Raw genomic sequence first — 144,179 nt, forward strand, 5'->3', positions numbered from 1 at the left:
AACTCTATGAGGAGATGGTGGTGGAGGGTAGGATGCCCCCATCGTTGAGGGAAGGAATGATCACGATCCTGTATAAGCGGAAGGGGGAGAGATGTGACCTGAAAAACTGGCGTCCCATCTCTCTCCTGAACGTGGACTACAAGATCCTCGCCAAGGTACTAGCCAACCGGCTGAAGGTCGTCATCGGCAGAATCATCCACCCGGATCAGACATACGGAATTCCGGGCCGCAGGATCGCAGACAGCCTCACTCTCATGAGAGACACGGTACAATATATCAAAGACCGCCGTGTACATGCGGCCCTGGTCAGCCTGGACCAGGAGAAGAACTTTGACCTAGTGTCTCATGAATTCATGGGCAGGGCTTTGCGCAAGCTGGGTCTAGGCAGGAGGTTCTGTTCGTTTGTTGACCTGATGTATTTTGACATTTGCAGCACGGTGTTGGTGAACGGCTGGAAGACTGACCCCTTTTCGGTCCGCTCCGGGGTCAGACAAGGCTGCCCTCTTTCACCTCTCCTTTTTGTTTGTGTTATAGAGTCCTTCGCGGAGTCTGTCCAGCAGAATGGAGAGATCAGAGGGATCACCGCACCAGGACCTGGACACTACGAGGTCAAGTGCTCGCTGTACATGGACGACGTGACCGTCTTCTGCGCTGACCGGCGTTCGGTGACTGCACTCGTCCAGACCTGCGAGGAGTTCGGACAAGCTTCAGGGGCCAAAGTCAACTGCGGCAAGTCAGAAGCCATGCTCTTCGGGGACTGGCAACTGGCCTCTTCTGCCCCCTTCCCATTTACCATCAAATTGGGCTTCATCAAAATTCTGGGAGTCTGGTTCGGGAAGGAAGGCGCAGCCCTCAAGTCTTGGGGAGAACGCTTGGCCAAAGTCAACCAAAGAATCGGACTGTGGAGCCTTAGACACCTCACGATTGAAGGCAAAGCACTCGTCCTGCGGAATGAAGTTTTGCCTGTGCTCCAATATACCGCACAGGCATGGCCCCCTCTTGCCACCGTTTCCAGGGCCATCACCAGGACAGTGTTTCGCTTCATCTGGGGATCTAAGATGGACAGAGTAAAGCGAGCCATCATGTACAAAGAGCCCCGCAAGGGCGGAAAGGGCATACCGGACCTGCCTACCTTATTGCGGATCCCTTTGTTTGTGACAGCGTTCGCCGGTCTCTGAGAACTGCCAACGGCTCTGCGGGCAAGGCTATGTCTCGCTTTTTCCTCCTGCCCCTCTGGAGGGGTCTGGGCTGGGACAAGTGGGACAGCTCCATCCCTTACAACTGGCACGCTCCCTGGTTCTACGGGGACGTCGTCAGGTTTGTGAGGGAACACCAGCTGGAGGGCCTCAAGCCCGACTTGAGGAAGCCAAAAACTATCCACAAACTCATCAGAGCAAAGGATGTAGTGGAGTCCATTCCAGGGATCCATGACGACACCGTTGAGACAGTTTGGACTAATGTGTCGTCAAACAGGTTGACCAACGGGCATAAGGACTTGTCATGGATGGCCATTCAGGGCGGACTGCCAATCCGGTCATTCATGCATGCCCGTAATCTGTGCAAAACCCGGTACTGCCCCAGGTGCCCTTTCGTGGAGGAAACATCTTACCACCTGTTTTGGGAGTGCCGCTTTGCACAGCGCCTGTTGGACGCCCTGGAACATGAACTCCAGGACTCTGTGCCCAGGAAGAGCCTGCAATGCACTTCGGTGCTGTATGGACTATTTCCTGGGATTCATACTAGTGTATAGCATACCTATTCAATCACAAAACCTTCCAACAAAGCATTTAGACAGTGATGAGGGAAGGGGAGGTGGGAAGGAGGGGGTAGGGAGGGGGGATCACATGCCCTTAGATTTATTGAGAAGACAAATACAAACGGGGGGGGGGAGAGGGGGAAGGAGAGGGGTTTAGTCCTCTTCTTCTTCGTCGACATCCAAGATGTTGTAATCCTGCAGCAGACTATGGATAAGTCTGCGGCAGTCCAGGACGGACTTGTTCTCCCTCCTGAGAATGAGCCGGTTCCTAGCAAACCAAATAGCGTCCTTAAAGCAGTTCATAAGGCGCCAGGCCTCCTGGATGGCTCTAACAGTATGAATCCCACAAAATAGTCCATACAGCACCGAAGTGCATTGCAGGCTGTTCCTGGGCACAGAGTCCTGGGAAGAATTGCAGCTTGAGAATTGCATTCATTGCGATGTATAGTGTAGGTTAGCCTGTGCTTTACATAACAATGCCTTGCTCGCAAAGACGATTGTAAGTAATTTATTAAGTGCTGATTCGTGGCCTGTGCTGCGTCACAGTACTAAAGTATGTATGTATGACGACTGATTGTAATAAAGATGTTTCAATAAAAAAAAACTGTATACTTACCTGATCCTGTTCCCTGACGATCCTTTGCCTGCTCCTCCTGTACTGCGCATCCCTCCTGGTATTTTGACCTCGGCTTCCACCTGACTATTCTTTGCGGACTCCTTTGGTACTTCTCGACTCTCCTGGTATTTATGATCCCGGCTTCTCCTGACCATTCTTTGCTTATCCCTCTGTACTGCGTTGTCCTCTTGGTTTTGACCCGGTCCGTTCACTATCCGTTATTTGTCTTATCTGTCCTTCCCGCATGTATCCTAAGTTAGGAACTGCCGTCCAGTTGTCCCCTGTCATCAGGACTCGTGAGGCAAGTAGGCAGGGCCAGGGGTAAGGGTGGAGCGAAGTGGTCACTATCCTCCCCCTGTGTGTGTGTGTACGTGACCGTTACACCCATATAGAGTAAATGGAGCAGCAGTGTGCAAGCTTAACCTGCTGCTCCATTAATATGAGGTAAAGGGCCCCCAATTCTCTGGGTTGGCCCTCGTGGTCGGACCCACACCAATCTGATAGTTATCCCTTATTCTGTGGATACGGTTATGTTAAAAACTTTGCACAACCAATTTAAAGATTAACATATGATGAAAATACATTAAATAGAACATTCCATACTATTGTTTAAAATGTAGACACTAAAGCGAGTCATACACATTAGACTAATGTTGCCCAAAATTACTGATTTCTGTGGGATCCGATGTGCATAGGGGTTATTCTAACTTTCCCCCAAAGGAAGATGTCAGAGCAAAAGAACGATCAGGCTGTCGGATTCCATCATTCCCAATGCTAAGCAGAGCCAACATGCCACCAGTGGTGCCTAAAAGCAACTTTCTTCCCTGTTCCCATTCAGAACACATAATAAACAAGGGGACATTCGTATATAGCATTTAGCTGTCAGCTGAAAGAGAATTTGTCTGACAGCTATCTAAAGTGCATAGCCAGCCTCAGTGTTGTCTGCGTCATATGTGCAAAGTTCACATGCGCAAATCTAGCAATAGCTGGTCACATGGAAAAACTTACATTTTCTATTTATATAAAAGCACCATTTGGGGTTTCTGATTCCAAATGTTATCATTTCAAGATCTACATTTTTCTTATTTGTTTTATAACTTTCAAAGTCAATTTAAGTCCAGCACAAGTAAATTTACAAGTTTTCTTCTTGCAGTTATGGTTTCCCAAGATTTGTCTTCAAGATGTCTTGCAGTGGAACATGTCCATCCCTCCTGTGATTATGTGAGAAGTGAGCCTGTGCTAAGTACAGATGCGTCCTCTCTAAGGGTACTTTCACACTAGCGTTTTTCTTTTCCGGCGCTGAGTTCCGTCCCCATGCATTCTGAATGGAGAGTCCGTCCTTCAGGATGCATCAGGATGTCTTCAGTTCAGTCTTTTTGACTGATCAGGCTTTTCAGAAAAACGTAGCATGCTGTATTTTTACCTCCGGCCAAAAATCCTGAACACTTTGACTGAACGCCGGATCCGGTCTTTTTCCCATTGACTTGCATTAACGCCGGATCTGGCGCTGTGTGTTCAGTCAAACCGGATCCGGCTTTTGCATGTTAAACCCGAAAAATGTGAAAAAAAAGTTAAAGTCCATAAATGGCGGATCCGTTTTTTCCAATGCATTTTTTCATTGTGATCAAAATCCTGATCAGGATTCAAATGTAATCCGTTTTCACACGTTTTTCCGGATCCGGCGGGCAGTTCCGGTGTCAGAATTGAACGCCGGATTAAAACAACGCTAGTGTGAAAGTAGCCTTACCTGATCTCCAAACTGGAAGTGGTGTCAATTTTGTCCTGACAGCAAAACAATATCATATCAGGAGACTGTAACTAAACTCTAAAAAGCTGCAATACACATCACAACCACTGGGCGGTGAGTGCTCCACATTTAGCTTATTGCTTAAGCTGCAGAGAAGCTAGTCTCAAATATGAGATATTTAGCGTCAGACCTAGCTAGATTTGGTGAGATCTATTGAGAATATTAAATGTGCGAAAGTCAAACACATGAGAATAAAGGAGCACTAAATCCAGAATCCAAATATCATGTGTGATACTGCCTGCTTAGCTGTGTATCTAATCCTATCATGTGTAATACTTTCTGCTAAGCTGTGTATCTAATCCTATCATGTGTGATACTGTCTGCTGAGCTGTGTATCTAAAACTATCATGTGTGATACTGTCTGTTGAGCTGTGTATCTAAACCTATCATGTGTGATACTTTCTGCTGAGCTGTGTATCTAATCCTATCATGTGTGATACTGTCTGCTGAGCTGTGTATCTAATCCTATCATGTGTGATATTGTCTCCTAAGCTGTGTATCTAATCCTATCATGTGTAATACTTTCTGCTGAGCTGTGTATCTAAACCTATCATGTGTAATACTGTCTGCTAAGCTGTGTATCTAATCCTATCATGTGTGATACGTTTTGCTAAAAGGTGTATCTAATGCTGTCGTGTGTGATAATTTATGCTGAGCTGTGTATCTAATCATATCATGTGTTATTCTGCCTGCTGAGCTGTGTATCCAATCCTATTCTGTGTGATACTGTCTGCTAAAATGCGTATCTAATCCTATTATGTGTAATACAGTGGCTCATTTTACATTCCCAGGTTTTTCTGTCTCTATCATTCTTACAATTATAAGAAGGTTTTATGTTAAAGAACAGATATTAGCAGGAGGTCAGATGGAGGGAGAGATAAGAAGTTCCTTGCTGGGTGTAGGGGTTTTCGACAGTGCAGGAAAATAGAGGTAATAGTTGTGGTAAGCAGAAACATTGTTTGCATTGTATATTTAATTTGTTACAATTCTGGTATAATTAGATTTTGTGCACTTAGGAAGTTAGCTTTTTGGATGAAGACCAATGTCTCATGTCTCACTTCCAGGTGTCAACAATAGAGGAGGGTCTGTATTTAACTTAATTAGTGACTAATCAAAGAACAGCTGGATACAATGGTGAATAGTCAGAGCAAACAAACAGCTAATAAAGAGACAGGGCATGGAGACTGGAACCTTGACATAAGCAGTAAATATGAGGCCAGGACACTTAGATGATGGGAAATTTGTGAGAAGCTATAATGCTAAATGCTGACATACCAGGGCTAAACACAGCCGATTTTCAGCCAAAGCCAGAAGTACAAATCCTTCCTTTACTGTAGTATATTCCTAATTCCTTTCCAATCCATTTCTGTAGACAGGTCTGCTTCAAATCCTCATCCAAAAAACTTTATGTTTATGACCATATTTTTGGTCTGCATCCGATCCACATTTTTTGAGGACCCATTCATTTCAATGGGGGCAAAAAAAAGATGTGGACAACACCATGTGCTGCCTGCATCTGAATGTCTGTTCTGTGGTCTCCCCAAGAATATAGAACCTGTCCTATTCCTGTATGTTTTGCAGGGGGAATTCTCCATTGGCAATACAGGGAAGTCAAGATATATTTATTGGCAAAGAACGCAATATGAGGAGGGAGGTCGAAAGAAGATTATATACTGGTAGAGTTGAGCGAACACCTGGATGTTCGGGTTCGAGAAGTTCGGCCGAACTTCCCGGAAATGTTCAGGTTCGGGATCCGAACCCGACCCGAACTTCGTCCCAAACCCGAACCCCATTGAAGTCAATGGGGACCCGAACTTTTGGCCACTAAAAAGGCTGTAAAACAGCCCAGGAAAGAGCTAGAGGGCTGCAAAAGGCAGCAACATGTAGGTAAATCCCCTGCAAACAAATGTGGAAAGGGAAATTAATTAAAATAAAAATTAAAAAAATAAAAATTAACCAATATCAATTGGACAGAGGTCCCATAGCAGAGAATCTGGCTTCACGTCAGCAGAGAATCAGTCTCTTCATGCCATAGCAAAGAATCTGGCTTCATGTCAGCAGAGAATCAGTCTCTTCATGCCATAGCAGAGAATCTGGCTTCATGTCAGCGCAGAATCAGTCTTCATGTCATAGCAGAGAATCAGGCTCCACGTCACCCACCACTGGAACAGGCCACTGTCACATATTTAGGCCCCGGCACCCAGACAGAGGAGAGAGGTCCCGTAACAGAGAATCTGGCCTTATGTCAGCACAGAATCTGTCTTCATGTCATAGCAGAGAATCAGGTTTCACGTCACCCACCACTGGAACAGGCCACTGTCACATATTTAGGCCCCGGCACCCAGACAGAGGAGAGAGGTCCCGTAACAGAGAATCTGGCCTTATGTCAGCGCAGAATCAGTCTTCATGTCATAGCAGAGAATCAGGCTTCACGTCACCCACCACTGGAACAGGCCACTGTCACATATTTAGGCCCAGGCACCCAGGCAGTGGAGAGAGGTCCCGTAACAGAGAATCTGGCCTTATGTCAGCACAGAATCAGTCTTCATGTCATAGCAGAGAATCAGGCTTCACGTCACCCACCACTGGAACAGGCCACTGTCACATATTAAGGCCCCGGCACCCAGACAGAGGAGAGAGGTCCCGTAACAGAGAATCTGGCCTTATGTCAGCGCAGAATCAGTCTTCATGTCATAGCAGAGAATCAGGCTTCACGTCACCCACCACTGGAACAGGCCACTGTCACATATTTAGGCCCAGGCACCCAGGCAGAGGAGAGAGGTCCCGTAACAGAGAATCTGGCCTTATGTCAGCACAGAATCAGTCTTCATGTCATAGCAGAGAATCAGGCTACACGTCACCCACCACTGGAACAGGCCACTGTCACATATTTAGGCCCCGGCACCCAGACAGAGGAGAGAGGTCCCGTAACAGAGAATCTGGCCTTATGTCAGCACAGAATCTGTCTTCATGTCATAGCAGAGAATCAGGCTTCACGTCACCCACCACTGGAACAGGCCACTGTCACACATTTAGGCCCAGGCAGAGGAGAGAGGTCCCGTAACAGAGAATCTGGCCTTATGTCAGCACAGAATCAGTCTTCATGTCATAGCAGAGAATCAGGCTTCACGTCACCCACCACTGGAACAGGCCACTGTCACATATTTAGGCCCCGGCACCCAGACAGAGGAGAGGTTCATTCAACTTTGGGTTGCCCCGCAATATAATGGTAAAATGAAAATAAAAATAGTATTGAATGAGGAAGTGCCCTGGAGTAGAATAATATATTGTTAAGGGGAGGTAGTTAATATCTAATCTGCACAAGGGATGGACAGGTCCTGTGGGATCCATGCCTGGTTCATTTTTATGAACGTCAGCTTGTCCACATTGGCTGTAGACAGGCGGCTGCGTTTGTCTGTAATGACGCCCCCTGCCATGCTGAATACACGTTCAGAGAAAACGCTGGCCGCCGGGCAGGCCAGCACCTCCAAGGCATAAAAGGCTAGCTCTGGCCACGTGGACAATTTGGAGACCCAGAAGTTGAATGGGGCCGAACCATCAGTCAGTACGTGTAGGGGTGTTCACAGGTACTGTTCCACCATGTTAGTGAAATGTTGCCTCCTGCTAACACGTTCCGTATCAGGTGGTGGTGCAGTTAGCTGTGGCGTGGTGACAAAACTTTTCCACATCTCTGCCATGCTAACCCTGCCCTCAGAGGAGCTGGCCGTGACACAACTGCGTTGGCGACCTCTTGCTCCTCCTCTGCCTTCGCCTTGGGCTTCCACTGGTTCCCCTGTGACATTTGGGAATGCTCTCAGTAGCGCGTCTACCAACGTGCGCTTGTACTCGCGCATCTTCCTATCACGCTCCAGTGTAGGAAGTAAGGTGGGCACATTGTCTTTGTACCGGGGATCCAGCAGGGTGGCAACCCAGTAGTCCGCACACGTTAAAATGTGGGCAACTCTGGTGTCGTTGCGCAGGCACTGCAGCATGTAGTCGCTCATGTGTGCCAGGCTGCCCAGAGGTAAGGACAAGCTGTCCTCTGTGGGAGGCGTATCGTCATCGTCCTGTGTTTCCCCCCAGCCACGCACCAGTGATGGGCCCAAGCTGCTTTGGGTGCCACCCCGCTGTGAAAATGCTTCATCCTCATCCTCCTCCACCTCCTCCTCATCCTCGTCCTCCTCCTCCTCATCCTCGTCCTCCAGTAGTGGGCCCTGTCTGGCTAAATTTGTACCTGGCTTCTGGTGTTGCAAAAAACCTCCCTCTGAGTCACTTCGAAGAGACTGGCCTGAAAGTGCTAAAAATGACCCCTCTTCCTCCTGGGCCACCTCCTCTTCCATCATCGCCCTAAGTGTTTTCTCAAGGAGACATAGAAGTGGTATTGTAACGCTGATAACGGCGTCATCGCCACTGGCCATGTTGGTGGAGTACTCGAAACAGCGCAACAGGGCACACATGGAGGCCCAGTCATTGGTGGTGAAGTGGGGCTGATCCGCAGTGCGACTGACCCGTGCGTGCTGCAGCTGAAACTCCACTATGGCCTGCTGCTGCTCGCACAGTCTGTCCAGCATATGCAAGGTGGAGTTCCACCTGGTGGGCACGTCGCATATGAGGCGGTGAGCGGGAAGGCCGAAGTTACGCTGTAGCGCAGACAGGCGAGCAGCGGCAGGGTGTGAACGCCGGAAGCGCGAACAGACGGCCCGCACTTTATGCAGCAGCTCTGACATGTCGGGGTAGTTGCGAATGAACTTCTGCACCACCAAATTCAGCACATGCGCCAGGCAAGGGATGTGCGTCAAACCGGCTAGTCCCAGAGCTGCAACGAGATTTCGCCCATTATAGCACACCACCAGGCCGGGCTTGAGGCTCACCGGCAGCAACCACTCGTCGGTCTGTTGTTCTATACCCCGCCACAACTCCTGTGCGGTGTGGGGCCTGTCCCCCAAACATATGAGTTTCAGAACGGCCTGCTGACGTTTACCCCGGGCTGTGCTAAAGTTGGTGGTGAAGGTGTGTGGCTGACTGTATGAGCAGGTGGAAGAAGAGGAGGAGGAAGCTGAGTAGGAGGAGGAGGAGACAGGAGGCAAAGAATGTTGCCCTGCGATCCTTGGCGGCGGAAGGACGTGCGCCAAACAGCTCTCCGTCTGGGGCCCAGCCGCCACTACATTTACCCAGTGTGCAGTTAGGGAGATATAGCGTCCCTGGCCGTGCTTACTGGTCCACGTATCTGTGGTTAGGTGGACCTTGCCACAGATGGCGTTGCGCAGTGCACACTTGATTTTATCGGACACTTGTTTGTGCAGGGAAGGCACGGCTCTCTTGGAGAAGTAGTGGCGGCTGGGAACAACATACTGTGGGACAGCAAGCGACATGAGCTGTTTGAAGCTGTGTGTGTCCACCAGCCTAAATGACAGCATTTCATAGGCCAGTAACATAGTAACATAGTACATAAGGCCGAAAAAAGACATTTGTCCATCCAGTTCGGCCTGTCATCCTACAAGTTGATCCAGAGGAAGGCAAAAAAACCCTGTGAGGTAGAAGACAATTTTCCTCACTTTAGGGGAATAAAAAATTCCTTCCCGACTCCAATCAGGCAATCAGAATAACTCCCTGGATCAACGACCCCTCTCTAGTAGCTATAGCCTGTAATATTATTACACTCCAGAAATACATCCAGGCCCCTCTTGAATTCCTTTATTGTACTCACCATCACCACCTCCTCAGGCAGAGAGTTCCATAGTCTCACTGCTCTTACCGTAAAGAACCCTTTTCTATGTTTGTGTACAAACCTTCTTTCCTCCAAACGCAGAGGATGTCCCCTCGTCACAGTCACAGTCCTGGGGATAAATAGATGATGGGATAGATCTCTGTACTGCCCCCTGATATATTTATACATAGTAATTAGATCTCCCCTCAGTCGTCTTTTTTCTAACGTGAATAACCCTAATTTTGATAATCTTTCAGGGTACTGTAGTTGCCCCATTCCAGTTATTACTTTAGTTGCCCTCCTCTGGACCCTCTCCAGCTCTGCTATGTCTGCCTTGTTTACAGGAGCCCAGAACTGTACACAGTACTCCATGTGTGGTCTGACCAGTGATTTGTAAAGTAGTAGGAATATGTTCTCATCACGGGCATCTATGCCCCTTTTGATGCAACCCATTATCTTATTGGCCTTGGCAGCCGCTGCCTGACACTGTTTTTTGCAGCTTAGTTTGCTGTTTATTAAAATTCCTAGATCCTTTTCCATGTCAGTGTTACCGAGTGTTTTACCATTTAGTATGTACGGGTGACTTGCATTATTCCTTCCCATGTGCATAACTTTACATTTGTCAGTGTTAAACCTCATCTGCCACTTATCTGCCCAAGCCTCCAATCTATCCAGATCCCTCTGTAGTAGTATACTGTCCTCTTCAGTGTTAATTACTTTACACAGTTTAGTGTCATCTGCGAAAATTGATATTTTACTATGCAAGCCTTCTACAAGATCATTAATAAATATATTGAAGAGAATAGGGCCCAATACTGACCCCTGAGGTACTCCACTAGTGACAGTGACCCAATCTGAGTATGTACCGTTAATAACCACCCTCTGTTTTCTATCATTGAGCCAGTTACTTACCCACTTACAGACGTTTTCTCCGAGTCCGAGCATTCTCATTTTATATACTAACCTTTTATGAGGTACAGTGTCAAATGCTTTGGAGAAGTCCAGATACACGACATCCATTGATTCGCCGCTGTCAAGTCTAGTACTTACCTCCTCATAGAAACTGATTAAATTAGTTTGACATGACCGATCCCTCACGAAGCCATGCTGATATGGCGTTATTTGCTTATTTCCCATAAGATGCTCTAACATAGCATCTCTCAGAAAACCTTCAAACAGTTTACCCACAACAGATGTTAAACTTACCGGCCTATAGTTTCCAGGCTCTGTTTTTGGACCCTTTTTGAATATTGGCACCACATTTGCCATGCGCCAATCCTGTGGGACATTCCCTGTCAGTACAGAGTCCGCAAATATCAGAAATAAGGGTCTGGCTATGACATTACTTAATTCCCTTAGGATACGGGGGTGTATGCCATCCGGTCCTGGCGATTTGTCTATTTTGATTTTTTTAAGTCGCTGTTGTACTTCTTCCTGGGTCAGACAGGACACTTTTAATGGCGAATTTATTTCAGCATTCAGCATTTCATCTGACAGTTTATTTTCCTCAGTGAATACATTGGAGAAAAAAATATTTAACAGCTTTGCTTTCTCCTCGTCGCTCTCTGCGACTCCCCCCTCATTACTCTTTAAAGGGCCGACACCTTCAGATTTATACTTTTTAACATTTATATAATTGAAGAACATTTTAGGGTTAGTTTTACTCTGTTTGGCAATTAATCTCTCGGTCTCTAGTTTGGCCGCTTTTATTTGTTTTTTACATGTTCTGTTTTTTTCCTTATAGTTTTTCAGTGCTTCCGTGCTACCCTCCTGTTTTAGGGTTTTATATGCTTTCTTTTTGTCATTTATTGCTTTCTTTACAGTTCTGTTTATCCACATTGGTTTCTTTTTGTTCCTTAACCTTTTATTCCCATACGGTATGTACCTCTCACAATGAGATTTTAGGATGTTTTTAAAGATATCCCATTTTTTGGCTGTATTTTTATTTTTGAGGACTTTGTCCCAGTTAGTTAGGCCTATGGCCTCTCTTAGTTGGCTAAATTTAGCTTTTTTGAAGTTTGGTATTTTTGTTTCTCCCTGTAGAAACGCTCTTTTGAATGATAATTGGAAGGTTATTACTTTATGGTCACTATTTCCCAGGTGTCCCCCAACCTGCACGTCTGTTGTTCTGTCAGGTCTATTGGTTAATATTAAGTCCAGTATGGCCGTCCCTCTAGTCGGGTCCTGAACCAGTTGGGAGAGATAATGGTCTTTGGTTATTGCCAAGAATCTGTTTCCTTTATGAGATATACAAGTTTCAGTTTCCCAGTCTATATCTGGGTAGTTGAAGTCCCCCATAATAACCACCTCATTATGATTTGCCGCCTTGTCTATCTCGTTTAGTAGTAGATTTTCTGTGGACTCTGGTATATTAGGTGGTTTATAGTAGACTCCTATTAGTAATTTATTGTTGTTTTTAGCTCCATGTATCTCTACCCACAGTGACTCCACATGTTCATGTCCCTCACTTATATCTTCACGGAGTGTGGGCTTTAGACAAGATTTTACATAAAGGCAGACCCCTCCACCTCTCCGGTTTAGAAATGCTGTAGTTTAGAAATGCTGGCATTCAGGGCCAGGGATCGAGGGTGGCTAGGTGGGAATTTACGCTTTCTCTCAAATGTTTGTGAGATGGAGAGCTGAACGCTGCCGTGTGACATGGTTGAGATGCTTGGTGACGCAGGTGGTGGTGTTGGTGGTACATCCCATGTTTGCTGGGCGGCAGGTGCCAACGTTCCTCCAGAGGCGGAGGAAGAGGCCGAGGCGGCGGCAGCAGCAGAAGAGGCCGAGGCGGCAGCTGCAGAAGAGGTAGCAGGGGGAGCCTGAGTGACTTCCTTGTTTTTAAGGTGTTTACTCCACTGCAGTTCATGCTTTGCATGCAGGTGCCTGGTCATGCAGGTTGTGCTAAGGTTCAGAACGTTAATGCCTCGCTTCAGGCTCTGATGGCACAGCGTGCAAACCACTCGGGTCTTGTCGTCAGCACATTGTTTGAAGAAGTGCCATGCCAGGGAACTCCTTGAAGCTGCCTTTGGGGTGCTCGGTCCCAGATGGCGGCGGTCAGTAGCAGGCGGAGTCTCTTGGCGGCGGGTGTTCTGATTTTTCCCACTGCTCCCTCTTTTGCTACGCTGTTGGCTCGGTCTCACCACTGCCACTTCCTCCGAACTGTGAAAATCAGTGGCACGACCTTCATTCCATGTGGGGTCTAGGACCTCATCGTCCCCTGCATCGTCTTCCACCCAGTCTTGATCCCTGACCTCCTGTTCAGTCTGCACACTGCAGAAAGACGCAGCAGTTGGCACCTGTGTTTCGTCATCATCAGAGACGTGCTGAGGTGGTATTCCCATGTCCTCATCATCAGGAAACATAAGTGGTTGTGCGTTAGTGCATTCTATCTCTTCCACCACTGGGGAAGGGCTAGGTGGATGCCCTTGGGAAACCCTGGCAGCAGAGTCTTCAAACAGCATAAGAGACTGCTGCATAACTTGAGGCTCAGACAGTTTCCCTGATATGCATGGGGGTGATGTGACAGACCGATGGGCTTGGTTTTCATGCGCCATCTGTGCGCTTTCTGCAGAAGACTGGGTGGGAGATAATGTGAACGTGCTGGATCCACTGTCGGCCACCCAATTGACTAATGCCTGTACCTGCTCAGGCCTTACCATCCTTAGAATGGCATTGGGCCCCACCAAATATCGCTGTAAATTCTGCTGGCTACTGGGACCTGAGGTAGTTGGTTCACTAGGATGTGTGGCTGTGGCAGAACGGCCACGTCCTCTCCCAGCACCAGAGGGTCCACTAACACCACCACGACCATGTCCACGTCCGCGTCCCTTATTAGATGTTTTCCTCATTGTTCCCGTTCACCACAATTTTGAGAATGGCAAATTTGGGAATAGTTTTTCAACCCAGAACAAAAAGTGTGCTTTTACGGTCACTACAAATAACTTGACCAGCTAAAACAGTACAGATTTGGTTGAATAGAAATGTGAGGCCTGTTTTTTTTTGCGCTGTGTGACAGGTATAGGTTTAATCACAGAATTAGACTTGTATCTGCACGGTAGCGTGTGTGTTAAGTTTTTCTGAATGACACTATCAGCACCTTGAATGTAAGATATCCTTTTTGGGATAGATTTCAAGTAGGCCTCATATAGCAGAAACTAGTTATTTTGAGAATGGCAAATTTGGGAATAGTTTTTCAACCCAGAACAAAAACTGTGCTTTTACGGTCACTACAAATAACTTGACCAGCTAAAACCGTACAGATTTGGTTGAATAGAAATGTGAGGCCTGTTTTTTTTTGCGCTGTGTGACAGGTATAGGTTTAATCACAGAATTAGACTTGTATCTGCACGGTAGCGTGTGTGTTAAGTTTTTCTGAATGACACTATCAGCACCTTGAATGTAAGATATCCTTTTTGGGATAGATTTCAAGTAGGCCTCATATAGCAGAAACTAGTTATTTTGAGAATGGCAAATTTGGGAATAGTTTTTCAACCCAGAACAAAAACTGTGCTTTTACGGTCACTACAAATAACTTGACCAGCTAAAACCGTGCAGATTTGGTTGAATAGAAATGTGAGGCCTGTTTTTTTTTGCGCTGTGTGACAGGTATAGGTTTAATCACAGAATTAGACTTGTATCTGCACGGTAGCGTGTGTGTTAAGTTTTTCTGAATGACACTATCAGCACCTTGAATCTAAGATATCCTTTTTGGGATAGATTTCAAGTAGGCCTCATATAGCAGAAACTAGTTATTTTGAGAATGGCAAACTTGGGAATAGTTTTTCAACCCAGAACAAAAACTGTGCTTTTACGGTCACTACAAATAACTTGACCAGCTAAAACAGTACAAATTTGGTTGAATAGAAATGTCAGGTCTATTTTTTAGGCGCTGGGTGACAGGCTCAACTTGCCCCTGATGTAGTATATGGCCAAAAAATAACCACACTATTGATGGTTAAATGCACTTGGGTGACACAGGCTCAGCCTACACCAGATGTAGTATATGGCCAAAAAATAACCAGACTGTTGATGGTTAAATGCACTTCGGTGACACAGGCTCAGCCTGCAGCTGATGTAGGATATAGCAAAAATTAACCACACTATTGATGGTTAAATACACTTGGTGATAGCTTGTGCTGGCGCACCACAAGCCACAAAATGGCCGCCGATCACCCCAGAAAAAAGTGATATAAAAACGCTCTGGGCAGCCTAAAAAAAGTGAGCAAGTCGATATTAGCACTTCAATGATCCACAGCTGCAGATCGATCACAGAATGAAGTCTTTTGGAGGAGTTAATCTGCCTAATCTCGCCCTAACGTCGCAGCCGCAACCTCTCCCTATGCTTGAATCAGCAGAGTGACGTGCAGCGCTACGTGACCCAAGCTTATATAGAGGCTGGGTCACATGCTGCACTGGCCAATCACAGCCATGCCAATAGTAGGCAAGGCTGTGATGGCCTCTTGGGGCAAGTAGTATGACGCTTGTTGATTGGCTGCTTTGCAGCCTTTCAAAAAGCGCCAAGAAAGCGCCGAACACCGAACCCGAACCCGGACTTTTACGAAAATGTTCGGGTTCGGGTCCGTGTCACGGACACCCCAAAATTCGGTACGAACCCGAACTATACAGTTCGGGTTCGCTCATCCCTATATACTGGCACTACTGGTGGAAACGGAGGAGCATTAAACACTGGAGCCATTAAATATATATATACAGTGGGGCAAAAAAGTATTTAGTCAGCCACCAATTGTGCAAGTTCTCCCACTTAAAAAGATGAGAGAGGCCTGTAATTTTCATCATAGGTATACCTCAACTATGAGAGACAGAATGAGAAAAAAATAAAACGGAAAATCACATCGTCTGATTTATTTGCAATAAGTATTTGGTCAATAACAAAAGTTCATCTCAATACTTATATACCCTTTGTTGGCAATGACAGAGGGCAAACGTTTTGTAAGTCTTCACAAGGTTTTCACACACTATTGCTGGTATTTTGGCCCATTCCTCCATGCAGATCTCCTCTAGAGCAGTTATGTTTTGGGGCTGTCGCTGGGAAACACGGACTTTCAACTCCCTCCAAAGGTTTTCTATGGGGTTGAGATCTGGAGACTGGCTAGGCAACTCCAGGACCTTGAAATGCTTCTTACGAAGCCACTCCTTCGTTGCCCGGGCGGTGTGTTTGGGATCATTGTCATGCTGAAAAACCCAGCCACGTTTCATCTCCAATGCCCTTTCTGATGGAAGGAGGTTTTCACTCAAAATCTCAAGATACATGGCCCCATTCATTCTTTCCTTTACACGGATCAGTCGTCCTGGTCCCTTTGCAGAAAAACAGGCCCAAAGCATGATGTTTCCACCCCCATGCTTCACAGTAGGTATGGTGTTCTTTGGATGCAACTAAGGCTACTTTCACACTTGCGTTCGGAGCGGATCCATCTGGTGTCTGTACAGACGGATCTGCTCCTATAATGCAAACGCTTGCATCCGTTCAGAACGGATCCGTCTGCATAACAGTTTTTTTCAGATCTGATTTTTCACTTCATGAAAACTCAGATCCGACAGTATATTCTAACACAGAGGCGTTCCCATGGTGATGGGGACGCTTCAAGTTAGAATATACTAAAAGAACTGTGTACATGACTGCCCCCTGCTGCCTGGCAGGTGCTGCCAGGCATCAGGGGGCAGAACCCCCCCCCTCCCTCCCCTGTATTTAACTCATTGGTGGCGAGTGCGCCCCCCCCTCCCTCCCTGTATTTAACTCATTGGTGGCCAGTGCGGCCGGCCCCCCCCTCCCTCCCTCCCCTATATTTAACTCATTGGTGGCCAGTGCGGCCGGCCCCCCCTCCCTCCCCCCCCTGTTTTTAACTCAGCACCTGCCAGGCAACAGGGGGCAGTCATGTACACAGTTCTTTTAGTATATTCTAACTTGAAGCGTCCCCACCATCACCATGGGAACGCCTCTGTGTTAGAATATACTGTCGGATCTGAGTTTCACGATCTAACTCAAATCCGATGGTATATTCTAACATGGTGATGGGGACGCTTCAAGTTAAAATATACCATCGAATTGGAGAAAACTCCGATCCGATGGTATATTAATAGGGACTCCTGACTTTACATTGAAAGTCAATGGGGGACGGAGCCATTTGCAATTGCACCATATTGTGTCAACGTCAAACGGATCCGTCCCCATTGACTTGCATTGTAAGTCAGGACGGATCCGTTTGGCTCCGCACGGCCAGGCGGACACCAAAACGCTGCAAGCTGCGTTCGGGTGTCCGCCTGCTGAGCGGAACGGAGGCCAAATGGTGCCAAACTGATGCATTCTGAGCGGATCCGCATCCACTCAGAATGCATTGGGGCAGTACGGATCCGTTCGGGGCCACTTGTGAGAGCCTTCAAACTGAACTCACAAGCGGAACCCCAAACGCAAGTGTGAAAGTAGCCTTAGCATTCTTTCTCCTCCAAACATGACGAGTTGAGTTTTTACCAAAACTTTGGTTTCATCTGACCATATGACATTCTCCCAATCCTCTTCTGGATCATCCAAATGCTCTTTAGCAAACTTCAGACGGGCCCGGACATGTACTGGCTTAAGCAGGGGGACACGTCTGGCATTGCAGGATTTGAGTTCCTGGCGGCGTAGTGTGTTACTGATGGTAGCCTTTGTTACTTTGGTCCCAGCTCTCTGCAGGTCATTCACTAGGTCCCCCCCGTGTGGTTCTGGGATTTTTGCTCATTGTTCTTGTGACCATTTTGACCCCACGGAGTGAGAGCTTGCGTGGAGACCCAGATCGAGGGAGATTATCAGTGGTCTTGTATGTCTTCCATTTTCTAGTAATTGCTCCCACAGTTGATTTCTTCACACCAAGCTGCTTGCCTATTGCAGATTCAGTCTTCCCAGCCCGGTGCAGGTCTACAATTTTGTTTCTGGTGTCCTTCGACAGCTCTTTGGTCTTGGCCATAGTGGAGTTTGGAGTGTGACTGTTTGAGGTTGTGGACAGGTGTATTTTATACTGATAACAAGTTCAAACAGGTGCCATTAATACAGGTAACGAGTGGAGTACAGATGGGCCTCTTAAAGAAGTTACAGGTCTGTGAGAGCCAGAAATCTTGCTTGTTTGTAGGTGACCAAATACTTATTTTACAGAGGAATTTACCAATTAATTCATTATAAATCCTACAATGTGATTTCCTGTATTCTTTCAACCCATTCTGTCTCTCATAGTTGAAGTGTATGATGAAAATTACAGGCCTCTCTCATCTTTCTAATTGGGAGAACTTGCACAATTGGTGGCTGACTAAATACTTTTTTTGCCCCACTGTAGATTATATATATATATATATATATATATATATATATATATATATATATATACAGACACTTCAGGGGGCATTATAATACAGGGCAAAGTACAGACGAGTTATAACTGCAGAGGGCATTAGAACTACATGGGGACCTGCAAGGGTGGCATTATAAATACTGAGGGCACTATGGTGATATTATTACTTGGGAATCGTTGCATTGCTCGTTATTGAAGGAGACCGCTGCTATTACATGTAATCAGGCCTCATCCACAAGACAGGGAAATACAGGGACTGAAATCCTTCAGCACCTCCCCCACCTCTCTTTTCTCAGCAGTGGCTGGAGTGTACAGTATGTACACAGAGCAGAGCTCCTTATCTCTGTATCTGTATAACTCTATACAGATACATACAATAGCTTCATAGACAGTATCACACAAGGTAGGATTAAAAACACAGGTCAGCAGACAGTATCACACTCTATACACATACATATAATAGCTTCATAGACAGTATCACACCTAATAGGATAAGATACACAGCTCAGCAGACAGTATCACACATGAAAGGATTAGATACACAGCTCAGCAGATAGTATCACACATGGTAGGATTAGATACGCAGCTCAGCAGGCAGTATCACACATGATAGGATTAGATACACAGCTCAGCAGACATTATCAAACACAATAGGCTTAAACACACGACTCTGCAGACAGTATCACACATGATAGGTTTAGGTACACAGCTCAGCAGAAAGTATCACACATGATAGTATTAGATACCCAGATCAGCAGACAGTATCACACATGAAAGGATTAGATACACAGCTCAGAAGATAGTATCACACAGGATAGGATTAGATACGCAGCTCAGCAGGCAGTATCACACATGATAGGATTAGATACACAGCTCAGCAGACATTATCAAACACAATAGGCTTAAACACACGACTCTGCAGACAGTATCACACATGATAGGTTTAGGTACACAGCTCAGCAGAAAGTATCACACATGATAGTATTAGATACCCAGATCAGCAGACAGTATCACACATGATAGGATTAGATACACAGCTTAGCAGGCAGTATCACACATGATAGGATTAGATACCCAACTCAGCAGACAGTATCAAACACAATAGGCTTAGACACACGACTCTGCAAACAATATCACACATGATAGGATTAGATACACAGCTGAGCAGACAGTATCACACATGATAGGATTAGATACACAGCTGAGCAGACAGTATCACACATGATAGGATTAGATACACAACTCAGCAGACAGTATCACACATAATAGGATTAGATACACAGCTCTGCAGACGGTATCACACATGATATGATTAGATACATAGCTGAGCAGACAGTATCACACATGATTGGATTAGATACACAGCTGAGCAGACAGTATCACACATGATAGGATTAGATACACAACTCAGCAGACAGTATCACACATAATAGGATTAGATACACAACTCAGCAGGCAGTATTACACACAATAGGCTTAGATACCCAGATCAGCAGACAGTGTCACACATGGTAGGATTAGATACGCAGCTCAGCAGGTAGTATCACACATGATAGGATTAGATACACAGCTCAGCAGACAGTATCACACATGATAGGATTAGATACACAGCTCAGCAGACAATCAATAATCAATAAGTATTTTAAATGTCATGCAAACATTGCGGTATATACTGACACGCAATGTGTCTGAATTGTATTATGTAAATTTGTAACATGTAATGGGGCTGTTAAAAGTATATAATAATTGCTGCATAATACTGTGGTTGGTGTGTGTTATTTTGAATATAATAAAAATAATACTAGACTAGCACTGTATACTGACACCAAATGTAGCTAAATCATAGTATACGGCATATAGAATTGTAGTGAACAATGGCACAGGTCAAAATATATGGTAATCTTTGCACAGTAAAAAAAAAAGAGCATCAGTTGGAGGGATTTGTTTAATGTATACAATATATTTTTTATATATGTTAAATGTAAGAAAAGACCTGATGTGATCCCGGCCAAATTTCACAATTGTAATTCCATTACCAGGTCTTTACCTTAAGTTCAGGTATTTAGCTAGTAACACAATGCGCCACCTGCTGTCTGAACGTTGTATAGCTAGTAACACAAAGCGCCACCAGCTGTCTGAACGTTGTATTGCAATTTATCCAATTTAGATATAATGTCATTTCGTGGCACACATCTCAGGACATGTTGAGATAAGTGATCCGTTAAGTGTGGACACATCTGTAGTAATAGAAAAATCAGGCCACAAATAGCAGAAAGAAAGGGGTGCCAGAAGCTCAACAACAGTATTTCAAGTTTCCGATCCAGGAATATCATGGTATAACATTTTTATATCAAACAATACAATTTTCATACTGGCTTTAGAAGTTGTCCATCTTGATTCTGGTTATGGCAGGTACAGTACACAGTTCAATTTTCAAATGCAAAAACATCATGATAGTTACAAAGCTTGAAAAAGACACAAGCCCATCAAGTTCAACTATTAATAATAATAAGTTAATTTAACATGTTTTACAAAGTTCCGAGACAGGCTTGTCCTCGGTTCTGATGTACTTGGCTCAGATGTAAGACAAAATGCCTTTAAAAGATAAAAGTCAAATGACTTAACCCCTTAAGGACATAGGACGTACCGGTACGCCCTATTTCCTGAGTCCTTAAGGACACAGGACGTACCGGTACGTCCTGACTTAAAATCGGCATTCCGGCGCCGCGGGGGTTAATCGGAACGGGATGCCGGCTGAAATCATTCAGCCGGCATCCCGTAACAATGCAGGGGGGGGTCATTTGACCCCCCCGTATCGACGATCGCAGAAAACCGCAGGTCAATTCAGACCTGCGGTTTTCTGCGTTTCCGGTCCATTCGGGTGTCCTGTGACCCGATGAACCGGAAAAAGACTGCGATCGGTGGCGTAATTATACACCACCTATCGCAGTCCGAGGATTTGGAGAGGCGTTGCTGGCCCTGGTGCTGAACGCCGCTGTCCAGGGTGCTGATTGGAGCAGGGGAGAGAGGCGCGAGATTCAAACTTCCTGCGCTCCTCTCTCCCCTCCTCTTCCTGTCCAGCACCCTGACCGTGCAGCACCGTTCGGCACCCGCTCCTGCGTCTCCCTAATCGCCATCCATCACCCTCCTGCACCCATCGCCACCCAGGTAGGTTAGGGTCAGTGAGGGAGAGGCACCGTTAGGCAGGGAAAGAAGGGAAAAGTTAGAAAAAAAAAAAAAGTTCTTTTATTTCAAAACTTTTTTTGATCCATCAGACCCCAGACCCCCCCACCAGCCCCGCACCCCCCCCCACCCCCACCAGCCCCCCACCCCCCACCAGCCCCCCTTCCCCCACCAGCCCCCCCACCCCCCACCAGCCCCCCCACCCCCCACCAGCCCCCCTTCCCCTCACCACCACTTTTTTTTTTTTTTCTGCGTGCGCTGACTGGCCGGCACTTTTTAGCGTCCGTCCACTGTTAGCGCATCGCCCACCCCACCACCGCACCACCCCACCGACCGCTGATCAGCGTTGTACCGCTGATCAGCAAATTTGAACTTTTTTTTCCTAACACTTGCCCTTTCTTTTTTTGCCTTTTTTAGTACGTGAACACCCGTTGCCCCCACACACACGCACATATAATAAAGGTTTCCACACACGCACACTTACACGCACACACACCCATGGCCCGCCGGATGTTCTCGGCCGAGGAGGCATACGCCCAGATTGCCTCCGACTCTGAGAGCCCCAGTGAGGATGAGGATGACCCCACGTTCCTTTTGTCATCCGCATCCTCCTCATCATCATCGGATGATGATGAGCCACCGAGGCGGCGGAGACGCCGCCAGGCGGAGCCAGGGGCCCCACATGCTAGGGATCCTGTGGCCCACCCTAGTACGAGCCGCCCTGGGGTTCGTACTGGTTTCCCGGCCCACCAAATAAGTCCACCGGAGCCCCCTGCCGATGAACTTAGTTGGTGTCCCCCAGTGGACTTTGAGCCTGAGATTCCGGATTTTGCTGGCAATCCTGGAATCCAGATTCCCACAGTGGGGTTTACTGAAATTGACTATTTTAGTTTTTTTTTCAGTAACCCACTGGTGAATCTGATGGTGGAGCAGACGAATCTGTACGCCCAACAGTTTGTCGCTCAAAACCCAGGCTCATTTTTGGCTAGACCCGGTGGCTGGACGCCGGTCAGTGCAGCCGAGATGAGGACATTTTGGGGCCTCGTGCTGCATATGGGTCTAGTCCAAAAACCCAGTGTCAGGCAATACTGGAGTGGGGACGTCCTATACCAGACCCCACTGTACAGTATGGTCATGACACGCTCCCGGTTTGAGGCCGTCCGGAAATGTCTGCATTATTCCGATAATGCAGCATGTCCACCCCGAGGTGATCCTGCCTATGACCGGCTGTATAAGATACGGCCGGTCATCGATCACTTTGGGGCCAAATTCATGGAGGCCTACGTACCTGGAAGGGAGGTCGCGGTTGATGAGTCTCTCGTTGCGTTCAAGGGGAGACTCAGTTTCCGCCAATACATTCCCACAAAGCGGGCGAGGTATGGCGTGAAGCTATACAAAATTTGTGAGAGTACCTCAGGGTACACTTACAAATTTCGTGTGTACGAGGGGCGAGATTCCCGTATTCAACCCCCAGAATGTCCCCCCACTCTGGGTGTTACCGGGAAACTCGTGTGGGACCTTATGTACCCACTGCTGGATAACGGTTACCACTTGTACGTGGACAACTTTTATACCAGTATCCCCTTGTTTAGGTCCCTTGCCGCCAGATCCACGTTCGCTTGTGGGACCGTGCGGAAAAATCAACGCGGCCTCCCTGCCTACCCCCTCCAGGTACCTATCCCCAGGGGTGAGACCTGTGCCCTTACCAGTGGAAACCTGTTGCTGGTCAGGTATAAGGACAAGAGGGATGTCCTTATGCTGTCCACAATCCACAGTAACAGCACCACCCCAGTCCCTGTGCGAGGTACCGCGGCAACGGTCCTCAAGCCCGATTGTATCGTCGACTACAATCGGTATATGGGAGGAGTTGATCTCTCTGATCAAGTCCTCAAGCCATATAACGCCATGCGCAAAACCCGGGCATGGTACAAAAAAGTTGCGGTCTACTTGGTACAGGTTGCCATGTACAACTCTTTTGTACTATCCCGAAGCGCTGGCAGCACAGGGACATTCCTCCAATTCTATGAGGCAGTCCTCAAGGCCCTGATCTTTTCGGACCGGGAAAGAGCAGGCCGGAGTACCTCGGGAATTGGAGGCGCCCGGATCGTCCCTGGCCAACACTTTCCAGGTGTGGTCCCCCATACTGGAAAGAAGGGACGAACCCAAAAAAAGTGCAGAGTGTGTCACAAGAGGGGGATACGGAAGGACACCACCACTCAGTGTGACACGTGCCCCGATCATCCGGGCCTCTGCATTATCGATTGCTTCAGGGAGTATCACACTTCCATGGAGTACTAAATTTTTATAATCCCCAACAGTCCACTAGAGAACATAAAAAACTATGGCTCTCAGACTTTGGAGACACGGAAACATTTTTTTTTCCCCAAAAAAATATTAGTTTTAGTGCAGGCATCCTCAAACTGCGGCCCTCCAGATGTTGTAAAACTATAACTCCCAGCATGCCCAGACAACCTACAGCCATCAGCAGGGCATGGTGGGAATTGTAGTTTTACAACATCTGGAGGGCCGCAGTTTTTAGGATGCCTGCTTAGTGTCTCCAAAGTCTGAGAGCCATACATATTGGGCATCGTCGCGTGCGTAAAAGTCGTCGCTATAAAAATAACTTTTGCCCAAACGCCTCGGATGAACGGTGTTAAAAATATAAAATAAAAACGGTGCCAAAACACCCATTTTTGGGCAAAATTTCCATTTGAATCCTTTTTGCCGGTAATAAAGCTAGGGTTAACAGCCAAACAAAACTCAATATTTATGGCCCTGATTCTGTAGTTTGCAGAAACACCCCATATGTGGTCGTAAATGGCTATATAGCCGCACGGCAGGGCATAGAACGAAGGGAACTCCATATGGTTTCTGGAAGGCAGATTTTGATGGACAGTTTTTTTTTTGACACCATGTCCCATTAGAAGCCCCCCCTGATGTAGCCTAGACTAGAAACTCCAAAAAAGTGACCCCATCTAAGAAACTACACCCCTCAAGGTATTCAAAAGTTACTTTACAAACTACGTTAACCCTTTAGGTGTTCCACAAAACTAAATAGCGAATGTAGAAACAATTTTAGAATTTAATTTTTTTGTTACATTGCCTCAAAAAGAGTAATATAGAGCAACCAAAAATCTAATTTACCCCTAAAATAGTCCCAAAACAACAACCACCTTATCCCATAGTTTCCTAGATGGGGTCACTTTTATGGAGTTTCTACTCTAGGGGTGCATCAGGGGGCTTGAAAGGGTACATGGTGTCAATAAACCAGTCCAGCAAAATCTGCCTTCCAAAAACCATATGACATTCCCCTTCTTCTATGTCCTGCCGTTTAGCCAAACAGTAGTTTACGACCACATATGGGGTGTTTTTGCAAACTACAGAATCAGGGCAACCCATTTTGAGTGTTGTTTGGCAGTTAACCCTTGTTTTACTCCTGGAAAAAATGTATTATATTGGAAACTTTTCCAAAAAATAGAAATTTCAAAATTGTTTCTCCATCTGCCATTAACTCTTGTGGAACACCTAAAGGGTTAACAAAGTTTGTAAACCCAGTTTTGAATACCTTGAGGGGTGTACTTTCTTAGATGGAGTCACTTTTTTGAAATTTCTATTCTAGGGGTGCAACAGGGGGCTTCAAATGGGACATGGTATAAACAAAACCAGTCCTGCCAAATCTGCCTTCCAAAACCCATATGGCGTTCCCCTCCTTCTATGTGCTACCGTTCGGCCAAACAGTAGTTTACGACCACATATGGGGTGTTTTTGCAAACTACAGAATCAGGGCAACCCATTTTGAGTGTTGTTTGGCAGTTAACCCTTGTTTTACTCCTGGAAAAAATTGATTATATTGGAAACTTTTCCAAAAAATAGAAATTTCAAAATTGTTTCTCCATCTGCCATTAACTCTTGTGGAACACCTAAAGGGTTAACAAAGTTTGTAAACCCAGTTTTGAATACCTTGAGGGGTGTACTTTCTTAGATGGAGTCACTTTTTTGAAATTTCTATTCTAGGGGTGCAACAGGGGGCTTCAAATGGGACATGGTATAAACAAAACCAGTCCTGCCAAATCTGCCTTCCAAAACCCATATGGCGTTCCCCTCCTTCTATGTGCTACCGTTCGGCCAAACAGTAGTTTACGACCACATATGGGGTGTTTTTGCAAACTACAGAATCAGGGCAACCCATTTTGAGTGTTGTTTGGCAGTTAACCCTTGTTTTACTCCTGGAAAAAATTGATTATATTGGAAACTTTTCCAAAAAATAGAAATTTCAAAATTGTTTCTCCATCTGCCATTAACTCTTGTGGAACACCTAAAGGGTTAACAAAGTTTGTAAACCCAGTTTTGAATACCTTGAGGGGTGTACTTTCTTAGATGGAGTCACTTTTTTGAAATTTCTATTCTAGGGGTGCAACAGGGGGCTTCAAATGGGACATGGTATAAACAAAACCAGTCCTGCCAAATCTGCCTTCCAAAACCCATATGGCGTTCCCCTCCTTCTATGTGCTACCGTTCGGCCAAACAGTAGTTTACGACCACATATGGGGTGTTTTTGCAAACTACAGATTCAGGGCAACCCATTTTGAGTGTTGTTTGGCAGTTAACCCTTGTTTTACTCCTGGAAAAAATGTATTATATTGGAAACTTTTCCAAAAAATAGAAATTTCAAAATTGTTTCTCCATCTGCCATTAACTCTTGTGGAACACCTAAAGGGTTAACAAAGTTTGTAAACCCAGTTTTGAATACCTTGAGGGGTGTACTTTCTTAGATGGAGTCACTTTTTTGAAATTTCTATTCTAGGGGTGCAACAGGGGGCTTCAAATGGGACATGGTATAAACAAAACCAGTCCTGCCAAATCTGCCTTCCAAAACCCATATGGTGTTCCCCTCCTTCTATGTGCTACCGTTCGGCCAAACAGTAGTTTACGACCACATATGGGGTGTTTTTGCAAACTACAGAATCAGGGCAACCCATTTTGAGTGTTGTTTGGCAGTTAACCCTTGCTTTACTCCTGGAAAAAATTGATTATATTGGAAAATTTTCCAAAAAATAGAAATTTCAAAATTGTTTCTCCATCTGCCATTAACTCTTGTGGAAGACCTAAAGGGTTAATAAAGTTTGAAAAAACAGTTTTGAATACCTTGAGGGGTGTAGTTTCTAGAATGGGGTCATTTTTGGGAGGTTTCTATTATCTAAGCCTCACAAAGTGACTTCAAACCTGAACTGGTCCATAAAAAGTGGGATTTTGAAGATTTCTGAAAATTTCAAAATTTGCTTCTAAACTTCTAAGCCTTGTAACATCCCCAAAAAATAAAATATCATTCCCAAAACAATTCAAACATGAAGTAGACATATGGGGAATGTAAAATCATCATAATTTTTGGGGGTATTACTATGTATTACAGAAGTAGAGAAACTGAAAGTTTGAAATTTGCTAATTTTTCAAAATTTTTGGTAAAAATTGTATTTTTTTATGCAAAAAAATTAAATTTTTTGACCCAATTTTAGCAGTGACATGAAGTACAATATGTGACGAAAAAACAATCTCAGAACGGCCTGGGTAAGTCAAAGCGTTTTAAAGTTATGAGCACTTAAAGTGACACTGGTCAGATTTCCAAAAAATGGCCTGGTCCTTAAGGTGAAAATGAGCCCGGTCCTTAAGGGGTTAAATAAGTGTCCACAGTTTTCAGTAGTTGAAGTGACCAACCTATTGTGAGCTGGTTTTATTTTTATCCATTGCTGTTACTTCAGTTGTAGTCTTCTCCTTATAGTGCACTGGCAGTCGTCCTGCAGCCTCTGGTAATTCTGGCTGGTATCGATAGTTATATCCATACGGCCTTAAGTGGTACACGTAGTACTCCAGCATGTGCATCAATGTGGGGTCAACATAATGAAAGGATATGGCCAGGTCTGAGCAGCACTGGGAACCCTGCAAACCAAATAGTCATAAACATATTAGATCAAAACTCTTTACTTCCTTTCAACATGCATATTATCTAGAGAGCTAGAACTGTGGTCTGAAGGTACAGCCAGTAGATTGGGAACCACAGATATGGAGCCTAACTCCCAGTACTATTTTCACCCAAAACTAAAATCAGTGGGACGATTTTATATTTGGTATAGGGGCTCTTAGCTGGTGTTAGTTGGGATTAGAGTTGAGCGAACCCGAACTGTAAAGTTCGGGTTCGTACCGAACTTTAGGGTTTTTGGCACCCGGACCCGAACCCGAACATTTACGTAAAAGTTCAGGTTCGGTGTTCGGCGATTTTTATGGCGCTTTTTGAAAGGCTGCAGAGCAGCCAATCAACAAGCATCATACTACTTGCCCCAAAAGGCCATTACAGCCTTGCCTACTATTGCCATGGCTGTGATTGGCCAACTGCAGCATGTGACCCAGCCTCTATTTAAGCTAGAGTCACGTAGCGCCGCCCGTCACTCTGCTCGGATTAGTGTAGGGAGAGGCTGCAGCTGCTGTGAGGGAGAGATCATGGAGAAATCTTATGAAGATTCAGAACTGCTTCTTTACTCAGCGATCTACAGCAAATGTGTTTTGTGGGTGCAGTGCACAATTTTTTAAGCCTGCCCTGAGCCAACTACTACTAAAAACGAACTTTTTTTCCTTCAGTTAGTCAATATCAATACATAATCGGCAGCCATTTTATGCAACGATAGTGCACCAGCACAGGCTATCTGCATGTCTGCAAGTCCAGAAATACAGCTTTTTGCTTACTGGGGTGAAAAAATACATCTGTTTCATATAGTGCACATCTGGGATTAGACGTGCATAAGTGAGTATCACATTTAGGCCAGAAATACGGCTTTGTGCTTACTGGGGTGATAAAAATACATCTGTTTCATATAGTGCACATCTGGGATTAGACGTGCATAAGTGAGTGTCACATTTAGGCCAGAAATACGGCTTTTTTCTTACTGGGGGGAAAAAAATACATCTGTTTCATATAGTGCACACCTGGGATTAGACGTGCATAAGTGACTGTCACATTTAGGCCAGAAATACAGCTTTTTGGTTACTGGGGTGAAAAAAAAAATCATCTGTTTTATATAGTGCACATCTAGGATTAGACGTGCATAAGGGAGTGTCACATTTGTAATATCACAGCCTGATCATATAGTGCACATCTGGGATTAGACGTGCATAAGTGATTGTCACATTTAGGCCAGAAATACGGCTTTTTGCGTACTGGGGTGAAAAAACCCTCTGATATACTGCACATCTGGGATTAGACATGCATAAGTGAGTGTCACATTTAGGCCACAAATACGGCTTTGTGCTTACTGGTGTGAAAAAAATACATCTGTTTCATATAGTGCACATCTGGGATTAGACATGTATAAGTGACTGTCACATTTAGGCCAGAAATACAGCTTTTTTCTTACTGGGGTGAAAAAAATACATCTGTTTCATATAGTGCACATCTGGGATTAGACGTGCATAAGTGATTGTCACATTTAGGCCAGAAATACAGCTTTGTGCTTACTGGGGTGAAAAAAATACATCTGTTTCATATAGTGCACATCTGGGATTAGACGTGCATAAGTAACTGTCACATTTAGGCCAGAAATACGGCTTTTTTCTAACTGGGGTGAAAAAAACCCCATCTGTTTCATATAGTGCACATCTGGGATTAGACGTGCATAAGTGATTGTCACATTTAGGCCAGAAATACGGCTTTTTTTCTTACTGGGGTGAAAAAAATACATGTTTCATATAGTGCACATCTGGGATTAGACGTGCATAAGTGAGTGTCACATTTAGGCCACAAATACGGCTTTGTGCTTACTGGGGTGAAAAAACCCTCTGATATACTGCACATCTGGGATTAGACGTGCATAAGTGAGTGTCACATTTAGGCCACAAATACGGCTTTGTGCTTACTGGGGTGAAAAAACCCTCTGATATACTGCACATCTGGGATTAGACGTGCATATGTGACTGTCACATTTAGGCCACAAATACGGCTTTGTGCTTACTGGGGTGAAAAAAATACATCTGTTTCATATACTGCACATCTGGGATTAGACGTGCATAAGTGAGTGTCACATTTAGGGCAGAAATACGGCTCTGTGCTTATTGGGGTGAAAAAACCCTCTAATATACTGCACATCTGGGATAAGACGTGCATAAGTGAGTGTCACATTTAGGCCACAAATACGGCTTTGTGCTTACTGGGGTGAAAAAACCCTCTGATATACTGCACATCTGGGATTAGACATGCATAAGTGAGTGTCACATTTAGGCCAGAAATACGGCTTTGTGCTTATTGGGGTGAAAAAACCCTCTAATATACTGCACATCTGGGATTAGACGTGCATAAGTGACTGTCACATTTAGGCCACAAATACGGCTTTGTGCTTACTGGGGTGAAAAAACCCTCTGATATACTGCACATCTGGGATTAGATGTGCATAAGTTACAGTGAAATTTAGGCCACAAATACCGGTGTCATATAGAGTTCAAAAAATTTTTTTTTAGTGCAATACCCTACATCAGGGTTTTTATTGGCGGTTAATTATTTTTAACAGACTTAACCACTTTTTACTTTGCTTTGTGAACGCAAACTATGAGGCAAACGTCTAATAAGGGACGTGGTCATGGTCGCGGTGGTGGTGTTGGTGGAGCCTCTAGTGCAGGGAGAGGACCTGGCCGTTCTGCCACAGCTACACGTCCTACTGAACCTACTACCTCAGGTCCCAGTAGCCGCCAGAATCGACAGCGATATTTGGTCAGGGCCTAATGCCGTTCTAAGGATGGTTAGGCCTGAGCAAGTACAGGCGCTAGTCAATTGGGTGGCCAACAGTGGATCCAGCATGTTCACATTATCTCCCACCCAGTCTTCTGCAGAAAGCACACAGGTGGCGCCTGAAACCCATGCCCATCAGTCTGTCACATCACCCCCATGCATATCGGGGAACCTGTCTGAGCCTCAAGTCATGCAGCAGTCTCTTATGCTGTTTGAAGACTCTGCTGGCAGGGTTTCCCAAGGGCATCCACCTAGCCCTTCCCCAGGGGTGGAAGACATAGAATGCACTGACGCACAACCACTTATGTTTCCTGATGAGGACATGGGAATACCACCTCAGCACGTCTCTGATGATGACGAAACACAGGTGCCAACTGCTGCGTCTTTCTGCAGTGTGCAGACCGAAAAGGAGGTCAGGGAGGAAGACTGGGTGGAAGACGATGCAGGGGACGATAAGGGTCCTAGACCCCACATGGAATGAAGGTCGTGCCACTGACTTTCAGAGTTCGGAGGAAGAGGCAGTGGTGAGACTGAGCCAACAGCGTAGCAAAAGCGGGAGCAGGGTGCAAAAGCAGAGCAGCCGTCGCCAAAACAGTTCGCCTGCTACTGGCCACCGTCACCAGGGACCGAGCACACTAATAGCAGCTTCAATGAGTTCCCTGGCATGGCACTTCTTCACACAATGTGCTGACGACAAGACCCGAGTGGTTTGCACGCTGTGCCATCAGAGCCTGAAGCGAGGCATTAACGTTCTGAACCTTAGCACAACCTGCATGACCAGACATCTACATACGAGACACAAGCTGCAGTGGAGTAAGCACCTTCAAAACCAAGAAAGGGCTCAGGCCCCTCCTGCTCCCTCTTCTGCTGCTGCCTCGGTCTCTTCCTCCGCCTCTGGAGGAACGTTGGCACCTGCCGCCCAGCAAACAGAGGATGTGCCACCAACAACACCACCTCCATCACCAAACATCTCCACCATGTCACACGGAAGCGTTCAGCTCTCCATCTCACAAACCTTTGATAGAAAGCGTAAATTCCCACCTAGCCACCCTCGATCCCTGGCCCTGAATGCCAGCATTTCTAAACTACTGGCCTTTGAAATGCTGTCATTCAGGCTGGTGGAGACGGACAGCTTCAAACAGCTCATGTCGCTTGCTGTCCCACAGTACGTCGTTCCCAGCCACCACTACTTCTCCAGGAGAGCCGTGCCCTCCCTGCACAACCAAGTATCTGATAAAATCAAGTGTGCACTGCGCAACGCCATCTGTGGCAAGGTCCACCTAACCACAGATACGTGGACTAGTAAGCACGGCCAGGGACGCTATATCTCCCTAACTGCACACTGGGCAAATGTAGTGGCGGCTGGGCCCCAGGCGGAGAGCTGTTTGGCGCACGTCCTTCCGCCGCCAAGGATCGCAGGGCATCATTCTTTGCCTCCTGTTGTCTCCTCTTCCTACTCTGCTTCCTCCTCCTCTTCTACCAACTCCTCATCCGGTCAGCGACAGACCTTCACCACCAACTTCAGCACAGCCAGGGGTAAACGTCAGCAGGCCGTTCTGAAACTGATGTGTTTGGGGGACTGGCCCCACACCGCGCAGGAGTTGTAGCGGGGTATAGAACAACAGATCGACGAGTGGTTGCTGCCAGTGAGCCTCAAGCCTGGCCTAGTGGTATGCGATAATGGGCGAAATCTCGTTGCAGCTCTGGGACTAGCCGGTTTGACGCACATCCCTTGCCTGGCGCATGTGCTAAATTTGGTGGTGCAGAAATTCATTCACAACTACCCCGACATGTCAGAGCTGCTGCGTAAAGTGTGCGCCGTCTGTGCGCGCTTCCGGCGTTCTCATCCTGCCGCCGCTCGGCTGTCTGCTCTACAGCGTAACTTCGGCCTTCCCGCTCACCGCCTCATATGAGATGTGCCCACCAGGTGGAACTCCACCTTGCACATGCTGGAGAGACTGTGCGAGCAGCAGCAGGCCATAGTGGAGTTTCAGCTGCAGCACGCACTGTCGAGTCGCACTGCGGAACAGCACCACTTCACCATCAATGACTGGGCCTCCATGCGAGACCTGTGTGCCCTGTTGCGCTGTTTCGAGTACTCCACCAACATGACCAGTGGCAATGACGCCGTTATCAGCGTTACAATACCACTTCTATGTCTCATTGAGAAAACACTTAGGGCGATGATGGAAGAGGATGTGGCCCAGGACGAGGAGGAGGAAGAGGGGTCATATCTAACACTTTCAGGCCACTCTTTTAGAAGTGGCTCAGAAAGAGGATTTTTGCAACAGCAGAGGCCAGGTACAAATTTGGCCAGCCAGGGCCCACTACTGGAGGACGAGGAGGAGGAGGATGAGGAGGAGGATGGGGATGAAGCATGTTCACAGCGGGGTGGCATCCAACGCAGCTCGGGCCCATCACTGGTGCGTGGCTGGAGGGATACGGAGGACGCAGACGATAAGCCTACCACAGAGGACAGTTTGTCCTTACCTTTGGGCAGCCTGGCACACATGAGCGACTACATGCTGCAGTGCCTGCGCAACGACAGCAGAGTTTCCCACATTTTAACGTGTGCTGACTACTGGGTGGCCACCCTGCTGGATCCCCGTTACAAAGACAATGTGCCGTCCTTAACCCGTTACAAAGACAATGTGCCGTCCTTAATTTCCTCACTGGAGCGTGTCGGGGGACAAGTGGAAGCACAAGGTGAAGGCAGGGGAGGAGGAAGAGGTCGCCAACGCAGCTGTGTCAGCGCCAGCACCTCAGAAGGAAGGGTTAGCATGGCTGACATGTGGAAAAGCTTTGTCACCTCGCCGCAACAACCGGCCCCAACTGCTGATATGGAGCATGTTAGCAGGAGGCAGCATTTGAACAACATGGTGGAACAGTACCTGTGCACACGCCTACATGTACTGACTGATGGTTCTGCCCCATTCAACTTCTGGGTCTCCAAATTGTCCACATGGCCAGAGCTTGCCCTGTATGCCTTGGAGGTGCTGGCCTGCCCTGCAGCCAGTGTACTCTCTGAACATGTATTTAGCACGGCAGGAGGCGTCATTACAGACAGACGCAGCCGCCTGTCCACAGCCAACGTGGACAAGCTCACGTTCATTAAAATGAACCAGGCCTAGATCCCACAAGACTTGTCTGTACCTTGTGCAGAATAGACCGTTCTAACAGCCTCAACCATCCATCCTTGTACTCAAGTGCACTTATTCCTTTTTTTTATTTTTTTTTATGTCCCAATATTTTGGGTGATACTCCTATGTAAAAATGCAAAATAACACATCTGTGTTGGCTACCTATCCCTCCTTCGCCGCGGCTTCCACCTAGACCGCCACGTGAGCCTACACGGCCACATCCATCCATTCACCGCCTCCTCAACCTCTTCCTCCTACATCATTCCTAATTTTTATTTTTTTAAGATCTTTTATGCTTTTTTCATTCATTTCCCTATCCACATTTGTTTGCAGAGCATTTGCCATGCTCTTAAGCACATTTTGCTGCCTTTTGCAGCCCTCTAGCTCTTTCCATGACATTTTTACGGCCATTTTAGTGCTCAAAAGTTCGGGTCCCCATTGACCTCAATGGGGTTCGGGGTCAAGTTCGGGTCAAGTTCGGGTCCCAAACCCGAATTTTTTTTTCAAGTTCGGCCGAACCCGAACATCAAGGTGTCTTCCTGCACTAGGAGGAAGTGGGAGAGAAGCACTATGGGGGCATTTACTGGGGCACTATATAGGGAGCATTATTACTTCTGGGACACAGTGGGGACATGTTGGGGGCACTGTAGGAGCACTATTATTAGCTCTGGCAGAGAATTATTACTATTAGTGGGACTTTTGAAAGCACTATTACTGTGGGGGCACCCTGGCACAGTATCAGCTTAGCACAGTTATTTTTGGGGGACGTTATGTTTACACTATTAGTGTCAGGGGCACTATTTGCTGGGCGCAGTTATTTCCGGACACTGCGTGCCAATAATTATTGAAGGACACTATCTGCATGGTACTAGTGTTATCAGGGGGTTTATCTGTTTCTGCAGTATAATATTGGGGAGCAAAGCGGCACAGTATTGGGGGTGGTAGGCTGGTTTGTCTAGAAGATGGGAGGATGATGGAAAAGTAGCAAACTAAGATTTTTTTTTGTAAATCTGCTAGAGACTAGAAATGGGTGAAAAATTGTGGTCTGGTCTAAAAGGAGAAGATGAGGAAAGAACATCTACATTAAAGGAGACATCACTGGATGTAAGAGGTATGTGGCGCTTTTTCAATTTTCGCCTCAGGCAGCAGAAAAGCTATGTGCACCCCTGAGAGCATCTTATATGTGCTGCATGCTGTCCATTAATTTCTATAGTTCTGAAAATAGCCAAGCGAGCACGATCAGCTATTTTCGTAAGTCCCACAGAAATGAATGGAGAGTTCACTGTGCAAAGACAACCAGCGCTCTATTCACTTCTATGGGACTGCCGGAGATAGCCAAGCCAATGCTAGACTATTTTCGGCAGTCCCATAGAAATGAATGGAGGTTGGCTGCGCATGCATGGCTGCTCTCCACTCAATTTGAGGGGTCCTGTTCTGAAGATAGCTGCGGGTCCCAGAGGGGGGACTACCACCAATGTCACAGATGAGGTTGGAGAAATCTCACAGTTGATCCATTATTAAGCTAAAGCCATGTAAATGGCACTTTCCTTAGGTCTGTGACTGTAATATGGGAACATGTCAGGATTTCAAGCTGCCTGTGGTCTGGGCAGCATGGAATTAATGAGCTTAAAGAACATCCCTTCCAAAAACTAAATGTTTGGCTACTTTCTGACATTTGTGTTTTTTTGTATATAGATAATAATTTAATATACTATAGATATTTAAACATAACCTTCAATCTTATTTTATTTTATTTTTTTCGTTTGATTAAAGAGCAAAACTTCCATGAACTTACCTCCACAATGGGATAAAAACAGTAGCTCCAATACCAAAAGCTCTTATCAAAGTGTCCTGTAAGATGGGATTCGGGTGGAAATGGATGAAAGGTTTCCCTTTTTTCAGTGTCCCTAGAGTCTCCAGCTATAACGCCCATTTTCTCCATACACTGACCCAATGCTAAGTCCTCCACAGATGTGGTATGTTGGCAGACTCCGGTACGGAATCCTTCCACAAATCTGTTCAGAGCTTCCTTACTAAGTACATAACCAGCTCCACCACTCATGTAGCCCTGCTTGGCAAATGGTTTAAAGCGCTTGCCAAAATAAACTGGCTGATCAGAAGTATAATTTGAGAGCATCCATCGCAAATTTTCTACTACAACATATGTGTCATCATCCGCTTTAAAAAACCAGTCAGCCTGATCAATGTAGTTCTTGTGTACATATTGAAAAGCTCGAATGGTCTTCCAGTAAAGCTGATCCCGTCCTTCCTTCGTGCCTAAACCAACGGTTGGAAAGCTGTCATTGGAGGTGGAACTCATGAAAAGAACAACATTGCAGTGACGGGTCCAAGAGTATTTTACATGAATGGCTTTGGTATTCAAGTTATTTGGTCCAGTCATGATCCAGCAAAGTATTCTGATTTTCTGTGAAAGATCATTACTGACATTGCTGCTACCTACAAAACCCAGATACAAGATAAAGAAAACACAAAAATATGTAACAATTAATCTTAGTTCAAGGATAATTTCACAAAAATGTATGTTATGCCATGTCCTGGAGACATGAAAGAAGATAACATCAGTGGAGGTCTCAAATGTAGAAGCTCAAAGCTTCAAAGGGTGTGTGCTGCCATGTACTGTAGGCAAGCTAGAAGATAACATCAGTGGAAATAAGATATTGTTAAATTGACACTGAAAGGTGCCTTCTAAGCAATATAAATAGTAGCTAAACAGGTGAAGACTAGACAATGAGGCACTTGTTAAGGTACTTTGTTTCATTATCTGGTTTTACTTTTCAGTGGCAATTTAATATTACAGTATTTAATTGATTTAATGTACCCATTTTGCATGTGATATACATTGGTTTAACCTAAAATTTGTGATCCTTCCAGAAAAGCTCTTGGAAATGGAAATCTTCCACCATTGACCTTAGAGGTATTTTTAATAAAAGTTATCAGACCACTGAGACCTCCATTGATCCCAAGAGTAGAGGTCCCGCTCCCCTGCCCTATGGAGCAGCTGGGCAAGAATGCGCTCTGTCACTCTATTTATTCTCTATGAGACTGCAAGACTGCCTGAACTCTGTGTTCAGCTGTCTCTGAGGCTCTAAATGGTGCTCATGAAAGCCATTGTGAATTAAATGCATGTGCACCACTGGAGTGTATGGAGGATACGATTATGCAGTACCTCAGATGGACTACTGCAGAGAGTTAATTGCTGTAATGTCATGGTATTAAAATGGGTTGCCTCACTTCAGCAAGTGGCATTTAGTCATGACTAGTGTTGACAAATCAAAGTCAAACAAATTTACTTTGATCCGAATTTCAGGAAAAATTATATTTGCAACAAAGCCAAATTTCGTGGAGCTTCATGGTAACGAATCATTTTTTTCTGAAATGGCAGTTAAAAAAAATAATTATGAATCGGATTTCTTTGTGAAATTCTGTGAAGAAGCTGAATCGAATCTTTAATAACTTCGCTCATCTATAGTTATGACCACCCTGCAATCCATCAGTGGTGGCCGTGCTTGCACACTACAGGAAACAAAACTGACTCTCTGGTGGCACATAGGCTAGTGCTTATTCCTATAGTGTGCAAGGGCGGCCAGCGCTGCTGGATTGCAGGGTGGTCGTACCCTCTGGAAATGAGCAGTGGATAATGTGATGGAAAAATGAATCCAGCCAGCAAAGGAAGCGATATGGATAATAACAATACGTTAGTAAGTGCCTGGTATTAACGTCCTCTAAATTATAAATGCCATTTGCTGAAGTGAGACAACCCCTTTAAGTTAAAAGGGTTTTCCGAAATTATAATGCTGAAGACCTATCGGTGGGGGTCCGACACGTGGGATGCTGATCCGCTGTTTGAGAAGGCATCGGCACTCCTCTTAGTGGCTGTGTTTGGTATCGTGCTCAGCCCCATTCACTTGAGCTGTGCCTAGGCCACATGACTGATGAACTGGCCTAGGAAAAGCTGAGAGAAGGCAGCGGGGCTCGCAGATTGGCAATGATCCCTAGTGTCGGACCCCCACCGGTCAGATGTTTATGTCCCATCCAGAGGATCGGTCATTATTAAACTTTTGGAAAAAAATACTTTAAATATTGTTATTGTTTGTGTATATAATAGCACTGTATGGACAACCAAGGGTTAACACTTTGTCAAGTTTCCAGGGTGACAGATTTGAGTCCGCCCTGGAATCCCCTTCCTTGTGATTCTGGATGCGTGGGGGCCGCGTCACAAAAGATAGGACATTTTTGGCCACATCTTTCAATTTGCAGACCCGTTAAAATCAATAGGTCCACACTGCGATGCAGGGTGCACGCTGTGGGTGTTCGTGTTTTGAGAATCTGTGGTTTGCAGTCTGCAACACTTAAAGTGTTAGACCCGGGCTGGCCAACCTGCGGCTCTCCAGCTGTTGCAAAACTACAACTCCCAGCATGCCCAGTCTGCCTACAGCTATGAGCCTACAGCAGGGAATGGTGGGAGTTGTAGTTTTACAACAGCTGGAGAGCCGCAGGTTGGCTAGCCCTGTGTTAGACAAACCCACCTCTCTCAGCCTTTAGTGGCCAGTGTGAAAACTGCAGGATGTTATGTTTTTTTTTTAAATATAGATATTGACGTGTAAAATTAAGAATAACCACCAAAAGTTCATTGAAAATATGTTTAACATTTAAACCTGATTATAACATTTTCATTTTCTGATGACGTATTCCTTTAATTGACCTAAATTGTAATACAAATTTGGAATTAATCTTAACGTTTAAATACCAAAATTCAAAGATCAAATCTGTTTAAAGATTTTTCATGTAAAGTCTTTACTAGAAAGATATGTTTAGTGTCAGGAAATCATGTGGCTTGACTTGTCAGGCTGTTTTCAGCTTTGTGGCCAGTACAATTTTGCTTTGAGCAGCATAGATGTGTGAAGTGGGACAGACTGGATGTACTGCCTAATAGCTAGGCTGAACACACAAATTTCAGAGGCACCAGCCAATCATTTAATGAGTATGGAAACCTCCTGCAATGTCAGATGTATGACAGAGATAAAGTAGAGCCGGACTGGGGGGCGGTAGCCTTGAGGGGAGGCGACCATGACGGGGGGGTGGTTAGCGAGACCCCCCCCCCTTCCCCCTTTCCCCCGGGCTGGGGATTGGTCAATTTGGGCTAGTGGGGGTGGTTAAGGGGTTAAGGGAGGCGAGCAACAGCCGGTTAGGGGCCATTTTGTCTAACAAACGGACGAGCGCCAGGTCTAGACTCACCGGCATGGAGGCTTTGATTCAGGAGCTGCGGAGGGCGGCGGAGGAGAGAGGAGAAGATTGGCTGCAGGAGCGAGTGCAACAGCTGTTGCGAGGAGAGGCGGAGGTTCCGGCTGTTCCTCCGCCTGTGGCATCCCGGCCGCTCAGGCTCAGCGCCGGAAACGGAGCCCCACCAGGGACCCTTCACGCCGGGGGACGGCTGATACTGTACCTCCCTGTACCCCCGGGCGTGGGAGGAATCCTAGGATACAGCGGAGCTCACCTGCAGGCCAGGCCAGGTCTGCCCGGCGGTTGACGCGGCGTTTGGATTCCGGACCGGGTTCGGCGGCCCCAGCCCACGGATCGGTGGCTGGGGGCCCCCTGCAGAAGAAGGTTGGCGGTCGGTACGGGGCTGCTGCGGGTGTGGAGGCCACTGCCAGCAGGCCCTCGGCGGGAACAGTGAGAGAGGAGGAGGGTGGCTCCGCCTCCTCTGAAGATGGACGAGGGCAGTCTGCCAGCTACGTCCCTGGCTCCAGCGTGGTCAGGGGACACCTGGCTGAAGAGGATCTGAGGAGACCAGAGCGTCAGGATTCAGGATCTGCGGCTGGTGGGGTCACAGCACCCACGCAGCCAGGTGAGGCATCCTGGGGTTCTTTAGTACAGTTGGGGGTTGAGTTAGCTGGTAGGGATGGGGGGTCCCAAGCGGTTGTAGGTGGGGGGCCCCAGCTGGATTTAGGTAGGGGTTTGGGCCAGTTGCTGGGTGGCTTGGCGGGTTTGGTTGCGGGGTTAGGTAGGGGGGGGGATGTCCCCGTTGCCGGCTTGGGGTGTTGGGGGCCTCGGCGGAGTGGGGGCGGTCGGATCGGGGGCCCCAGTGGCGCGGGCGAGTTCGGTCTCGGTGGAAACGCAGGCGGGGGGCGCCGGGGAGGAAGAGGTGGCTAGGTTGGATGATAGGGCTAAGGGGGAGGTGTATGTCTGTTTTGAGGGCCCGTTGGGCGCTCATTTAAAACAGGATTTGAGGGAAAAAATATGGAAAGGGGAGTATGTGGATATTTTTTCCCTGCTCCCCTTGGAAAAATTTTATCTGGATAGGGCGAAGCGGGGTGAGGGCAAAAAGGAGGAGAGGCGGAGACATAGGCTGATTCCGCGGACGTTTGCCAATTGGTTGCAGGCGTTCGCGATTTTAGCCAGCGTTATCGGGGAAAAAGAGCCGGAGTGCTGCTCCGCCCTTTTTTGTTATCTGGATGCGATAGGTGAAGCGTATAGGGTGTATGGGGGGATTGCGTGGCTGCGGTACGACGAGCAGTTTAGGCAGCGGAAGGCAGTGCGTCCAGGGATCAAATGGGACCACAAAGACATTGCTTTGTGGTTGAAGGTGACAGCGCCAGCTAGGGCCGGGCAGCCCTTTCGGGGGGAATCTATTGGTGGTGGACAGTCCGGATTCGCGGTGGCATCCGCAAAGGGGCTGTGCTTCCTTTTTAACGAAGGGAGCTGCAAGTTTGGGGCAAAGTGCAAGTTCAAGCACGAATGCTCCACTTGCGGCGGGTCACACGGAGCCTCGCGTTGTTTCCGGGGGGGTAGGCAGAGAGGGAGGATGGTTTTGGAAAAGGGGGTGACGCCAGTGCGGCTGGAAAAGATGCGGCCTTACCTCGATAGGTACCCGGATAGGCAGGCGGCGGTTTTGTTGGAAGCGGGATTTGCGGAAGGTTTTCGGATTCCGTTTGTTCAGTCAGGGGCTCGTTTAGTTAAAAAGAATTTGCGTTCGGCTTTGGAGCATCCGGGTGTTGTTACGGATAAGTTGGGGAAGGAGGTTATGTTAGGAAGGATGGCCGGCCCCTTTTCGGAGCCGCCTCTAGCGGACCTGCGCCTGTCTCCGCTGGGGGTGGTCCCGAAGAAGGAGCCCAATAAATTCCGGCTGATTCACCACCTGTCCTTCCCTAGGGGAACGTCGGTCAATGATGGCATAGACCCGGCTTTGTGTTCCGTGGTTTATACGTCATTTGACGCGGCAGTGGCATTGGTGAAGCGGCTTGGGAAAGGGGCGCTTATGGCTAAGACAGATATTGAGGCAGCGTTCCGTCTGTTGCCGGTGCATCCGGATTGTTTACATTTGTTGGGGTGTTTTTGGATGGGGGGGTTTTTTGTAAACCGTTGTTTGCCGATGGGTTGCTCCCTGTCTTGTGCGTATTTCGAGGCCTTTAGCTCTTTCTTGGAATGGGCGGTTAGGGATGAGGCAGGTTGTGACTCCGTCATCCATTACCTGGATGACTTCCTTTGTGTGGGCCCAGCGGGTTCGAGGGTTTGTTCAGTTTTGCTGAATACGCTGTGCGGGGTGTTTAGGCGTTTTGGAGTTCCGTTGGCGGGGGAGAAGACGGTGGGGCCTACAGCTGAATTGAGTTTTTTGGGAATTGTGATTGATTCAGAGCGGATGGAGTGTAGGCTGCCATTGAATAAATTGGAGGATTTGAGGGAGGAGGTGGCTAGGGCGGGGAGGTTGGAAAAGATAAAGCTTAGGGAACTTCAGTCGCTCCTTTGTAAGCTGAACTTCGCTTGCAGGATCATGCCTATGGGCAGGATCTTTTGCAGGCGATTGGCTGGGGCAACATCAGGGGTGCGGGCCCCACATCATTTCATTAGGTTGGGGCGGGAGTTGAAGGCGGATCTAGCAGTTTGGGGTTCGTTTTTAGATAAGTATAACGGGAGGTCTTTGTTTATGGGGGAGGTTGTTGATGCAGTAGATTTTGAGTTATTTTCGGATGCGGCTGGGGGGTGCGGGTTCGGCGTGTATTGTGGAGGGCAGTGGTGCGCAGGAGAGTGGCCGGATAGATGGGTGCACAGGGGTTGGGTACGGAACTTGGCCTTATTGGAACTTTTCCCAATTGTAGCGGCGGTAATGTTGTGGGGCGAGTGTTTCAGGGACAAGAAAGTCAGTTTTCATTGTGACAACTTGGGGGTAGTGCAGGCGATTAACGGTTTGTCGGCCTCATCGCCGTTGGTGGTTCGGTTGTTACAGAGGTTGGTGTTGGAGTGCCTTGTACTTAATGCGTGGGTGGTGGCTGTGCACGTGCCTGGGGTTGACCGTCAGCTAGCTCCTGGTGCGGCGGAGGTGGGGGTGGAGTGTCCAGCCTTGCTGTGGAACGTTCTGGAGTAGCGGTGGCAGGCCTGATTCGGTCGTCTCTGGCACCTGGTACGTGGGAGCGGTATGCAAAGGCCTGGGTGTGTTGGGAGCAGTGGAAGGGGAGTTTGGGGGTGGGCGATGAGGATTTAGAGATTCCGATGTTGTTGTTCATTGGGCATTGCAGGGACGAGGGTTGGTCCGTTTCTAGGATGAATAGTTGTTTGGCGGGACTGGCTTTTGGTTTTAGGCTCAGGAAAGTGACGGACGTGACTAAATCGTTTTTGGTGGCGCGGGCCATTAGGGGTTGGCGGCGGGAGAAGGCAGGGGTGGACTCTCCGCGGCCGGTGTCATTTACGTTGCTGGTTAGAATGGGGGAGCAGTTGGGGGAGGTGTGCAGGTCAGGGGGGGAAGTAAGGTTATTCAGGTTGGCGTTTTCGTTGGCGTTTTTTGGGGCGTTGCGGCTGGGTGAATTAGTTAGCCCGACGGTGAGTAGAAAAGGGGGGTTGTTTAGAGATGAAGTTGATGTGTGGCCAGACAGGGTTGAATTCGTGATCAGGCGGTCCAAGACTGATATGGAAGGAAAAGGGCGGCGGGTGGTTTTGTTTGCAATTCCGGGTTGCTTGATGTGCCCGGTGCGTTGCGCGGGGAATTTCATGGGGGACAAGGTGGGTGAAGGGTTCAATCCGTTATTAGTTCATGATGATGGTTCTTTTCTCTCTCGATTTCAGTTTGTGGCAGTTTTTAGGCGGTGCTTGGCGGGGTTGGGTGTGGGGGAGGCAGGTTTTTCCAGCCACTCATTTAGAATTGGGGCGGCAACAGAGCTAGATGGGGGTTGGGGGATGAAGTCATAAAAAGGATCGGTAGGTGGGAGTCGATTCGTTTTAGGTCATATGTAAGACCTGAAGGTGTGATTGAATGAAGGGGTTTACAGTTGCTTGGTTTGCCTCCTGTTTTTCTTGTGTTTTTCTTTGTCGTTGCAGGTTCGGACCCAGCGTTGGTTTGGCTGTTGGGTCACTCATATGTGTGGTGGGGAGCTGCCAGGGCTGCGGTTAGGCCGGACGGTTTGCAGCTTGGGTTGGCTCGTGAAGTGGCGGTGGTAAGGTGGATCGGCAGGAGGGGGATGATGTGGAGTGGGGTTCTTCCGGAGTTCAATAGGTTTGTGAGGCAAGACAGGGCACCTGATGTGTTGGTGCTACATGTAGGGGGGAATGATTTGGGAGCTTGGCCCTTTAGGGAGTTGGTGAGAGACGTTAAATCAGATTTGTTAAAGTTATGGGTGTTGTATCCGGGTATGATCACAGTATGGTCCGATATTGTGCCGCGGTCGGTCTGGCGAGGTGCTCGGTCGGTGGAGAGTTTGAACAAGGCCAGGGTGAAGGTTAATAGGGCTATTGGGAGGTTTATGGTGAGGAATGGGGGTTTAGCGGTGCGACATAGGGATTTAGAAGGAGGTGTTGGGGGATTTTGGCGGAGTGACGGGGTGCACCTAAACGCCCTGGGATTGGATATGTGGAGCTTGGCGATACAGGAGGGCATGGAGATTGCGGTACAGGTGTGGAGGGACGCACGGGCTTGAGGGAAGTCAAGCCTGTGCGTTTGTGGCGGTGGGAGGTCCTTGGAGTCGGTGTGATTTGATGGTAATGAGGATGGGAGGGCCCTACAGGTGGGGCTGGACTCCCCGGATTGTTGGGTGGACGTGGCGGAACTGTCAGGGTGAGCCATCAGGGGTGCCTCCGAGCTAGTGGTCAACGGCTGGGGGTAAGTTGGCTCACCTCGGCACGGTTTTGGGTTTAGGGCTTCAAGGACCTCCCCCTTCGGAAAAAAGGGACATGTGTTTTTGGTTGGCATTTATGAGGTTACTGTGTTATAATATTTGATATAATATTTTATGTATGTTTGTAATAAATAGGCTGCTGTGGCCAAAATTAATCCAATAAAGCGGTGTCAGTGTCTTTATTGGGAAGGGTGAGCCGAGGGAGGCAGATGGTTAGAGGTGGGTTGGAGGTATGTTTATAGGGGTCGAGTGGTATTAACCAGTACCTCCGTCAAGTAGAGCCGGACTGGGGGGCGGTAGCCTTGAGGGGAGGCGACCATGACGGGGGGGTGGTTAGCGAGACCCCCTTCCCCCTTTCCCCCGGGGTGGGGATTGGTCAATTTGGGCTAGTGGGGGTGGTTAAGGGGTTAAGGGAGGCGAGCAGCAGCCGGTTAGGGGCCATTTTGTCTAACAAACGCCCACCCACCCGCCCTGTTGAGAAGGTTTTTAAAGGGGTAGAAAATAGGGGGTAAGGGCGAGGTTGAGTAGTGGGGTGCAGTCTGTGGAAAAGGAAGATTGTCACGGCAGTAAGGCGGTGGGAGGTCCTTGGAGTCGGTGTGATTTGATGGCAATGAGGATGGGAGGGCCCTACAGGTGGGGCTGGACTCCCAGGATTGTTGGGTGGACGTGGCGGAACTGTCAGGGTGAGCCATCAGAGGTGCCTCCGAGCTAGTGGTCAACGGCTGGGGGTAAGTTGGCTCACCTCGGCACGGTTTTGGGTTTAGGGCTTCAAGGACCTCCCCCTTCGGACAAAAGGGACATGTGTTTTTGGTTGGCATTTATGAGGTTACTGTGTTATAATATTTGATATAATATTTTATGTATGTTTGTAATAAATAGGCTGCTGTGGCCAAAATTAATCCAATAAAGCGGTGTCAGTGTCTTTATTGGGAAGGGTGAGCCGAGGGAGGCAGATGGTTAGAGGTGGGTTGGAGGTATGTTTATAGGGGTCGAGTGGTATTAACCAGTACCTCCGTCATGTTGAGCGAATCAAAGCCTCTCCGGAAGCAAATGGTGAAGGCATGTTTTTTTCTTTTCTTTTTTTTCTCTTTTTTTAACCGAATTAACCGATGAAAGGCCTTAATTTTAATCTCAGATGCCACGATCAGTGATAAACGTGGCATCTGTAGGGTTCAATGAGGGGAGCGGCACGATCACCGTTCACACGTCATTGCGCCCACTACATACAAAGGAATGCGATTCGTGATTAAGTCATTCGTCACAAATTGAATATCTTTGTGAAATTCAGCGAAGCAGCCAAATCGAATTTTTCATAACTTCGTTCATCACTAAATGTTATATTTCAACATGTCCAATCCTTTTGTTCTCAGGAAATAAGCTACTGTCAGAGGGGTCTCGCAGCAGCACACTCCACTTTCCACCCTAGGCCAAACCAACAGCTATCCAATGTGTTTGGATGTGCCAAATGAAGGAATTCCCATCTTCGACATTGATGGCATATTGCTAGTATATGCCATCAATGTCAGAAAGGTGTGGATCTTTGGGATGTGTTCCTACCTCCGGAATGGGCCCCTCGAAGTGAAGGAGAATGTACTGCAGAAGAGTGACCATCTTCCATTTGCCTCTATGGGAGTATTGAAAATAGCCAAGCGATGACTCTGCTTTTTCCAGCAGTCCCATAGCAGTGAATGGAGAGGTGGCTATGCATGGGTGGTGTGCTCTCCATTTACTGCTATGGGACTTCCAAAAATATCCCAGGTTGTTTTGCTATTTTTGGAACTCCCATTCCAAAAAATTGAGACCATGGTGCGCTATCCTTCACTTTGGGCCCTCCGCTCTGGAGATATGAGCAGATCCCACACCTATCTGAAACTGATGGCATATACTAGTAACATGCCTGAGATGGGTATAACCCTTTAAGTTGACAGCTGTTTATAATGTATAGCCAGCTTCAGGATCGGGAAAAGAAGACATAAAACTATTCAGGTCATTCTATATAAAAAAAAAAGGTGAAGTATGTTTAAAGGGGTTGGCCACTATATAAGTACTTTCCACTATATAGTGGGAGGTAGGGTAAAAAAGCGTTTCCTAATATACTTTATAAAAACATTACCATTCAGATTTTTTCAATAATGAGCCCCTCCCCCTCAGCCCCGCTCTGCGTGCAGCCAGTTCGTCCATGGCTGCACGCGACATGAAGGAGCTTTAGAGAAAGCTCGTCCATGGCTTTATTCTAACTGCACATGCGCTGCTTTTCCTAATAAAAGCAGCACATGCCCAGTCTGCCCCTGCCACTGGCGCGCTGCCTGCTCCGACTCTGTCTCTACAACTGTCTCTACAACGTGCAGCTATGGACCAACTGGCTGCACGCAGAGCGCGGCTGAGCTCATTATAAAAACATTACCATTCGGATTTTTTTTTATAAAGTATATTAGGAAACTCTTTTACCTTACCTCCCACTATATAGTGGAAAGTACTTATATAGTGGCCAACCCCTTTAATTAAATAAGGATAATGCTATATAATTACCTGGTTGGTGACTGTGAGGAAATTTCTGCAGCAATGCTATGTGCTTGTTTTTTTCCCAAGAGCGTATTGCTAAGGGTGCTTCAGTTCTGAAACTGTTGGTGATGTTGTTCAACAGGAGAAATATAGTGAAGAAGCCAACCAGAATACCCAGGTTGAACGCCAGCCATGAGGTTTTGCCAAAAATGACTGCCATTACTATAAAGAAAAACATGCATTAAAAAACTATTATTTCAACCACCTCATTGTCAGTTGCTTGTATGAAATGCTCTAGAGTAGACCAAGCTGATTTTCACCATTTGTAGTACCAGACTTACCAGGATTTAAAGGGGTTGTACAGGATCACAGCAATAATGCTGCTTCCTACCAGAAACAGAACCTCACCTATCTACAATTTAATGTCTGGTATTTCAGCTCAATTCCATTTAAATCATTCATAACCTGCAATACCACGCACAACCTGTTCACAGGTGTGTCAGTGCTCTTGAAGGAAGTCAACCATGTTTTTGTAATCCAGGATAAAACCTTTAAATCAAAAGTACACGTATCTAATGTACAAAACAATGTAAAACTGCAGAAAAGAAAATACCAATACATATTACTACTAGAGATGAGCGAATTTCATATTACGCTTCATTTACTGGTAAAATGTGAATTGCGTTATGGATTCTATTACCACGGACCATAACGCTATTCTATGACGGAATGTATAACGGAATGCCTTTAGAGGCATTCAGTTATTCATTCCGTCATAATACAAGTCTATGGGCCTTTTACCTTTTACCAGTACACAAAGCGCGAACGAATTTCATAACCTGAAATTCGCTCATCTCTAGTTACTACTCTTCTCATTTATTTACTTAGAAGGGTTTTCTGGAATTACAGTATTGATAGCCTATCCTTTGGATATGTCATTAATATCAGACTAACGAGGGTTTGATGCCTGCCACTCCCACCAATTAGCTGTTTCAAGGGGCTCCTGTGTTCAGGTGAGTGTCGGACCCCTAACTTTCTTATGGTGGCCTATCCTAGGGACAGGCTACCAATATTATAATCCCGGAAAACCTCTTCAACTCCTTAATGCAAAAATTCCACACATGTATGGCATTTTCATCCAGGGAGTTCATAGAGTAGGCTCACAAACTGAGCCCGCTCCACATGTGGTGGGTGCAGACTGTGACATACGGCTGACACCCAGCCATTATGACTGGGAGTGGAGACTCCAATCCCGGTAATTTAACACCTCGGATGCTGTAGTCAATAGTGACCATGGCATCTGAGCTGTTAGACAGAGGGAGGGGGCTCCCTCTCTCCTCCTACTGAAACCACTTGTGAAGGTTCCCAGGCCTGTCATAGCAAGCTGCCTGTCAAGTTGTGCCTGTGGCATGGCTTGATAGGCAGCAAGTAAAAATCATAGACTGAAATAGTATTCTATTGCAGTCTAGTCTATAAGTGCAGTCACAGTTCTGACTAGTCAACTGTCAGTAAATAAGAAATGTAATGTCAAATTATTTTCAGCATCACAGACAGACCTCCATTAACATATAACCTTTACTATATCTTTAAAATAACGTGGATGTGAAAAGCCCAATGAAGGATATAGGCAGAGAGGGATGGTTTAAGAGGACAAACTCACCCTATTTTATCCTTGCAGCCCTGCCTAAAAAAAAAAACAGAATAGACACCCCTATAAGGACCATCCAGTATCGGGAGTCCACCTAGTCAGCCCTAGGAAGTTCCTGGTAAAGAAAAAAAACAAAGCAAAAAAAAAACAAAACACCACCACACCATAGATATGTCAATGGGAATGGAGCGGCAGTCCGGGGCCACACGTTAACTAGCGGCAGGACGGATCCGACAGGCTGTTCACCCGCCGGCACAGCCTGCCGGAGTCCCCTGCCGCTAGTGTGAAACTAGCCTTAGAAAGGTGCAAAATGTTGTTGTCATGTCATTTTTGGTGCACAATGAACACCATAAAACAAACCCCCCGTAAAAATGACTTCTTTTTTTTAATTTCATCCAACAGATTTTTTTCCCTTTTTTCTAATACATGATATAGTCAATTAAATAGTGCCATTAAGCCTACATGCACACAAACGTTTGTGTTTTGCAGTTTACAAATTGCGGATCCGGAAAAGAAAAAAAACGGATGACGTCCGCATGGCATCCTTTTTTTTTGCAGATCCATTGTAACAATGCCTATCCTTGTCCACAAAACGGACAAGAATAGGACATGTTCTATTTTTTTTGCGGGGCCACGGAACGGAGCAACGGATGCGGACAGCACACGGAGTGCTGTCCGCATCTTTTGTGGCCCCATTGAAGGTAATGGGTCCACACCTGAGCCGCAAAAAATGCGGCTCGGATGCGGAACCAAGCCACGTTCGTGTACATGTAGGCTAAAAAATACAACTTGTCCCACAGAACACAAGTCTTTATATGGCTTAGGCTACATGCACATGACCGTATGTGTTTTGCGATCCGCAAAAAAAAAACGGATGACATCCGTATGCCATCCGTTTTTTTTTTTTTTGCGGATCCATTGTAACAATGCCTAAAACGGACAAGAATAGGACATGTTCTATTTTTTTTGCGGGGCTACAGAACGGACATACTGATGCGGACAGCACATTTTTTGCGGACCCATTGAAATGAATGGGTCTGCATCCTATCCGCAAAAAAAACAGAACGGACACGGAAACAAACAGTGTTCGTGTGCATGTAGCCTAATGTGAACAAAAAAACTAAAATTGGCTGGGTCCTTGAGTCAATCAGTTCATCAGATGTCACAACCTGTAAGTGACCTCTTTTGCAAAGTAGTTATAGGAAAACAAGCAAGCAGCAAAGGGTAAATATTACTCATTCAGGCGGGTGAATAAAATATATACGCAAGTTACGTATTTCTTAAAAACTCAATAACCAAGGGTACGTTCAGAGTTTTTTTTACACTGCAAATCTACCTTACATTGATTCCAATATGAAACCACTCTGCAATTTATACCGGGTGGCCCACGAAAAAGTAGCCCACCTCCAAATCACACTGCCTAACAGTAAATCTGTCTTAGTTGTCCATAAACACCAATCAGAGTCCAGCTTTCATTTTCCTGTAAGAACTGAAAGCTGAGCTCTGATTGGTTGGTATGGACAACTAAGATTTACTATTAGGCAGCTTGATTTGGAGATATTGAGGCAGACTAGTTTTTTGTGGGCCACCCTGTATAAACAGATTATTTTTACAACTATGGAGAAAAAAAAAGTTCTCTATCTGGGGAGATGCAGCCATCTGGACCATGGGGTACCCTCACAGGTCTGGATTACAATTTAGGTTATTCTGATAATTGCCAGGAGGACATGAAGGATCAGTCTTAATGCAGACATCCGTGTCAGTTTTGGATCAGTGGCAACACGGACTGTGTTCAATCCGTGTTCTCCCGTGACAGATCCGTGTTGGGTCCGTGGGTCCGTTTTTTGCTGTCCGTGTTGCATCCATATTTCACTAACACTCAACAGCTGAAAAATAATTTTCAAAGAATCTCTTGTTAATGATCCGTGAAACACGGATGCAACACGGATGGCATCCGTTGCTTTTCACGGACCCATAGACTATAATGGGCGTGATGGATCCGTGAACACGGACAAAATAGAGCATGCATCCATGGTAAAAAAAACCACGGACCGTGCTGAAACACTGATGTGTGAATACACACATTAAAATGAATAGGTGTGCTGTCCGTGGAGAACATGTACAGCACACGTCCGTGAAATACTGACGTCTGCATGAGGCTTAACTTTCATGATCAAAGATTTTTTTTTTTCACTCTTTCATTTTGATCCTTGCCTCTGCACTCCCTGGGCTATGCAGTGATGGGAGGGACACACTCTTTTTTCCCCTTGCGGACAGCCTGATTTTGGGGCTCCTGCCTGGTGTTAGGTGGGATGTCTTTGGTGTAAGTGGGTTTTAAGGGTGCAAGGCAGGCTTCCCAAATAGTGGCAGGCAATACAATAAGGAAGCAATGCTGGTTTTGGTGCCTGCAAAGATTAGGTCAATTTTAGGGGTAACAGATAAACCATTTTAATGGCAACTTCAGCAGTTTGCAAGTGCACGTACCAGCGGTGATACAGTGCATGGGCAACTTTGCCAAGGCTGTGTATAGGGGATATAAATACACAGTCCCTTTAAAGATAACTTGCAGTATTCTCAACTTGGCCAAGGGGTGCCGTTCCTTTCTCTATATATCTGTGTTTCCAAAGTACCCTCAATGGAGTGCAGTTTTCCAACAGGTGGCCTGTCTGTCTCTTTATTTGGTAAGGGCCCTGAGGTTTATCACCCTAAGGCCCCTTGCAGACGAGCGTGTATTCGTCGCTGGTGCAATGCATGATGCGAACGCATTGCGCCCGCACGGAATCCGGACCCATTCATTTTAATGGGGCTGTGTACATGTGCATTGGTTTTCACGCATCACTTGTGCGTTGCGTGAAAATCGCAGCATTTTCTATATTCTGCGATTTTCACGCAACGCTGGCGCCATAGAAGTGAATGGAGATGCGTGAAAATCACATCGCATCCGCAAGCAAGTGCGGATGCGATGCGTTTTTCACAGATGGTTGCTAAGAGATGTTGTTTCTATACATTCAGTTATTTATCACGCGCGTGCAAACCGCATTGCACCAGCGCGATAAAAAGTGAACAACTGAACATAATTGCAGGCAAAACTAAATGACTTTGCCTGCGAAATCGCGCATTCTTTACTGAATGCATTCGCAACGCATCCGGACCTAATCCAGACACGCTTGTCTGAAAGGGGCCTGTTCTGCCTCCAGCAGAGAGAGATTCATTTCAGTTCACATCTATTTCATTTCTAATTCATTCTGATGCAATTTCTGTATTCCTGTAGTTATTAGTTAGGTAACAGCACCATCTAGCAGTGGTAAAAATGTATTGCACCTTGTTTTCTTGTTAATAAATACTATTGTATTGTTGGGAGGTGCTAGGCAATGTGGGTAGTGCAAGGCATTCTGGGAAGGAGAAGCCCAGTCTTTAGTCTCCATTTTACAGGACAGTCAAGGCTCCACCACCTCAGCAGAAGGGAGCTGTCTGTCCTTACCATCATCTGCTGGTCCTGATGCTCCTGCTCCTCCTACTCCTTGTCAGTCATTACGTCAGCAATCGGTCACCGAAGCAATTGCCAATAGACAACAGTATGTGTGCACTCATCCAATGGCGCAGAAGCTGAATGCGCTCCTGTCCAAGTTGCTGGTGCTGCGGTCCCTCCCTTTCCAAGTAGTGGACTCTGCACCTTTCAGAGAACTGATGGCTTGTGCCGAGTCGAGGTGGAGAGTCCCAAGCCGTCATTTCTTTGCCAAAAAGGCAGTACCAGCCCTGCACACATATAGAACAGAAGGTGGGCCAGTCCTTGAGCCTGTCAGTGTCTGCCAAAGTGCACGGCAGCGCCGACGTGTGGAGCTGTAACTACGGTCAGGGACAATACATGTCCTTTACGGCCCACTGGGTGAATGTGGTTCCTGCACAGCCACACCAGCAACTTGGCCAGGTGTCGCCGCTTCCACCTCCACGTTGTCACACTGTTGGTCCTGCAACAATGTCCGCCTCTGTCTCCTTATCCTCCACCGTATCCTCAGCCTCCACTGCAGGAACAATTCACAGTGCCCCTCTAGCATACCACATGTGAGGGCACGGCGGTGTCACACTGTTCTGCACCTAGTTTGCCTGTGCGAATGGAGTCACACAGGGGAGGAACTGCTCCGTGTCCTTCATCAAGAAATCAAATCCTGGCTTTCTCCGTGACAACTTAAAATCGGAACCATGGTGATCGACAACGGGAAGAACATGATGTGTTGGATGGCTGCGTCAAGGAGGGCTTAGCCATGCGCACTGCATGGCACAAGTGTTCAATCTGGTTGCCAAGCGGTTCCTGAAGTCTTCCACCCATCTGCAAGACATCCTAAAAATGGGCAGGAAACTTTGCATGCACTTCAGTCACTCGTACACTGCAAATCACAACCTCCTTGAGCTGCAGCGGAAGAACGGCATCCCCCAACATAGGATGATATGTGACGTCTCCACCTGTTGGAATTCCAAGCGGACAGGAGTACTCCTCTGTGTAACTTCGATGTCAGCCAGTGGCAGCTCATGCGTGACACCAGCCGTTTGCTCAGGCCCTCTGAGGAGGCCACATTATTTGTCAGTCGCTAGGACTACGGGATGAAAAACGTCATTCCACTGCTTCATGTCCTGGAACAGATGCTGGTAAATCTGGCTGGTCAGGGGACTGGAGACGTGGCGCCTAGATCTCACGGGCACATGAGCCCTATGGGGGCTGAACTGGAGGTGGAGGAGGACATTGGAGCACAAGCAATGTGTAGCGAAATGGGTGGTTTTTACACACAGGTGACAGGAGAGGAGCAGGAGCAGCCAGAGAAGCTACAGTGCGATTAGGAAGACGAGGCAGAGGACCCAGACACACAGTGGCAGTATGCAGTGCAGATGGAGGCAGGGAATCCCTCCGGGTCACTTGCACAAAAGGGCCGTTTCAATCTCACTTGTTTGCGTAGTGACAGCCAAATTGTCACCATTCGGCAGAGGGATTAATTCTGACTCTCCACCTTGTTGGACCCTCGCTACCGGTCTCCAAAATGGGGGCCTTTTTTTACACCCGCTGAGAGGGAGGACAAACTAAACTACTATAGAGACATCCTATGTAGTGAGTTGGCCACTGCCTATCTGCGCCATCGTCCATCCTCTCGAAGGTCTGACCGGGGGGCCCTCTGAGCTCACGTTCCTCTGCCATGGCTGCTGTTGAAGGGTGGGGGTGTAGGAGCAGTTCCAGCTCAATCAGCAGCAACTTGAGTCTAGAGTCGCTGATGAGCTGCTTTCTTCACCCGCCTAGTGAAGAAACTACTCACCAGCAGCATCAGCTGAACCTGGAGCAGGACCTGAACCAGCAGGTGGTGGCATACTTGGACAGTACCCTGCCACCCCACATTCAAGATCCGCTGGATTACTGGGCAGCCAAACTGGATTTGTGGCCACAACTAGCAGAGTTTTCCCTGGAAAAGCTGTCCTGCCCGGCTAGTAGTGTGGCATCAGAGTGGGTGTTTAGTGCGGCAGGGGCCATAGTTACCCCAAGAAGAACTCGCCTGTCCACCCAAGGCGTGGATCAGCCAGGATTTCCACCCACCAACACCTAATGCATCAGACTAGATCATCCATGGTGCCACACCAACACTTTGACAAAGGAGAACGGTTTCTTATGGCTACCTGCCTCAGCTACTATTCTGATGCTGCCAACCGCCTGATGCCACACATCTGATGACAAGTGCTCCTTCTTTCACCCACTATCTTCAGCTGGTACTCATATTGCCACCCACCTCCCCACTCTGTCACCGGGTCACTCTGTGGTCTCCTGATGCTGCTGCCACCTCCTCACTATGTCACCTTGCCACTCTGTGGTCTCCTGATGCTGCTGCCACCTCCACACTATGTCACCTTGCCACTCTGTGGTCTTCTCATACTGCTGCTGCCACCTTCACACTGTCATCGTGCCACTCTGTGGCCTCCTCCTGATGCTGCTGCTGCCGCCACCTCCACACTGTCATTGTGCCACTCTGTGGCCTCCTGATGCTGCCGCCACCTCCACACTGTCATTGCAGCACTCTATGGCCTCCTCCTGATGCTGCCGCCACCTCCAGACTCTGTCATTGGGCCACTCTGTGGTCTCCTTATGCTGTTCCCACCCTCCCCACTTCATGAGTGGGCCACTATTTTGCCTTTAGGCCTGGCTAACATCATCATTTATTTGACCCTTCTTATGATCTGTCAGAAGGAAGGAAAAATGACACACAACAGATCCTGTCTGTGTAGCAGCTGTAAGGCCTGTATGGTCCTATCAGAATTGGCTTGTGATTTGGTAGCCAAAAGCAGGAGTGGGTACAAAACACAGAAGACATGCAAATATTTCATTCACTTGTCATCTCTGTTTTAGATCCACTCCTGTTTTTTTTAGCATTAGCAATACTGATGGATTACTGACCGAGTGAAGGCGGATGCTCAACAGACAGGATACATTTTTTGGGGGTTATTGTTCTGACGGATCAGAGGAAGGGCAAAATAATCAGTGACGTCAACACAAACTTACTGCTGACACCCTCTCCACTCTGTCGGGGGGCTCTACTTGTATAAGCGTTTAATGGAACAGGTTCTGTGGAATCACGACGGTGTAAAAGGAGTGTGCTTCTTCTTGCCATTAACATCGACCTAGAAGGCTGAGTTCATACTTGAGTTATTTGGTCAGTTTTGGCCCTGTGACTGCCCAAATAAGTGAAGTGTGCAGTGATTCTAAGAGTGATGCCTGTCATCTGCATGTCATACTGACTCACAGTATTATTTCACTACCACAGCAGACTCCATATGCGTGTTACTGCAAGGCACAGTGTTCTACACCACTATAAAGGCTCTCTGCAGCCAAGAAATAGCCATTTTTTAACGGGATTCGCCACGAATAGATTCGGATCGAACCAAAATTTTTCTAAAATTTCGGCTAACTGGTCATATTAAATTTTTGAAAAATGAATCTCTAATTGCCACATTCGCATATCACATGATCTACCCATCAGCCATTTTTTGTCACCTCATCTCACAAAAAGCATATTATCGAGCAATCAAAAAAGTGGTATATACCTCAAAATGGTACCAATGAAAACGTCACCTCTTCCCGCAAACATATAAGCCTTCACACAAGAAAATCGCAAGAACAAATTTAAAAATATGGCTGTCAGACGATGGTGACAAAAAAATTCCTTTAGGATTTTTTTGTAGAGAGCAATATTCATAGTTCCATTAATTACAGCAAGTCATCCAGGTCCTGAAGCAGCAAAGCAGCCCCAGACCACCACACTACCACTACCATGTTTGACTGTCGGTATGATGTTCTTTTTCTAAAATGCTGTGTTAGTTTTACTCCATATGCAACGGACACACATACTCCAAAAAGTTCTACTTTTGTCTGGTCAGTCCACAGAATATTTTCCCACAAGGCTTGGGGATTATCAAGATGTTTTTTGGCAAATGTGAGATGGGCCTTTGTGTTTTTTTTTTGGTCAGCAATGGTTTTCGCATTGGAACTCTCCCTTGGATACCATTTTTGCGCAGTCTGTTTCTTATTATTGAATTGAATACTGACCTTAACTGAGGCAAGTGATACCTGCAGTGCTTTAGATGTTGTTTGGTGGTTCTTTTCTGACCTCATGGAAGAGCCGTCAATGTACTCTTGGAGTCATTTTGGTAAGTCAGCCACTGCTGGGAAGGTTCACCATTGTTCGATGTTTTCTCCATTTGTGGATAATAGCTCTCAATGTGGTGCGCTGGAGTTCCAAAGCTTTACAAATGGCTTTGTAACCTTTTCCAGACTAATAGATGACAATGACTCTTTCTCATCTGTTCTTGAATTTCTTCAGATTAGGGCATGATGTGTTTTTTTTTTTACATCTTTTTGATCCTACTTTCTACTACATGTTGTCAGACAGGTTTTGTTTAACCACCTCCCGTCCGCCCATTGACTATAAACGTCCGGGAGATGGATCTCTATCTCTGAATGGACGTTTCTGAACGTCCATTCAGAGATGGCAGCTGCACGCCGCCTTCTACATTGCTGTATACACAGCGCTCACCGGGGCCGGGAGAGTGCAGGAGCTGTCAGGTCTTCTACAGACCTCGATCAGCCCTGCACTGAGGCTGTACAGCGTTGTATTCTGCTGTACAGCCTCTCTGGGGAAGTTAAATGTGAAAATGTGAAGTTAAATGTCCCCCAGAAGTCTTGTATGACCTTATGGGGGACGCAAAGTGTAAAATAAAAAAATAAAGTGTTAAAATAAAATAAAAAATAAAAAGGTTTCACATGTAAAAAATTTTTTTTTTCCAAAGTAAGGAATTAAAAAAAATGTTCAAAATAGAAAAAAAAGAAAAGAAAATAGACATATTTGGTATTGCCGCATCCGTGAAGGTCGGCTCTATAAATATATCACATGATCCACCCAGTCCGATAAACACTATAAAAAAAATAAAAAAAACTGTGTCAAAAAATCCATTTTTGTCACCTTACATCACAAAAAGTGCAACACCAAGTGATCAAAAAGGCATATGTCCCACAAAATGGTACCAATCACCTCATCCCGCAAAAAAATGAGCCCCCTACATAAGAAAATCACAAAAAAAAAACTATAGCTCTCAGAACATAGACACATTAAAACATCATTTTTTGTTTCAAAAATGCTATTATTGTGTTAAAGTGAAATAAAAAAATAAATATATACATATTAGGTATCGCCGTGTCCATAACAACCAGATCTATAAAAAGATTACATGACCTAACACTGTAAAACAAAAAAAGTAGCAATTTTTTGTCACCTAACATCACATAAAGCGCAACACCAAGCGATCAAAAAGGCGTATGCCCCCCAAAATAGTACCAAACTGTCACCTCATCCCGCAAAAAATTAGACCCTAACTAAGACAATCAGTCAAAAAATAAAAAGGCTATGGCTCTCAGACTATGGAGACACTAAAACATAATTTTTTTTTTTCAAAAATGCTATTATTGTGTAAAACTTAAATAAATAAGAAAAAAGTATACATATTAGGTATCGCCACGTCCGTAACGATCTTCTCTATAAAAATGTCACAACCTAACCCCTCAGGTGAACGCTGTAAAAATAAATAAATAAAAACAACCAATTTTTTAGTCACCTTGCCCCATAAAGTGTTATAATGAATGATTAAAAAATCATATCTACCCAAAAATGGTACCAATAAAAACGTCAACTCTTCCTGTAAAAAACGAGCCCCTGCACAAGACGATCGGCAGAAAAAAAAAAAATAGCGTTCAGAAAATGGAGACACAAAAACATAATTTTTCAATAATGCTTTATTATGTAAAACTGAAAAAAAGAAAGTAGACATATTTGATATAATTGCGTCCATAACAACCTGCTCTATAAAAATAGCACATGATCTAACCTGTCAGATAAATGTTGTAAAAAATAAAAGCAGCACCAAAACAGCCATTTAAAAACGTAATATAGAGCAATTAAAAATCATATGTACCCCAAAATAGTACCAATAAAATTGGCACCTTATCCCCTAGTTTCCAAAATGGGGTCACTTTTTGGGAGTTTCTACTGTAAGGGTGCTTCAGGGGGGCTTAAAATGGGACATGGCATCTAAAAACCTGTTCAGCAAAATCTGTCTTCCAAAAACCATATGGCGCTCCTTCTCTTCTGCCGTGTGCCCTTGCATCAGTTTACGACCACATGTGGTGTGTTTCTGTAAACTGCAGAATCAGGGTAATAAATATTGAGTTTTGTTTGGCCTGTTAACCCTCAATGTGTTAAAGAAAAAAATGGATTAAAATGGAAAATCTGCCAAAAAAGTGAAATTTAATTTGATCTCCATTTTCCATTAATTCTTGTGGAACACCTAAAGGGTTAACAAAGTTTGTAAAATCAGTTTTGAGTAACTTGAGGGGTGTAGTTTCTACAATGGGGTCATTTATGGGGGTATCCACTATGTAAGCCCCACAAAGTGACTTCACACCTGAACTGGTCCTTAAAAAGTGGGTTTTGGCAATTTTCTTAAAAATTTTAAGAATTGCTTCTAAAATTCTAAGCCTTCTAACGTCCTAAAATTTTTTAATGACATTCACAAAATGATGCCAACATAAAGTAGACATATGGGAAATGTTAAGTAATAAATATTTTATGAGTTATCACTTATCACGTTTAAAAAGCAGAGAAATTGAAATTAGAAAATTTGGGATTTTTTTCAAAATTTTGGTAAATTTGGGATTTTTTTTATAAATAAAAGGTCAAATATATTGACTCAAATTTATGACTATCATGAAGTACAATGTGTCACGAGAATACAATCTCTGAATGGCTTGGATAAGTAAAAGCGTTCCAAAGCTATTACAACATAAAGTGACATATGTCAGATTTGCAAAATTAGGCCTGGTCATGAAGGGGGCAAATGGCCCGGATGTGAAGTGGTTAAGTGATTTCTTGATTCTACATGTCTGGCAGTAATCAGGCCTTAGTGTGGCTAGTGAAATTGAACTCAGCTTTCCAAAACCTTAGTTAATCACAGTTAATTCATAAGGGGGGCAAATATTTTTTGACATATCCCAGAAGATTCAGTCCCAGAAAAAGTACCAAACTGAGGGTGAAAACCATATGCGCCAAAAAATGGTGACTTATCAGTTGACTCCTGCCTACGGTTGTTCAAGGCAAACTCAGCTAAAGACAAGAACGAGGACCACTTCTCCTGATTCTCAGCGACAAAACACCTTAAATAGGTCTCCAGGCTTTGGTTAGTGCGCTCAGTTTGACCATTCGACTGAGGATGGAAAGCCGAAGATAAAGACAACTGAATACCCAGACGAGAACAAAACGCCCTCCAAAACCTGGAAACAAATTGCGTCCCCCTGTCAGAGACAACATCAGAGGGAATTCCATGTAATTTCACAATGTTGTCAATAAAAACCTGAGCAAGAGTTTTCGCATTGGGCAAACCTGATAATCGTACAAAGTGAGTGTCATGCCCTGCTCAGGCTATGTGCGGAGGTCTGCCAGGTTAGCAGCATGTGTGTAGCCTTTTGTTTTTGTTTTGGAGTTGAGCTATATCCACCTCCCTTCAGGTGCACTGGGTGGGGTCGTTGGTTTGAGTTTAAATTACGCCCACTCCCAGTGTCCTGTGCGGGTTATAGCTTCAGTCTAGCTCAGAGGAAGGAAGGAAGGATTTGCTGTTCCTGCTCAGTAAAGATAAGTTGGTTTTGTTTATCTTGTGGTTGTCTGTCTAGGCCGTTAGAGAGACGCCTGCCCCCTTCAGGGTCTGAACGTGGGCATAGAAGTCTAGGGAGAGCTGGTAGGGATTTGTCAGGAGGTGACCTTAATCCCCAGCTTCTTGCCTAGACACTTGTTTGTTGATTTTCTGTGTATCTTGTATCCTGTCCGCCATGACATTATAACCCGCCAATACTTTGACTGCCATTTCTCAGCTGTTTTGAGATGGAGTCATTTGATGCGCTAGTTGATCGCATGCAGGGATTATCCCTAGAGGTTGCAGATCTGCGTAATTCGGTCACACTGTGTCAGGGTGCTCTGGCATCAGGTGCAATAGGAGGAAGTCAAATTTATGGGGAGCCTAAAGTCGCTCTCCCTGATAGATTTGCAGGGGGTATGGATGACTATATCCACTTTAAAGAGTCATGCAAGTTGTATTTTCGGCTGCGTCCATCTTTGTCTGGTGATGAGAGTCAGAGGGTAGGGATAATCATTTCCCTGCTTAAAGGGGACGCGCAATCCTGGGCCTTTTCTCTGCCGTCCGGTTCTCTGGCCCTCTTGTCGGTGGAAGAATTTTTTAAAGCCTTGGGATTAATTTATGATGATCCAGATCGGGTCTCGATGGCGGAATCTAAATTGTGCTCGGATCGGCTCATGATGAGAGGGTCCCCTACCTAAGCCTATACTCCCCCCTACCTAGAAGCAGCAGATTTATGCCGAAACTGCTTATCGAAGGGTAGCCTAAAGGGGGCCACACCAATGATGAGTCCTGAGAAGAAGGGAGGGCTTCTGGGTGGGTCGAAAGCATTCGAACCGACAAGTGGGGGCAGGGGAGCCAGGTTTAAATAATTAAAGCCCCGCCTCCCCTCACACAAACACGGCACTCTTAATTGCCTACCACTTGTGCTCGGATCGGCTCATGATGAGAGGGTCCCTTACCTAAGCCTATACTCCCCCCCCCCCTACCTAGAAGCAGCAGAGTTATGCCGGAACTGCTTATCGAAGGGAAGCCTAAAGGGGCCAAAAGAACCATGCATAGGAGTTTGAAAAACTTGATAACAGAAGCTACAAAACCAAAACTCGAAAGCCAGTGATATTTCGTATAAGGATCCGGGATATAACGCTCGAACACGCGGAGCTGCGCTGACCCAACTGTTTGATGACATGTACTGGCACCTTATGCATGGACGCCGCAGCTGCCGCGCCCATGCGGAAGGAATGTCCTGTGATCCAGAGAGGACCGACCCCTGAACCTGTCAACTAAACCTGAATGTACGTAAGAAAGGCCGCGGTGGTTAGCCGGGCATTGCCTAGTTCGAGTACGGGAGAACATGCCGCTTGGACTAAATACTACGCAGCCAAGCCTCCCAGGCCTGCACCGGACACCATCTGCTGTCCGTGGGAAAATATCTGACCGCCACCGATTCCCCCGGCCGTGACGTCTTGGACGAGGCCAAGGTGAGGACATAGCGTATTGGTGCCCATGAGCTCGCCTGACCTGAGGAATCCATGGAAGGCCAGGTACAAGGCTGTTTCTACCAGAGCGCTAACCTGCGGCCCGAACGGTTTACCCTGCAGTTTGTCTGTCACGGCCTGAACAAGCTACCGGTAAATGGCTGACGCACATGTCGTTTCACAACAGACATCTTGCACAAACCCTTCAACGCCGCTTTGATCGGGTGGGCGGAGAAGAGTGACGGTAGGTCGGGATGTAGCATGTACCAATGGTGCTGAATACCTGCCACAGTATCGCAAAGTAGCCAACCCAGGTGGACCTGAATAAACAAGGACAGACATGTGAGTGAGCGAACCCCGGCTGAGTGACCCTTCACCCACGCAACCGCTCCCTAGCTAACCACCGGCTTGTCGCGGCTGCGCCCGAAACTGACCCACTGACTCCCGACGTACCGTATGTGCTATGGGCGGCCAGGCTGCGTGCGCAAGGCGTAGTGGCCATCCCCCTTCCCTGAACCCTCTTTTATTTAATACTTAAAAAATATTTTTTATTTTTTTCCATCTGACGCCTGCCTTAGTGCCTAGCCACTGGTGCTGAACAAGGAGCCCAGTACCTGGACTGCAGTACCAGCATGGCCTGTAGGTGTCGCCCTCTCTCAGACCAGGACCTGCTAGAGCGCCGAAGGGCAGTTAGCCGCACTGTGGAGCCGATGGCCGGCGTGACCGCTGCGTGCGACGGTATGAGAGCGGGAGTGTGACTCGCCGCAACGGAGCCACACGTGAGGAGGCTGTTGTACAGTTTAGCCTGGGGGACGCTGCATGTGGGAGCGGGGTGCCTGGAGCGGATCGGAAGTGCGGGCAGTCACAGGTGCGGCTGGGGACCGGCGGGCACGCCCGGCAGCATGACATGACATAAATAACGAGACGGGTGTGCAGCCACCCGGCCTACCTATTCTCCGCAGCAATGAGCCCGACGCCGCCGACCACACAAACTAACAACGAGACACGCGACCTCTCTGGAAGGACAGCCAACCCATGAGCCGATTCGAAAGCATTCGAACCGACAAGTGGGGGCAGGGGAGCCAGGTTTAAATAATTAAAGCCCCGCCTCCCCTCACACAAACACGGCACTCTTAATTGCCTACCACTTGCGTAAGAGGCTTACTGCGTTGAGTTTAGGAGATGGGCTACCGAGTCAGAGTGGAATGACCCCGCGTTACGTGGTCAGTTTTGTCAGGGGTTATCTGAGAGATTGAAAGATGCCCTTGCTTTTCATGAGTACACGGATACTTTGGAGAATGCTATGTCTTTGGCAGTTCGGTTAGATAGACGTATTAGAGAGAGGTGTAAGGTTCCCTCCGCGCAAGGGATCCCTTCTGTGAGTGGTTTTGTCTCACCTGCTCCCCAGGGTGATATGACATGTAACTCTGGGGTAGGGGAGGAACCCATGCAGCTGGGTCAGGTATCTTTCCGTTCTGGTAGTAGGAACTTTAGGAGGTTGCATAAACTATGTTATTACTGTGGAGAAAGTGGTCATTTTATTTTTGCTTGTCCTTTTGTTAAACCGCATGTTGATGAGAAAGAATCACAAAGAGGTTTACTTAAAGAAAAAAAACATTCCTGATGTAGTGTGAATGGGGTGGTGGAGCAAGCAGGTATGCAAGCTCCCTGTAATACTCGTTTTCTCCTTCCAGCTATGGTGGCGCTAGACTCAAGAATTTTTTTTGTTGAAGTATTCATTGACTGTGGTGCTGGGGTAAACCTTATTGATTTTCTTTTCCTTCAAAATCTGGGTCTAAGTACTTGCACTTTAGAAAGAGAGATTCCGGTTTTCGCAATTGATTCTTCCCCTCTTTCTCAAAGGAGTCTCACTTATATTGCTCATGGTATTCTGTTAAGGGTAGGTGATTCACATGTTGAGATCATGTCTTGTTTTGTCCTGAAGGACTTGCCCGCTCCTATAGTCTTGGGGTTACCGTGGTTGACAAAACATAACCCAATTATAGATTGGCAAGCAAGACAGATCATTGGTTGGAGTGAATTTTGTTCGGACAATTGTCTTGGCACATCTATCTCTGGGGTGTCTACTACGGCTTTACCTCAGTATCTCTCAGATTTTGCAGATGTCTTTTCGGAGGGTGGGGCTCAGGAATTGCCTCCTCATCGTGACTTTGATTGTCCAGTTAATCTCATCCCAGGGGCTAAGTTGGCAAAGTCTCGGCTTTACAATCTTTCTCAACCTGAAAGAGAGGTCATGCGGAAGTATATTGCCGAGAGTTTGGCAAAAGGTCATATTAGGCCATCTAAGTCTCCGGTGGCAGTGGGCTTATTCTTTGTAAAGAAAAAGGATAGATCGCTGAGACCTTGTTTGGATTTCCGGGAATTGAACCGTATTACAGTCCGTGATCCGTATCCCCTTCCTTTGATCTCTGATCTTTTTGATCATATTGTTGGAGCCAAGGTGTTCTCTAAGTTGGATTTAAGAGGGGCCTACAATCTGATCAGAATCAAGGAAGGGGATGAGTGGAAAATGGCCTTCAACACGCACGAGGGTCATTTTGAGAATCTGGTTATGCCTTTTGGGTTAACTAACGCGCCAGCGTTATTTCAGCAATTCATCAATGACATTTTCCATCATTTTGTGGGGAGGTTCGTGATAGTTTACTTGGATGACATTCTAATTTACTCTCCTGATCTGAAGACCCATCAGGATCACGTGAGACAGGTTTTGACGATCCTTCGGGAGAATAAATTATATGCCAAATTGGAGAAATGTGTGTTTTCTGTGCAGGAGCTTCAGTTTCTGGGATATCTGCTGTCTGACTCTGGTTTTTGTATGGACCCCGAAAAGGTCCGGGCGGTTCTGGAATGAGACCGACCGGAGAATCAGAAAGCTTTGATGTGGTTTTTGGGGTTTACTAATTATTATAGAAAATTTATCTTGAACTATTCTATCATTGTAAAACCTCTGACCGATATGACTAAGAAGGGCGCTGACGTCTCTGTCTGGTCGGATGAGGCATTGCAGGCCTTTTCGACTATTAAGGAATGTTTTGCGGCTGCTCCCATTCTGGTGCAGCCCGATGTGTCTCAGCCATTCTTCGTGGTGGAGGTTGATGCATCAGAAGTGGGTGTTGGAGCAGTGCAGTCGCAGGGTTCATCTCCTGGCAAATGGGTTCCGTGTGCTTTTTTTTCCAAGAAGCTCTCGGTCGCCGAGAGGAATTATGATGTAGGAGAAAGGGAATTGCTGGCCATCAAATTGGCCTTTGAGGAATGGCGTCACTGGTTGGAGGGGACGTCTCATCCCGTTACAGTATATACGGATCATAAGAATTTGGCTTACCTGCTATCTGCCAAGCGTCTGAATCCTAGACAGGCCAGATGGTCACTGTTCTTTACCAGGTTCAATTTTGTGGTTACTTTTCGCCCGGGGGTTAAAAACGTCAAGGCAGATGCATTGTCTCGCAGTTTTCCTGGGGGATGTGATTCAGAGGATCCTGCTCCGATTTTGGCTGATGTGGTGGTGGTCTCCGCTCTGTACCCCGAATTGGAGATGGAGGTGTTGGGAGCCCAGGAGGGGGCTCCTGGTTCTAGTCCCCCAGGGAGGTTGTTTGTTCCTGATGGACTGCGATACAAGGTATTCAAGGAACATCACGATACTGTCCATGCTGGACATCCTGGTGGTAAGTCCACCTTTGATCTTGTGTCCCGGAGGTTCTGGTGGCCCAGGTTATGTAAGAGTGTTGAGGATTACGTAGCAGCTTGTGAAACCTGTGCACGGTCAAAGGTTGCTCATACTCGACCTGCTGGTTCACTTCTTTCTTTGTCTATTCCTTCTCGTCCTTGGATGCACTTGTCTATGGACTTTATTACGGATCTGCCGAGTTCCTCCGGGAAAACAGTAATGTTAGTGGTTGTTGATCGTTTTAGTAAAATCAAAAATCAAAAAAGATGTCGCACTCGAGTCTGGAGAACCTTCGGTTGATATAAGGTAAATTTTACTTGCAAGTAATTTTATAGCGGGACGCCGCTATCTACTTCATTTTCAGCGGGACGCTGCTGCAATTGGAAGTGGGACATAACAATATTCGATTGGCCTGCACCAATACCCAGATGTATATACCAAATTTGGACTGAACATTTAAATTTGAGATTGCATTTTATGACTGCCGATATTTGCATTATATTATTCTGAGCCCTTGTGTAAATCGACTATTTTTATCCAATATTGTCAAATATTTTATCGATTCATTTATCCAATATTGTCAAATATTTTATCGATTCATCTAGCGATCATTACAATTGATTTGTTTGAGTAACATTATTCATAATAGTAATAAAGATATCAAACTGTACCACATGGTCACGATTTCTTGAGTGCCCTGTTACACTGTTTAATACGTTTTAGTAAAATGGCTCACTTTGTATCGTTAGCCAGTCTGCCCAATGCCAAGACTCTTGCTCAGATTTCTGTTTATAATATCGTGAAATTGCATGGCATTCCCTCGGATGTGGTTTCTGATAGGGGCACGCAGTTTGTCTCCAGGTTTTGGAGGGCGTTCTGCTCTCGGCTTGGCATGCAACTTTCGTTCTCTTCGGCTTTTCATCCGCAGTCGAATGGGCAGACAGAGCGTACTAATCAAAACCTGGAGACCTACTTGAGGTGCTTTGTGGCTGAGAATCAGGAGGACTGGTCCTCATTCTTGTCCCTAGCAGAGTTTGCTTTGAATAACCGTAGGCAGGAGTCCACGGGTAAGTCGCCATTTTTTGGCGCATGCGGTTTTCATCCTCAGTTTGGTACCTTTTCTGGGACTAGTTCCTCTGGGATGCCAGAGGAGGAGAGATTTTCTTCTGCTTTGTCTTCTATTTGGCGGGCGATCCAAGTGAATTTGAAGAAGATGGGTGAGAGATATAAGCGAATGGCTGACAAGAGACGTATGACTGGTCCGGACCTGTGTGTGGGTGATCTGGTGTGGTTATCTACTAAAAATATTATACTGAGAGTACCATCTTGGAAACTGGGTCCAAGATTTATTGGACCTTACAAAATATCTGCGGTGGTCAATCCAGTAGCGTTTCCTCTGGATCTTCCGCAGACTTGGAGGATCCATGATGTGTTCCACAAGTCTTTACTGAAGAAATATGTGAAACCGGTGGAACCATCGCCATTGCCTCCTCCCCCTGTTCTGGTTGATGGAAATTTAGAGTTCGAGATCTCCAGGGTTCTCGACTCAAGAGTTCTTCGGGGTTCCCTTCACTACCTGGTACACTGGAGGGGATACGGCCCTTAGGAGAGGATGTGGGTTCCGGCTGTGGATGTTAGTTAGTTAGGCTTTTGACAGATCCCACCCGGATAAAGTTGGGCCAGGGTGTCCGGAGGTCACCCGTAGAAGGGGGGGGGGGAGAAACTGTCATGCACTGCTCAGGCTATGTGCGGAGGTCTGCCAGGTTAGCAGCAAGTGTGTAGCCTTTTGTTTTTGTTTTGGAGTTGAGCTATATCCGCCTCCCTTCAGGTGCACTGGGTGGGGTCGTTGGTTTGAGTTTAAATTATGCCCACTCCCAGTGTCCTGTGCGGGTTATAGCTTCAGTCTGGCTCAGAGGAAGGAAGGAAGGATTTGTTGTTCCTGCTCAGTAAAGATAAGTTGGTTTTGTTTATCTTGTGGTTGTCTGTCTAGGCCGTTAGAGGAACGCCTGCCCCCTCCAGGTCTGAGGGAGCAGGTGTCACGGCCATGGCTATGACCGTGACTCCTGAACCGCATGCGGTTGTCAGCGGTTTACTTTGGTTGTCAATCACAGGTGAGGGCTGTGGTATTTGCCTCACCTGTGGTTGCCGCTGGCAACAGTATGTATGTGGCAGCATAGCAGTCTGAGCTGTGCCATTGCAGCTTGCTATGTTGTGCATGCGGTTTCGTGTGATGTGTGTATGTGTGCACTTGGTTTTATGTTATTGTGTGCACGTCCCCTTTAAGTGGTGTTTTCCCTTCCCTGGTGTTAGGAGGGTTAACCTCCTTCCTAGTGTGTGTGTGCACTGGGTGTGTCTGACTGTGGGTGTGGCTACTTGGCCCTATAAAGCCTCAGTGGAAGGCAGTAGTCAGAGGGTGCTTCAGCCATGCTAATGGAGACATCCTCCTGCTGGTTACCATCCTTCCAGTAAGGGCCACCCTTCCGGTCATAAAATCCTTATCCCTGATGTTTAGTTTATGTCCTATGCTTTTGGTTGTTATTGCAGCTATGAATGTCCTGGTTCCTCTGTGTGCTTATGTGTGTGCTGTTTGTCTATGTTTGTGTGGACAGCGTTCCTGAGCACAGGTTCCAGTCAGCAAGGCTGTGGCAGGTTAGTGTGGAACAGTTAGGTTCACCTGTCATATTCATAGGCTGTTCTTGTTCCCCTTCTCCCTGCTGCTTGGCCAGTGAGACCCCTGTTCCTCCTCCTAGTTCAGGGCCGTCCTGAGGGCTCCAGGGACTATTAGGTTCCAGTGTATGAGTCCTCCCACCATCAGGGTCGGCTCATGCGGACAGGAGACAGGGTAAGTGCTAGGGACGCAATAGGAGGTGACCTGCTCCCTAATGCTGTTGCCCTGGCCGAGTAGCGACCGGACATTTCTGAGCATCGCACGGCTGAGGGTTTTCCCCATCCTCAGCCGTGACAGCAGGCTGCCTCTTTCCCCCTTTGACCATCTTAGGGATTCTAGGGAATCTTCAGCCTAGGCACGAGGACACGTTTATTCCCACCTTCAGGGTCTGAACGTGGGCATAGAAGTCTAGGGAGAGCTGGTAGGGATTTGTCAGGAGGTGACCTTAATCCCCAGCTTCTTGCCTAGACACTTGTTTGTTGATTTTCTGTGTATCTTGTATCCTGTCTGCCGTGACAGTGAGCCATCTTGCTGAAGCGGTCCACTACCACCAAAATAACAGTTTTCCCAGAGGAACTCGGCAAATCAGAAATGAAGTCCATGGACAAATGCGTCCAAGGACGAGGCGGGATGGACAAAGGAAGAAGAGATCCTGATGGCTGAGTGTGCGCCACCTTCAGGCGTGCACTGGTCTCACAAGCTGCTACATAACTCTTAACACTTTTACGCAGGGCCCTGCTCGCAAGAGCTTACAATCTATGAGGAATTGGGGGTGACACATAAGGTAGTTGATTATGATAAGTAGGATTTGAGCCATTATTGAACTGACAGGAGTGGTGCTGGCCGATCTGCTTAGGGACTTGTGGAAAGTTGTAGCCAGTGAGGAATCATGCCTTCCTGGCCAGATAAGCACTATAGCTATGGCTGAGACTCTCATCTAATTTTTCTGAGCACTCAGGATATGAGGGGAAATTGAGGAAAATTTGGATGAAAAATTCCTTCCAAATTGAAAGACAGGCCATCTATTCTTTCGCGTGGATCTGCTGGATTTAGGGAGAAGAACTTCTTGAGCTTTGTATTGGAGGCTGTTCCCATTGCATCTAAATGGGGGTGCCCCATCTGCACACAATCTGTTAAAAATACAGTCGCTGAGCCTTTTCCTGTGACCAACTTAACAGATCCGCCTGAACATTCAGATTACCTTGAATTTGGATAGCTGTCTTCGGTTTGACATTCCACTGCCCAAGTCATAATTTTACTATATTGACTGTTCTGTGAATCAGAGCGAGTCCTGTGCCAATTATTGATATAGAGATATTACCTGTTTGCTCCACCACTGACTGATTCTTGAGTCTGCCCTAAATGAAGAGCTAGATATATTGCTCCCAGGTCTCTGATATTGGATCACAGATACATCTCTTGAAGAGAAAATCTCCCCTGAACTCAAAGAATGTGGAAGTGTACTTCCTGACCAGAATTACTGGAATGGCCAGAAAAATCTACCTTGTTCAGTATTTCTCAGACAAAGCCATGAAGACAGGTCTTCCAGAGTTTCTGGTTTGATCACCACAAGAAGAACCAGACTTGATAAACATTGGTTTCTTCCTGAAACAATGCTGGTTTGCAATGTACACTAATTCCATGTTACTGTTTCTATGGAAGAGGCCAGGAAAGTATATATTTATAGACAGAGCAGCTGACTGGCCTGATATGATAGCAATCTTGACTAGCAACAGGAGCAGCGGTTACACGGGAGGGGGAGGGCTTCCACAGAAGTTGTTGGGGGAGCCCTGTTCAAATATTTGCTGTGGGGCTCAGTTATTTCAATTTACTCCATTGGGTTCTGACTGGCACTTGGTGATGGGACCTTAGATCTCACATCCACCTTGATTTCTGGATTCACTCCTGTGAGCTTAAGCAACCAGTTTCTGGAGTTTAACTGGAAGCTAAGGTTCTGAGTTAGTGCCACAACTAACTTATAAACATTTACAAGAATAGGTGCACTACTGTGGTTGATGCAATCAACAAAATTTGACTAAACTCTCACACTGGTGTTAAAATGAGACTTTAGCCAATATATCCTTGTATTAAGGACATAACTGAGCGGGTACGGGGCGCTTAGTCAGATTTTGTTGATTGCATCCACCACAGTAGTGCACCTATTCTTGTAAATGTTTATTCCATATTGTCAATTATATCCACACATTTTGCTATCTGGTGTAGGATGCCTTTGTGACACTTGTGGTCCGCTGCGGGCATCCTCCATTGCATGTATTTTTTGCTGGGGATCGCCATTAGCAATGGACCACTTGTGCAGGATTTGCTCCCCCGGGTATAGATGCACAACTGCATATGGGGTTGAGCATTTCCTGCGTCTTAAGACCACGTTATTTTGTCATATATTCCACAACTAACTTAGTAAAAACACCAGGCGATGATGATAAACCAAAGGCCAGAGAATTGAAGATGAGAAACCCTGGTGAGTGATGGTAATAAAATCGTCCTGCTGGTGAATGTTGATAACCGAACAGAAATTCACATCATGAATTTCCAAGAAGGTATTTGTTTAGACATGTCAGATCTAGCCTTCATCTTACCTGTGGATTTGGCACTGCATACACTCTTGATAAGACCCCAGAAATTTCCTGGGAAAGAGGTCAAGATTTGTCCTGAAACAACCACCATATGAGCCTTTGTAAGGCCTCATGCACACGACGCGGTCCGCAAAAATGGGTTCCGTAGTTCCGTGATCCGTGTTCGTTTTTTCTTCCGTGGGTCTTCCCTTGTTTTTTGGAGGATCCACGGAAATGAAGGAAAGTAAAAAAAAAAGTCATTTTGGTGTCCGCCTGGCCGTGCGGAGCCAAACGGATCCGTCCTGACTTACAATGCAAGTCAATGGGGACGGATCCGTTTGACGTTGACACAATATGGTGCAATTGCAAACGGATCCGTCCTCATTGACTTTCAATGTGAAGTCAGGAGTCCCTATTAATATACCATCGGATCGGAGTTTTCTCCAATCCGATGGTATATTTTAACTTGAAGCGTCCCCATCACCATGGGAATGCCTCTATGTTAGAATATACCATCGGATTTGAGTTAGATCGTGAAACTCAGATCCGACAGTATATTCTAACACAGAGGCGTTCCCATAGTGATGGGGACGCTTCAAGTTAGAATATACTAAGAACTGTGGACATAACTGCCCCCTGCTGCCTGGCAGCACCCGATCTCTAACAGGGGGCTGTGATCCGCACAATTAACCCCTCAGGTGCCGCACCTGAGGGGTTAATTGTGCGGATCATAGCCCTCTGTAAGAGATCAGGTGCTGCCAGGCAGCAGGGGCCAGACCCCCTCCCTCCCCAGTTTTAAATTCATTGGTGGCCAGTGCGGCCCACCTCCCTCCCCCCCCCAGTATTATATTCATTGGTGGCCAGTGCGGCCCCTGAGGGGTTAATTGTGCGGATCACAGCCCCCTGTAAGAGATCCCCCTCCCTCCCCAGTATTATATTCATTGGTGGCCAGTGCGGCTCACCTCCCTCCCTCCCCCCCAGTATTATATATTTATTGGTGGCCAGTGCGGCCCCTGAGGGGTTAATTGTGCAGATCACAGCCCCCTGTAAGAGATCAGGTGCTGCCAGGCAGCAGGGGGCAGTTATGTCCACAGTTCTTAGTATATTCTAACTTGAAGCGTCCCCATCACTATGGAAACGCCTCTGTGTTAGAATATACTGTCGGATCTGAGTTTTCACGATGTGAAAACTCAGATCTGAAAAAGCTTTTATGCAGACGGATCTGCGGATCTGTCTGTGCAAAAGTAGCCTACGGACACGGATCACGGACGACAATCTTGTGTGCCTCTGTGTTTTTTCACAGACCCATTGACTTGAATGGGTCCGCGAACCGTTGTCCGTCAAAAAAATAGGACAGGTCCTATTTTTTTGACGGACAGCAAACACGGATCACGGACGCGGATGATAAATGGTGCATTTTCCGAGTTTTCAACGGACCCATTGAAAGTCAATGGGTCCGCAAAAAATCACTGAAAACGGAACAACGGACACGGATGCACACAACGGTCGTGTGCATGAGGCCTAAAGGGTTGACTTATTTGCCTTGGGGGGCAATTTCTTTAACCTGAGGAAGTAACCTGGGTACAAGATTCTATCCAGGTGTCTGACGTAATATTTGCACAATTTGAGAAAAGGTTTTGTAATCTTGCTCCCACTGGAAGCCTGGTGTCCTAAATTTGTGGTTTTCCTGTTCCAAATTTCTACTTTCTAAAGCTTGGAGAGTCTGAACACTTAGAACTTACTCTTCTCTATCTGTCCCTTCTGAGCCCCTCTTAGGTGATCTTTGCAATGAAAATGTCAAGAATCTAGACCTAAAGGTATATTGTGGAAAGGAGACCCCTCTTTAACAACGATTGATTCTAAATAGAATTAATTTGGTAAAGAACAAAATGGCGCTAACAGAAAGTCTCTTTCCACAGAGTGTCTATGGGAATCCCAAACTCAGAGGCACATTCGGGCCAATTCACACAAAAGTATTTTTTGTTTCCGACACGTCCCACAATTTGCAGATCTCATGTGGACCCATTATTACAATGGGACTGTGAGACACGGACAGAACACAGTGTGCCGTCCGCATCCGCACATCCATTCCGCGGCCTCGAAAGAGATAGAAAATGTCCCGCCCTTTTCCGTATTGTGGACAAGAATGGGCATTACCATCATAGGGCAGGATGTTCTGAACTGCAAATGCAGAATGCACACGGCAGTATCCATGTCCTGTGGATCTGCAACTTGTGGTCCGCAAAATCGAATATGGGTTTGTGAATGGATCCCCAATCTTAGTGACTAAGCGAGACTTCTATGTTACTAGGAAACTGAAGCCAAAGACGCTTTGCACACTGCCATAGACAAGGAATTTTTCACCCCAAAAGTGGGGGAAAATGTCCCTGAGTATTATGGGGCGAATACTAATGAGCGCTTCTATTATGAAAGCGCTCATTAGTACTGGAGGACCAGGAAGCGGTGAAAGCTCTGTACTCTCCGCTTCCTGGTCCACAGCTGTCGGCTGTGCAGTGGCTGCGCACAGCGTGAGGGCGCTTTGTGACCTCACGCTGTGCGCGCCAGTTTACAGCACAGCCGACAGCAGGAGGAAGAAGATCGCGGGCGGTGAGGAGCGGAAGCGTCCATGAACAGGAGAGCTAAGTGTTTTTTTATTTTGTAAAACATGAGGCTGCTTGGGGCTGATCTGATATAGGGGGGCTGCAATGGGGGTGATAAGAGGCATAAGGCTGATAATGGGGGCTGATAAGAGGCATAAGGACTGATATGGGGGCTAATGAGAGGCCTAAGGGATGATAATGGGGACTGGTAAGAGTCATAAGGACTGATATGGGGTCTAATGAGAAGCACAGGGGCTGATGAGAGGCATGGAGGCTGATGAAAGGCATGGGGTGCTTATCTGATTGGGGGTCATTTACATTGGGGTCTAAGCTGACGTCTGATTGGGGGTCTGATCTGAGGTCTTATTGGGGTCTTATTAACATTGGGGGTCTGATTGGGGCTGAGGTCTGATTAACATTGGGGCAGTGGCGTACTAAGGTGGGGACGTGGGGGGCGGTCCGCCCCAGGTGCCGGCTCTCAGGAGGGTGCCAGAAGCAATGAGCGCTTCCATGTATACAGATGGAAGCGCTCATTGCTGGGAGCTGGGTCCTGTCACTCACCGCTCAGCTCCCAGCGCTCCTCCCCTCCTTCATGCCGGCGGCACACAGAATTCTGAAGCAGGAAGACTTCTCCCTGCTCCACCATTCAGCCTGCAGACACAGATCGCGCTGCCGGCATGTGTAAGCGGAGTCAGCAGCCCAGAAATCTGCATAAGCTCCGCCCAAACAGTGCTGCAGAGCGATCTATGCTTGCAGGGAAGAGAGGACACGGTGAGTAGTTACTGTGTTTTTTTTGTTTTTTTTGAAGGGGGCACGGTGGGAATTATTACTATGAAGGGGACACAATGGGGATTATTACTATGAAGGGGACACAATGGGGATTATTACTATGAAGGGCACACAATGGGGATTATTACTGTGAAGGGGGCACAAAGAGGGCATTACAACAGTGAAAGGTGCACAGAGGGCATAACTACTGTGAGGGGGCACACATCTGTACAAAACTACTGTGAAGGTTGTACAATGAGGGCAATACTGCTGTGAGGGGGTACAATTTTTGTTTTAAGTATTGATGGGGGGTGCCAAAGAAAGCACCCGCCCCAGGTGCCAAACACCCTAGGCACACCACTGCATTGGGGGTCTGACAGGAAACAATCTTTCTGACTAGAAGTTCCCTGACAGGGAATAACCGATGCCAGAAAAAAAAAATCTTTCTGGTTGGACTGGCCCCTGGGATGTTACCTTAGGGGGGGGGGGGGGGGGGTATCCCCACTGACTGAGACTGCAGGATCTGTAACACACTGCTATAATCTAGCTCTCACATGCATTCCAGTGAGATATAAAGATATGCGGTCAACTTTCAGCAAAGCTGAGATTGTGATTTGGCAGCGTCATTGTGCTTTCTTTGCTGCTGTTTTACATGGAACTGCAGATACACTTACAAGTAAACCACATTATTTAAAGTTATACACAATGTCAATGCAGCCCTCAATGTGTTCAATGGCAAATTCAACCCTGCTACATCTGTAACTGCACAAGCTTTCCCTGTATACATCTGTTGCACTTACCTGAGGTTTATAGTGACAGGTGCTAAAGAACGATCCAGCCAGATATGAATTATCTTTGAAATGTACAGGGATGATTACAGTCGGTCGAGCTTTTCTTATGGACATTGACGATACAGCCGCTACACATCATAAACCTGACAATGAGAAATTGTAATTAGTATTTATAATACTGCATTATCCAGCAGTGAGCCATGTATATCCACCCTGATTCCTGCAGAGCTGCATGCACTCACACAAGAGATGCTTGCACACCGTGATCTCACTGTCATTGTCACAGCATATGAGCTCCACACAGAGAGAAAGCTGCCTCCTACAGGACGTCAGGGAAAGGCCCAATCAGATCCTATAACCGCATGTTCCCAGCTCTTATTAAACACACCCAGCTAAAGAATAGTCAAAGTGCAAACACCTACTGTATCTGTTTCTTCATATGGTGATGATTCACAGAAGTGACAGGTAGGGCAGATATTTTGCCTGATGTATGCAGTACTATCACAGGCACTTATAGATGTATGCAGTACTATCACAGGGACTTATAGATGTATGCAGTACTATCACAGGGACATACAGATGTATGCAGTACTATCACAGACACTTCTAGATGTATGCAGTACTATCACAGGCACTTATAGATGTATGCAGTACTATCACAGGCACTTATAGATGTATGCAGTACTATCACAGGCACTTATAGATGTATGCAGTACCATCACAGGCACTTATAGATGTATGCAGTACTATCACAGGCACTTATAGATGTATGCAGTACTATCACAGGCACTTATAGATGTATGCAGTACTATCACAGACACTTATAGATGTATGCAGTACTATCACAGACACTTATAGATGTATGCAGTACTATCACAGACACTTATAGATGTATGCAGTACCTTCACAGACACTTATAGATGTATGCAGTACTATCACAGGCACTTATAGATGTATGCAGTACTATCACAGACACTTATAGATGTATGCAGTACCATCACAGGCACTTATAGATGTATGCAGTACCATCACAGGCACTTATAGATGTATGCAGTACTATCACAGGCACTTATAGATGTATGCAGTACTATCACAGGGACATACAGATGTATGCAGTACTATCACAGACACTTATAGATGTATGCAGTACCATCACAGGCACTTATAGATGTATGCAGTACCATCACAGGCACTTATAGATGTATGCAGTACTATCACAGGCACTTATAGATGTATGCAGTACTATCACAGGCACTTATAGATGTATGCAGTACTATCACAGGCACTTATAGATGTATGCAGTACTATCACAGACACTTATAGATGTATGCAGTACTATCACAGGCACTTATAGATGTATGCAGTACTATCACAGGGACATACAGATGTATGCAGTACTATCACAGGTACTTATAGATGTATGCAGTACTATCACAGGCACTTATAGATGTATGCAGTACCATCACAGGCACTTATAGATGTATGCAGTACTATCACAGGCACTTATAGATGTATGCAGTACTATCACAGGGACATACAGATGTATGCAGTACTATCACAGGTACTTATAGATGTATGCAGTACTATCACAGGCACTTATAGATGTATGCAGTACTATCACAGGCACTTATAGATGTATGCAGTACTATCACAGGCACTTATAGATGTATGCAGTACTATCACAGGCACTTATAGATGTATGCAGTACCATCACAGGCACTTATAGATGTATGCAGTACTATCACAGGCACTTATAGATGTATGCAGTACTATCACAGACACTTATAGATGTATGCAGAACTATCACAGGCACTTATAGATGTATGCAGTACTATCACAGGCACTTATAGATGTATGCAGTACTATCACAGGGACATATAGATGTATGCAGTACTATCACAGACACTTATAGATGTATGCAGTACTATCACAGGCACTTATAGATGTATGCAGTACCATCACAGGCACTTATAGATGTATGCAGTACTATCACAGGCACTTATAGATGTATGCAGTACTATCACAGGCACTTATAGATGTATGCAGTACTATCACAGGCACTTATAGATGTATGCAGTACTATCACAGACACTTATAGATGTATGCAGTACTATCACAGGCACTTATAGATGTATGCAGTACCATCACAGGCACTTATAGATGTATGCAGTACTATCACAGGCACTTATAGATGTATGCAGTACTATCACAGGGACATACAGATGTATGCAGTACTATCACAGGTACTTATAGATGTATGCAGTACTATCACAGGCACTTATAGATGTATGCAGTACCATCACAGACACTTCTAGATGTATGCAGTACTATCACAGGCACTTATAGATGTATGCAGTACCATCACAGGCACTTATAGATGTATGCAGTACTATCACAGGCACTTATAGATGTATGCAGTACTATCACAGGGACATACAGATGTATGCAGTACTATCACAGGCACTTTTAGATGTATGCAGAACTATCATAGGCACTTATAGATGTATGCAGAACTATCATAGGCACTTATAGATGTATGCAGTACTATCACAGGCACTTTTAGATGTATGCAGTACCATCACAGACACTTATAGATGTATGCAGTACTATCACAGGGACTTATAGATGTATGCAGTACTATCACAGGCACTTATAGATGTATGCAGTACAATCACAGGCACTTATAGATGTATGCAGTACTATCACAGGCACTTATAGATGTATGCAGTACTATCACAGGGACATATAGATGTATGCAGTACCTTCACAGACACTTATAGATGTATGCAGTACCATCACAGGCACGTATAGATGTATGCAGTACTATCACAGGCACTTATAGATATATGCAGTACTATCACAGGCACTTATAGATGTATGCAGTACTATCACAGACACTTATAGATGTATGCAGTACTATCACAGGCACTTATAGATGTATGCAGTACTATCACAGACACTTATAGATGTATGCAGTACTATCACAGGCACTTTTAGATGTATGCAGTACGATCATAGGCACTTATAGATGTATGCAGTACTATCACAGGCACTTATAGATGTATGCAGTACTATCACAGGCACTTATAGATGTGCAGCGTACTCAAGTTGTGTGTAATAGGTGTTTCTGGGTGATGTAGTGCAATATACACTAACCTGGTACGGCTGACTCTCTGCAAGGGCAGGTGATGGTATATAACTGTTCGTGACGCCAGTGCCAATTAGACGGTGGCACGCCGTTTGCGGATAGCAGGAATAAATTGAGGAACACGTGGTATTAAAACCAAACTCTAACTTTAGTAGTCATCATCAATACAGGGACATTAGTGGAATCACAGTTCCTTTGCATACAGTCGATCTTGCAATACGGTTGATGCAGGCAATTACAGCTTTAGCAAGGTGATTACAGAGTGTTAGACACAGGACTTGCAGTACAGGAGCTTGCACTCTATTTCTGTCTGATCCTGGAATATAGCATATCTTCACCAAGGCCCAATAACCTAGTTCCGGCTTTATATCCTTGGTTGTAGCTTTATAAAAGTACCTCCTCTGTTATTCTTAGTACCTCTTGCTTTCCTGATCTTTGCCTCGGTCCCTCTCAGCTTTCTCAGACTCTTTAGCTAAGATATTCCTGTTTCTGCATAGGGGAATTCAGGAGGGAATCTTCTCCTGGACAGCAGGCTTCAGGCCTGGACTGGTTTCCGACATTGTCTAATCTCCAACTGTATACTACAGACACTAGACTCCGTCTCCCCTTCACTTCCCTGACTGGGCCTTATATAAACTAGGGCTCTCTAACTCCCTCTAGCGACTAGAAGCTGGAATGACACCCCTGCAGGCCTGTACATGCAAGTTTCACAGCAACAGGGAAACACATAGCATTGCATTACATGACATTTTATAAAACGGACATATACCAACTTCTCCATAACTAAGGAGGGACGACAGCACACCAAGTGACACTTTGGTAGTGACGGGTATTACAGTTCCCGTACACTACATACCCCACTGCTTTAAGCTGAGTACGACCTCGTACTCCATCATAGGTCGCCCAACTGGAATCTCTACCTGAAATAGAAAATAGAGACATGCAGGCATACATACATGTAATTCATCTGCATTTACATTTACATCAGGTCCAATTGGCAAAGGTGAAGGGTAGTGACAAGGGGCGTCGTTCTCTTCTCTCAGGATAATGAATGGAACGGGGGCGCTGACCTGGCACAGCGTAACATTATAACCAGGATAGTCCATGACAATGAATAAGTCCATGATAGAACAGCAAAATGGATAAAACAGTACAAAAGTTCTTGGAGGCTCAAAGAACAAACATGAGTCCGTACCCAGGCCATTTCTTATTAAATCACAGAGGCTCTCATACCGTGGAGTCCATCCCTGGGCACAATACTTCTAAAAGAGTAAGAATCTCAGAGGCTCAGGTCCTTTTGAGTCTGTCTCCGGGCACGGTTCCTTAGTATGAAGTTGCACAATAAAAGGACAGCAAAGACAAGTGCTGTAATACCCCTGATCAACCTGAAAAGGGGGTGAAGGGTAAAAGGTGCAACTAAAGGAACAGGCACAACTTGGTGTGGGGTATAAAAGCAGGCAGGAGATCCTGGAAACAAACGTGGCCTTGCTGACTTTGTGATTTCAGTGGTCAACACCTACCACTGAGCCGTGGACAAACTGGCAGCCGCAACAAAGGACCAGAAACGTAGGACTCCTGTCCTGGAAGGATAAACACCAGATTTCTTTGGTGCAATAAATCAAAGGCCTAGCAGGCTTATTTACAGTGGCATATCATAACCACTCGGCTCCGCTGGCAAGTATCGTCTGTAGTATTCTTCTACAGGCGGGTGTGCCCACATAACAGTGTCAGGGGGCAGCTGTAGGGTAAAGGGGCCCCTAATAGGTATTGGCCCCATAGGCCTAGGGGTGAACCCTCTGGTGGACCTTGCCGGTCCTGACATGATCACTGCAGGGTGTAACGTGCTTGGCACCGCCGCAGCAAGCGGTCCGGTGCTCCGGGTGCAGCAGTTTACGGCAATCGCGGGTCCGGTCTGGGGCACTGACGGAGCGGTGGCAACAGAAGGTGGTCTACGGGTGGTGACAGGCACCCTTACCTCATCCTTCCTTGGCGGTGTCCGGATCCTGGCGGTGTGTATCTTGCGTAACTCCCGCAACTTCTCCTCCAGCCGGACGATCTGCTCACCGATGCTCTCTGTGTCGGAGTCGCTGTCCTCTGCTGGCGCCGCCGGCGCAGGTACAGTCACCGATGGCGCGGACTCGGCCTCTGCAGGTTCAGGCGATGCGTCTGGTCTCCGACCCATCCGGATGTTCTCAAAGGTAGCACTAAGTCCTTTTAACTGTTCCAGCTCTGATATGGTCCTCTCCCGACGAGGCAGCTCGGGGGAAGGATAGGGGCTCACCCATTTCTCCAACACGGTTGGCTGCCAGAAGACATTAGGCCCAATGAAGGAGCTCCGCTCCTGGAAGGCGTGATGGGCCGGCTCTGGAGAGCGTTCAGGTTCCCGCTCGCAGCCAGAGTAGTCTTCTCCTTCTTCTGCCTCCCAGTCCTCAGGTGCTCGCTTGGGACGGGTCACAGCAGTCGCATAAGGGCCTCGCAGGCTCTCGGCAGGGGTGTACTCCACTTCCTCTCCCTCGCGGAGGCTGTGCTGGTACGAAGGGAGGTAGTCTCTTTTGACAGACCTTCGATTCACATAGAGGTCTCTGCCAGTTAGATAGTCCTGGATAAACCCGTAGCCACGGGATTTGTCAAATGACAGCACCACTCCCTTTCTCCTTTCCAGGCGGGGTTGGGTGTGCGTATGCTTCTCATGTATTGTCTTAGTTAGTTCCTCATAGATGATTTTGGTCTTTGTATTCCGCTTTATAGCGGCCTCTCGGATCTCCGCCATCAGGGAGGACCATTTGAAAGATGGTTGGAAAAAGTCCCTCCACGAGCCATAGCAGGGCTCGGGTTCTTTTTCCCCTGGGCGGCAGGCGGGTTGCTCCGGTCCCGGAGAGTAGGCCGGTGGAGCCTCTTCTGGCTCTACACCGATATCAGTCATCTTTGCAATTTCAGGTGCGGACGCTGCAGTAACACTCTGCTCACTATCCAACATGCTCGATCCTTCTGAGGAGAGCGATAGGGTCGCGTCAATTAGAGTAGCCAGCTCCTCCCACTGCACTGGGAGGCCGCCCCCCAGGTATTCCAGTATATGGAAGGCGGTGTCCATGCTGGCAGACATGCAAATATCCAGATAAGCCGTGGCGCCTGACCTTGACCTTCTTCCCGCTTTTTCCTCAGAAAGGCGCCAATTTTTCCCGCCTTTTCGGGATGAAGGTGACGCAGCAGTAAATTCAGCAAGCCCAGCAGCCATCTTTGGGTATAAACGCTGTCTATTCACTGACAGCAAGCAGGATTGTTAAAAGTCCACAAAACCACACCCAATGCGGCGATTTTCTTCCTCTGGATAGCGCAATACTGCACAGCGCTTTTTAGAGGTTTTGAGTACACTTTGGGTAGGATTTTCAGTCCACAAAGTCCACTTGCAATAAACAGGCAAATTGTCACTTTGGTCACAGGGCAACGGTATAAGGCACAAAGTTCACGCTTCTTGCACTGGAAAGCGTGCGTATCCTGTTCGTGACGCCAAAAGAGAGGTGCAGCGTACTCAAGTTGTGTGTAATAGGTGTTTCTGGGTGATGTAGTGCAATATACACTAACCTGGTACGGCTGACTCTCTGCAAGGGCAGGTGATGGTATATAACTGTTCGTGACGCCAGTGCCAATTAGACGGTGGCACGCCGTTTGCGGATAGCAGGAATAAATTGAGGAACACGTGGTAATAAAACCAAACTCCAACTTTAGTAGTCATCATCAATACAGGGACATTAGTGGAATCACAGTTCCTTTGCATACAGTCGATCTTGCAATACGGTTGATGCAGGCAATTACAGCTTTAGCAAGGTGATTACAGAGTGTTAGACACAGGACTTGCAGTACAGGAGCTTGCACTCTATTTCTGTCTGATCCTGGAATATAGCGTATCTTCACCAAGGCCCAATAACCTAGTTCTGGCTTTATATCCTTGGTTGTAGCTTTATAAAAGTACCTCCTCTGTTATTCTTAGTACCTCTTGCTTTCCTGATCTTTGCCTCGGTCCCTCTCAGCTTTCTCAGACTCTTTAGCTAAGATATTCCTGTTTCTGCATAGGGGAATTCAGGAGGGAATCTTCTCCTGGACAGCAGGCTTCAGGCCTGGACTGGTTTCCGACATTGTCTAATCTCCAACTGTATACTACAGACACTAGACTCCGTCTCCCCTTCACTTCCCTGACTGGGCCTTATATAAACTAGGGCTCTCTAGCTCCCTCTAGCGACTAGAGGCTGGAATGACACCCTTGCAGGCCTGTACATGCAAGTTTCACAGCAACAGGGAAACACATAGCATTGCATTACATGACATTTTATAAAACTGACATATACCAACTTCTCCATAACTAAGGAGGGACGACAGCACACCAAGTGACACTTTGGTAGTGACGGGTATTACAGTTCCCGTACACTACAGATGTATGCAGTACTATCACAGGGACATATAGATGTATGCAGTACCATCACAGGCACTTGTAGATGTATGCAGAACTATCATAGGCACTTATAGATGTATGCAGTACCATCACAGACACTTATAGATGTATGCAGTACCATCACAGACACTTATAGATGTATGCAGTACTATCACAGGGACATACAGATGTATGCAGTACTATCACAGACACTTATAGATGTATGCAGTACTATCACAGGCACTTATAGATGTATGCAGTACCATCACAGGCACTTATAGATGTATGCAGTACTATCACAGGCACTTATAGATGTATGCAGTACTATCACAGGCACGTATAGATGTATGCAGTACTATCACAGGCACTTATAGATATATGCAGTACTATCACAGGCACTTATAGATGTATGCAGTACTATCACAGGGACTTATAGATGTATGCAGTACTATCACAGGCACTTATAGATGTATGCATTACTATCACAGGGACATACAGATGTATCCAGTACTATCACAGGGACTTATAGATGTATGCAGTACTATCATAGGCACTTATAGATGTATGCAGTACCAACACAGGCACTTATAGATGTAAGTCAGGCCGGACTGGAGCGGAGCGGTGGGGGAGGACGCGCATGAAGAGGCCGGGCGGTGAAGGACTGGTGAGGAAAGGGTTAGTTGTTTGTGGGGGCGGGGTAGGAGGAAAGGCGGCAGTTGCTAGGCCGGCGGGGGGCGTGGCCGGAGCAGAGAAGGAGGAAGGAGGCGGAAGTGAGGTCAGTGCGGCCAGGGGATCCAAACGAGCAGGACGGACCTCAAGATGTCGGCGCCAGGGATGTCGGTGGAGGAGATGCTGGAGAGGTTGCGGCGAGAGGCGGAGGTGAGGGGGCCTGGCTGGCTGCAGGAACAGGTGGGCGCTTGCATTGTATCGCCTGCTCCGGTGGCTACCCCCATTGCTAGGGCTGCCCGGCTGCGGCGGAGTATCCCGCCGGCACGCCTAAGCCCTGAAATCACCCCCCGGGCCCGGCGCCGAATAGGGAGCCCCCCTGTGGACCCTCGGCGGCGGAGAGCGGCCGCTCAGCCTCCTGCGAGCCGCTCTCGCCGTGGGAGGAATCCCGGTTCTCGGCGGGGCCCTGTTAGGAGCGGGACGTCCCTTCCCCCGTTCCCTGCAGCAGTGGACACGGATGCGGGACCAGGAACGGTGGACCGGCCCAGTCCTTCCTTAAGCGGGCGGTCCACTCGGCAGTCAGAAAGCATCAGGGTTCCTCGGGCTGCTCTGAGGGGAGAGGAATACCAGGGCAGGCCCAGAGAAGATTCCAGCAGTGTGGAGGAAGATCCCCTTGCGGCGGTGGGTGCTGCAGTCTCGTCCAGGCGTCCAGCAAGCGTGGTGCAGAGGGTCGTGCAGATGGTCCAGGAAGAGCAGCCGTCGACATCCAGGAGCTTTGATGGTGAAGTGGCGTTACGGCGGGAGTCAGGATCTACGGCAGCGGGAGTCACAGCGCCCGTGGTGCCTGGTGAGATTGGTTGGGGATCTGTTTTAGCTCAGGGTTTCCCGGGTGGGGGGGGGGGGGGGAACATGGGTGAATTTAGTAAAGGGTTGGGGCAGTTTTTGGGGGGATTGGTGGGTTGGTTGTCAGGTATGGGTGCTGGTGCTGGGTCTCCATTGCCGGGGTCTCCATTGCCGGGGTGGGGAGTGGTGCCGGGGCTAGGGTCAGGGACGCAGGTTGTTACGGCAGGGGCAGGGTCGGTGTCGGTGGAGACGCAAGCGGGGGGGGAGGAGGAGGTGCACAGGTTGGATGATAGGGCTCGGGGTGAGGTGTACGTGTGCTTTGAGGGGCCGCTGGGGGCTCATTTAAAGCAGGAAGTGAGAGAAAAGATCTGGAAGGGGGAGTATGTGGAGATATTCTCGCTGCTCCCGTTGGAAAGGTTTAACCTGGATAGGGGTAAGAAGGATGAAGGGAAAAAGGAGGATGAGGATAAGCGTAGGCATCGATTGATCCCACGTACCTTTGCTAATTGGCTACAGGCGTTTGCCATATTAGCAAGTGTTATTGGGGAACGGGCGCCGGAATGCTGTTCGGCGCTGTTTTGCTACCAGGACGCTATTGGGGAGGCTTATAGGGTGTATGGTGGGGTGGGCTGGCTCCGTTATGACGAGCAGTTCCGGCAGCGTAAGGCGGTGAGGCCTGATATCCGGTGGGATCATAAGGATATTGGGTTGTGGTTGAGGGTGACGGCGCCTCCTAGGGCTGGGCAGTCCTTTCGTGGGGAGTCCGGGGGGTCATCCCCTGGGGCGTTGGCAGCGGCATCGGCGAAAGGGTTGTGCTTCCTTTTTAATGAAGGGAATTGCAGATTTGGTGCCAAGTGCAAATTTAAGCACGAGTGCACGGGGTGTGGGGGAGCCCATGGAGCTAACCGTTGCTTCAAAGGGGGTAAGAATAGGGGGGGTGATGGTGCTGGAAAAGGGACGGACGCCGGTGCGGGTGGAAGAGATGCAGGTGTTCCTAGATAGATATCCGGATCGGGTTGCGGCCGGGTTGTTGGGGGATGGTTTTAGGTTTGGCTTTCGTATTCCATCAGTGGTTACGGCGGGGCCTACGGTTCTTAAGAATCTTAGGTCCGCGCTTGTTCACGCGGGTGTTGTGGCGGAAAAGTTAAAGAAGGAGGTGGAGTTGGGGCGGATGGCGGGTCCATTCAAGGAGCCGCCGATTCTGGGATTGAGGGTGTCCCGTTAGGTGTGGTGCCTAAGAAGGAGCCGAATAAGTTTCGGCTCATTCATCATTTGTCTTATCCAAGAGGTGCGTCGGTCAATGATGGTATAGATCCTGAACTTTGTTCGGTGGGGTATACCTCCTTTGATGCGGCTGTAAGATGGGTGAGGCGGTTGGGGCAGGGGACGTTGATGGCTAAGGTGGATGTGGAGGCGGCCTTTCGATTGCTTCCGGTACATGTGGAGAGCATGGGTTTGTTGGGTTGTTTTTGGGATGGCGAATATTTTGTGGATAGGTGTTTGCCAATGGGGTGCTCTCTGTCATGTGCATATTTTGAGACCTTTAGCTGATTTTTGGAGTGGGTGGTGGTGGAAGTTTCAGGTTGTTCATCCGTTATCCATTATTTAGACGATTTTTTGTGTTTAGGGCCGGCGAATTCGCGGGTGTGTTCGTTGTTGCTGCACACGGTGCAGTCGGTTTTTGCGCGATTTGGGGTACCATTGGCGCAGGAGAAAACGTTGGGGCCGGTGACAGAGTTGTGTTTTTTGGGGATTGTTATAGATACTGAGCGGATGGAGTGCAGGCTTCCGCAGGATAAGCTGGTGGATTTGCGTTTGGAGATTGATAGGGCCTTGGTCAGGGAGAAGATTAGGCTGAGGGATTTGCAGTCATTGTTGGGTAAATTAAATTTTGCTTGTCAAATTATGCCAATGGGTAGAATTTTTTGTAGACGACTGGGTGCTGCTACGGCGGGGGTGGTAGCGCCGTATCATTATATCAGGTTACGCAAGGAGTTAAAAGGGGACTTAAGGGTGTGGGCGGAGTTTTTGGGTCAGTACAATGGCAGGTCTTTAGTGATGGCGGAGTTGTGTGATAGTGTGGAGTTCGAGTTGTACACTGATGCGTCGGGGGGAGTGGGTTTTGGGGCGTATTGCCAAGGACAATGGTGTGCGGGAGTATGGCTGGATTCGTGGGTAAGTCGGGGTTGGGTAAGGAACATGGCGTTGTTGGAACTTTTTCCCATTGTGATGGCGGTAGTATTGTGGGGTGAGAAATTTGAAAACAGGAAGGTGCGTTTTCATTGTGACAATTTGGGGGTGGTTCAGGCTATCAACAGTTTGTCCGCATCTTCCCCGCCGGTGGTTAGGCTGTTACAGTTTCTGGTATTACGATGTTTGTCGATTAACATGTGGTTGGTGGCAGAACAGGTGGCTGGAGTGTCTAATTCAGTGGCGGATTCTCTTTCTCGTTTACAGTGGGAGCGGTTCCGGCTTCTTGCGCCAGAAGCGGAGCTGGAAGGTCTGGAGTGTCCGCCGTGGCTGTGGGGGATCCTGGAGGAGAAGTGATGGGGATGTTGAGGGATTCGTTGAGCCCGGGTACTTGGAGGGAGTATGGTAAGGCGTGGGCGACCTGGGAATCTTGGAACGGATCCTGGGGGGCTGGTGTTGGGGATGGTGATGTGAGGTTGTTGATGTTGTTAGGACAGTTGAAGGGCGAAGGGTGGTCGGTGTCAAAGGTGAACCACTTGATTGCGGGGGTAGCGTTTGGCTTTAAGTTGCGGGGGTTGCCGGATTTGACTAAGGGTTTTTTGGTTAGGCAGGTGCTGAAAGGGTGGCGTAGGGGGGCAGGCAGGGTGCCGGATTATCGGAGGCCGGTGTCCTTCGAGTTGCTTGTGCAAATGGGGGAGAAGTTGAGTGGTGTTTGTAGTTCTGGTTGGGAGTTAGTGCTGTTCAGGGCGGCATTTGCTTTGGCGTTTTTCGGTGCTTTTCGCTTGGGGGAGTTGGTGTGTGACAGTGTGAGTAGAGCGGGGGGACTTAGGAGTGAAGATGTTGAGTTAGCGGGGGATAGGGTGTATGTCCGGATTCGGAGGTCAAAAACTGATCAGGAGGGCAGGGGGCAGCGTTTTACGTTGTTCCCGGTACCAGGTTGTAGTATGTGTCCGGTGCGGTGTGCAGGGTCTTATGGGGCGGGGCTACAGCATAATGAGGTTCCTTTCCTTAGGCATGAGGACGGCTCCTTCTTGTCTAGGTTTCAGTTCCTGGCGATTTTTAAAAAATGTTTGAAGCTTTTGGGTGTGCCGGTTAAGGAGTATTCTGGTCATTCGTTCAGAATTGGTGCGGCAACTGAGGCAGCCAGGTGGGGCGCCAGTGAGGAGGTGATTAGGAGGATTGGGCGTTGGGAGTCGGTGCGTTTCAAATCATATGTGAGGCCTGCTTTATTGTAGTGGTACGGTTGGTGATAGGTGGGTTTTTAATTTGTTCTTTTTTGTGTTCACAGGTCGGACGGTGGCGGCTTTGGTATGGATTCTGGGGCACTCCTATGTGTTCTGGGGTGCGATCAGAGCAGATGTGAGGCCGATTGGGCGACAGTTGGGTTTTAGTCCGGAGTGCGCTACGGTCAGGTGGTTAGGTGTTAGAGGTATGTTGTGGGGTGGAGTTTTGCGGGAGGTGCATCATTTCGTGCGATTGGATCGTCCTCCGGATGTGTTAGTTTTACATGTGGGGGGGAATGATTTGGGTAAGCGTCCTTTTTCGGGAATTGGTCCGTGACGTCAAGTTTGACTTGCTCAGGATTTGGGCGTTGTTTCCAGGGATCATAACAGTTTGGTCAGACATTGTGCCGCGGAAGGCGTGGAGGGGTGCGAGGTCAGTGGAGAGCCTTAATAAGGCTCGGATTAAGGTGAACAGAGCAGTTGGCCGGTTTATGGCGAGGAATGGGGGTGTGGTGGTGCGGCATGAGGTGTTGGAGAAAGGTGAGGGTGCATTTTGGAGAGCAGATGGAGTGCACCTGAATGCGGTGGGTACGGATTTGTGGGCTCTGGGGCTCCAGAGTGGTGTTGAAATTGCTTTGCGTGTGTGGAGGAACGCGCAGGGTTGAGGTGGTCAAGCTGCGCGTTCTTGGAGGCGGGGAGGTCCTTGAAGTGGAGGAATATGGTGGTACCTGAGGATGGGAGGGCCCCGCGGGAGGGGCTGGACTCTCATTGAGGAGCTGGTAGGATCTAATTACGCGTTCCATCAGTTGCTGCCTCCGAGCTGGGTTCAACGGCTGGGGGCAAGATGGAGACGCAGGTGTTCCAGCGTTTATGGAGTTATGGGGGCTTCTAGGACCTCCCTCGTCATGGGTTAACTTATGTTATTTATTTTGTATGTATTCAATAAACGGCTGCTGTGGCCGATTAAATCCAAGCAGTGGTGTGGTGTGTTTATTTCCTGGGTTAGGATGGGGGTTGGGGGTAGGATGATGGTGGAGCTAGTGGGACCGAACAAATAGCCAGTGCCCTCTTCATGCAGTACCATCACAGGCACTTATAGATGTATGCAGTACTATCACAGGCACTTATAGATGTATGCAGTACTATCACAGGGACATACAGATGTATGCAGTACTATCACAGGCACTTATAGATGTATGCAGTACCATCACAGGGACATAAAGATGTATGCAGTACCATCACAGACACTTATAGATGTATGCAGTACTATCACAGGCACTTATAGATGTATGCAGTACTATCACAGGCACTTATAGATGTATGCAGTACTATCACAGGCACTTATAGATGTATGCAGTATCATCACAGGCACTTATAGATGTATGCAGTACTATCACAGGCACTTATAGATATATGCAGTACCATCACAGACACTTATAGATGTATGCAGTACCATCACAGGCACTTATAGATGTATGCAGTACTATCACAGGGACATACAGATGTATGCAGTACTATCACAGGTACTTATAGATGTATGCAGTACTATCACAGGCACTTATAGATGTATGCAGTACTATCACAGGCACTTATAGATGTATGCAGTATCATCACAGGCACTTCTAGATGTATGCAGTACCATCACAGACACTTATAGATATATGCAGTACCATCACAGACACTTATAGATGTATGCAGTACTATCACAGGCACTTATAGATGTATGCAGTACCATCACAGGGACATACAGATGTATCCAGTACTATCACAGGGACTTATAGATGTATGCAGTACTATCACAGGCACTTATAGATGTATGCAGTACTATCACAGGCACTTCTAGATGTATGCAGTACCATCACAGGCACTTCTAGATGTATGCAGTACCCTCACAGGCACTTCTAGATGTATGCAGTACTATCACAGGCACTTATAGATGTATGCAGTACCATCACAGGCACTTCTAGATGTATGCAGTACTATCACAGACACTTATAGATGTATGCAGTACCAGGGCCGCTGATAGAAATCATGGGGCCCCGTACAGCATACATGACGGGGCCCCCTTCAGCTCCACCCCCTGATCCCTCCTTCAGCCACACCCCTGGCCCCGCCCTTGGCCCCTCCCCAGACGCCGCCTTGAAACAACATGCAGATTTGTCTACAAGTGATATTTATGGCGCTGGGGGGTCGTCTGTGAATGGCGCTGTTATGGAGGGGATCTGTGAATGGCACTTTTATGGAGGGGATCTGTGGATGGCACTGTTATGGAGGGGATCTGTGGATGGCACTGTTATGGAGGGGATCTGTGGATGGCACTGTTATGGAGGGGATCTGTGGATGGCACTGTTATGGAGGGGATCTGTGGATGGCACTGTTATGGAGGGGATCTGTGGATGGCACTGTTATGGAGGGGATCTGTGGATGGCACTGTTATGGAGGGGATCTGTGGATGGCACTGTTATGGGGGGATCTGTGGATGGCACTGTTATAGAGGGGGATCTGTGGATGACACATACCGACATTACATTCAGCTCCTGCCTCCTCCCTCCACCCTCCAGTAACAAGTGCGGGCGGCAGCGCTCACTCACTGACGTCACGCGCCTGCGCCGCCTAGTGGGAGGAGAAGCGTGTGACGTCAGTGAGTGAGCGCCGCCCCCACACTGCCTGCTGTTACTGGAGATCGCCACTACGATATCAGCACATCAGCCTGATCCACCCCCTTTGATCTGCCGTTTCCAACTTGCGCTACCCCCGGAGCACCAGCCTGAGCGCTCGTTCGGCACAACAACACTGCAGCAGGAGGATCTCCCCGGCCTCCAGCGCACCAGCCGATTACAGCGCCGCCCAGAGAGGCTTCCCCCGTGACGTCACTGACTCAGTCCCCGCCCCTTTAACCTTTAGAAGCGCGCAGCAAAAAAATTAAAATGGCTCGGGAGTCGGCAGCCCGGGCCCCCCTGCCAGCCGGGCCCGGTACAACTGGGCCAGCTGTACTGGCCTATCAGCGGCCCTGTGCAGTACTATCACAGACACTTATAGATGTATGCAGTACTATCACAGGCACTTATAGATGTATGCAGTACTATCACAGGGACATATAGATGTATGCAGTACTATCACAGACACTTATAGATGTATGCAGTAATATCACAGGCACTTATAGATGTATGCAGTACCATCACAGGCACTTATAGATGTATGCAGTACTATCACAGGCACTTATAGATGTATGCAGTACTATCACAGACACTTATAGATGTATGCAGTACTATCACAGGCACTTATAGATGTATGCAGTACTATCACAGGCACTTATAGATGTATGCAGTACTATCACAGGCACTTATAGATGTATGCAGTAATATCACAGGCACTTATAGATGTATGCAGTACCATCACAGGCACTTCTAGATGTATGCAGTACTATCACAGGCACTTATAGATGTATGCAGTACCATCACAGGCACTTATAGATGTATGCAGTACCATCACAGGCACTTATAGATGTATGCAGTACTATCACAGGCACTTATAGATGTATGCAGAACTATCACAGGGACATAGAGATGTATGCAGTACTATCACAGGCACTTATAGATGTATGCAGTACTATCACAGACACTTATAGATGTATGCAGTACGATCACAGGCACTTATAGATGTATGCAGTACCATCACAGGCACTTATAGATGTATGCAGTACTATCACAGGGACATACAGATGTATGCAGTACTATCACAGGCACTTATAGATGTATGCAGTACTATCACAGACACTTATAGATGTATGCAGTACTATCACAGGCACTTATAGATGTATGCAGTACTATCACAGGCACTTCTAGATGTATGCAGTACTATCACAGGCACTTATAGATGTATGCAGTACCATCACAGGCACTTATAGATGTATGCAGTACCATCACAGGCACTTCTAGATGTATGCAGTACTATCACAGGGACATACAGATGTATGCAGTACTATCACAGGCACTTATAGATATATGCAGTACTATCACAGGCACTTATAGATGTATGCAGTACCATCACAGGCACTTATAGATGTATGCAGTACTATCACAGACACTTATAGATGTATGCAGTACTATCACAGGCACTTCTAGATGTATGCAGTACTATCACAGGCACTTATAGATGTATGCAGTACCATCACAGGCACTTATAGATGTATGCAGTACCATCACAGGCACTTCTAGATGTATGCAGTACTATCACAGGGACATACAGATGTATGCAGTACTATCACAGGCACTTATAGATATATGCAGTACTATCACAGGCACTTATAGATGTATGCAGTACCATCACAGGCACTTATAGATGTATGCAGTACTATCACAGACACTTATAGATGTATGCAGTACTATCACAGGCACTTATAGATGTATGCAGTACTATCACAGACACTTCTAGATGTATGCAGTACTATCACAGGGACATACAGATGTATGCAGTACTATCACAGGGACATACAGATGTATGCAGTACTATCACAGGCACTTATAGATATATGCAGTACTATCACAGGCACTTATAGATGTATGCAGTACTATCACAGGCACTTATAGATGTATGCAGTACTATCACAGACACTTATAGATGTATGCAGTACTATCACAGGCACTTATAGATGTATGCAGTACTATCACAGGGACATACAGATGTATGCAGTACTATCACAGGCACTTATAGATGTATGCAGTACTATCACAGGCACTTATAGATGTATGCAGTACTATCACAGGCACTTATAGATGTATGCAGTACTATCACAGACACTTCTAGATGTATGCAGTACTATCACAGGCACTTATAGATGTATGCAGTACTATCACAGACACTTATAGATGTATGCAGTACTATCACAGACACTTATAGATGTATGCAGTACTATCACAGGCACTTATAGATGTATGCAGTACTATCACAGACACTTATAGATGTATGCAGTACCATCACAGACACTTTTAGATGTATGCAGTACTATCACAGACACTTATAGATGTGTGCAGTACTATCACAGGCACTTATAGATATATGCAGTACTATCACAGACACTTATAGATGTATGCAGTACCATCACAGACACTTTTAGATGTATGCAGTACTATCACAGGCACTTATAGATGTATGCAGTACCATCACAGGGACATACAGATGTATGCAGTACCATCACAGGCACTTATAGATATATGCAGTACTATCACAGGCACTTATAGATGTATGCAGTACTATCACAGGCACTTATAGATGTATGCAGTACTATCACAGGCACTTATAGATGTATGCAGTACGATCACAGGCACTTATAGATGTATGCAGTACTATCACAGACACTTTTAGATGTATGCAGTACGATCACAGGCACTTATAGATGTATGCAGTACTATCACAGGCACTTATAGATGTATGCAGTACCATCACAGACACTTTTAGATGTATGCAGTACTATCACAGGCACTTATAGATGTATGCAGTACCATCACAGGGACATACAGATGTATGCAGTACCATCACAGGCACTTCTAGATGTATGCAGTACGATCACAGGCACTTATAGATGTATGCAGTACTATCACAGACACTTATAGATGTATGCAGTACTATCACAGGCACTTCTAGATGTATGTAGTACCATCACAGACACTTCTAGATGTATGCAGTACTATCACAGGCACTTATAGATGTATGCAGTACGATCACAGGCACTTATAGATGTATGCAGTACCATCACAGACACTTCTAGATGACCTGTGTGCAGTTGGCACCCCATGTTTTTAAATTTCAAAAAGAAATACACCATTCGTTTGTGCTGCGTTTGTGCTGGTTTGTGCCGCAAAAATGAATGTTTGTGCCGGTTCGGTTCCTGAGATATTGCGCGTTAGATTTTTATGTAGCCCCGCCCACTTTCCACCCCATGTTTTTAAATTTCAAAAAGAAATACACCATTCGTTTGTGCTGCGTTTGTGCTGGTTTGTGCCGCAAAAATAAACGTTTGCGCCGCTTTGGTTTCCGAGATATTGCGCGCGTGATTTGCTGAAACCCCGCCCTCTTTCCACCCCATGTTTTTAAATTTCAAAAATGAATACACCATTCGTTTGTGCTGCGTTTGTGCTGGTTTGTGCCGCAAAAATTAACGTTTGCGCCGCTTTGGTTTCCGAGATATTGCGCGTGTGATTTGCTGAAACCCCGCCCACTTTCCACCCCATGTTTTTACATTTCAAAAAGAAATACACCATTCGTTTGTGCTGCGTTTGTGCTGGTTTGTGCCGCAAAAATAAACGTTTGCGCCGCTTTGGTTTCCGAGATATTGCGTGCGTGATTTGCTGAAACCCCGCCCACTTTCCACCCCATGTTTTTAAATTTCAAAAAGAAATACACCATTCGTTTGTGCTGCGTTTGTGCTGGTTTGTGCTGCAAAAATAAACGTTTGCGCCGCTTTGGTTTCCGAGATATTGCGCGCATGATTTGCTGAAACCCCGCCCACTTTCCACCCCATGTTTTTAAATTTCAAAAAGAAATACACCATTCGTTTGTGCTGCGTTTGTGCTGGTTTGTGCCACAAAAATTAACGTTTGCGCCGCTTTGGTTTCCGAGATATTGCGCGCGTGATTTGCTAAAACCCCGCCCTCTTTCCACCCCATGTTTTTAAATTTCAAAAATGAATACACCATTCGTTTGTGCTGCGTTTGTGCTGGTTTGTGCCGCAAAAATTAACGTTTGCGCCGCTTTGGTTTCCGAGATATTGCGCTTATTGGCTGAAACCCCGCCCTCTTTCCACCCCATGTTTTTAAATTTCAAAAAGAAATACACCATTCGTTTGTGCTGCGTTTGTGCCACAAAAATGAACGTTTGCGCCGCTTTGGTTTCCGAGATATTGCTCGCTTGATTTGCTGAAACCCCGCTCACTTTCCACCCCATGTTCTTAAATTTAAAAAATAAATACACCATTTGTTTGTGCTGCGTTTGTGCCGCAAAAATTAACGTTTGTGCCGCTTTGGTTTCCGAGATATTGCATGCTTGATTTGCTGAATTCCCGCCCACTTTCCACCCCATGTTTTTAACCCTGACCCTAGACCCCCCAATGTGCTGCAGCTTGCCCCCCTCCCGCCCCCCCCACAACTTTTTTTGGGGCACAAGCATATTATTTTATTTTTTTCTGCGTACGCTGACTGTGGCCGGGACTCTTAGCGTCCGGCCACTGTTAGCGCATCGCACACCCTACCGCTGATCAACTTCGGACGGTTGATCAGTGAGTTTGAATTTTTTTTTTCACATTTTTTGGCTTTTTTTTTTTTGTCTGTTAGGTTTAGGATAGGTTTGCGACGCCCGTCCCCCCACACACACGCACACCAAATAAAGTTTATCACGCACACACACACTCCCCTATGGCCCGCCGAGTCCGAAAGCCCCAGTGAGGACGAGGATGACCCCACTTTCCTTTTGTCATCCGCGTCCTCCTCATCATCTAACGATGATGATGAGCCCCCAAGGCGGCGGAGACACCGCCAGGCGGAGCAAGGGGACCGCCATGCTAGGGACCCTGTGTTCCACACTAGTACGAGAAGCTCTGGGGCTCGTACTAGTTTTCCGGCCCACCAGTTAAGTCCACCGGAGCCCCTTACCGGTGAACTTGTCTGGTATACCCCAGAGCGTTTTGAGCCCGTGATTCCTGATTTTGTAGGCCAACCAGGAATCCAGATTTCCACAGTGGGCTTCACTGAATACGACTACTTTAGTCTTTTTTTCAGTGACCACTTTGTGAATCTGATGTTGGAGCAGACCAGTGGCGTCTCTAGCTTTCAAATTTTGGGGGGGCACACTGGGGGCCAGGACAAAAGTAGGGGGGGCAGCTATAACAATGATACATTTACACAAGTACGCTTAGAAATGCTGCAATACTTTACCCAATACCTGAAACCGCAACAGGGAAGAAAAGTCCAGCTGTCTGTGGATGACACTTTTATAGAGAGGGGGATCTGTGGATGACACTGCTATGAAGGGGGGGGGGGGGGGATCTGTGGATGCCACATACCGTATATAGTATCTTATGCTATATGTGTCATCCACAGATCCACCCCATGACAGTGTCATCCCCATTTCCCCCTCCATAACAGTGTCATCCACAGATCTCCCTCCCTAGAAGGGCTGTTTCACACGAGCGGATGCCTTGCGTGGCATCCGCTCCGTGAAAGAGTGCCAAGACCCGATGCAGACTGCAGAGGCACGGAGCATTAACATGACTGATAATGCTCCGTGCCTCTCTGTGATCTCTTTACTACGAAATCACAGTAAAGAGGTCACAGAGAGGCACGGAGCATTATCAGTCATGTTAATGCTCCGTGCCTCTGCAGTCTGCATCGGGTCTTGGCACTCTTTCACGGAGCGGATGCCACGCACGGCATCCGCTCGTGTGAAACAGCCCTAACAGTGTCATCCACAGATCTCCCTCCCCGCCTCTCACAGGAGTGTACATATATAAAATAAACATATTTCACATGAACACTTAGTTACTTGGCTTGGCCCTTGGGGATCTCGGACGCCACTTCAACACTTGGCCGGGGGCTCGGCGGAGCTGATGTTGTGTTTTATCCTAACGAGAAAGATTTCATAATAAGGATTTGGAGAAGGAGCAGAGGGATAGCAGAGCAGGGAGAGGCTGGTGCTGCTACTAGGGGGTCATACCATGGGGGAGTAATAAAACCCACCATAATGCCCCCCAGTAGAAATAATTCTCCTTATACACTGCGTGTAGAATTATTAGGCAAATTAGTATTTTGACCACATCATCCTCTTTATGCATGTTGTCTTACTCCAAGCTGTATAGGCTCGAAAGCCTACTACCAATTAAGCATATTAGGTGATGTGCATCTCTGTAATGAGAAGGGGTGTGGTCTAATGACATCAACACCCTATATTAGGTGTGCATAATTATTAGGCAACTTCCTTTCCTTTGGCAAAATGGGTCAAAAGAAGGACTTGACAGGCTCAGAAAAGTCAAAAATAGTGAGATATCTTGCAGAGGGATGCAGCACTCTTAAAATTGCAAAGCTTCTGCAGCGTGATCATCGAACAATCAAGCGTTTCATTCAAAATAGTCAACAGGGTCGCAAGAAGTGTGTGGAAAAACCAAGGCGCAAAATAACTGCCCATGAACTGAGAAAAGTCAAGCGTGCAGCTGCCAAGATGCCACTTGCCACCAGTTTGGCCATATTTCAGAGCTGCAACATCACTGGAGTGCCCAAAAGCACAAGATGTGCAATACTCAGAGATATGGCCAAGGTAAGAAAGGCTGAAAGACGACCACCACTGAACAAGACACACAAGCTGAAACGTCAAGACTGGGCCAAGAAATATCTCAAGATTTTTCTAAGGTTTTATGGACTGATGAAATGAGAGTGAGTCTTGATGGGCCAGATGGATGGGCCCGTGGCTGGATTGGTAAAGGGCAGAGAGCTCCAGTCCGACTCAGACGCCAGCAAGGTGGAGGTGGAGTACTGGTTTGGGCTGGTATCATCAAAGATGAGCTTGTGGGGCCTTTTCGGGTTGAGGATGGAGTCAAGCTCAACTCCCAGTCCTACTGCCAGTTTCTGGAAGACACCTTCTTCAAGCAGTGGTACAGGAAGAAGTCTGCATCCTTCAAAAAAAACATGATTTTCATGCAGGACAATGCTCCATCACACGCGTCCAAGTACTCCACAGCGTGGCTGGCAAGAAAGGGTATAAAAGAAGAAAATCTAATGACATGGCCTCCTTGTTCACCTGATCTGAACCCCATTGAGAACCTGTGGTCCATCATCAAATGTGAGATTTACAAGGAGGGAAAACAGTACACCTCTCTGAACAGTGTCTGGGAGGCTGTGGTTGCTGCTGCACGCAATGTTGATGGTGAACAGATCAAAACACTGACAGAATCCATGAATGGCAGGCTTTTGAGTGTCCTTGCAAAGAAAGGTGGCTATATTGGTCACTAATTTGTTTTTGTTTTGTTTTTGAATGTCAGAAATGTATATTTGTGAATGTTGAGATGTTATATTGGTTTCACTGGTAAAAATAAATAATTGAAATGGGTATATATTTGTTTTTTGTTAAGTTGCCTAATAATTATGCACAGTAATAGTCACCTGCACACACAGATATCTCCCTAAAATAGCTAAAACTAAAAACAAACTAAAAACTACTTCCAAAAATATTCAGCTTTGATATTAATGAGTTTTTTGGGTTCATTGAGAACATGGTTGTTGTTCAATAATAAAATTAATCCTCAAAAATACAACTTGCCTAATAATTCTGCACTCCCTGTAATGTGCAAAACATACCCCCTTATGCCCCCAATTGAGCTAATGTCCCCCATAATGTGCCAGTATAAAATACCCCTATATAGTGCCCCAGTAAATGCCTCCATAGTGCTCCTCTCCCCCCTTCCTGCTAGTGCCCCCCATAATGTACCAGTATAAAATGCCCCATATATCGTGCCCCAGTAGATGCCCTCAGTGTCCCCCATAATTTGCAAGTATAAAATACCCCTTCTTAGTGCCCCCCGTAGATGACTCCATAGTACTCCTGTCTCCCCTTCTCCATAGTACCCACCATAATGTGTCCCAGTATAAAATGCTACTGTACAGAGCCCCCCATATAAAACACCCCTTCTTTGTGGCCTCAGTAGATGCCCCTATAGTGCCCACCAATAATGTGCCAGTAATAAGTGCCCTCAATAACGTGCCACTGCCAGTAACAAGAGCCCCCCAATGTGCCAGTAATAAGCCCCCATCACGTGCCAGTAACAAGAGCCCCCATCACGTGCCAGTAATAAGCCCCCTATCACGTGCCAGTAATAAGCCCCCATCACGTGCCAGTAATAAGCCCCCCAATGTGCCAGTAATAAGCCCCCCATCACGTGCCAGTAATAAGCCCCCCCATTACGCGCTAGTAATAAGCCCCCCATAACGTGCCAGTAATAAGCCCCCCATCATGTGCCAGTAATAAGCCCCCCATCACGTGCCAGTAATAAGCCCCCATCACGTGCCAGTAATAAGCCCCCCATTACGTGCTAGTAATAAGCCCCCCCATTACGTGCTAGTAATAAGCCCCCCCATTACGTGCTAGTAATAAGCCCCCCATCACGTGCCAGTAATAAGCCCCCCATCATGTGCCAGTAATAAGCCCCCCATCACGTGCCAGTAATAAGCCCCCATCACGTGCCAGTAATAAGCCCCCCATCACGTGCCAGTAATAAGCCCCCCCATTACGTGCTAGTAATAAGCCCCCCATTACGTGCTAGTAATAAGCCCCCCATTACGTGCCAGTATTAAGCCCCCCCCATCATGTGCCAGTATTAAGTCCCCCCCATCATGTGCCAGTATTAAGTCCCCCCATCATGTGCCAATATTAAGTCCCCCCATCATCATGTGCCAGTATTAAGTCCCCCCATCATCATGTGCCAGTATTAAGTCCCCCCCATCATCATGTGCCAGTATTAAGTCCCCCCCATTGTAATAAGCCCCCCCTCCATTGTAATAAGCCCCCCCAATGTGCCAGTAACACTATTGTAAAAAAAACACAAAAAAACCCCACTTATACTTACCTCAGTGTCAGCGATGCGATGCAGACTCTTCCTGTGTCCCGCGCTGTAAGGCTCAGGCGGCGCAATGACGTCATCGCCCCGCCTGCGCCGGCCTCTGATAGGCTGCAGGCACTAGGCCGGCAGCCTATCAGAGGAAGGGGAAGGGACACGCCTCTCCCTCCCCTGCACCTCCGCTGGCACAGGCAGATTACAATGGAGATGAGCGCAATGGAAGCGCTCATCTCCCTGTGCCCGGCGGCGGCGGCTCACTTGGGGAGGGGGGCATTTTAGTTGCGGGGGCACATGGGGGGGCACAGCATGATGTAGGGGGGGCCGTGGCCCCCTCTGGCCCCCCCTGGCGACGCCACTGGAGCAGACGAACCTGTACGCCCAACAGTTCATTGCTCAACACCCGGGCTCCTTTTTGGCTAGGCCAGGTGGCTGGACTCCGGTCTGTGCAGCCAAGATGAGGACATTTTGGGGCCTCGTGCTGCATATGGGCCTAGTCAAGAAACCTAGTGTCAGGCATTACTGGAGTGGGGACGTCTTCTACCAGACCCCACTTTACAGTACGGCCATAACACGTACCCGGTTTGAGGCCATCCGGAAATGCCTGCATTATGCAGATAATGCAGCATGTCCCCCCCAAGGTGATCCTACCTATGACCGCCTGTACAAAATCAGGCCGGTCATCGATCATTTTGGGGCCAAATTTGTGCAGGCCTATGTACCTGGAAGGGAGGTCGCGGTTGATGAGTCTCTCCCATAAATTTAGTACTCCATGGAAGTGTGGTACTCCCTGAAGCAACCAATAATGCAGAGGCCCGGATGAAGAGGGCACATGTCACACTGAGTGGTGGTGTCCTTCCGTATCCCCTTCCTGTGACACACTCTGCACCTTTTTTGGGTCCGTCCCTTCTCTCCAGTATGGGGGACCACACCTGGAAAGTGTTGGCCAGGGACGATCCGGGCGTCTCCAGTTCCCGAGGTACTCCGGCCTGCTCTTTCCCGGTCAGAAAAGATCAGGTCCTTGAGGACTGCCTCATAGAACTGAAGGAATGTCCCTGTGTTGCCAGGATCTGGCGGCGAGGGACAGGAACAAGGGGATACTAGTATAAAAGTTATCCACGTACAAGTGTTAACCCTTATCTAGCAGTGGGTGCATAAGGTCCCATACAAGTTTCCCGCTAACACCCAGAGTGGGGGGACATTCTGGGGGTTGAATACGGGAATCTCGCCCCTCGTACACACGAAACTTGTAAGTGTACCCTGAGGTACTCTCGCAAAGTTTGTACAGCTTTACGCCATACCTCGCCCGCTTAGAGGGAACATACTGGCGGAAAATTAGTCTCCCCTTGAAAGCAATGAGAGACTCATCAACCGCGACCTCCCTTCCAGGTACATAGGCCTGCACAAATTTGGCCCCAAAATGATCGATGACCGGCCTGATTTTGTACAGGCGGTCATAGGTAGGATCACCTTGGGGGGGGACATGCCGCATTATCTGCATAATGCAGGCATTTCCGGATGGCCTCAAACCGGGTACGTGTCATGGCCGTACTGTAAAGTGGGGTCTGGTAGAGGACGTCCCCACTCCAGTAATGCCTGACACTAGGTTTCTTGAGCAATGAACTGTTGGGCGTACAGGTTCGTCTGCTCCACTATCAGATTCACAAAGTGGTCACTGAAAAAAAGACTAAAGTAGTCGTATTCAGTGAAGCCCACTGTGGAAATCTGGATTCCTGGTTGGCCTACAAAATCAGGAATCACGGGCTCAAAACGCTCTGGGGTATACCAGACAAGTTCACCGGTAGGGGGCTCCGGTGGACTTAACTGGTGGGCCGGAAAACTAGTACGAACCCCAGAGCTTCTCGTACTAGTGTGGGACACAGGGTCCCTAGCATGGCGGTCCCCTTGCTCCGCCTGGCGGTGTCTCCGCCGCCTTGGGAGCTCATCATCATCGTTAGATGATGAGGAGGATGCGGATGACAAAAGGAAAGTGGGGTCATCCTCGTCCTCACTGGGGCTCTCGGACTCGGAGGGAATCTGGGCGTATGCCTCCTCAGCCGAGAACATCCGGCGGGCCATAGGGGAGTGTGTGTGTGCGTATTAAACTTTATTTGGTGTGCGTGTGTGTGGGGGGACGGGTATTCGCAAACCTATCCTAAACCTAACAGCCAAAAAAAAAAAAGCCAAAAAATAAAAAATTCGAACTCACTGATCAACCGTCCGAAGTTGATCAGCGGTAGGGTGTGCGATGCGCTAACAGTGGCCGGACGCTAAGAGTCCCGGCCACAGTCAGCGTACGCAGAAAAAAATAAAATAATATGCTTGTGCCCCAAAAAAAGTTGTGGGAAGGGGCGGGAGGGGGGCAAGCTGCAGCACACCTGGGGGGTCTAGGGTCAGGGTTAAAAACATGGGGTGGAAAGTGGGCGGGGTTTCAGCAAATCAAGCGTGCAATATCTCGGAAACCAAAGCGGCGCAAACGTTAATTTTTGCGGCACAAACGCACCCCAAAGAATGGTGTATTTATTTTTGAAATTTAAGAACATGGGGTGAAAAGTGGGCGGGGTTTCAGAAAATCAAGCGTGCAATATCTCGGAAACCAAAGCGGCGCAAACGTTAATTTTTGCAGCACAAACCAGCACAAACGCAGCACAAACGAATGGTGTATTTCTTTTTGAAATGTAAGAACATGGGGTGGAAAGTGGGCGGGGTTTCAGCAAATCAAGCGCGCAATATCTCGGAAACCAAAGCGGCGCAAACGTTAATTTTTGCGGCACAAACCAGCACAAACGCAGCACAAACGAATGGTGTATTTCTTTTTGAAATTTAAAAACATGGGGTGGAAAGAGGGCGGGGTTTCAGCAAATCACGCGCGCAATATCTCGGAAACCAAATCGGCGCAAACGTTTATTTTTGCGGCACAAACCAGCACAAACGCAGCACAAACGAATGGTGTATTTCTTTTTGAAATATAAAAACATGGGGTGGAAAGTGGGCGGGGTTTCAGCAAATCACGCGCGCAATATCTCGGAAACCAAAGCGGCGCAAACGTTAATTTTTGTGGCACAAACCAGCACAAACGCAGCACAAACGAATGGTGTATTTCTTTTTGAAATTTAAAAACATGGGGTGGAAAGTGGGCGGGGTTTCAGCAAATCACGCGCGCAATATCTCGGAAACCAAAGCGGCGCAAACGTTTATTTTTGCAGCACAAACCAGCATAAACGCAGCACAAACAATTGGTGTATTTCTTTTTGAAATTTAAAAACATGGGGTGGAAAGTGGGCGGGGCTTCATAAAAATCTAACGCGCAATATCTCAGGAACCGAACCGGCACAAACGTTCATTTTTGCGGCACAAACCAGCACAAACGCAGCACAAACGAATAGTGTATTTCTTTTTGAAATTTAAAAACATGGGGTGCCAACTTCACACAGGTTTCTAGATGTATGTAGTACTATCACAGGCACTTATAGATGTATGCAGTACTATCACAGGCACTTATAGATGTATGCAGTACCATCACAGGCACTTATAGATGTATGCAGTACCATCACAGGCACTTATAGATGTATGCAGTACTATCACAGGCACTTATAGATGTATGCAGTACCATCACAGACACTTCTAGATGTATGCAGTACTATCACAGACACTTATAGATGTATGCAGTACCATCACAGGCACTTATAGATGTATGCAGTACCATCACAGGCACTTATAGATGTATGCAGTACTATCACATGCACTTCTAGATGTATGCAGTACTATCACAGACACTTATAGATGTATGCAGTACTATCACAGGCACGTATAGATGTATGCAGTACTATCACAGGCACTTATAGATGTATGCAGTACTATCACAAGCACATACAGGCACACAGTAACATCACAGATGCATATGGATGTATACAGTACCATCATGCACACATACACATGTATACAGAATAATTACAATCACAAACTATCACATATGCAGATGTATATAGAAGTACCATCACAGACACATATACATAAATGGTTGCATACAGTAGTACTATCACAGGCATGTATACAGAAGTAGACAGTGCCATCCCAGATGCATATACAGATGTATACAGTACCATCACTGACACATATACATATGTGGTTGCATACAGTAGTACTATCACAGATGCTCAGACCATGATGCAGGTCTACTGATTTGAACTAAGATCTCCACAGGACCTGGTGGTGCGTCATGTTTGGTCCAGCAGGACCATAGTTGGTCCAAATGTTTCAGCTATAACATATAGGAGATAAAATGCCACTGTATTCCAGCGGTGTCAAATTTGGTGAAGATTACAGTATGAAATTAAAATACACAGCACATGAAGATGTATACAGTAACATCAGAGACACATAATGCACATGTATAGCGTTAACAAACAAATCGTTACAAATTTCATTCAGCCATTTATTAGATTTATCAGTCTCTGGGAAGCTGGGTGACAACTAATAAGGGCATTATTGCAACCCTAAGGATGCTTCAGACACGGAATAAATGGTGATTGGAAAAAAACAGCACTGCAGTTTTTTAAGCCAAAGCCAGAATGTAGGAGAAGCATCAGTCTTGGCTTCATATTCGCCTTTTCCTTTTGAAATCCACTTATGGTATAAAAGCTCCTTCAAAAACGGCTGTGGCATTATTCCAAAATCTCTACAGGAAACCACCCTCAAAAGGTTAATAAAAAGAGAGAATGAAACTGTCTAAATAAAAAAAACTCACAATTTTGGCTAGCATTTTAGAAATCAGAAGACATAGAAAAAAGGCATCTGCCATCAAAAAGGGACTCTGTCTCTTTGACATTTGATGTTTTGACATTAAAAGGGTGGGATACAGTCCTCGGCGACCTCAGAGTGTCATACATGACTATAAAGAGCAATTAGGACACTTTCGATTCAGACCAAATCAAATCCGGGACAATTTTGTAAAATTTGCTCATGTCTATCTGCTAACCATAGCTAATCACTGTGCAGCTTTTATTTCTTATTGTGTTTTTAAAAAATGAAAACACAATTTTTCTTGTAACCAATTTCATAAATCTGCCACTCGAAATTTGCATTTTTCATGTGCTTTTAATAGCAGTTTTTCTAGCATTTCTTCCATTTTTGCCAACATCCATACTTGCCAACACTCCTGAAATGTCCAGGAGATTCCTGAAGAAGGCGAGGGCCTCCCAGAAAGGAAGACAAAATTCCTAGGCTCCCTATACTTTTAAATTAGACTCACCCTTTCCATTCTCACATTCGTCTTCACTCCTTGGTGCTGCCACAACACAGAATTCTGACACTGACTCTAGTATCAGGAAGACGTGTGGCGGCCACACCCAGAATTAGCCAGGACCAGGGAAAGGCTAATATCTGGAGGTCTGTGTCTGGGTCTTGTGTCTGCAGAATGGGGGTCAGGTTTGGGGTCTCGAGAAATATGGGGTCTGCTCTGGAAGGGGTCTGTTCTTGGGTCTGTGCAAAGCAGGGGTCTGGTCTGGAGTCTGTAAAAAGTAGAGGTCTGTATAAGTAAGAACACTAATCTGAAGTCTACATAAAGGAGAGATTGTTCCAAACCATCCAAGTGTCCCTCTTTTTAACCCAAGTCCCTCTTTGCTCCTTAAATGTCCTTCTTTTTGATTTGAGTTATAGATTTTTGTTATTACATTCACAATATTGACCCAAAAAGTGTTTGTCTGGTTCCTCTATGTATGTTTGAGCCGATTTGGTATATTATTTCATTATTTGATGCAGTTGGGATTTTATAAATTTCTATATTCAGATTATTTTTGCTATATTTCATAAGAGAAAACGAATGAAGCGTACAGATATGCAGGAAAAATGAATCTTTCACACAACGAACCATGAGTGTCCCTCTTTGTATAAAAAGTTGGGAGGTATGCATCAGGATGAGGTTGTTTTGGTGGTATGTTCAAGGTTTTTTACAAAATGTATTGATTTATGGAGCAGATGCAAGAAATGTAAGCACCGTAACTGTTGTCCGTGAACACACTCAAAGTGCCCCCCCCCCTCCACCCCACACACTTTCCAGCATCTTCTGCTCCATTGCGTCATAAAACTGGTTTCACAAGGCTGTAACAGAGCATTTCAGTAGGTGTATTACAACCACCACGCTCAGACCATGATGCAGGTCTACTGATTTGAACTAAGATCTCCACAGGACCTGGTGGTGCGTCATGTTTGGTCCAGCAGGACCATAGTTGGTCCAAATGTTTCAGCTATAACATATAGGAGATAAAATGCTACTGTATTCCAGCGGTGTCAAATTTGGTGAAGATTACAGTATGAAATTAAAAAGCAGCCATATTTGGTTCAAACATTTTGGTTTACAAATAGAAGCACAACGGAAGGGTTTTTCATTTCATGTTGTAACTTTATGACTAAATAATCATATTATTTGCACCTAGCAGAAGACCTGGTGGTAGGGGCGTAACTACCATAGTGGCAGACCGTGCGACTGCTATGGGGCCCAGGGCAAGAGGGGGCCCAGCTGGGATTATCTCCTCTTCTACTGGGGGTGAAAACTTGGTCAGGATTCTACACTCTAGTCTAAAGGAACAACTTTTATCAAATGAGGCAGTGGGAAAATGGCCGAAGGGTCATTGAAAGGGGTTTAGGCAGAAACCCTTCTGTCCTGTGAGGGGGGCCTGGTTTGATCCTTGCTATGGGGCCCTTCTCTATGTATGTTAGTAATGGCAGTGTGCCTAGGTTACGGGCATTTATTATTCACGTATGTGCAATTCACAATTTGTGGCTTGTGCTTATATTAAGAAGTGACGGAGAGTGGTGGCATTTTACATGAGATTTGCTGCAATTATAATGTGAAAATATCTGCCCATGCCTTCTGACTTACATGCAGGAATGTATTGTATACAGTTCATGCCCTAAAACTGGAGCACAAACATCTGAATACTATTTGGGTGAGTTTACACATTGGCAGTTTTTGTTGCAGTAAAAGAGGCACATGATCGCATAGTAAAAGCCGCATGCATTTCTACCACTATTGTTGCAGTTTTGTGATCCTGTAATTACCAGCATGGTTTTTTACAAGTGAAACTGATCTTTAAAAAACCTGCAGTGCCCCAGTGGATCACTGCAAATGACCAATTTAATGTCAAATGATGTGATTTCATTTAAAAGCACGTATTTTTTGTGCACTATGTATATCTAACTTTAATGTTTGGACTTAAATGGTTAACTAAGTGACAGACTTGATTTGGTTGCCAGGGTGATGGATTTCATCCACCCCCTGGTTAGAGAGTCTTGGCTGAGCAGAGCAAAAGACAAGACCTACATGGGTTAACTCCAGCAAAGTAGGCAGAAAGTGTAGCCTCCTCCAGGAGACCGCACTCCTGAGACTGAAAATCTGCCAGAGAGTTACTTAACCAAGAGGATATCCCTGGTGGAAAGAGACCAGACAGCTATAGAAGCTCTAAAACCACCAAGGCCGTGCACTGGATTTAGACAGTAAGGTACTGCTCGTTAATGGCACTAAGACTTTACTGCTTGTGGTAAGGGTTAAATGCCTTCAGCATCCACCACACTATCAGACAGACTGATCCACACATAAACCATTTTTCCATGCTAACAGCCTTAAAGGGTCTGTCAAAGTTAAATAACAACCCCATAGCAACAGGAAAAGTGATAAAATAACAAAAGTAGTCACATGTGCCATGTTTTCGTCCGCCCAGTCTTTCAGCACTGATGTCATCTTACTGGTCTCAGCAGTATACAGCACATGACTGCTAAGGTCAGTGATTGACTGCAGCAGTGATGTGGTGTGTATAGGACATCACTGATATTCCGAGGAAAACTAATTCTGGTGGAAGGAGCAAAGTGTGGACACAGGAAGCCACAGGGGAGAAAAATGGTAAGTATGGCTTCTTTTGTTATTTTATCGCATTTACTGTTGTGCTGCAAGTGTTTTATGTGAAGTTACTTTCACACTTGCGCTTTCCCTTTCCGCTATTGAGGTCCATCATAGGATCTCAATAGCGGGAGAAAATGCTTCCGTTTTGTCCCCATTCATTGTCAATGGGGACAAAACAGAACCGAACGGAGTGCTCCAGAATGCATTCCATCGCGTTTGTTTGCAAGCAGCGTTTTTCTTTCCACGATGTGGTGCGGAGCAAGACGGATCCGTCATGACTGACAATGTAAGTCAATAGGGACGGATCCATTTTCTCTGACACAATAGAAAACTGATCCGTCCCCTATTGACTTACAATGGTTTTAGAGACGGATCCGTCTTTGCTATTTTAAAGATAATACAACCGGATTCGTTCATAACGTATACAGACTGTTGTATTATCAGAAACGGAAGCATTTTTGGTGATCCAAAACGGATTCAGCAAATACGCAGGTGTGAAGGTAGACTAACTTGGACAGCCCTTTTAACGGGGGTCTCCTATTACATTATGGCCTCAACTATACATTTTTTTAAATTCAAATTTTTATTCAGATCTGGCATCATGTAAAGTTTTACAGAAAGTAAGAAAATACATACAATGAATGACAAGGTACAAAAAATATGTCAAGTACATTCAAAAGATGTAGGATTAAAATCAAGCATTGTATTTCAGGAGAAATTTTTGCCTAGATCTCATTTTTATTTTTATATTCCCAACCCTCCCCTCCCTCCCCCCAAGAAAAGCTAGTCAAGATCCAGAGCATCCTATTAATATTGGATTTCTACTAAGGTAGCCTCAAGAAATCTCAGATATAGATAAAGATAATTTCGTTACTTTTGACATCTTTTTCCCTTCCCCATTTAACAGTTTTAACCAGTAAACTCAAAAATAGCACCACAGATAATCCAGAAAATTCCAAGTCATAGAAACATAGAAACATAGAAACATAGAATGTGTCGGCAGATAAGAACCATTTGGCCCATCTAGTCTGCCCAATATACTGAATACTATGGATAGCCCCCGGCCCTATCTTATATGAAGGATGGCCTTATGCCTATCCCATGCATGCTTAAACCCCTTCACTGTATTTGCAGCTACCACTTCTGCAGGAAGGCTATTCCATGCATCCACTACTCTCTCAGTAAAGTAATACTTCCTTATATTACTTTTAAACCTTTGCCCCTCTAATTTAAAACTGTGTCCTCTTGTGGTAGTTTTTCTTCTTTTAAATATGCTCTCTTCATTTACCGAGTTGATTCCCTTTATGTATTTAAAAGTTTCTATCATATCCCCTCTGTCTCTTCTTTCTTCCAAGCTATACATATTAAGGTCCTTTAACCTTTCCTGGTAAGTTTTATCCTGCAATCCATGTACCAGTTTAGTAGCTCTTCTCTGAACTCTCTCTAGAGTATCTATATCCTTCTGGAGATATGGCCTCCAGTACTGCGCACAATACTCCAAGTGAGGTCTCACCAGTGTTCTGTACAGCGGCATAAGCACCTATTAATAGGTTTCCTAATCTACCTGCCACTCTCGCTTTCATATACCAAGTTGTATCTACAAATGGTTTCATAACCTCTGTATCTCATATGTAGTGAGTGAATTTTCAATAAATGGTCTCCATTTGTGAATAAAGGATTGTGTGGATTTTTCCTTGTTGCGTTCCGCATCTAATCTATCCATATACATGAGTATTTTCACAGTACCGATGACTTCATCCAGAGTAGGCACCTGGGGCTGTAGCCATTTCCTCAATATACATTTTTTTCGCCGCAAGCAGTAAGACGTGTGGCCCTTTGGTGCTCACTATGGGTGAATCAGCGTCTTCATGATCCCTGGGAATGAACTGAAAAAAGCATTGCTGGGGCACATCTTTAACTTCAATTCCCCATATATCTTTGACATATGCACACACTTGCTCCCAGTACATTCTCCACTTAACACATCCCCAAATCCCATGCAGAAGGTCGGCTTTGTACATATCACACTTGGGGCAATGTCTCAGGTAATGCGCCGGCGCGTTATCATAAGACAAGTTATAAGCATAAGTTGCCCTGTGAATTATTCTAAACTGCGTTTCTCTCCACTGCTCACTACTAATGGCATATCTTACTTTATCCATCCCTTCTCGTACTTTAAAAGTAAGTTTATCATCGGCTAATTGTTTCTCCCATTCTTTAAAGACCGTCTGCGCAACCCCCTCTAGCTTGATATTCATCAGCTTTCTATATAAAGTAGAGATAGAATCTATGGTATTCGCTTGGTTCATCAGGTTTGCGAATCTAGTTATGGTTGGCTCAGTGCCCAGTGTTTTTGATTGGGCTGCGCAGAATGTCTTTATCTGCAAATACTGCAGGTACTGGCTTGGGGGTATGGAGTATTTAGTCTGCACTTCTTCCCAGGATAATAACTTTAGTCCGTTAGTGATTAATAAGTCTCCTAGAGTCTTCACATTTTTTTGACGCCAATCTTGAAACTTTTTATTAGACCTCCCCTGGGGGAAAGATGGGAGGGACCACAACGGCATGGAGGCTGAGATGTAAATTGGAAGCCGATATAACTTCCTGACATGTTTCCACGCAGCTATTGTGTCCCTGAGTATTAAAGCTTGTTTGGCGCTATCTGGGAGTAATGAGGTTTTGGTGTGCAGCAACGCATGTAGATCAAGCGGCGCTACTAATTCTTGTTCCAAAGCCCTATCAGCATAGTTTGATGTTCCCCACACCCAGTCATATACCGCCAAAGTGCTGCCAAGTTGTAGCCCCAGACGTCAGGTAATTGCAAGCCCCCCCTTTAGAAGGCAAAGTTTTTTATATGCAATACGGGGCCTTTTTTTCTTCCAGAGAAAAGCTACAAACGCGGACTGTAACTTATTGATGTCCGTGTGTTTCAATAGAAGCGGTATCGTCTGCAATGGATATAAGAGCCTAGCATAACTTGTCATTTTAATGAGACTTGCCCTTCCTAATAGTGGCAGTGGGAGTTCTTGCCATCTCTGTAATTCCTGAATAATTTTAGCTATCAAAGGGTCATAATTTAACTTGTACATCATGGCCGGGCATTTGCCAATTTTAATACCCAGGTATTTTATATAGTCACGCACTACCGTAATCAGGTCACCATCGTATCTCGCCCCCAATCATTGATGGAACAGCTGCTGGAACTTCTACCAGTCCCAAGAATGTATGTATGTGAAGGTTTACCGCTCTCTGTTCCCAGAAAAGTTACCGTGTATATCAATAAAGTGCAAAGATAACCAACTTGTGGATCTCCAGCTGCAGTGCCCGCCTGTGGGCATCAGGGCTTGCTGGGCAGGGACATAACTTCATGAACCTTTTTTGGGGAATAACAATATGGTGGCTTTATGCAATAATGTGGGTTTTCTCATATGGTTCTAATATTCATACCTTTAATCATTGGTACTTTATGCCACCGTTTACATTTTCTTATTAGGTGGTGGGGTGCCCCATCTTATTTTGCTATGGGGCACTATAAATTATAGTTATGCCCCTGATGCTGGGAGTTGTAACTTGGCTGTCTTAGTGCTATCATTTTCATTTCATGTATAGAGTCGCTGGTAGGAAATCTCTGATATAAAACTATGAATCACAAATCCCCACAGATAAGAAGGCAAACCATAAGATGCACAAACACTAGATATGATAATTGGGTATTTGTAATGTGTTTGAAACCTAGGGTGTGTACTAAAGAGTCACTGTACTTTCACAAAATTCCATTTAATAGAGATTTCTAAATCACTTTGTTTTAAAAAAAATCTGCCAGCATCCACCTAAAAAAAATCTGTAAAGTCATGGCCACTAGGGGTCTCACTTCCAACTAATATGCGGTCCACCGCCTGTTGTCAGCAGAGACACAGAAGAAAGTTCACAGGTAATGGGGGTGTATCAGAGCTAGCTGAGCATATGAGCCTGATCAAAGAACTGCTTCTACACAGCTTATGAAGATTATAGAAGCGTCCTGTGTGTCTGTAGGTGTGATCTTACAAAAGATCTATTCCTTTCACAGTTATGATTGTACAAAGAAGGACATCCATTATGCAAACTCAGTTATACTTTAAGGATCCAAGACAGCAGGAGTAGAATTGTATATTGTGAGAATTTGCTCTGGGAGGCCGGGTAAGCAGACGCAGTATAGAGGCAAAACAAGTTCGTAAATCAAAATGTCAGCAGGCAAAAGAAAAACCACTCATAACAGTCTGGGTGTTAATTCACACAATGAGAAGTCCATAGAACAGACACGTCACCTTGCTAGCCGTTTTATTTCCGGCATACGGCCCTCATGCGGCTCTGAACCTTCCAGCACAGCACCATGCTTCAGATCCCAAGACAGAGACTCAGATTCTGAGCCGAGCTGCCTATTTAAAGGACAGCCAGGTGCTGCCAAAACCCGGACTGGCACTTAAACTCCGGTCCGGTATTTGATATGACCTGGCTGGAAATCAGCCCAGCCGCCCATGTTGGGTTGAAAATACCTGCCTCCCCAAACAAAATCCCTTGCTATGTCACATTACCCCTCCCCTTTGTTCAACCCTGAGGGGGTGAACACACGCCAGACAGTGTACCTGGGACAGGGCATCCGCGTTTCCCTGTAACCGGTCTGCCCTGTGTTCTACTGTAAACTTAAAGTTTTGCAAAGACAAGAACCATCTGGTGACCCAAGCATTCCTCTATGGCCTGGCTCATCCACTTGAGAGGGGAGTGGTCGGTCACCAGACGGAACTTTCTCCCCAACAGATAATAGCATAGAGACTAGAGTGTCCACTTGATGGCCAGGCATTCTCTCTCCACTCTACTGTACCGGGTCTCGGCTGGAGTGAGCTTACGGCTAAGGAAGACAACAGGATGCTCCTCCCCTTTGACTTCCTGAAACAGTACAGCATCAAGGCCTACTTTGGAGGCATCAGTCTGTACTATAAACTCCCTTTTGAAGTCAGGTGTCACCAAAACCGGGGACCCACACAAGGCCTACTTCAAATCTGAGAAAGCCTCTTCAGCCTGGTCATTCCAGCGGACCATCACGGACTTCCGTCCCTTTAAGAACCCTGTCAATGGAGCTGCTAAAGTGGCAAAATGGGGAACGAACCTCATATAATAGCCCACCATTCCCAGTAATGACTTTACTTGCCTAGAGGTGACAGGTCGGGGCCAATTCCTGTTTACTTGGGGTTTGATGACTCCATGCCCATTGATATACCCTAGGTATTTGGTTTCCTCTAACCCTATCGCACATTTTTTGGGGTTAGCTGTTAGACCAGCCTTTCAAAGGGAGTCCACTACGGCCTGTACTTTGGGCAGGTGACTTTCCCAGTCGGTACTGTGAATGACAATATCATCCAGAAAAGCCGAGGCGTATCGCCGATGTGGACGAAGCACAATGTCCATTAGACATTGAAAAGTGGCAGGGGCGCCATGCAAACTGAAGAGTAACAATATAAGGTACAGCCCCTCTGGTGTAATGAAAGCAGTTTTCTCCTTGGCAGCCTCCGTCAAGGGTACCTGCCAGTACCCTTTGGTGAGGTCCAAAACAGAAAAATACTGGGATTGGCCTAACCTTTCAATAAGCTCATCCACCCGAGGCATGGGATATGCATCGAATTTAGATATTTCGTTCAGCTTACGAAAATCATTACAAAACCGTAACGTCCAGTCCGGCTTGGGTATTAAGACTATAGAACTGGCCCACTCACTTTTAGACTCCTCGATGACATCTAGCCGCAGCATGTGCTGCACTTCCTCCGAAATGGCTTGTCGCCGAACTTCGGGTACCCGGTATGGCTTTAACCGGACTTTTGCCTGAGGCTCAGTGACTGTCATGCTGGATTGCGGAAGTGCATCCAGGGAGGTCAGAGAAAACATCCGTGTTGCGACTAATGAACTCCCTGGTCTCCTGAACCTGTTTAGAGGAGAGGCTGTCAGCAATTTTTACTGTGACAAGTGCTTCCCTTGCCTCAGACAGAGGAGCCGGAACCTCTTCCCCTAGAAAAGTCGGCCGTGGGCTGTCTTCAGTACAGGTCTCCCTATCTTTCCAAGGTTTAAGTAAATTAATATGGTAAACCTGCTCCGGCTTCCGCCGCCCTGGCTGGTGTACCTTGTAATTTACCTCTCCAACTTTCTCGAGTACCTCGTAGGGCCCCTGCCATCTAGCCAGGAACTTACTGTCCACGGTCGGTACCAGAACCAAAACCCGATAACCCGGGTTAGAGTTCCAGACCCGAGCCTGCCAATTATAGATCCGACTCTGGACTCGCTGAGCGGCCTCCATATGCTCCCTGACAAGAGGCAAAACGGTCTCTATCCGCTGTTGCATCTTGATTACACGTTCCAGGACACTTTTTGGTGTGCACAAATCGCCGTGTCTGGGGTGGAGAGTTACGGGTTTTGACTACCCCCCCCCCTCCCAAAAGAACCCCCCTGTAGATTCCGGGTAGCCTCATAGCGCTCCACCAGGTCGACCATCTCGAGAGCATTACCTGGAGAGACCAGGCCGATCCATTGCTGGAGAGGGGGTGGCAAAGCCCTCCAGAACATATCAGCCAACAGACGGTCCAACATAGCAGTGGGACTCAGCACGTCAGGCTGTAGCCACTTTGGCAAGAGGTTAAGTAAGTTATAATACTGGGGTCTCAAGGGCCCAGCCGGCTTAAACCCTCACTGATGCACCCGCTGGGCCTGGACCAACACATTCACCCCCAGTCATGCCAGAATCTCACCCTTGACTTTCTGGTAGTCAGCCGCTTGATCGTCCGGAAAGTCGAAATACACCCGCTGGGAATCGGATGTCAGGAATAGAGAGACTACCTCAGCCGACTGATATCGGGGTAGATTCTCCCTTGTGGCCACCTTCTCGTACATGGCCAGGTAGGTTTCAACGTCATCTGATGGTGTCATCTTAGGGATCGCCGCACGGACCGCTTTCCGGACATCATGGACACTCTGGGACGCTCCTGCCGTCTGTAAAGCCATCATGTGTTGTAACAGCAGCTGGTTTGTTTCTTGCTTGTGTTGGTTAGCCTCCACGAGAGCTTTAATTGCAGCCTCCATTTTGTCAAGTGACACAGGTTTGAATTTAGCTGGTTTAATCCAGGACATCCAGCCGTACCAAAAAACAAAAATATTTCGGCGTTTACGCCTGCATGTGTCCGCTCCAAGCCACCAATTGTGAGGATTTGCTCTGGTAGGTAGGGTAAGCGGAAGCAGTACAGAGGCAAAACAAGATCGTAAATCAAAATGTCAGTGTTTATTCACACAACAGGCAAAAGAAAAACAACTCATAACAGTCTGGGTGTTAATACACACAATGAGAAGTCCATAGAACAGACACGTCACCTTGCTAGCCGTTTTATTCCCGGCAGTCCACAACAGGTTTAGGGGTCTGTTTCCCAGCATACAGCCCTCATGCGGCTCTGAACCTTCCAGCACAGCACCATGCTTCAGATCCCAAGACAGAGACTCCGATTCTGAGCCCAGCTGCCTATTTAAAGGTCCGGTATTTGATCTCACCTGGCTGGAAATCAGCCCAGCCGCCCATGTTGGGAGGAAAATACCTGCCTTCCCAAACAAAACCCCTTGCTATGTCACAATATGTAGATGTACAGCATTCTGCTTGAATATAGGTATTGACTAGAACCTGATTAGCAAGTCGGTTACTTGACATGGGTACTAATCCTAGGTGTGGTAATGGCTCTACAGTTCATTTTGAACAATTATTATCAATTACTTGTTCTTTCTTTGGAATTAAAATGTACTGTTTTGTTCTAATGTTATATGAAATATATACAGATATATAATGGTGGAAATGTTAGATGCACATTCAAGCAGTGGTGTAACTAGAAATGACTGGGCCCCACAGCAAATTTTTGAACAGGGCCCCTCCCATGAACTTTTTTGCAACCTCTCTCATCCCGTGCAAACCCCCACTCCTATGGCTAGTCATAATCGCTCTCTCAGACTTGGCCCAACAGCCTCTGTCTGTCCGTTTTCTACAGTGTCTCTGTATACAGGGAGTGCAGAATTATTAGGCAAATGAGTATTTTGACCACATCATCCTCTTTATGCATGTTGTCTTACTCCAAGCTGTATAGGCTCGAAAGCCTACTACCAATTAAGCATATTAGGTGATGTGCATCTCTGTAATGAGAAGGGGTGTGGTCTAATGACATCAACACCCTATATTAGGTGTGCATAATTATTAGGCAACTTTCCTTTGGCAAAATGGGTCAAAAGAAGGACTTGACAGGCTCAGAAAAGTCAAAAATAGTGAGATATCTTGCAGAGGGATGCAGCACTCTTAAAATTGCAAAGCTTCTGAAGCGTGATCATCGAACAATCAAGCGTTTCATTCAAAATAGTCAACAGGGTCGCAAGAAGCGTGTGGAAAAACCAAGGCGCAAAATAACTGCCCATGAACTGAGAAAAGTCAAGCGTGCAGCTGCCAAGATGCCACTTGCCACCAGTTTGGCCATATTTCAGAGCTGCAACATCACTGGAGTGCCCAAAAGCACAAGGTGTGCAATACTCAGAGACATGGCCAAGGTAAGAAAGGCTGAAAGACGACCACCACTGAACAAGACACACAAGCTGAAACGTCAAGACTGGGCCAAGAAATATCTCAAGACTGATTTTTCTAAGGTTTTATGGACTGATGAAATGAGAGTGAGTCTTGATGGGCCAGATGGATGGGCCCGTGGCTGGATTGGTAAAGGGCAGAGAGCTCCAGTCCGACTCAGACGCCAGCAAGGTGGAGGTGGAGTACTGGTTTGGGCTGGTATCATCAAAGATGAGCTTGTGGGGCCTTTTCGGGTTGAGGATGGAGTCAAGCTCAACTCCCAGTCCTACTGCCAGTTTCTGGAAGACACCTTCTTCAAGCAGTGGTACAGGAAGAAGTCGGCATCCTTCAAGAAAAACATGATTTTCATGCAGGACAATGCTCCATCACACGCGTCCAAGTACTTCACAGCGTGGCTGGCAAGAAAGGGTATAAAAGAAGAAAATCTTATGACATGGCCTCCTTGTTCACCTGATCTGAACCCCATTGAGAACCTGTGGTCCATCATCAAATGTGAGATTTACAAGGAGGGAAAACAGTACACCTCTCTGAACAGTGTCTAGGAGGCTGTGGTTGCTGCTGCACGCAATGTTGATGGTGAACAGATCAAAACACTGACAGAATCCATGGATGGCAGGCTTTTGAGTGTCCTTGCAAAGAAAGGTGGCTATATTGGTCACTGATTTGTTTTTGTTTTGTTTTTGAATGTCAGAAATGTATATTTGTGAATGTTGAGATGTTATATTGGTTTCACTGGTAAAAATAAATAATTGAAATGGGTATATATTAGCGTGTTTTTCAAAGATCTTACGGGATTCAGCCCTATGTCTAGGGCTGAATCCCGTAAGATCTTTGAATTTGAGACAATTATCCCCGCTGGCCTGAATGCGGAACTAGAATTATTTGGATTTCTATAGGGAGGTGTGCCCTTTGGGGACGGGCTGTCGAGATCCGGCTGTTTATCAGCACCTCGACTGCCTCTCCCTGTTGGGCCCCCCTCCCCATTCGCATACCCTTTTAACTATCTACCCACTACTATCAAGGACCTCAGAATATTAACATTCTTTATATTACAACTGAATAAGATTTATCTATTGGATTCTACTTTCATAAACTATATACTCCATCTCTCGTATACCACAGTGATTAATATCACCTCCATTGTCCTCTCTATAAGCTCTATATACCTTTATACACCCATATAGATATTCCTATATACTGTAGCTCTATATTTGAGGCCCTATAGGAGAAATTCTACCCCAAATCTTCACCCCTCACAAATTTTTATTAAGTCGTATTTATTTATATTTATTTTAATCTTATTGCTTATTACAATCCTATTGCTATTTCAACATTATCCTCATGATGCTACATGGACCCTGCTATGATCATGCATATGGCAGAGTCACATGTACACACAGGCCTCATATTGTACACATGGAAACACAGCAATTGGATCCATCCCGCACTTTACCAATTCCCAGGACACCCTAATGATCCCTCCCCTATAAATAGGAAGGCGATCAGTAATACTGTCTACCACTGATGAAGGTGCAAGAGTGAACCGAAACGCGTTTGGTTACATTATAGACAGTATTCTGACCCATAATGGTTTAAACAGCCAAGGATTTTTACAAAGAAAGACCGCAACATATATCTATCCAACAGAGCCGGCCGCAACAGCTGACGTAACTGCTCAGCTGACCGCAGTGACGCAGACATCTCTCCGGTCACGTGGGACGCCATCCTCCATACCACGTGGGACCTAACCAGAGAAGCCGGAGCCCAGAGACGCCGCAGCGGAGAAGGACGCCGAGGAAACATCGGGACACATGCGCACCAATGCTTCTCAGGATCGGACAACCGCCCCTACTTACCAAGGGACCACCAGCACAGAACACTGACAGCCGCCACTTGGGACCTACTTCTAATGGGGTAAGACCGTTCCAGAACCTATACGGCTGCCATAACTGTATCCAGGACACAAAGGAGGGATACCAATATCCATAGCAAGAACAGCTATTGGATATATCTTACCCACGGCTTTTATCTGATTTTATAATACTGTTGAGGGGGCCCTGACAATCAAATCTTAAAGTCTTCCTCCTGGGTGGGCCCCTTCTGAGTTCGGGCGCCAAAGCAGCCACTTTCCCTGCTTCCCCTTGCCCCTGCATTCAAGCATTCTTCTACCTTTAAATTTTTTGTACTTTAAGGAAAAAAATAGAAATTATTTTCTTTTCCGAGTCACTGGTTCTTCCAACCATAGGTCTCATTCAGACAAGCGATATTCATGTCCATGTGCTGTCTCAGTATAGAACAGACTGTGCATGGACTGAACACTGACCCATTGTATTCAATAGACCAATTCATATGAGCAATTTTCTGAATCGGACTGTGCAAAGAAAATCACATTATGCACTATTTTGGCCTGATTTTCACACACGGCTTATCCATTCAAGTCAGTTGGTGTGCAATAAAAATGTACAGCAAACGGACACCATTCTTGTGCAGTTCACGTAAAAAATTATCTGTTTTAGTGGCCAGAACACAGATGAGTTTTGTTCTTTCTTATGATTATGGCTAGGGCCACACTGTGACAAAATGCAGTTTCGTGATGCTAAATTGCAACATAAGGAAAATTGAATGTGGTCATGACCTTAAGGGGAATCTGTCAGCAGTTTTATGCTGCTAGGTTCTAACAGCTCCAGCACATGCCAATGAGCTCACGGCTCTCCCCGCCCACCTGACTCTGATTGACATGTTTCTTCCCAGCTGAATCAGCAGCAGGTGGGCGGGGAAAGCCAGGAGCTCATGAATAGCCGGCATGCGCTGGAGCTGTTTAGCACCAGATTTCAGCAAAATGGCTGGGTCAATTAAACAAAGTGACTCAGCATTTTGTTAAGGGGATCTGTCACTTCTCTATGTTGCCCCTAGTTAGGAGACCAAAAAAATGGTGACGGGTTCCTTTTAAAGAGGACATGTCACCTCTCCTGACATGTCTGTTTAAGCAACTACTTGCATCTCCTTGTAATAACAATAAGCATCTATCCCTCCATGTTGTACCATTAATGTATTATTCCTTCTAGAAGTTATGAATAAATTGCCATCAGTTAGCAATAAAGGTCCAGCTGGTTGTTACCAGTTGGGGAGGGTGTCGCAATTAATATTAGGCTCTGATCTGAGGTCTTCAGGGATCTGAGGGTGGGGGGGGGGGCACATTCATTTTGGGGTATGATCTGAGGTCTGTAGGGATCTGTGGCGGTGGGGGCAACAAATTTGGGTCTGATCTTAGGTATGCAGGTTTCTGATGATTTAGTGAGCCACATTAATTTTGGTGTCTGATCTGAGGTCTGCAGTGATCTGAGGGAAGGGGGTTTAACCCCTTAAGGACCAGGCCATTTTTTGCAAATCTGACCAGTGTCATTTTAAGTGGTGATAACTTTAAAACGCTTTGACTTATCCAGGCAATTCTGAGATTTTTTTTTCGTCACATATTGTACTTCATGACACTGCTAAAATTGGGTCAAAAAAGTTAATTTATTTACATAAAAAAATACCTAATTTACCAAAAATTGGGAAAAATTAGCAAATTTCAAAGTTTCAGTTTCTCTACTTCTGTAATACATAGTAATACCCCAAAAAATTGTGATGACTTTACATTCCCCATATGTCTACTTCATGTTTGAATTATTTTGGGAATGATATTTTATTTTTTGGGGATGTTACAAGGCTTAGAAGTTTAGAAGCAAATCTTGAAATTTTTCAGAAATTTACAAAAACCCAATTTTTAGGGACCACTACAGGTCTGAAGTCACTTTGCGAGGCTTACATAATAGAAACCACCCAAAAATGACCCCATCTAAGAAACCACACCCCTCAAGGTATTCAAAACTGATTTTACATACGTCGTTAACCCTTTAGGTGTTGCACAAGAGTTATTGGCAAATGGGGATGAAATTTGAGAATTTCATTTTTTTGTCTAATTTTCCATTTTAACTCATTTTTTTCACTAACAAAGCAAGGGTTAACAGTCAAACAAGACTGTATCTTTATTTCCCTGACTCTTCCGTTTACAGAAACACCCAATATGTGGCCGTAAACTACTGTACAGCCACACAGCGGGGCGTAGAGTGAAAGGTGCGCCGTTTGGTTTTTGAAAGGCAGATTTTGCTGGACTGGTTTATTTACACCATGTCCCATTTGAAGCCCCCCTGATGCACCCCTAGAGTAGAAACTCCCTAAAAGTGACCCCATCTAAGAAACTACACCCCTCAAGGTATTCAAAACTGATTTTACATACGTCGATAACCCTTTAGGTGTTGCACAAGAGTTATTGGCAAATGGGGATGAAATTTGAGAATTTCATTTTTTTGCCTAATTTTCCATTTTAACCCCTTTTTTCCCCTAACAAAGCAAGGGTTAACAGCCAAACAAGACTGTATCTTTATTGCCCTGACTCTGCCGTTTACAGAAACACCCCATACGTGGCCGTAAACTGCTGTATAGTAACACAGCAGGGCGCAGAAGGAAAGGACTGCTATATGGCTTTTGAAGGGCAGATTTCGCTGGAATAATTTTCAGGGGCCATGTCACATTTGAAGACACCCTGAGGTACCTCCACAGTGGAAAACCCCAAGAAGTGACCCCATTTTGGAAACTACACCCCCAAGGAATTTTTCAAGGCATGTAGTGAGCACTTTGACCCAACAAGTGTTTCATTGAATTTAGAAATATTTGGCTGTAAAAAGGAAAATCTTTATTTTTTACAAGAAAATGTCTCTTTAGGCCCACATTATTTATTTTCACGAGGGGTAACAGAGTAAATTACACCCACAATTTGTTACCCATTCTCTCCTGAATATGGCAACACTTCATATGTGGCCGTAAACTTCTGTATGGGCACACTGCAGGGTTCAAAAGGCAAGGACCGCCATATGGCTTTTGGAGGGCAGATTTCGCTGGAATAATTTTCAGGTGCCATGTCACATTTGAAGACACCCTGAGGTACCCCCACAGTGGAAAACCCCAAGAAGTGACCCCATTTTGGAAACTACACCCCCAAGGAATTTTTCAAGGCATGTAGCAAGCACTTTGACCCAACAAGCGTTTCATAGAATTTAGAAATATTTGGCTGTAAAAAGGAAATTTTTTATTTTTTTACAAGAAAATGTCTCTTTAGGCCCACATTATTTATTTTCACAAGGGGTAACAGAATAAATTACACCCACAATTTGTTACCCATTTTCTTCTGAATATGGCAACACTTCATATGTGGCCGTAAACGGCTGTATGGGCACACTGTAAAGTTCAGTGTACTGATAATAATCACCTGATGTATTCGGTATCCTACAAATTTTATATATATATAAGCTTTATATGGTAGGACATAGTCGCCAAATATAGCAGCTAAAAGAAACAAGTGTCTCAAATTATATCAAAGAAATATGTTGTATATTATATGTCATCACATTGCAGAGGCACTGAGGTACCAGAACATACAAAGTTCTAGTCCCCTTTTGTAAAACAACACCCGTCAAGGTATTCATCTAGGGGTGTAATGAGAATTTTTAGCTTTGTTATGGGTTTTATTAGAATGCCAATTGAAATGTGGAGAAACGGGAAATTTTATAAAATGATCAAAGGGGGTTTAGTTAAAAGTCAACAGAGGTGTGGTAGATTCTAAAGCAATCTTTTATGCAAAGACCCGGCTTTGAGGGGAACGTCTCACAATGATGAGTTGTGTCTTTCCTGATTCCATTTCTGGAGCATACCCGACACCTTTTTTGTGGCCTTCTCCGTGTCTCTGTGGGGGGAACTACCCCAGGGAAATGCTGTCCTCGTATTATTCTGCTCTCACTTCCTGTGGCCCTGCTCCCTTCCCTTCCTGTTCCCCAAATAAAAAGTTTTTTATTACATTTTCTTGAAAGTGCAGGAATTTTCCTCTGTTTCCTGCACTTCTGTATATTACAAAAGCATTATAGAGGGCAATTTGCGTCAGGTGTAAAGCCAATTTTTTATACCATGCCCGAGTTTTGCGGAGGGTACTGTATGGTTGCAATACCTGGTCTGACAGATCCACCCCTCCCATAAACTTATTATAGTCCTGGATGCACACAGGTTTGGGGACTGATTCTGTGGATCCACGAACTGGAACAGGGGTGGATCTGTCAGCATGTATGGTAGTAAGTACAAAGACGTCACGCTTGTCTTTGTACTTAACAAGCATCATGTTATCATTGCAAACTGCCCTGCTTTCCCTCACTCTTATCCTTTGGTCTATAAAATTTTTAGGCAGATGTTTTTGGTTTCGTCTGATAGTTCCGCATGCAACAGTGTCTCTGGAAAACAGGCATTTCAGTAGTGGGACACTTGTGTAGAAGTTGTCAAGGTACAAGTTGTACCCTTGACCTAGCAGGGGGTGAATCAAGTCCCATACAATTTTTCCTGCTATTCCAAGGAGAGGGGGGCACTCTGGGGGTTCAATTTTTGAATCTTTTCCCTCGTAAACTCTAAATTTATGTGTATAGCCACTTTGGCTTTCACATAGTTTGTAGAGTTTGATGCCATATCTGGCCCGTTTGTTGGGCAGGTATTGGCGAAAATGCAGTCTGCCCTTGAAGTGCACAAGGGATTCATCAATGGACAGATGCTTTTGGGGGGTGTAGACCTGGGCAAACTTGAGATTATAATAATCTATAATGGGCCGAATTTTGTATAAACGATCGTATTTAGGATCATTAGGGGGTGGACAATCTGCATTATTGTTATAATGTAGAAATTTCAGGAGACTTTCGAATCGGGTCCTGGACATAATGGTGCGGTATAGTGGCGTGTGATGTAAAAGGTCATTACTCCAATATGACCGTAGTGATGGTTTTTTAATTATCCCCATATTAAGTATTAGACCCCAACATTTTTTAATCTCCAAAGGGGTCGTGGGAGTCCACTGAAGGGGTCTTGCATAGTATGAGTTGGGGTGGGCGGCTAAAAATTGATTGGCATAAAGATTAGTTTGCTCCACCATCATGTCTATCAATTCATCAGGAAAAAAAAGGTGGAAAAAATCAGCTTCCGTGAACCCTGCAGTGTTCACATGAATGCCTGTAGTGGCCGTAAAGTCCGGCACCTGAGGTACAAAGTTAGTAGCAGAAGTCCAGCTGGGGTCATTTGTAGAAGCTGATGCGCTGCTAACTCTACTGCGTCTGTGAGAGGGTTCGTCAACTGATGAATCAGAAGTAGAGCTATACACAAGAAAAGATTCTTCTTCTCCACTGTCAGAGTCAGACTCTGAGGCTAGTATGGCATAAGCCTCCTCGGCGCTGAACACCCATTGAGACATTTTGTAAAATTTATATATAGTGCTCCAAAAGAAGTGGAGCTTTATATCACTGGTGACAGAAATTTGTCACTGCTGGTAAATTCAGTGACAAGGACTGGTCACACAGGTAGAAGATAGAGGTTCGGAGGTATGGGGGGGTTTGAAACAGAGTATTTATAATCGGGGACAAGTACGGACGTCCCCAATATTTTTTTATTATTTTTATTATTATTTATATTATTTTTTTCAATAAACGTCTAACTTACCCTAAAACAAGAGCTCTAACCCTAATAACTCCCTAACTAACCCTAATGATTTGCCAAAAACAGGTTACTGACAGTATGGATGACAGGGACTGGGGTGCTGATGTACTGTCACTATTAGCAGACAGCACACAGGCACAGGGGAAAAATTAGGGTCACAGAGAATAATAAGGGGTGATGAAGGGCACAGGGGACAAATGAGGGGCGATGAGGGTCACAGGGGACAAATGAGGGGCACTTTTGGTGTGTGTGTTTCTTTTTTCACAGGTCTAACTTTGCTCTGCCTCCGATCACTTCTCTGACTGAAATGAGAGGATCGAAGGTGAGAGATAGCGTTCTGTAACTCATTGTGATTGGTCCACTGTCAGGAACGGACCAATCACAATGAATTATGTTCAGACAGCTATTTCTCATCTCCGATCCTCTCATTTCAGCGACAGCCAGATGCCAGAAGAGGAGGAGATGTGTGCGCGCATGCGCACACGCGTGGGATCGCTCATTGGGACAACAGGATGTGTGGCGGTGATCTGCGGCCGGGACCACTGCTGATCGGTCCCTGGCCGTCAAGGGGGAGCTGTTTGGTCCCCAACACAGCAAGGTAATTTGTGCTTCAGGTGCGCGATCTCGGCAGGGGAGCATTTAAATGAACGCCGTGCATGTACGGCGTTCTGCGTTCTGGCACAGTTTTCCCCTCCGTACATGCACGGCGTTCTGTGCTAAGGGGTTAAGGGGCCACATGAATTGTGGGGTCTGCAAGGATCTGGTGATTTGAGGTCTGATCGGATTTAAGGGATGGTGGTGTGCGGCGGTTATAGGGAGCCACATTAATTTGGGGTCTCATCTGAGGACTGCATTTACGGGAAGGAGATTGAGGGCTATGTGAACTTGAGGTCTGATCCTGGGGTCTGTATGAATTTGTGGTCTGTATAAATTTGGGGTCTAATTTGTGGTCTGTTAGGAGGTTAGTACCATTTTTTTCTTCAGAGAGAGGTAACTGCATAGATACTGTAAATTAAAGGTCTGCAAGCAAAATTTAAAATAGATGTAAACTAGAAAATTCTTCAACATCCTATTCTCTATACAAATAAATGTAATCTCTAAAACCAGAATGCCCCTTTAAAAATGCACCAAATATATCTGTATGACATTCTATAAATTTTTATTTATAAAATTATATAATTTCTATAAATTTGGTGCAAAATATGGAAGAGCAGACTCCTACAAAACTGACTTTAAAAATTTCCTCATGACAAATCACCACCTTTACTCATGTGGTGATTGTTAAACTGAAGTTGTCATGGCCATTTTTACAAAAGTGGTAACAGATAATGCATCCATATTGGTCATCACTAGCGTTGGTTGAGCACCAAAGTGCTCAGGTGCTCGAGTAGTGCTACTGAGCACCCGAGCACAATGGAAGTCAATGGGAGAACCCGAGCATTAAACCAGGCACCCCCTGCTTTGAAGAGGGCAGGGTATCTGGTTCATAGTAAAACGTCAGAAATTGATGGAAACACCACCAAAATGGTTCGGGGAACAGCATGGGGAGGATGTCTGGATGCATCTTGGAATACCAGGTCACTGCTGGGAACGATGTTGTCCGAGTAGTACGACACTTTTACAGACTGACAATAATACGCACAAAACTGAAGATGAAATCGATTTTAGAGGAAAAATAGTTAGGAAACATACTTTCCTGTATATTTACTTGTATATAAAGTGCAAGTGCTGCCAAAAATTACAAGGAAGAAGCACTCCGATACAACTTGTATATCACATAAAGGAGGGCCTCATTCACATTGTGCTACAATTGTTCAGGTAGTGGGACTCCTACACTCATAAAGCCTATGCACTAAGGGAAAGGGCTGCCGAAAATTACAAAGAACTGGCACTCCAATACACCCTTTATTACACATAAAGGAGGGCATCATACACACCCTTGAAAAATTTTGATTGATAGCCTGCTGGTGATCCTCAAAAACATTAGCAGCAAGGGCCTGCTGGTGACCCTCTAAATCATTAGGGGCGAGAGCCTGCTGCTGATCTGACCATCTAAAAAATTAGGGGTGAGGGCCTGCTGCTGATCTGACCATCTAAAAAAAATTGTGGGTGAGGGCCTGCTGCTGAGCTGACCATCTAAAAAATTTTGTAAGCGAGGGCCTGCTGCTGAGCTAACCATCTAAAAATAATTTGTGGGCGAGGGCCTGCTGCCGAGCTGACCATCTAAAACTTTAGGGGTGAGGGTCTGCTGCTGAGCTGACCCTCTAAAACATTATGGTTAAGGACCTGCTGGTGACCCTCAAAAACATTATGGGTGAGGGCCTGCTGCGGAGCTGACCATCTAAAACTTTAGGAGCGAGGGCAGCCTAATAAGCATGTTGATATGATAGGAGGAGGATGAGAAAAGGGAGATTGAACCATGTAACCTTTTTAGTGGTGGAAGGGGTGATGGGAATACAGTGTATTCAATACACCATAAAAGCCACATTTAGAGTGCCTTTATGTTCAGCCGCTTTCCTTTGGTGGAGTAGAGAAGTCAGGGGAAATCCAGGCCTTGTTCATTTTTATAAGAGTCAACCGGTCAGCATTTTCAGTTGACAGGCGGATGCGCTTATCAGTTATTATGCCCCCAGCAGCACTAAATACACGCTCCGACAAAAGGCTGGCGGCGGGGCAGGCCAGCACCTCCAAGGCGTACAGTGCCAGTTCGTGCCACGTGTCCAGCTTGGACACCCAATAGTTGTAAGGCACACGGGGATCTCTGAGGACGCTGACACGGTCTGCTACGTACTCCTTCACCATCTTCCAAAATTTTTCCCTCCTTGTGACACTAGGCCGCACATCAGGTTGAGGATGCTGACGGGGTGTCATAAAACTGTCCCAGGCTTTGGAGGGTGTTGCCCTGCCTCTGTTGGAACTGCTGTGTGTTCTCCTCGTCTCCCCTCCTCGGTTGGCCAAGGAACTACATACTCTGCAGCCAGCGTTGTCAGCTGGAAATTTTTGGAGCAATTTTTACACAAGGACCTTCTGGTATTGCACCTTCTTGCTCGTCCTCTCTACCACAGGAATAAGAGATGAGAAGTTCTCTTTCTAGTCGGAGTCGAGAAGGGTGAACAACCAGTAATCTGTGTTAGCTAAAATGCGTACAACGCGAGGGTCACGGGAAAGGCAGCCTAACATAAAGTCAGTCTTGTGTGCCAGAGTCCCAACAGACAAGACTTCACTGTCCTCATTAGCAGGATGACTCTCTATCTCCTCATCCACTTCCTCCTCTTCTACCCAACCATGCTGAACAGATGGAATAAAACGTCCATGAGTACTACCCTCTGTAGCAGAGGCAACCGTCTCCTGCTCCTCCTCCTCCTCCTCCTCCTCCTCATCATCATCCAATTCGCTCTTAGAAGACGAACTGAGGGTGGTCTGGCTATCACCCTGTGTACTTTCTTACACCATTTCCACCTCTTCCACATGCAAAGCGTCCGCCCTAATTGTGAGCGTTTGAGTAGACTTAGAAATGGGATGGTTACGCTGATAATAGCGTTATCGCCACTCACCATCTGTGTTGATTCCTCAAAGTTGCGTAAAACCTCACAGAGGTCAGACATCAATGCTCACTCGTCACTTGTGAAGAGCGAAAGCTGACTGGAAAGGCGACGACCATGTTGCAGATGGTATTCCACTACTGCCCTCTGCTGCTCACAAAGCCTGGCCAACATGTGGAAAGTCGAGTTCCAGCCCGTGCTCAATTCGCAGAACAGTCGGTGAGCTGGCAATTGCAAGCGCTGCTTGAGCGTTGCCAGACCGGTGGAAGCTGTCGATGACTTGCGGAAATGGGCACACACGCAGCACACCTTCACCAGAAGCTCAGGCTAATTGGGGTACGTTTTTAGAAACCGCTGAATTACTAGGTTGAACTCGTGGGCTAGGCATGGCATGTGTCTGAGCTTCCCGAGCTCCAAAGCCACCACCAAGTTACGGCTATTATCAGACACAACCATGCCTGGTTGTAGGTTAAATGGCAAGAGCCACAGCTCACTTTGGTCCCTTATCCCCTGCCACAGCACTGCGGCGGTGTGCTGTTTGTCACCTAAGCAGATCAGTTTAAGCACGGCCTGTTGCCGCGTCAGTAGCTGGAAGCACGGCCTGTTACTGCTTCCAGCTACTGACTGATGGTGCTGCAAGATGAGAATTCAGAGGTGGAAGTGGAGGAGGAGGCAGAGGAGGAGGAGGAGAAGGGGAGGTTGCAGCCACTAACGTAGGTGGCGGCGGAAACCCTGATGGAAGTAGGGCCGGCAATCCTTGGCATCTGTAGCACCTGTGCCATCCCAGGGTGTGACTCGCTCCCAACCTCCACATCGTTCACCCAGTGTGCTGTCAGGAAAATGTAGCATCCCTGGCCAAAAACACTTGTCCATGTGTCAGTCGTTAAGTGGACCTTCCAATAACTGCGTTGGTCAGGGTACGGGTGATGTGACGGGACACATGCTGGTGTAAGGCTGGGACTGCACACCGTGAAAAATATTGGTGGATGGGGACAGAGTACCGCAGGACAGCCGCCGCCATCAAGCTGCGGAAAGCCTCAGTGTCCACAAGCCTAAGTGGCAACATTTCCTGGGCCAGCAATTTGGAAAGGTGCGCATTTAGTGCTATGGCTGGGTATTTGCTCTTTCGTTCAAAGGCCTGGGGTATGGACATCTGTACGGTGCGCTGGGACACAGTAGTGGATGTGCTAGCTGATGGTGCTTGCGAAGTTCTAGGTGCATGGCGGGAGGCATCCGGCCTGCGTCTTGGACATGGGATTGGCCAGCACGTAACACAGGGGAAGAGGAGGCAGTGGTGTGACCTGCAGACACTAGTTGTGGACCCAGGCGTTCGGCCCACCTATTAGGGTGCTTTGATGCCATGCGGCGGATCATGCTGCTGGTGGTGAGGTTGCTAGTGTTCACGCCCCTGCTCATTTTGGTACGGCACAGGTTGCAAATGACAATTCTTTTATCGTCCGCACTTTCCTCAAAAAAGCGATAGACTGCGGAACACCTACCCATTGGCAAGGGAAATTGCCGCCTTCTCCCTTTTGCCACCCCACTGCTTCTTCCAGCCTGTTGCGGTGCTGCGGATTCCTCCCCCTCTGTACTGCTGTCCTCGCTCGGGTTGCCACCTTCCCAGGTTGGGTCAGTGACTTCATCGTCCAGCATCTTCTCTTCCACTTCCTCACTCTGGTCATCCTCCTGACTTGTTGACCTAACAGCAACCTTAGTTATTGACAACTGTGTCTCATCCTCATAATGAACCTCTTGAGACACTAATTGCGGTTGACTTATTGGCAACTGTGTCTCATCATCATCATCATTCACCTCATGAAACACTAATTGCCATTCCCCACCGTCATCTTCTTCTGACTGTGGATGCTCCAGAGTTTGGGAATTGGGGCACAAGATCTTCTCATGTCCCTCTACAAGTGGGCTTGGCGAGAGGCCCAAATTAAGGAATGGCGATGAAAACAGCTCCTCGGCATAGCCGAGTGCTGGATCACTTGTTTGCCAAGACTCTCCATGGTTGGTGTAAGCAGTATCAGGGTGAGGATTCTGTTGACCAGACTCTTGGCTACTGAAACTGGACTTTCTGGAAGACAGGGTGGTGCTTAACCGACTGGAAGCATTATTTGCTGCAATCCAACCAACTACCTGGTCGCACTGGTCTGACTTCGAGAGTGGTGTCCTGCGCCGCCCTACAAACTGGGACATGAAGCTAGGTATTGTGGATAAGTGTGTTTCTTGTGCTCTGGCAGCAGGCACAGTTTCACTGCACCCAGGGCCACGGCCTCTGCGTGCACCATCAGCAGCACGGCCACTTACTCGTACCTTACTGCTCGCCATGCGCATATTAAATGGTATATATGCTTGCTAGTATGTCACACGTACAGTAGCGCAGGTTTTGTAAGTGTATGCGCAAATAAAGTACCGTATATGCCGGCGTATAAGACAACTGGGCGTATAAGACGACCCCCAACTTTTACACTGAAAATATAGAGTTTGGGATATACTCGCCGTATAAGACTACCCCTTTTTCAACACACAGCAGTACAATACCGCATCCCACCACCATCCCTGGGTACCTCTGCCATCCCTGAATCCCACCACCATCCCTGGGTACCACTGCCATCCCTGCATCCCACCACCATCCCTGCATCCCACCACCATCCCTAGATACCAATGCCATCCCTGCATCCCACCACCATCCCTAGGTACCACCGCCATCCCATGGTATCACCACCATCCCTGCATCCCACCACCTTCCTTGTCCTGCCTCCCAGACCCTAAACATGTGCCACCTATACCCTGAACATGTTTTTGTTATGTTATTCTTCATATTCACATTCACATATGCACATCTGCGCCGCACTGAGATCTCGCACATGCGCAGGAGCGAGATGCGAGCGGCCGTGAGGATCCCGTGTATCCACGCTCGCCGCATGAAATCTCGCACATGCGTAGGAGCGAGATGAGAGCGGCCGGGAGGATGGCGGTACAAGGTACAGAGCAGGGGGGAGGCATACAAGGTACAGAGCAGGGGGCGGTATACAAGCTACAGCGCGGGGGGGCATATGCCGTGGGTTACATCGCAGCTCTCAGCTGCTGGGGATACAAGGCAATAGCCCGGGCTCTCTCTGTTGATAATTCGGGCGTCCCGGCACTGCAGCGCCCGCCATACCCGGCATATAAGACGACCCCCGACTTTTGAGAAGATTTTCATGTGTTAAAAAGTAGTCTTATACGCAGGAATATACAGGTACACAATGTCACTGATATTTTTAGGATGTGCACACGTTAAACAGAAGGTATAGCGCAAGTAATGTCGCTGTCACCACCTCCTAATAAAAATTTACACTGAATGAATGTCACTGATATTTAGGATGCAGAAACGTTATACAGGAGGTATAGCGCAATTAATGTCGCTGTCACCAGCGACTAATAAAAAATTACACTGAATTAATGTCACTGATATTTCAGATACAGGAGATGTAGCGCAGGTGATGTAACTGTCCGCAGAGGAAAAAGTACACTGGATGTAAGATATTTTTAGGCTGCACACACATTACACAGGAGATGTAGCGCAGATAATGTCGCTGTCACCAGCAGCAAAAAAAATTAGACTAAATGTCACTGATATTTCGGATGCGCTAACGTTATACTGGAAATGTAGGGCAGGTAATGTCGCTGCCAAAAGCATAAAATTTTTTTGACTGAATGTCACTGATATTTTGGATACGCAAACGTTATACAGGAGAAGGAGCGCAGTTAATGTAACTGTCCGCAGCGGACACCGTCTACGGAAAAAGTACACTGGTTGTCACAGATATTTTTAGGCTGCGCACACGTTAGACAGGAGATGTAGCGCAGATAATGTTGCTGTCTGCAGCGGCCAAGCAATTGCAAGCTATGTAGCGCAGGTTGCGCTAAAAATATATATTGCTGCCAGATACAACTATAGTCCTTAAAAGGACTTTTGGGTCTATAACGGCCAGCCAATCACTGTAATGCCAGTAGCCAACATGGCGGGGAGGAGGCTTGAGGATCGCGCTCAAGCACACGCGGTATTTGGCCGAACACCGCGATGTGTCGAGCATCGCGATGCTCGAGCCGAACTAGTGTTCGGACGAGCATGCTCGGCCAACACTAGTCATCACCTTTAAGAAACTTGTTATACTGTCACTTTATGATTGCTGCAACGTTCTGACTCTATGACGTATACTTATTTGATTATGAGAAACAAATGTAAAACACATAATTTCCATTTGTTTAGCTAAGTCTGACATTTGTTGGCAGAAGTGTTTAGACAAAAACACTGCATTCCATTATATAAATGGGGTTCTTTGGGATTTTGATATTGATGGCTTAGCCTCAGAATAAGTCATCAATATCAAATTGGTAGGGGTAGGACTCATGGCACCCTCTGCTGATCAGCTGTATGGAGAGGCTGCAGCACAACTGTCAGCGCGTAGGCCTCTTCCTAGGTCAGTGACATCATGTACCTTAGTCACATGGCCTAGGCATAGCGCGCTCCCATTTAAGTGAACGGGGCTCAGCTTCAGTACCAGGCACAGCCGCTATCCAATGGATGGTAAGCTGTGGGGAGGCTGTGGCTCTCATTGGAGCTCCAGTTAGTGCCAAGACTTTCTCAAACAGCTGATCAACAGGTGTGCTGGGAGTCAAAACAAAACCAATCTCATATTGATGATCTGTCCTGAGGATAGGCCATCAATATGAAAATCCTGGAGAACCCATTCAAAAGCAGATATCCTAAATCAAAATGACATTTTGATATGTCCTGAGTACGTTGAGTCAACATTAATGAAGTCTTTAATCCACAACACCACCGATTTGCAGAAACAAAGGGGGTCATTTATTATCCAGAAATATGCCTATATTACTGCGGGGCAAAGGTTACTTGTGCCTAATCGGCGGCTTTTCCCCCCTTACACCAGGTCTAAAAAAGTGGGGTAGATGGGATAGGGGACGGACAAGGAGGCTCATCTCATTCCTCATTTTCTACGCTGGCTTACATTTAGACTGGCACTCAATGCCCTAAAATTATGTAGAGGCCTGCACCTCTTCATAACTTCGGCAGATCCACTGCCAGATATAGGGGTTATTAAGGCCGGTGCCTTAAACGTCGGTCTTAATAAATGACCCCTAAAGTGCTCTACTGGGCCGTCACAGAATTTGGCACACCTCACAGATTTTTGTTACTGTAAAGTCTCATTCACACGTCAGTGTTTTGGTCAATGATTTCCATCAGTGATTGTGAGCCAAAACCAGGGTTGGAGCCTCCACAGACATAAGGTATAAGGGAAAGATCTGCACCTGTTCTGTGTTTAGAGCTGGACCTGGTTTTGGCTCACAATCACTGAAGGAAATCACGGACCAAAACACTGACGTGTGAATGAGGCTTAAGGGTCCATTCACACGTCCGCAAATGGGTCCGCATCCGTTCCACAATATCGGGAACGGGTGCGGACCCATTCATTCTTAATGGGGCAGGAATGGATGTGGAGAGCACACTATGTGCTCTCCACATTTCCGGAGCGCGGCCCCGAACTTCTGGGCTTCGGCTCCGCAAAAAAATAGAACATGTCCTATTCTTGTCCGCAATTGCAGTTCTATGGGGGGTGCCGTCCGGGTGTATTGCGGATCCGCAATACACCACGGACGTGTGAATGGACCATAAGTGAGACAAGATTCTAACCACATGGTCAAAGTTTACGTAGAATGCTGTGCCAAATTTCAAAATGTAGAAATCCATGTGCCGAAGAGTTATAGGCCATTTTATTTATTCTGGAAAACTGCTCAAAGAACACTAATGTGATCTCACATATTTGAGACATATCACAAAACTATTTGGATTGGATTTCCCCTTTGAAACCTCTTTGGTGCCACTTAAAGGGGTTGTCATCTTCTTCACCCAGGCAGCCCCTCTGAGTGGAGCATTGGAGCGTTTAATGCTCCAATGCTCCCGCTTGCCCTGCTCTGTATAGCGCAGGACAAGGGCTTTTTTTTGTTTACATTTTTACACTGCTAGGCGGAGGCTTCCACCTAGCAGTGTTCACGGTGATGTCACTGGTACTAATGGTCGGGCCTTAGCGCTGACCTAGCTGTTTTGCAGAATCCTCCACCTAGAAGTGTAAAAATGTAAACAAAAAAGCCCTTGTCCTGCGCTGTACAGCGCAGGGCAAGGGTGAGCATAGGAGCATGAAACGCTCTGATGCTCCACTCAGAGAGGCTGCCTGGGTGAAGAAGAGGATATGTTCAGTTTCAGCTCAAAAACTGGACAGCCCCTTTAAGGCCCCTTTACACTGACAGATTAAGCAGGCGACTGTTGGGAAAGAAGCATTCCTTCCTGACAGTCACCTGTTCATCAGTGGAGATGACCGCTGTATTTACAAGCAGTGATCTCCTCCACAATATGGGGAGGAGCGATTGCTAATGCCATTGCTCGTCCCCATACAGACTCGTTGTTTCCCAGCAGCAGAGCATGGAGCATGATTAGATGGCACGATCTGCTGCTGGGAAACAACGATTTTGGTGTCCACACAAACAATCACATTTCCCATTGAACAAGTGTTTTGCTTGTTCATGGGGTAATAGGCGGCACCTTTACCATGGCAGATAATTGCTAATGAACATTGGTGCGGACGCTTGTTAGTGATTATCTGGCCAATGCTCAGCCAGTGTAAAGGGGCCTTTACAGATTTCTGATACTGAAAGAGTAACTAAACCTTTATATAAACTTTTAACCCCTTCTACCTCGGGCCATTTTTCGCCCTTCTGCCCAGGCCATTTTTTGCAAATCTGTCACTTTATGTGGTAATAGCTTTGGAACACTTTTATCTATCCAAGTCATTCTGAGATTGTTTTCTCGTGACACATTGTACTTTATGATAGTCATAAATTTAAGTCAATATATTTCACCTTTATTTAAGAAAAAATCCCAAATTTACCCAAAATTTTTAAAAATTAGCAATTTTCAAAATTTCAATTTCTATGCTTTTAAAACAAAAAATGATACCTCTGAAAATATTTATTACTTCTGAAAACTTCCCAAGAACATTACAGCCACCATAGATTCATGGAGTACCCCCTTTACCTCTTGGTTCGGTAGACGTACCTTAATTAAGTCCATATCAGTACCCAAAATTCTGTACCACATGTCAGCATTACCCATTCCCTTACCAAGGGCCTTCTTCACACAACTAAGGCAATGCTTTTCCAGATTCCTCTGGAAAAAAAATCACACCGGCATTTACCTCATTCTACATTGATACAACCAAATAGGCTTGGAGGGATGGGCTTGCCCGATATGTCAGTCTACTATAGGGCGGTACAAGGGGCGAGGTGCCTAGAATGGATCAGGTGCACAGATGATAGACTAGATATATTAGCAGAAGCAGGAGATATGAGACCTCCTCTGAGATCCTTCCTGCTTTCACCCCCCAGTGACATGATTCGGCAGACTAACTCGCTAAGCAGCATGGCAAAAACCACCATGAAATTATGGCATTCTGATATGGCTAAAATATTACTCTCAACCCAGGAAATATCACCTGTGCTTCAGGTGAGAGATATTTTATGGGGTTCCAGAAGGGCCTTCAGCTCCACTTTGCCGGATGACACTCTAGACCTGTCCCTTCCGGTAGTTGACCTGTTGGACCCCACAGGGCTTCCCATAGAAAGCTGGGACTCACATCCTAAACTGCAATCACTAACTTTTATCCACAAAATGCACATCAAACAATATCTAGGGAAGAGGAAAACTTTGCCCAACACTCCCAAAACACAATTTTAAAAAATGATCCTATCTAAAACATCGCCTGGAAAGAAAGTGGCACAAATATATTCCTTGCTGGTTTCCCAGGCCAGACCCGACACATATAGCTTCATCCTCAAGTGGGAAAAAGACCTAGTCACTAAGTTCTCAAATAGAGAAATCTCACAACTTTGCTCCAACGCCCATAAAGTATCTAGATGCGTAAAGCTTCAGGAAAACTTATACAAAGTGACCTCTAGGTGGTACTACATGCCTCAAAGTCTTCACCTCATTTACCAGGAGTGTGACCCTAAGTGTTGGAGGTGTCTTAGTGCTGAGGGTACATTCCTCCACATCTGGTGGTCTTGCCCCAGCATTACTATCTTCTGGCAACAAGTATGTTCATTAAGTTCAAATATAAGCAACACACAGGTCTTACCTTCAGAAAAAAGATGTTTATTGGAATTATTGGGAGATATCAAATGCAACAGACAAACCACTTCTCTGATAAGCCAACTCTTAGCTGCTGCTAGGGTTCTGATCGCGTACAATTGGAAAAGTCAAACTGCCCCCTCTTGCTCTCAATGGATAATGAAATGTGACGCCATATATAGGATGGAACAGATTGCAGGGTGGGAATCCAAGAGAACACATATGTTTGAGGCCTTCTGGTCGCCATGGAAAAAATTCAGAAAGTTTTCTTCTTAATGCCCAAATGACAAGCTTCCAGATTGCATCATCTCTAGTAGAAAGGTACACCCCCTCCCCCCTTCCCCTTCTTTTCCCATCCCCCCCCCCCCATTGAAGGTACATTTCTGTAACTGCAGACAATTACTGTAATATGAGATGAGTGTACCCTCTTGTGGGGAACGTTTTCTTCTCTGTATTTTCTCTGCTCATCATTTCTCAATAAACATTTTAAATCCCCCCCCCCCAAAAAAAAAGAAATTGTCTACTTTATGTTGGCATCATTTTGTAAATGTAATTTTATTGTTTTAGGACGTTAGAATTTTAGAAGCAATTCTTAAAAATTTCCAAAACTCACTTTTTAAGGACCAGTTCAGATCTGAAGCCACTTTGTGGGGCTTACATAGTGGAAATCCTCCATAAATGACCCCATTGTAGAAACTACACCCCTCAAGTTACTCAAAACTGATTTTACTAACTTTGTTAACCCTTTGGAACAAGAATTAAAGGAAAATGGAGATGACATTTTCTAAATTTCACTTTTTTGGCAGATTTTCCATTTCAATCCATTTTTTTCTTTAACACATCAAGGGTTAACAGCCAAACAAAATTCTATATTTATTACCCTGATTCTGCAGTTTACAGAAACACCCCACATGTGGTCGTAAACTGATGTAAGGGCAGGGAGCAGAAGAAAAGGAGTGCCATATGGATTTTGGAAGGCAGATTTTGCTGGACTAGTTTTTAGATGCCATGCCCCTTTTGAAGCCCCCCTGACGCACCCTTACAGTAGAAACTCCCCAAAAGTGACCCCATTTTTGGAAGCTAGGGGATAAGGTGCCAATTTTATTGGTACTATTTTGAGGTACATATGATTTTTTTTATTGCTCTATATCACGTTTTTTGTGAGGCAAGGTAACCAAAAAATGGCTGTTTTGGCACTTTTTTTTTTTTTTACAACATTTATCTGACAGGGTAGATTATATGCTATTTTTATAGAGCAGGTTGTTACAGACGCAATGATATCAAATATGTCTACTTTGTTTGTTTCAATTTTGCATAATAAAGCATTTTTTGGGAAAAAATTATGTTTGTGTCTCCATTTTCTGAACGCCTTATTTATTTATTTATTTTTCTGTCGATCATCTTGTACAGGGCCTTGTTTTTTGCAGGAAGAGTTGACTTTTTATTGGTACCATTTTTGGGTACATATGATTTTTTTGATCATTCATTATTACACTTTATGGGGCAAGGTGACCAAAAAATTGGTTGTTTTGGCACAGTTTTTATTTATCTATTTTTACAGCATTCACCTGAGGGGTTAGGTCATGTGACATTTTTACCTAATATGTATACTTTTTCTTATTATTTAGTTTTACACATTAATAGCATTTTTGAAACAAAAATAATGTTTTAGTGTCTCCATTGTCTGAGAGACATAGCTTTTTTATTTTTTGACCGATTGTCTTAGGTAGAGTCAAATTTTTTATGGGATGAGGTGACAGGATTCGTACTATTTTGGGGGCATACGCCTTTTTGATTGCTTTGTGTTGCAATTTTTGTGATGTAAGGTGACAAAAAATGGCTTTTTTGGCACTGTTTTTGTTTTATTTTTTTTACAGTGTTCAGCTAAGGGGTTAGGTCATGTGATATGTTTTTAGAGCTGGTTGTTACGGATGCGGCGATACCTAATATGTGTACTTTTTTAAATTTATTTCACTTTAACACAATAATAGCATATTTGAAACAAAAAAAATGATGTTTCAGTGTCTCCATGTTCTGAGAGCTATAGTTTTTTTTATTTTTTGAGCGATTTTCTTATGTAGGAGCTCATTTTTTTGCAGGATGAGGTGATTGTTTTATTGGTACCATTTTGTGGGACATACGCCTTTTTGATCGCTTGGTGTTGCATTTTTTTTTATGCTGTTTATCGGATGGAGTGGATCATGTGATATATTTATAGAGCCGGTCGTTATGGACGCGGTGATACCTAATATGTGTGTTTTTTCCTTTTTTTTTCTATTTTTTATTAAAATCAGTGGAAAGGGGCGTTTTTTCTTTTTTTACTTGAAACTTTATTTTTTTTATTAAAAACACTTTTTTTTGCTTTTTTTTACTTTATTTCTGTCCCACTCTGAGACTTCAACTTTTGAGGGTCTGATCCCCTCTGCAATGCATTACAATACATCTGTATTGTAATGCATTGCCTGTTAATGTATTACACAGAGTAATACACTAACAGGTTGCCTAGGAGACCCAGCCTGGGGCTGGATCTCCTCGGCAAACAGGACTAGAACCCAAGCAAACACAGGACATGGATCAGACAACAAGACAAACTGGAACCAGTACAGAAGCAGATGCCTGGACCCCATGCGGAATGGAAGCATGGTGGTCATAGGCAGAGCGGCACACAGACTAGAGATCCTCTCTCCGAAGAACCCAGGAGCCCTCTCAAGAAGGCAGGACATACACGGGATAGGAACAGTAAGGCACTGCAGGCAAGACCTTGAACAGGCAGGATCAGAAGCAGTAGGCACTGCCAAGTTATCAGACACAGAGCACTGCTAGGCTAAACATGGACCAGTGGATCAAGACACAGAACAGGTACAGAAGAAGAGGCAAGGCAACAACATCAACAACACCAGCAATAACACATTACCAGGCAGCACCACAAACAAGGGCAGATGGCAAAAACCCCTGGGTCAGCAGCAAGGGGCTACACCCAGCAAGGTAGAAGATAGACTGACTTTCTGCCCCACAGCTCACAGATAGATATAGATGCATAAGAAGGCACCTGATAAGCCACACCCAGGCACAGATCTGGGAAAGTTATCCCTATCAGAACCCAGAGTACCAGAACCATAGAACATACAATCACAAGTGTCAGTTCGCACCAGTCACAGAATGCTGCAGCCAGCACACCCGAACAACAACCAGCATGCACAGGTTAAATGTAGCCAGTACGAGGTTACAGGCAGCCAGCCTACACAAAACAACGAATAACAGAATCGCACTGCGATACAAACAGACATCCATACTTAAGTCATGTTCACACACAAGGCTGCAGCCAGCACGCATTGCAGAACCAGCATACATGGGAACGCCCACAGCCAGTACACAAAGCGCATGCAGCCAGCCTGCATGGCACCGGTAACAGGAACCACAGAGATACAGACACGGAAGCCACAAACACAGGCCACAGTTCACACACAAAGGGTCCATTCACACGTCCACAACTGTTTTGCGGTCTGCAAAATTGTGGAACAGATGCGGACCCGTTTTGCAGACGTGTGAATGGACCCAAAACCACAGCCAGCACGCAGCCCCAAGCAACCAGCATACAAAGGAGTCAGCCTGCAGCCAGTATGTGAGAGGGCATGCAGCCCGCCTACACAGCCACAACTGTAACAGTGAACCACACCGTGACATCCAGTGTCCGTAAAGTCAGCGTCCAGTGGTGTACAGAGAACAGAGTTTTTAGTGCACAGTGAATGGTGCGCTTTAGGCAGGGAAAAGTGTAGTAAAAATAGAAAATTGATTAATAAAGTATATTAGACAGAGTTTTATTAGGGCATTAGGGACAACATAATAAAAGTTTATGTAAATGTTTAGTTACTCTTTAAGATCTGATGATAAGAATCTATCTGCTCTGCCATTGATGTCAGTGAAGATTACTTGCCTTTTTACAAATCAGTCATAATCTGTGATCACACATTTTATCACGGATTTTCTCACTTGTATTTATAACATTTCTCAGAAAATGCTTTGGTTTACTTTTCTAACCAAACAAAATGAAACAGTATTATATGATAGTTATATTTGGTGTTACTGACCTCTTCCCTGGGTCTCTTTTAATGTAACTTCGGACTATGTGGTTAGTATGCCTGTAGAACTTTACTCTTCCTCCTCACATGTCAAGAATTGTAGTCCAGGAAGTGAGAAATATGCATAAACAGGCTAAACAGGATCTTATAAGATTAGAATACTCACGTCATCTGCACAATCATGCAGTGCTTCCGCTTTTCATTAAGGCCCCTTGCAGACGAGCGTGTCCGGATTAGGTCCGGATGCATCCCGGTGCATTACGGCAAACCCGCGCGAGTAGGAAACGCAATTGAAACTAGTTTTGACTGCGATTGCGTTCCGATGTTCAGTTTTTATCGCGCGGGTGCAATGTGTTTTGCACGCGCGTGATAAAAAACTGACTGTGGTACCCAGACCCGAACTTCTTCACAGAAGTTCAGGTTTGGGTTAGTTGTAGTGTAGATTGTATTATTTCCCCTTATAACATGGTTATAAGGGAAAATAATAGCATTCTGAAAACAGAATGCATACGGTAGTACAATAGGGCTGGAGGGGTTAAAAAAAATATATAATAATTTAACTCACCTTAATCTACTTGTTCGCGCAGCCGGCATCTCTTCTGTCTTCATCTGTGAGCAATAGGACCTTTGATGACGTCACTGCGTTCATCACATGGTCCATCACATGATCCATCACCATGGTGATGGATCATGTGATGAGCGTAGTGACGTCATCAAAGATGAAGACAGAAGAGATGCCGGCTGCGCGAACAAGTGGATTAAGGTGAGTTAAATTATTATTTATTTATTTTTTAACCCCTCCAGCCCTATTGTACTACTGTATGCTAAGTGCCTGCGCCTGTACGATACTCCTGCTCCAGAGGGCAACAGCGCTCTGATTACGTCACTAGGCTCGGCGCATGCCCAGTGACACTATTGAGGCTGTTGCCCTCAGGAGCAGGAGTATCGTACAGGCGCAGGCACTTAGCGATACTGCGCCTGCGCGGGATTTCGGAGGCCAAGAGAGGAGGAAGCAAGGACGGTGCAGTGAATAAATTAAATGACGTAGTGGAGGGGGCGGCGCCGTTCGGCTCCGATGTGGGAGTACATTTATTTCTTAGGAGGCGTGCTGGGCTTGGAAGAAAGGCGGGCTGGGCACTGCAGGGGGGCGTTACTGGGCACTAGAGCAGAGTAATAACGCCCCTCTGGGCACCTTGAGGCTTAATTAGCATATCAGTAAAATAGCTTTTTCATCTGAATGAAAAGTTGAATAAAAGAAAGAGGACACATGCAGGAATGAAGGTACTTTATTGCACATTGCAATGTTAACAGTATTATAGGCTCAAAATAGGTGACAGATTCCCTTTAACTCTGACACAATAGAAAATGGATCCTTCCCCCATTGACTTTCAATGGAGTTCATGACTGATCCGTCTTGGCTATGTTAAAGATAATACAACTGGATCCGTTCAGAACGGATGCAGACGGTTGTGTTATCAGTAACGGAAGCGTTTTTGTTGAACCCTGCCGGATTCAGCAAAAACGCTAGTCTGAAAGTAGCCTAACTTCTGATCATTACACAAATTTATCTACACCAGGGATGCTCAACCTTGGTAAGCTGTGAGGAGACAGCAGCTCTCACAAGAGCACTGGTGCCTTCTCAAAGATCATAGATCCAAAGTCGATTCGTTCAAACACTTTGTTTTAATTCTGCCCGGAGACAGCGTGCCTAGAGTGTTTGGCACCCAGGGCGGGTCCTTTCTCTGGCATAACCCACCCCCGCCCCCGCTAATACTTTAAAAAATTGTAGCCTCTAACAGTAGTATTGCCCTCATTGTACATCTTCACAGTAGTTTTGTCCAGATATGTACAGTATGTGCCCCCTCTCGGTAGTTATGCCCATATTGTGCCCCCTCACGGTAGTTATGCCCACACTGAGACTGATCCTCCACCACACCCATGCACCCATAAGCACTACAGATTCCCTTACGTCCTAACCAGTGGCACAAATGGGGTATTCTGCCCCTGTGGACTGGTTAGGACAGGTGGAAGTTTAATGAACAAATAAAAAAACACCGGCATGCACACGCCCTCTCTGCCCCCAATAAAGAGGGGTGTGACCCTCCAAAGGATGTGTTTTTTTCTGTCCTGCGGACAGGACGGGACGGGTGGTGCACTCCTCCATCCCTCGGTGGAGAGAGTGTTGTTTTTTCCCCCCTTTCTATTCTATTTTTGAATCCCATAAGGGTTTACATGTTCCCTTGGGAACTGCTCCGCTCCTCCGATGCGGCGGAGAGGGTCCTCCGGTTATGCCGCTGGTTGCCTCCCTTGCAGAGAGCCCTGCTACTGTGGGGCTTACCTCATTTTCCGTGCTGGAGCGGCGGTGGCTGCGTCCCACATGTCCTGCTGGGCGCCGCCATCCTGCGGAAGTGACGTCAGGTGACGTCACTTCCGGGTTTTCGCTCCGGCCGATCGGGCTCGGCCAGAGGTGTATTTTCATATTATAGGGCCGTGGGAGGCCTTTTAATGTTTTCAGGGCCCTCTCTAGGTCCACAATATAAAGTTATTTCTTTTTGTTCGTCTTTTAGTTCAAAGATACAAACTCAGAGGCTTACCCCGCCCCCTTGTGGGCGGGGCTTTCTCTTTTGGCGCCAACAACCCTATTTAAACTGGATGAAGCTCCAGGTTCAGTCTCCTGGAGCGCAGCTTGCTGTCAACCTTGAGTGTGGTTTGGTGCTAGAGTGTTGTTACCTCTGTGCTGAAAATTCTTTTTTGTGCTGTTATATTGAGCTTGCTAGGATCTTCTGGGTAAAGATCCTAAAGCTTGCCATTAAGCCTTGTCTTCTTGAATTTTGCTAAATTCATCTCTCATTTTAATTTTCAGCCATGTCGTCTACCGGTGACGGTGAGCGAGAGCCCGGCAGGAAGTCCGCGGGCAAGAGGCGCCACCTGCAGTGCCATGACTGTCAGATTGTCCTGGAGGACTCTTACGATTTCTCCCGGTGCCCATCCTGCAGGGCCAAGACCCTCCCCCCGCTGGAGCCATCTGTCCACGACGTGGTCGACTGGGTGAAGGGGTACATGGAGTCCAACATGTCCCAGGTCAACGCCTCCATACAAGAATTGAAGAGTGCCCTGGTCTCCAAGCGTCATCGTCCCTCCTCCCCCCATCGTGCTATGGAGGTCTCAGGGGCTTAGGAGGCGAGAGAGGGTTCAGCCTCTTCCTCCTCGGATGAGGAGGATGGTTTTACATATTTTTTCCCGCTGGAGAAGGCCCAGCGACTATTAAAATCCGTCCGGTCGGGGGACCAGGACGTTGATCCGGGGGAAGCCTCATCCTCTGCCTCTAGGGGGCCTAGGGCCTTTAAAGCGGATGATTCTCTCCTATCTCTGATGAAAACAGAGTGGAGAAAGCCAGAGAAAGGTCCAGTGTTGACCAAAAGGTTCAAGGCGGTGTTCCCGGTTAAAGAGGATCAGGTATCGTCCTGGGGGCCTGTCCCTAAGGTGGACATGGCTATAGCAAAGTTATCCAGAAGGACCCTGATCCCTTCAGACGACGGGTCAAGTTTGCTGGACCCAATGGACCGGAAGGCGGACTGCGCCCTTAGGCGCACTTACTCCTCGGCCTCCGCTTCCGCCTCTGTCGCAATTTCCTCGTCCGAAGTGGCAAATTTTCTAAGATCTAGATTTTCGCAAATCCAGTCTGACCTGGACCAAGGGGTCTCTAGGGACGACATTCTGGCCTCATGCAAGACGGCCAGCCTAGCCATTGACTTCTTGTGTGACGCAGCTCCACAACAACTGAAGTTGGCATCCAAGACCATGGCTCTTTCAACCGCGGGCAGGCGTCCGCTTTGGTTGAAACCTTGGAAGGCCGATACGGCCTCAAAACATAACCTCTGTGCCATGGCATATGAACCCGGCAAACTCTTTGGTGCAGAGCTTGACCACATAATGGAGGGGCTGTCGGACAAGAAGGGCAAGTCCCTTCCCCAGCAGTCCTTTCGTGGTCGGGGCAGGGGGTATAGTTCCAGAGCGGAACCGCAACCCAGACCCCAGAGGAATTGGGGTTCCCGTAGAGGAGGAAGATCCTCTCGGGGTTCTAGACCCCCCAAGAAGTCCTCGGCGCTCTGATTGCGGGCCTCCTCGAGGCTCTTGGTATTTAGCCGGCCTGACTGGAGATCTTGGGCTCCCTTCTCCCCACATTCCCGTAGGCGGCCGCCTACAGCACTTTCTACCTTGTTGGCAGGATCATATACAGGACAGTTGGGTCCTGCGTGTAATTTCGCATGGCTACCTTGTAGACTTGAGCAGTTTGCATCTGGACAAGTTTGTTCAGACAAGGCTTCTTCCCAGCAACAAACAGAAGATTCTAGAAAGCTACGTGCTAGAATACTTCCAGAAGGGGGCCTTAGAGGAGGTTCCTCTCCAAGAGAGGGGAACAGGTATCTACTCCCCAGTTTTCCTGGTACCCAAGAATACCGGAGGTTGGAGGATGATTATAGATCTGAGGTTCTTCAACCGTTTCATAAAACAAAAGAAGTTCCGTATGGAAACTATCCAGTCAGTGACCAATCTTCTTATGCCGGGAGATTTCTTGGCAACCTTAGACCTCAAGGATGCTTATCTCCATATTCCCATCCATCCTGGGTCCAGAAGATTCTTAAGGATCGCGGTAAACATTGGGGGGGTCCTAAAACATTTTCAGTTTGTGGCCCTCCCATTTGGAATTTCTTCAGCCCCACACACTTTCACCAAAGTAGTGGTCTCTGTGGTGGCCGCTCTAAGGCTTCAGGGCCTGAGCATAGTTCCATACCTGGACGACTGGCTCCTCAGAGCTCCTTCCCAAGCGATCCTGTCCCAACACATCCAACAGGCTGTTACATTCCTACATCAGTTAGGATGGATAATCAATTGGGACAAATCCCAACTTCAACCAGCCACCTCGGTAAGGTTCCTGGGGTTCATGGTGGATTCAATCAGGATGACAATTCATCTCACTCCCGAAAGAAGGCAATCCGTGCAACAAACAGCCCGTTCTCTCTCTGTACCAAAACAGGTAACGATTCGAACGTGGATGAGGATGTTGGGACTAATGTCTTCAACCGCAGAGGCGGTACCTTGGGCATTATGGCACCTACGTCCGCTTCAGTCGGAGGTATTAGCCAAGTGGAATCACAGTCCGGTGGGACTCAATTCCGTGCTCTCCCTGCCTTACAAAGTCCGATCCTCTCTGAGGTGGTGGTCCCACCTCACGGACGGCAAGTCCCTGATCCAACCCTCTTGGATCATACTTACTTCAGACGCATCCCTAGTAGGCTGGGGTGCGCATCTTCAGGACAAGACAGTCCAGGGAACTTGGACACCTCAGGAGAGGTTATTGTCATCGAATCTCCTGGAGATCAGAGCAATCAGACTAGCTTTTCTTCATTTTGCTCCCATCATTCGAGGGAAAGCAGTAAAGGTACAGTCAGACAGCATGACCGCTGTACTGTATATCAACAAGCAGGGAGGCACGAGGTCACAAAGTCTCCTGAGAGAGATAGGTGTGATTTTGGATTGGGCAGAACTGAACCTCACCCACTTATCAGCCGTTTACATTCGCGGAGTTCACAATGTGATTGCGGATCGTCTGAGCCGAGGTCTTCCAACCGGAGAATGGTCACTCCATCCAGAGGTCTTCAAGGAGATAACGCTCAGGTGGGGCATGCCAGAGATCGATCTCATGGCAACGAGGTTCAACACCAAGGTGGAGAAGTATTGCTCCCTTTACAGGGAGGACAACCCGGTGGCAATAGATGCACTGTCAATCCCATGGAGGTTCAGGCTGGCCTACATCTTCAAAATCACTGTAGAATTGCAGTGGCCAATATGGCGGAACTGCTCAGACCCCAAACACTGTAGCGTGTTTCTCATTGGGCGAGCAGTCCCATCGCATGTGAACCACAGAAATATCGTGGCAGATATGGAGGAGCTGCTCAAACCCCAAACACTGTAGCGTGTTTCTCATTGGGGGAGCAGTCCCACCGCATGTGGACCGCAGCAAACGACCATCCCGAGCAATAAATGCGTACAAAGGAGGACGCCAGCGCGGTCCACATGCACCACAGAAGCATCCTGCACAGGCCGGAGCATTGTGCGGATGAAAATACAATTATATAAATCACTGAAGAAAATGCACCAAAAGGATATGTCACTGACTAAACTAGCTGGTCATACAAGCAGATATTAAAAGCTGAGACTTCCGCCAATATGTTCCTGTCAGGAAGATATCGGAGCCCATCATTGCACCACGTCACGGTCACTCAGCATGGCAAAGGGTCCTACCACTACGCTAACTATGGTGTGAACACGGTCTGAAGGTGATGTGATCCAGCTCACAGCCCAGCCTGCACACAAATGCCTAGCAGGACAGCCAGTGCAATGTGAACAAAGCAGGACTGTGAGCCCCACCCATATCAGACCATGTGATGAAGGATTCCAGGTGCAAAGGAATGTTCAATTGCCAGATGAAGGCACATTCAAGACATATAAAACAAAATCACTGTAGAATTGCAGTGGCCAATATGGCGGAACTGCTCAGACCCCAAACACTGTAGCGTGTTTCTCATTGGGCGAGCAGTCCCATCGCATGTGAACCACAGAAATATCGTGGCAGATATGGAGGAGCTGCTCAAACCCCAAACACTGTAGCGTGTTTCTCATTGGGGGAGCAGTCCCACCGCATGTGGACCGCAGCAAACGACCATCCCGAGCAATAAATGCGTACAAAGGAGGACGCCAGCGCGGTCCACATGCACCACAGAAGCATCCTGCACAGGCCGGAGCATTGTGCGGATGAAAATACAATTATATA

The 144,179-nt window shown here is 46.4% G+C and overlaps 1 protein-coding gene across 1 annotated transcript; it reads right to left on the reverse strand.

The window, feature by feature from the left end:
* Positions 1 to 20,124: 20,124 nt before the first annotated feature.
* On the reverse strand, positions 20,125 to 73,696 carry LOC120996078 (glycoprotein-N-acetylgalactosamine 3-beta-galactosyltransferase 1-like). The gene is made up of 6 exons (XM_040425769.1): positions 73,600 to 73,696; positions 73,367 to 73,500; positions 45,969 to 46,163; positions 35,114 to 35,775; positions 27,086 to 27,345; positions 20,125 to 20,852 (listed from the first exon to the last, which is right to left on the reverse strand). The coding sequence occupies exons 3-5, from the start codon at positions 46,159 to 46,161 to the stop codon at positions 27,124 to 27,126; spliced, it is 1,077 nt and encodes a 358-aa protein (XP_040281703.1). The 5' UTR covers positions 46,162 to 46,163; positions 73,367 to 73,500; positions 73,600 to 73,696; the 3' UTR covers positions 20,125 to 20,852; positions 27,086 to 27,123.
* Between the last annotated feature and the right edge of the window lie 70,483 nt (positions 73,697 to 144,179).

Source organism: Bufo bufo, chromosome 3 (genome assembly GCF_905171765.1).
Source record: "Bufo bufo chromosome 3, aBufBuf1.1, whole genome shotgun sequence".
Classification (NCBI taxonomy): domain Eukaryota; kingdom Metazoa; phylum Chordata; class Amphibia; order Anura; family Bufonidae; genus Bufo; species Bufo bufo.

Bases quoted from the DNA above. Each gene is read 5' to 3' on its own strand.
- LOC120996078 (XM_040425769.1), bottom strand. From the start codon at position 46,161: ATGGCAGTCATTTTTGGCAAAACCTCATGGCTGGCGTTCAACCTGGGT. The intron at 35,776-45,968 runs GTAATTATATAG...TGGGTTTTGTAG, and splicing joins TCCTCACAGTCACCAACCAG to GTAGCAGCAATGTCAGTAAT. The intron at 27,346-35,113 runs GTAAGTTCATGG...TTTGGTTTGCAG, and splicing joins GTTTTTATCCCATTGTGGAG to GGTTCCCAGTGCTGCTCAGA.